The sequence below is a fragment of the Castor canadensis genome, chromosome 7 (genome assembly GCF_047511655.1).
Source record: "Castor canadensis chromosome 7, mCasCan1.hap1v2, whole genome shotgun sequence".
Classification (NCBI taxonomy): Eukaryota; Metazoa; Chordata; class Mammalia; order Rodentia; family Castoridae; genus Castor; species Castor canadensis.
Genome location: NC_133392.1, coordinates 129,835,326 through 129,954,061, shown reverse-complemented (window position 1 = coordinate 129,954,061; position 118,736 = coordinate 129,835,326). Strand labels below are relative to the sequence as shown.

General features: G+C 45.6%; 6 protein-coding genes across 31 annotated transcripts; 3 read left to right on the top strand and 3 right to left on the bottom strand.

Moving 5' to 3' along the window:
- Positions 1-1,237: 1,237 nt before the first annotated feature.
- Positions 1,238-15,663, top strand: Mpl (MPL proto-oncogene, thrombopoietin receptor). The gene is made up of 12 exons (XM_020175734.2): positions 1,238-1,316; positions 1,487-1,619; positions 1,923-2,101; positions 2,619-2,917; positions 3,253-3,415; positions 3,650-3,773; positions 7,916-8,097; positions 8,255-8,397; positions 9,744-9,903; positions 10,110-10,206; positions 12,479-12,566; positions 12,752-15,663. Exons 1-12 carry the CDS (start codon positions 1,238-1,240, stop codon positions 13,004-13,006), a joined length of 1,902 nt encoding a protein of 633 aa, XP_020031323.1. The 3' UTR covers positions 13,007-15,663.
- A 936-nt stretch (positions 15,664-16,599) lies between these two features.
- Positions 16,600-20,853, top strand: Cdc20 (cell division cycle 20). 2 transcript variants are annotated; one of them, XM_074080386.1, is made up of 11 exons: positions 16,600-16,884; positions 17,087-17,275; positions 17,391-17,539; positions 17,626-17,722; positions 17,862-17,990; positions 18,085-18,281; positions 18,404-18,498; positions 18,645-18,873; positions 19,026-19,151; positions 20,155-20,272; positions 20,573-20,853. In XM_074080386.1, the coding sequence occupies exons 2-11, from the start codon at positions 17,095-17,097 to the stop codon at positions 20,749-20,751; spliced, it is 1,500 nt and encodes a 499-aa protein (XP_073936487.1). In that variant the 5' UTR covers positions 16,600-16,884; positions 17,087-17,094; the 3' UTR covers positions 20,752-20,853. The 2 variants fall into 2 exon arrangements, with proteins under 2 accessions (XP_073936487.1, XP_020031320.1); XM_020175731.2 differs by having other exon boundaries at positions 16,601-16,884; positions 17,047-17,275.
- Positions 20,854-20,998: 145 nt separating this feature from the next.
- On the bottom strand, positions 20,999-25,686 carry Elovl1 (ELOVL fatty acid elongase 1). 4 transcript variants are annotated; one of them, XM_020175728.2, is made up of 8 exons: positions 25,529-25,686; positions 23,094-23,153; positions 22,724-22,914; positions 22,467-22,547; positions 22,274-22,330; positions 22,081-22,186; positions 21,858-21,994; positions 20,999-21,712 (listed from the first exon to the last, which is right to left on the bottom strand). In XM_020175728.2, exons 2-8 carry the CDS (start codon positions 23,137-23,139, stop codon positions 21,491-21,493), a joined length of 840 nt encoding a protein of 279 aa, XP_020031317.1. In that variant the 5' UTR covers positions 23,140-23,153; positions 25,529-25,686; the 3' UTR covers positions 20,999-21,490. The 4 variants fall into 4 exon arrangements, with proteins under 4 accessions (XP_020031317.1, XP_073936504.1, XP_073936502.1 ...); XM_074080403.1 differs by lacking the exon at positions 25,529-25,686 and adding an exon at positions 25,117-25,387; XM_074080401.1 differs by lacking the exon at positions 25,529-25,686 and adding an exon at positions 23,903-24,209.
- A 12,757-nt stretch (positions 25,687-38,443) lies between these two features.
- On the bottom strand, positions 38,444-44,380 carry Med8 (mediator complex subunit 8). 4 transcript variants are annotated; one of them, XM_074080389.1, is made up of 9 exons: positions 44,244-44,266; positions 42,901-43,019; positions 42,545-42,598; positions 41,842-41,986; positions 41,170-41,310; positions 40,906-40,987; positions 40,303-40,551; positions 39,501-39,543; positions 38,444-39,384 (listed from the first exon to the last, which is right to left on the bottom strand). In XM_074080389.1, the coding sequence occupies exons 3-9, from the start codon at positions 42,562-42,564 to the stop codon at positions 39,198-39,200; spliced, it is 867 nt and encodes a 288-aa protein (XP_073936490.1). In that variant the 5' UTR covers positions 42,565-42,598; positions 42,901-43,019; positions 44,244-44,266; the 3' UTR covers positions 38,444-39,197. The 4 variants fall into 4 exon arrangements, with proteins under 4 accessions (XP_073936490.1, XP_073936489.1, XP_020031326.1 ...); XM_074080388.1 differs by lacking the exons at positions 42,545-42,598; positions 44,244-44,266 and having other exon boundaries at positions 42,901-43,025; XM_020175737.2 differs by lacking the exons at positions 39,501-39,543; positions 42,545-42,598 and having other exon boundaries at positions 38,897-39,384; positions 44,244-44,379.
- Positions 44,317-95,315, top strand: Szt2 (SZT2 subunit of KICSTOR complex). Of its 9 annotated transcripts, none has more exons than XM_020175718.2 (72): positions 44,317-44,471; positions 52,364-52,489; positions 53,149-53,322; positions 53,611-53,781; positions 57,476-57,607; positions 58,431-58,572; positions 58,935-59,041; positions 62,059-62,269; positions 62,478-62,648; positions 63,104-63,338; positions 63,514-63,643; positions 64,355-64,497; positions 65,572-65,724; positions 65,865-65,979; positions 66,221-66,438; positions 66,526-66,741; positions 67,088-67,166; positions 67,402-67,496; positions 67,755-67,923; positions 68,080-68,194; positions 68,304-68,417; positions 68,630-68,800; positions 68,962-69,056; positions 69,293-69,416; positions 69,521-69,685; positions 69,773-69,977; positions 70,211-70,326; positions 70,448-70,694; positions 71,797-71,938; positions 72,095-72,187; positions 72,334-72,412; positions 72,514-72,807; positions 72,970-73,111; positions 73,279-73,386; positions 73,473-73,536; positions 73,731-73,916; positions 74,287-74,454; positions 74,535-74,622; positions 74,744-74,815; positions 74,977-75,175; positions 76,417-76,516; positions 78,124-78,253; positions 79,948-80,100; positions 80,183-80,285; positions 80,370-80,475; positions 80,565-80,676; positions 81,323-81,441; positions 81,553-81,717; positions 81,941-82,025; positions 82,183-82,347; positions 82,461-82,628; positions 82,999-83,141; positions 83,559-83,725; positions 83,854-83,951; positions 84,037-84,169; positions 84,350-84,480; positions 84,583-84,683; positions 84,757-84,933; positions 85,118-85,385; positions 85,483-85,562; positions 85,661-85,786; positions 85,904-86,103; positions 87,407-87,497; positions 87,708-87,788; positions 87,870-87,944; positions 90,815-91,028; positions 91,421-91,574; positions 91,727-91,849; positions 91,957-92,362; positions 92,499-92,615; positions 94,209-94,277; positions 94,443-95,315. In XM_020175718.2, the coding sequence occupies exons 1-72, from the start codon at positions 44,400-44,402 to the stop codon at positions 94,584-94,586; spliced, it is 10,350 nt and encodes a 3,449-aa protein (XP_020031307.2). In that variant the 5' UTR covers positions 44,317-44,399; the 3' UTR covers positions 94,587-95,315. The 9 variants fall into 9 exon arrangements, with proteins under 9 accessions (XP_020031307.2, XP_073936485.1, XP_073936484.1 ...); XM_074080384.1 differs by having other exon boundaries at positions 74,723-74,815; XM_074080383.1 differs by having other exon boundaries at positions 74,723-74,815; positions 85,118-85,391.
- Hyi (hydroxypyruvate isomerase (putative)) lies at positions 95,300-97,894 on the bottom strand. 11 transcript variants are annotated; one of them, XM_020175724.2, is made up of 9 exons: positions 97,567-97,869; positions 97,363-97,474; positions 96,564-96,610; positions 96,300-96,414; positions 96,075-96,153; positions 95,935-95,984; positions 95,766-95,835; positions 95,537-95,671; positions 95,300-95,440 (listed from the first exon to the last, which is right to left on the bottom strand). In XM_020175724.2, the coding sequence occupies exons 1-9, from the start codon at positions 97,731-97,733 to the stop codon at positions 95,367-95,369; spliced, it is 849 nt and encodes a 282-aa protein (XP_020031313.1). In that variant the 5' UTR covers positions 97,734-97,869; the 3' UTR covers positions 95,300-95,366. The 11 variants fall into 11 exon arrangements, with proteins under 11 accessions (XP_020031313.1, XP_073936500.1, XP_020031314.1 ...); XM_074080399.1 differs by lacking the exon at positions 95,935-95,984 and having other exon boundaries at positions 97,567-97,886; XM_020175725.2 differs by lacking the exon at positions 96,564-96,610 and having other exon boundaries at positions 97,567-97,881.
- Positions 97,895-118,736: the final 20,842 nt, after the last annotated feature.

Genomic DNA, 118,736 nt, shown 5'->3' with positions numbered 1-118,736 from the left:
TTGTATACAGCAACAATGAACAAATTGAGAAAGAATATAGTAAAACAATTCCATTACTAAAGCCTCAAAAAAAAATCAAATACCTAAGAATAAACTTAACAAAAGGATGTAAATGACTTCTACAAGGAGAATTACAAACCACTGAAGAAAGAGCTCGGAGAAGACTACAGAAGGTGGAAAGATCTCCTGTGCTCATGGATTGGCAGAATCAACATAGTAAAAATGGCTATCCTACCAAAGGCAATCTACATGTTTAATGCAATTCCCATCAAAATCCCAATGACATTCATCACAGAGATTGAAAAAATCTACCTTAAAGTTCATTTGGAAACACAAAAGACCTCGTATAGCCAAGGCAATATTGAGTAAAAAGAGCAACACTGGAGGTATCACAACACTTAATTTCAAACTACACTACAGAGCTATAGCAATAAAAACAGCATGGTACTGGCAAAAAACAGATATGAAGACCAGTGGAACAGAATAGAGGACTCGGATATGAATCCATGTAGCCACACCCACCTTATTTTTGACAAAGGTGCCAAAAACATGCAATGGAGAAAAGACAGCCTCTTCAACAAATGTTGCTGGGAAAAGTGCCTATCTGCTGGTAGAAAACTGAAATAAGATCTATGCCTATCACCCTGTACTAGTATCAACTCAAAGTGGATTAAGGACCTTAATATCAGACCCAAAACCTTGAAGTTAGTACAGGAAAGAGCAGGGAGTACTCTGGAAGCAACTCTGCAGGTTGACTTCCTGAGCCTTACTTCTTATTAGGTATGTGATCTTAGGCAAATCTTTAACTTCTCTGCATCTCAGTTTCCTCATCTTTGTAACAGAAATAGTAAGACTACTGTCAGAACTAGCCTAGTCAATAGGTACAGAGTGTTTTCCACATGGCAGCTTAGTTAAGTGCTCAGTAAATGTTGCCGTGCTTGATGATGGTTGGCTCTTTTATAGTACTTAACACACAGGCTTATTCTCCTTTTGATGTACAGTCAAATATGAACCCGGTGGCCTATGTCCTCTCTTTAAATTCCTCCTACCCTTCTGCCCACTCCCCCTCCCTTGGCCCCAGTGTGGTCTGGATGGGCCCCAGAGGGGCAGGGGCAGGGACAGGGACAGGACGTGGGGCTGTATCTGACAGGAACCTGAGGGGCTGGCCTGGGAGGGGATTGGGGCCCGGCTTCCTGAAGGGAGGATGGGCTAGGGCAAGCACACAGTGCCGGAGAAGATGCCCTCCTGGGCCCTCTTCATGGTCACCTCTTGCCTCCTCCTGGCTCCTCCAAACCTGGCACAAGTCACCAGCCAAGGTGAGGTGTGTTAAAGGGTGGAGATCACCTATGCCCAGGAAGAGGGACACCTGGGAGGGAATAGACAGCCCTGGAAGGGGATGTAGGGTAGGAGGCCTCCACTGGTCCCCTACTCTTGCTCACAAACATGTCTGGGAGGGCCCAGAGCCAATTCATCAGCTGTTTCTCAGATGTCTCCTTGCTGGCCTTGGACTCAGAGCCCCTGAAATGTTTCTCCCAAACATTTGAGGACCTCACTTGCTTCTGGGATCAGGAAGAGGCAGCACCCAATGGGACATACCAACTGCTGTATGCCTACCCAGGGTAGGTACTGGGCTGCGCCCCACTCTGCATATGTCTGCCCCTATACTTAGTACAGCAAAAATTCCATTTTATTAGCTTCTTTTGTGTTGACTCTATCAGAGGATGACTCCAAGTTCATGCCCTTAGCAGCTAGTTTATCAATAGCCCAGCTCAAGCCACTGCATAACCCTTAATCCCACCCATCCCAAGCCAAGCGGTAAGAAGAAAAATGGCAGTACAGAGACAGGAGTTGGGAATGGCCTGGCTTGGGTCCACAGGCTAAGCATGGTGGCTGTGTAGATAGGACCTCTCCTATACCAACAGAGAGAAGCCCCGTGCCTGTCCCCTGAGCTCCCAGAGTGTGCTCCGCTTTGGAACCCGATACATGTGCCAGTTTCCAGCCCAGGATGAAGTTCGCCTCTTCTTTCCGCTGCACCTCTGGGTGAAGAACGTGTTCCTGAACCAGACTCTGACCCAGCGGGTGCTCTTTGTTGATAGTGTGGGTAAGAACATCTCTGTCACACTTCCACCTCCATCTGCTACCTACAGGCCAGCTGCTAGAATCAGTCTTGTTTGTGGTCTTTCAGAACCATATTATCAGATCTCAGGCCCCTTATCATCCTTTGGCATGCAGAGCTAGATCTATCTCACAAATCATTTCACACCAGGGATACCTTGGTCTTCCCATTACTGATATATTCATTTAGTCACCTATTCAACAGTTATAAAATACCTGTGTGTGCCAGGCACTGTGCCAGGTGACAAGGATGCAGAGATGAAAAGAGGTTCTCACTTTATTGTCTAACAAACCATTACACTATAGTGAGGTCACTGTTTTCATGAGGAAAGAACAGAACGAGACTTTCCTATCCTGCCCTCCCCTCCAGAGGAGTGACAGCTTTGATCTTTTTGAATCCAGAGCTGCCCCCAATTCAGCCTCCAGCATCCCTTTCTACAGTCCATGGGTTGAACTATAGACTGGCACTCAGAGTTCTGATGTGCCCACTATTTCGTCTTCAGGGCTGCCGGCTCCCCCCAGTATCATCAAGGCCATGAGCGGGAATCAGCCAGGGGAACTTCAGATCCGCTGGGAAGCCCCAGCTCCCGAAATCAGTGATTTCCTGAGGCATGAACTCCGCTATGGCCCCATGGATTCCAGGAACTCTACTGGCCCCACAGTCATGCAGCTGCTCTCCACAGAAACTTGCTGCTCCACTCTGCAGAGGCCGAACTCAGTCCCTGCTGCGGACCAGCCTCCATGTGCTCAGTCCACAGTGCCTCAACAGGATGGACCGAGGCACACCTCCTCAACTAGAGAAGTATTCTAATCTTCTTGGGCTCCACTTCCTACTCCCAAATTTGCCCAGGGAAAGGACTTTTATTAGCTCTCAGGAGCCCTATCTATTTAGGGATATCCCATTTGGGCCATTCACACAGACAAAATTGAAAGCTTTCAAGCCTCTAAATTAATGGAGATTTCCTTAAAAATCTCTGACCTGAAACCCATCAACCAGGCCTCCAGTCTGTGTGCATATTTATCTGATAAAGAACTAAGCTCTGCACACACATGCTGTAGGTCTTCAAGTATTAGGGACGGAGGCTGTCTTGGCTGAGAGGCAGACCTAGATTCTGATGCTGGGATCTTTCTTCCCAGGCTCCATCTCTTACATTCAAGGGTGGAAGTTGCCTCATCTCTGGGCTCCATCCTGGCAAGTCCTACTGGCTCCAGCTGCGCAGCCAACCTGATGGGGTCTCTCTCCGTGGCTCCTGGGGATCCTGGTCCTTCCCTGTGACTGTAGACTTGCCCAGGGATGCAGGTGGGTCAACAAAAGAATGGAGAGATGAAAAGGAGATTTAAAAAGATCTCTAGGGAGGTTTGGGCTAGGTACGGAGGCTCTGAGAACCATGATCCTGATGATGACCTCAAACTTGCCACTGTACAGGACAAACTATGTTCAGGGAGAGAAGAGAGAATAGAAGTCAGTATTTTGTTATATGTATAAAAACTACAGAGTACATGGTCCTGATGGGACTTACTTTTTTGACCTCAGCAACAATTGGACTGCAATGCTTTTCCTTGGACCTGGAGAATATCACCTGTAAATGGCAGCAACAGGACCATACTAGCTCCCAAGTCTTCTTCTACCACAACAGGGTCCAATGCTGCCCCCAAAGGTAAGAGTTAAGCTGTTGGTTGAATTTGATGGGAGAGACGCTCAAATCTGCAGAAAAATGGCAGCGGGGCATGACTCAAGTAGTAAAGCACCTGTTTAGCAAGTGTAAGGTCCTGAGTTCAAAGACCAGTACCATCAAATAATAATAATAAATAAAATCTTTAAAAAAAAAACCTGCAGAAGAAGGAAAAGATTACTCTTAGTCCTCCTCATTCTCCTATCTTGTCCAAAGACTAAACAGCCTCCATATTCTGTCATCTATTCTCCCATCCTCCAACAAGTATATTATATCCTCAATCTCTCTCCATTTCCACTGGGAATGCCTTGGTTTAATTCAACCTTAATCACATCACCTGGATCATCATGACAGTCCACAGTCTCATTCGCCTCTAACTTATTCCTCATGATGTGGATTGAGTGACTTTTGCTAAGTTCAAACACCGCAAAATCTTTGTAAAACTCTTACTTGGCGTGACCTTCCCCCACTCAAGTATGTACTGCAATGTCCCATGATCTCTAATCTGTTAAATCCATACAAAACTCCTCATTGATCCTCTCTGAATCCAATCTATTACCAAGCTTTATTAATTATATCTATGAAACATCTCTAGAATCTGTCCACTTTCGTCTAGCACTGTCATTACTCTTCCAAATCATGCTCCACATAGGAACTGGAGTAATCTTTTTAAAATGCTAAAATGAACAGAACACCCCCTGTTATATCCTTGCTAGTTTTCCATTGATCTTAGAATAAAGAAGTCTATCATTATAAAGTTCTAAAAGACTGAGCTCCTGTCTGTGTCTTCACCTTCATTTTATACTGTGCTGCCCTTTCCTCTCTCTGTTCCAGCACTGGCCTCCATTGGTTCTGCCATATTCCCTTCTGCCTCTGAGTCTTTACATGTGCTGTTTATCCAGCTTGCCCATCTTTACTTAACTTCTACTTACCCTTCAGCTCTCAGGTAACTGTCCTGTTCCCTTCCTTATTAAAGCCAATAATATGACTATACACTCTTATACCATGTGCCTCTTCTTCTTAAGTACTTATCACAGTTACAATTTAACATTTACATTTTATGTGATTATTTAATTGTTTAAAAAGTTCTCTCTCAGGGATGGGGCGTGGCTCCACACTGTTTTTGTTCACAAATGCATTCTCCCTTACACAGAGCCTGGAACACAGTAGGTACTCAGTAAAAAATTGTTCAGTGATGCTAGATAGAGTGGTATACACCTGTAATTCCAGTACTCATCATGCTGAGGCAGGAGGATCACAAGTTTAGGCCACCTACATAGTAAGACCCTACCTCAAAAAAAAAAAACCCAAAAATTGTTCAATGAATTGAATAATTGAAAAAAATGCTCTCAACAATTTTAATGTATTCTTCAACTTTTTCTATGCATTTACATATGTCTATCTACAACATTTAATTTTCAAATATAAATTAGATAACATTATATTTGGTTTTGGTTTCGCAGTGCTAGGGATGGAACTCAGGGCTTCATGCATGCTAAGCAAGTGCTTTACCACTTAGCTACACCCCCAGTCCTACATGGTTGTTAACTCACTTTTAAATATGTCTTTGAACCCATTACAAAAAGAGGTGACTCATTCTCTTTAATAACTTCACAGATTTCCATAGTATATAGGTACAATCCATACATGGATTAAAGTGTGACAAAACTGAAGTCATCATTTCTTCTGCCCAAACCTGCTATTCCCTTGATTGTCCTCCATCCCGTCGTGAACTCAAATTTCACTTAGAACTCATTGAACTTCTCCCATTCCTATGCCCTCCAGGTCCAATCAGAGAATCTTGTCACTCCTACCTCTTGAATATCTCTTGAATCATCTCCTTCACTCTATCCTCACTGTCACCACCCTATTTTCAGACCCTCATCACTTTGCACATGAAAAACCACACGTCCTAATGGATTTCTCTCCTCCTACTCTCCCCTCACAAATCTTTTCTACAATCTGCAGTTAGAGTAATCTTATGCAGTACAAGGTAATTATGACACTTTCCTGTTTAAAATCCTTAAGTGTCTCAATAATTATTACAAAATTAGTTCAGTTCCTTAGAAAGGCCCCAAGGCCATCCATGACATGGTCTGAAGTCTCACATTTGCCATTTTACACCAGACCCTCTATCCCACTTAGAATTTCCCCCAAAGCACCACTTTCTTATCTGTGTACATGTGCCTGGGATGCCCAATTGTCCCCTTTGCTTGACTTATTTGTAGTCCAAGCCTCAGCCTAAAACTTGCCTTAGCCAGGAAGCATTCCCTGACCCTCCCAGTTTAGATTAGATGTTCCTTTATGATGCTCCCAATCCAGTCTGTTCATACCACAGACAAATATCTGTTCTTCTGTCTCTCCCATTGAAATCAGAACGCCTTGAACATTTTCCCTCTATGTGTGAATAAAAGAAATACATAAATTGATAATTTTAGTGATGACAAGTTAGGAATTATAACCAGGAGGCAGACATGACTCATTTGCTCAATAAACAATTGTTATTAAAAGGCAAAAAAAACACAAAACAATTGTGACTATGTGCCAGGCACTGGGGATGGTTCTAGGGATGGGGATGTAACTCAATTGTACAGCACTTGCCTACTGGTTTGAGCCCCAGCACTGCAAAAAAAAAAAAAGGAGGAAAAGTTGCCAGGGGGTGAACATGTATGTATGTGTGGAATTATCGCAGTGAAACCCCTTCATATTATTAATGTATGCTAATTAAAAAATATAACAAAACTATTTTTTAGAAAGGAAAAAATTCCAGTGTTGTTGGGGCTATATTTTCACAATTGGGGAGCATGGAAAAACAAGTAAAGAAATAAAGGAACACATTATATGGAAAAGCCTCACCAGGGAGGTATCAGGTTAACTGAGATCTAAGCAGCAAGAAGGAATGAATCATATGAAGACCCAGAATCAGAGAAATCCAGGGCAAAGGGAAAATATAAAGTTAGGGCACACGGCATATATGTGACACAGGAAGAAGGTCAATGTGGATGAAAGGTGACAAATTGGCATGAGAATTGTAGGAAAATTATGAGGTAAAGAGAAACCAAATCATATAGAGACTGTAGACCCTGTTATGGAGCTTGGATTTTTTGTCAAGGGGATGAGGACCCACTGAAAGATTTTAATCAGAAGAGTAACATGACTTACACCTTTAAAAGATATGTTTCTGGGTTGGGGATGTAGCTCAGTGGTAGAACCTTTGCCTAGCAAGTGTAAGACCTTGGATTTGATCCTCAGCACCAAAAAAAGGGGAGGAGGGGAGCCTTGCATGGTGGTGCATGCCTATAATCCCATTACTCAAGAGGCTGAAGCAGGAGGATCATGCGTTCAAAGCTAGCCTGTGCTGCACAGCAAGACAAAGAATAGCATAGTCAGCATCAATGGCTCATGTCTGTAATCCTAGGTACTCAGGAGGCTTAGATCAGGAGGATCATGGTTCAAAACCAACCCAGGAAAATAGTTTGTGAGACTCCCATCACAAAAAAAGGGCTGGTGGCACATACAAATATAATAAAAAAAGAACAAAAAAAAAGGCTGGTGGAGTGGCTCAAGGTGTAGGCCCTGAGTTCAAACCCCAATATTGAAAAAAAAAAGAAAGAAAAACTGGAAGCTGATTCTAATAGCCATGGGGAGAACAAATTAAAGGCAGTGAAAATAAATGCAGAAAAGTCAGTTAGGAAGCTATTATAATAATCTAATCACAAGATACCCTATAGAGGAAGAGGACTATTGTATGAGAACATTTTAAAAACAAAACATGTTTCCCTCTAGAAAGATGAAGGCTCTTTAACCCTTTGAAACAATCTTGTGATGTAAGCATCAATCCAGTTTACAAACAGGAGGAAACTAGAGCAGAGATATATCAAATCACTTTCCCAAAGTTACACATTGGTAGGCCAAGACCATACTATTTTCACATATCATAGTAGTCTATCCTCAAGGGGAAGAGGCTGGACCTTATGGTATAAAAACAGAAGGAAAGCCATACAAGCCCATTCCAAAGGTGTTTGATTCACAATTCACACAGGCCATAGTCCCTGGATGATGGGGAGGATTAAGATTTAGTGTTTGGGGCAGGCCTGATTCAATGACTCTGTTGGGCTGGTTCTTAGGGACCCCATCTGGGAGAAATGTGAAGAGGAGGAAACAAATCCAGGATTACAGTCCACTCAATTCTCCCGCTGCCACTTCAAATCTCGAAATGACAGTGTTATCCACATCCTTGTAGAAGTGACCACAACCCAGGGTGCTGTTCACAGCTACCTGGGCTCCCCTTTCTGGATCCACCAGGCTGGTAAGAAGACTCCATTCCTCCCACTTAGTTCCCATCCCCACCAAATATGACTTTATGCACATGATCCCCAACTCTGGCAATTCTGACCCATGGCCCTGGTGACACAATGCCTCATGAACAGAAGGGCTTAAACCAGTCCCTGCTGAAATTCCTGTAGTGCTCCTCCCCACCCCAAGCCTGCACTGGAGGGAGGTCTCCAGTGGGCATCTGGAGTTGGAGTGGCAGCACTCATCATCCTGGGCAGCCCAAGAGACCTGCTATCAGCTCCGATACACGGGAGAAGGCCATCAGGACTGGAAGGTACGATAAAGCAACAAGTGCCTGAAGACTGCTACACAGGGTATTCCTAAGGTCTACCATGTCTCTTATCAGAGGGATTGTGTCCATGTATCCATAGTTGGATTTGTATGTCTATGTTTGTCAGATTCAGCTGGTATCTTAATCTCTCTTGGGCATCTGACAGTGCTGGCTACTGCACTTCAAAAGTTCTCTTCCCTTTGCCTTTGGGATAGCAGTCTCCCCTCATTTTCTTTCCTTTTATTTATTTATTTATTTTGTACTGGGGTTTGAACTCAGGGCCTACCCTTAAGTCATGCCACCAGTCCTTTTCTTGTGGTGGGTGTTTTCGAAATAGGGGCTCATGGAACGATTTGCCCGAGCTGATTTCAAACCGTGACTTTGAACCTCGATCCTCCTGATCTCTGCCTCCTGAGTAGCTAGAATTACAGGCATGAGCCACTGGCGCCAGGCTCCCCTCGTTTTCTTCCTACTCTGACTGAACTTTCTCACCCTGCTTTCAGTGCTCCACCTTTTCCACCCTTTCTTAACAGGTTATGCTTCTTTAAGTCACATCCTAGGCTCTTTCGCCCCTAGATAAACAATACATGCTCTCCCTAGGTGAATGCTCGCCATAGTTCCAATTATTCATATAGAACAACCCCAATTTTATCATTCTAATTCCCATATAGAAAGGAATTTAAGAACCACAGGCAAACTATCTAACCTCTTGAAGTCTCTGCTTCCTTACTGGTGAAGTGGGAATCAAATAGCCAAGCATGCTGGCTCATACCTGTCATCCCAGTTACTTGGGAGGCAGAGATCAGGAGGATCGAGGTTCATGGCCAGCCCCAGCAAAAAGTTAGCAGGACCTCATCTCAGTCAGTAAGATGAGTGTGGCAGTACAATCCTGTCATCCCAATTATGTGAGAGGAATAGGAAGGAAGATCGAGGTCAGAGGCCAGCCCTAGGCAAAAATGTAAGACCTTACCCGAAAAATAACTAAAAACTGAAGAAAAAAAAAAGGGGCTGGGGATGTGACTCAAGTGGTAGAGAACCTGCCTAACAATCATGAGGCCCTGAGTTTAAAACCCAGTACCACACAAAAAAAAAAAAAGTGGGTATAAAGCTATCCACCTTATAGATAAAGAGTTTCTTGGGCAGGGAGAGGTCGGCCCGAAAGAGGTTCTCTGTCAGGGTTCTCCATCTGGCACGCTATTGCCCAGGAAGCGAGTTTTCTGCCAGCTAGGCTCCTTATTGTGGGGGGCCCAAGACAGCCTGGGGATTCAAAGTGGTGACATTTTGGTCAAACAGGTGCCAGGTGCTCGAGACCCTGTCCCAGGACCACCACACCCTTCTTCTTTGCGCAGGTGCTGGAGCCGCCTCTCGGGGCCCGGAGGGGAACCCTGGAACTGCGCCCGCGATCTCGCTACAGCTTACAGCTGCGCGCCAGGCTCAACGGCCCCACCTATCAAGGCCCCTGGAGCGCCTGGTCGGACGCAGCGAGGGTGGAGACCGCCTCCGAGACCGGTGAGGTTGGGCGGGGCCAAAGCCAGTCTGTGGCAGAGCAGGAGGCGGGGAGGGGGCGGGGTTAGAATCAGGGGCGGGGCTCTGAGCGCGCCCGTCTGCGGCTGCGCTGACGTGCCGGTGCTTTGGGTGCAGATTCTAGACAGGGTGTGGCGGGCCTGAGGACAGGACCGACGGTCAGCTCTAGTAAAACGATTTTTGTCCCCTAGCCTGGATCTCCTTGGTGACCGCTCTGCTCCTGGTGCTGAGCCTCAGCGCCCTCCTGGGCCTGCTGCTGCTGAGGTGGCAGTTTCCTATGCACTACAGGTACCGCTTTTACTAGGAGGGATACTGGGTGTGGACCCGGCTGGGCCAGTGTCCTCTAAACAGGCATCCTAGGGTCACTTGTCACCGCTCTTCGGACCCCCGCAAGTCCACACCTATAGCTTCAGCTGCTTGCTGCACTCCTTCTCTGGGAGTAGCATGTTCTTCTTCCAGTCTAACATGCCCACTGTACTGGACACCTCAAGGCAGCCCCATGTCCTAGCTACTCATCTCAGTGATAAGGCTATGGTCCAGCCTTAGCCCAAACCAGGACACTTTAGCGCCTCCCCCGCCCCATCCATAAGGCCATCTGGTCTGGTCATTCCACTTCCAAAACCTAGATCAAACAATGGTCTCCTTTCTCTAGACCCACAAGCTACTTGACTCTGAAACAGAGCCTCTTCTCCCTCCAATCTAGCCTCACACAGTCACCACAAAAATCTTTCTAAACTTCATACATGAGCCTATCATTCCACTCCTTAAATCAGTAGCCCAGAAAATCAAGGCTTTGCAAAATCTGCCCCCTGCCCTCCCACCTTCTAGCCTGTGTACTAAGCTTGTCAAACTGTTAGTGATTTCCTCTACCAGTCAGACTGCTTTACATCTCAGAGCCTTTGCAGATAACGTCCCCTCTGCTTAGAATACCCACCCCTGGCTGACTAATGCGTATTCCTCTTTAAATAACTTTCTTCACCAACTCCTAAGAAACCCTTCCTGACCTTCGTTTATTGGCTACTCTTGTGTGCCACAATAGCTTTTTACTGCATTTCTTTTTTTATTTTTTTTCTTTTTGGTGCTGGGGATTGAACCAGGACTCACACATGCTAAGCACATGATCTACCACTGAGGTACACGCCAGCCCTATATTTATTTCATTACATGTCTTCCCCACTATACCTTACTTGGTCATTTTTAAATCCTCAGTGCAGTGCCTGCCAAGTAGCAGGTCCTTAAATAAATGTTAGTAATGAATGACTCACGTATGTGGAAGTTGAGAAGAATGTCACTGGAAGTTGTAAACATGGAGGATAGAATCCATACCACCTCCTCAGTCCTTCAATTGGTAAGAGCTGCTGATTCTTGAAGACTTACATCAGAACTCAGCTCCTCCAGGCAGTGTGTTTTGGTGGTTCTAGGCTGGCTCAGGTGCCCCTCTTGTTGGTTCGCATCTCTCTTTGAACATGCTTCTCTTTGAACTTTTATTCTGCCTGTGTGTGAGCAGACTGAAAAGAAGCCTCTATGCAGGTAGCAAGATCCAAAAAAATGTTAGGCTGGAGTTGTGGCTCAAGTGATAGAGCACCTGCCAAGAATCCCCAAGGCGCTGAGTTCAAACCCCAGTATCACCAAAAAAAAATGTTATGGAGGGGGAGTGGTGCTGCTGAACTCCAACCAGATAAGTAAGTCACTCCTCTTCCCTGGGAACAGGTCAGAAGTATTCAGCTAAAGTCCTTCCACATGAAAACATGAGGCTAAAGAATTGGAGGTCTCCCCAGTACACCTTAATCTGCACTCCCAGACAGGTGACCCTGTGCAGCAATTTAATAAGAATCTCCATTGATTTTCTTCATTTATTCAAATAATTTCTTTAGTACCTACTATTAGCCAGACACTGGAGAGACAGGAATGAAAAAGTAGACAAACTCTGCTCTCAAGGAGCTTGCACTTAAAACTAAAACAAATATATGTAAAAATACAATAAGTACACAGTAAGTCAAGTGCTATAAAGAAAGATAAAAACAAGCTGCAGAGGTACAATAATGCACTTCTGTAATCCCAATGCTCCAGAGATTGAGGAAGGAGGATCATGAGTTTGAAGATAGCCTGGCTACATAGTGAAAACCTGTCTCAAAAACCAAACAAACAAAAAACAAGAAAAAGCAGAGCAAGAAACAGAAAGTGATGGGGAACTGAGATGTTACTATTAGTAACAAGGAAGGCATCTCTGTCAGGATGATGTACATGTAAGCAGAGACCTAAACGAAGTGAGGGAATCAATTGACTGTTCCAGTCAGAGACAACAGCAAGTGCAAAGGCCCTAAAGCAGGAATGTTTGAGGAAGCTCTACACTACCCATTGTGAAGTTGCCCACCACCAATTTCCCTCTCCTGTCTGAGGTTTTCTTCTCATCTCTACTGTTCTACCTTATTTTATGCTCCTATCTCTTCAAGCCTTACTCCTCTGCCTCACTGCCTCCCCTACTGCCTCACTTCAGCGCTGTCTTCATCCCTCCCAATTCACTCCCTGACTCAGGCTCCTTCTCTTCTTTCTCCCCTAGGAGATTAAAGCATGCCCTGTGGCCCTCACTTCCAGATCTGCACCGGGTCCTAGGCCAGTACCTTAGGGATACTGCAGCCCTGAGTCCGGTGAGTGCACCCCCTACCCTATTCTCCCCTCTTCCCACCACCAATGAATCTGGTCCCACAATGCAACTTATTCAATGTCCTTGCCTAGCAGCATACCCCCAGCCCAAATCCCCTTCCTAAACAATCCACTCAACCCCATCCCCAGGGTCTGCTCTAAGGCAGCTCCTTTTGCCCATCTCTCCCAGCCCAAGATGACAATCACAGATACCTATGAAGAAGTGGAACCCAGCCTCCTTGAAATCCTACCGAAATCCTCAGAGAGGACTTCGTTGCCACTGTGTTCCTCCCAAGTTCAGATGGACTACAGAGGATTGCAGCCTTCTTGCCTGGTGACCATGCCCCTGTGTATGTGCCCATCCATGGCTGAGTCAGGGTCCTGCTGCACTACCCACATCGCTAACCATTCCTACCTACCACTAAGCTGCTGGCAGCAGCCCTGAAAGCAGGCACCTCACTCCCACTAGCGAGGGTCAGATCTAGGCCTCTCTGCAAACCTCCTTACCCTGCCCCCAACACCTCAGACCTCACCTCTATCACTGTCTACCCACCTTATTAACCTTCACAGCACTAATTTTCCATACTGTTGCTGACAAATCCAGGGCCCTTTCTCAGCAGGCTCATTTGAATTTTACCCTCCTTCTCTCTCCTCTCCAATACCAAACTCCTCCAAAAGAAGTCTCACTTCTACACCTCCTACTGACACTTTAGAGAGTACTTAAATTAGTTCCCCTACTACCACTTTGCTAGTGGAACTGCCCTGGCAAAGTTCACTTCAAATCTTCTAATTGCAAGATCCAATAGGATCTCAATTTATCTGATCTCTAAGTGGTATGACTACTCATTTCTCCTTTAACTTCTCTTCAACCTTGGCTCCCACGGTGTTGCTTTCTCTCCTGGTTCTACTCTTTCAAGTACAGCAGTTAGGAAGCTAAACTCTGGAGTCAGAGATAGGTTCAATTCCTATCTTCCACACTTGCTAACTATGCAGCCTTAGGCAAATTAACTGTCTTTGAGCCTCAGTTTTCTCATCTATAAAACAGAGATAATAACAGCATTCTACAGAGTTGTGAAAATAATTGAGGTAATCTAAGTAAAGCACAGTGCCTAAGATAAACCAAATGTTCTAGGCACACGAATGACCACTGAGTTACAGCCGAAGTTTATTTGTTGTTGTTGCTTTTTTTTTTTTTCGAGACAGGGTCAGGCTAGCCTTGAACTCTAAATCCTCCTGACTCAGCATCCTGAGTACTGGAATTATAGGCATATACTATCATGCCCAGCAAGACTCATTTTGTTTTGTTTTGTTTTGGGTACTGGGGTTTAAACACAGAACCTTCACCTTAAGCTACTCCACCAGCCCTATTTTTGTGATGAGTTTTTTCAAGATAGGGTTTCATAAACTGTTTGACTGGACTGGTTTGGAACCATGATCCTCCTGATCTCTGCCTCCTGAGTAGCTAGGATTATAGATGTGAACCACCGGCACCCAGCTAAGACTCCATTCTTAATATGATCTCCAATCCTATCTATTCTCACTGCATTTGCTCTATGTTGACCATTCCAAAGGTTTTAGCTCCAGCCCAGACTTTTACTACAACACCTGTGGTGCTCTGTGCAGGCAACTGTTTACATGTCTGTCTTTTGCTACTAGAGCGTGTTTCTTGAGACCAAGTACTTTCCCCCAAGCACCTAGAATACAGTAAGCCCACTTTGTTCACACATTTATTACAGTTTTTACTATGTATGGTCAAAAATAAATTTAAAAATCAAAAGAAATTTCAAAAATTAAAATATTGAAATGCCTGAATGTGCACTATGCAGCCCGGTTGGTGCAGAGAAGCTCTCAGTCTGTCCTTTGTTATCATTGGTTGTGTTTAAATTGTTGGGTGATCTGCTGAGTGTTTCTCTGCCCTTAATTTTATGGAAAATAAACCTCCCAAAAAGCAAGGTAAAAATTACTGTGCTTAAACTTTAAGTGATAAAGTTAAACTTTTCAATTTGTTGGAAGGCGGCGTGTCTTTAGTGGAAGTTGTGCATTGTTATGGGAAAAATGATTTAAGCATCTTCAGTACAGCACAGAACTCTTTGCATCCTAAGCCTTCTCCGTTTTTCCTCAAGGGCAGTCTCCTTGGAACCACAGATACCAAGGGTTAGTATGCTGTTTGGTACATGATAGTGGGCCTTCAATAAATGTTTTCTAAAGAACGAAATCTTTCCGGACAATGTTACCCTAATCCCATGCCAACTTCCCTTATCCTCTAAGTCATTCATATGCAGTGGTAAATGTACTTAAACTACTCAAGCTATGAATTCCCCTAACCCACTCAAATTCTCAAACAAATGTTTTTCTGCTTTTTTTTTTTTTTCCTTTTTCTAGCTCCAAATATACCCACTGTATTAGTCAGGGTCTTGGCAGAAGTAAATGGCACAATCAACTGGGTAATTTGATGAGTTTATCATAGGGCGTATTTACAAAGATGAAGGCAAGATTTGGGAAAGCCATCAAGGAATATGGCAGTATCCCAAGCTAACAACAGAGAGCTGGCACCAATCCTAGACATCAAGGAGTAAGGAGAGGGGTGGTTACCAGACCTGGAGGGGGATATGGCCTTTGGTAGAAGGGAGCCAGGGGAATAACAGGAGCTCAGGCTCATGCTTTTCCCACACTAGCCTTGAGTGGCTACAAGTCAGAGCTTTTTAACATGGCTGGGGGAATGAATTATGTATATCCTGTAGCCATGTATTTGCCCTAACCATACTCATTCTCCAACCTTCTACAACTTTCTCTGTTTCTGCAAGGCTGAATCAAATGGGCTGTATCAGTGGATTACCCTAGACTCTGGTTTCTGTTTGGGTTCCAGGAATGGGAGGATATTATGTGTTGAATTATGTCCACCTCAAAATTCAACCCCTACTACCACAAATGTGACCTTATTTGGAAATAGGATCATTGTATAGCTAAAATGTTGTTACAGCCCTAATCCAGTATGATTGACTACTATTCTTATAAAGTTTGTAATTTTTTTTTGTTCATTTATTCACATGTGCATACATTGTTTGGGTCATTTCTTCACCCAAACTTGTAATTTTATAAGCAATGGACATTTGTAATCCCAGCCACTTGGGAGGTGGAGATGAAGAGGATGGAGGTTCAAGGCCGGCCTGGGCAAAAAAAAAGTTGGGTGTGATGGTGCACACCTATAATTCTACCTATGAGGGAGGCATAGGTGGGAGGATGGATATGAATTTCCCCAACACACACACACACACCTCACCCCAGGGCAAGACAACAAAAAAATTCAAAACTTGTAAGACCCTATCTGGAAAAATAGCTAAGGTAAAAGGTGTGGAGGTGTGGCTCAAGTGGTACGCTTGCCTAGCAGGCGTGAGGCCCTCAGTTCAAACCTCAGTACCACCACCACCAAAAAAGAAGTCGTCATATGAGCACCAGATTGAATGGGAATCAGCCCTTGATTCCTACCAACGACTTTGTATGACCGTGGGCAAATTACTTCCCTAAGCCTTCATTTCTCCATCTGTAAAATATGGACCTGTGGCACCAAGCACGGGCGAGACAGGATCTCTAAGATTCTTGACACTTCTAAAGCCCCAGAGTGTAAGCCATTGAATCGCCCATTGGTTAGGCCAGTCTTTTATCTTTCAGATAGGCAGGTTTGAATCCTGATCCTTTTTCTTAGCCTTACGGAGTTCGCTTCCCCTCTCAGCCCCATTTTCCGTGATGATAAAAACAAAAGCAAAACCACACAAGTGTTAACTTCTTCCTAGCGGGGCTCCTGGGGTGCATCCTAACATGCCTTGGCCTCCTTTCCTGCTCCTAGGCGTCTCTACCCCTACCTTTCCTTTCCCTTCTCTGAATTGCTTAAGGGCTCTGGGTCACTGCTCCCAGTTCTGCACCTTTGTACCATAAATACAACCCACAAGCCGGCTGTGTGAGCTTCCTCATGCACCCTGACCTACACAACAAGCTCGCGGCAGGTGTGGGGATGTGAAGGAATGAATGGAAGCGTCTTCAGAACGCAGGCTCCGCCTGCGTCTGCGCCCTGATGCGATCGGACTTCCAACCTTCAGAGCCAGGCTTTGGACTTCTCTTACCCTTCAAATCACGCGGCACTCTCGTGAGATCGGAGACTTCCCCGGAAGACCCGCCCCCTATGCCTCAGAGACCAATATGCTAGGGCGACGGTTGAGACGGTTGGGTTTTGAAGAAGCCAATGAACGTCCGGAGCGGAGAGTTTAAGAGAAACAGGCCAGTGGTGCTGAAGCTGGTCGGCGATTGGAACCTGCTCGGGAACGCACGGTGAGTAGCCGTTGGACCGAGTCTGGGCAACCGAGCCGGGGGATGCTAGGCAAGGAGGGGCTGTCGCTGGGTGGGGGTGGGGTGAACGGCTTTGATTGTGAGGCTGGCTGGGAACAGAGGCCCCCCCGTGCCGTCCTCGAGCACGGTCGCTTCTTCCCCCAGGGCTCAGCAGGCACCCACTCCAAGACCCCTTCCCCTCCAGGCGCTCCCATGGCGCAGTTCGTGTTCGAGAGTGACCTGCATTCCCTGCTTCAGCTGGACGCGCCCATCCCCAATGCACCCCTCGCGCGCTGGCAGCGCAAAGCCAAGGAAGCGGCTGGGCCGGCCCCCTCACCCATGCGGGCCGCCAACCGATCCCACAGCGCCGGCAGGACCCCGGGTCGGACCCCTGGTTAGTGCATTGGGGCTGGACACCGGGCGGGAGAGGGAATGGCTGAGAGCGGCTTTCATGCTTCCTCTTTTGGGAGCCTGGTCAGACTGTCTGGCTTCTCTTTTCCCTGCCCCAGGCAAGTCTAATTCCAAGGTTCAGACCACCCCTAGCAAACCTGGGGGTGATCGCTATATCCCCCACCGCAGTGCTTCCCAGATGGAGGTGGCTACCTTCCTCCTGAGCAAGGAGAACCAACCTGAAAACAGCCAGACGCCCACCAAAAAGGTATGTTTCCCAGAGGGGTGGAAGGCATGGGACCTGACTGTGTAACTTGGGGACGAGCCTATCTCACCACCATCCTTATGTGCCAGGAGCATCAGAAAGCCTGGGCTTTGAACTTAAACGGTTTTGATGTGGAGGAAGCCAAGATCCTTCGACTCAGTGGAAAACCACAGAATGCCCCAGAAGGTAAGACCTGAAGTTCTTGAAGGCTGGTGTCACTCCATCTCCCCAGGCTTAGGGAGGTGCTTGTCTGTGCTTCCCAGCTAAGACTGAGGGCAAGAGAGGTGTCAGTTTTCCCTGGGTCTCACCCACTCCATTGCCACAGGCTACCAGAACAGACTGAAAGTACTCTACAGCCAGAAGGCCACGCCTGGCTCCAGCCGGAAGACCTGCCGCTACATTCCTTCTCTGCCAGACCGGATCCTGGATGCCCCTGAAATCCGAAATGACTACTGTAAGTGCTGCAGCCTTGTCCTTGGATGGGTAAAGATGGTCTGGGGACCAGGCAAACAAGAAAGTTCATGGTCTTCCCTTTCTGCCTCTGGCAGACCTGAACCTTGTGGATTGGAGCTCTGGGAATGTACTGGCTGTAGCGCTGGACAACAGTGTGTACTTGTGGAATGCGAGTTCTGGTGACATCCTGCAGCTGTTACAAATGGAGCAGCCTGGGGACTATGTATCTTCTGTGGCCTGGATCAAAGAGGGCAACTACCTGGCTGTGGGCACCAGCAATGCTGAGGTGCAGGTAAGATTGGTTGATCCCTGCACTGTAGCTCTGTTGTCACCAGATCCAAGGATTAGCTTGCACAGCTAGAGAATGTTAGTGCCAAGCCCTAATCTCTGATCCTAATGGTCTTGTCTCTGCAGCTATGGGATGTGCAGCAGCAGAAACGGCTTCGAAACATGACCAGCCACTCTGCTCGAGTGAGCTCCCTAAGTTGGAACAGCTATATCCTCTCCAGGTCAGTGGTTTTTGCCAGTCTATAGCAAAATCAGTGATTTCTGTCTACCTACTGCCCCTGGCATAGACCTGAAATGAAACAGCTTTGGCTTGTGTTTTGTGCTGCCACACATACACAGACCCTAAATCTCTTCTTCTCTTCCTCAGTGGCTCACGTTCTGGCCACATCCACCACCACGATGTTCGGGTTGCAGAACACCATGTGGCCACGCTGAGTGGCCACAGTCAGGAAGTGTGTGGGCTGCGCTGGGCTCCTGATGGACGACATTTGGCCAGTGGTGGCAATGATAACTTGGTCAATGTGTGGCCTAGTGCTCCTGGAGAGGGTGGCTGGGTTCCCCTGCAAACATTTACCCAGCATCAAGGGGCTGTCAAGGTGAGAGGGGTTGGGCTGAGTCCTCTGCTGGACCCCTAACTCTAACCTGAAGGAAGATGGGATGGTGGGACTGGACTGAGTTTTCTGTGACCCCTATGGCTCCTTATCTATTGCTCTACTACCTGCTGACCCTGCCTTTATATCCTGCCTAGGCTGTTGCGTGGTGTCCCTGGCAATCCAATATCTTAGCAACAGGAGGAGGCACCAGTGACCGACACATTCGCATCTGGAATGTCTGCTCTGGGGCCTGTCTGAGTGCTGTGGATGCCCATTCTCAGGTAGTTTTACCTATTCCAGCCTCTCACTCCATGTGTGTTCTTACTCTACATGGTCTTCCTGGGCAACCATGTCCACTCCATTGTCTTCACCAACTCTGTACCCTGATTATTCCCAGATTTCTCACCCAGCTCTCATTCATGAACTCCTATTTCCAAATCTGGTTTCTCTCCAACCCTATGTCTTCTAGATACTGCCACATCCAAATTAAACTTGTCATTTCCCCTTGCTACCCTGAAATGTATTCCTCCTCCTCTTTGTGTATGATTTCAGGAAGATGAACCTGCTCAGAAATATAAAAAGCCGCCTAGAATCTTTTTATCTTCCTTACCAGGATCTATCAGTTTTACCTCAGAGTATCATTGATAACCATTACCTCCCCCTCACCTCTCCTTCCCAGGGGAGGCCCACAGCAATGGCTTCCTCATTGGTCCCTAAGCACTTTTTTTTTTTCTTTTGTGGGACTGAGGTTTGAATTCAGAACTTCACTCTTACAAAGCAGGCACTCTACCACTTGAGCCACACCTCCAGTCCATTTTGCCCTGGTTATTTTGGAGATGGGCTGTCCTCAAACTGCAATCCTCCCAATCTCAGCCTCCCAAGTAACTAGGATTACACAGGCACAGTGGTTTCCTCATGAGCCTCCAGTGCCTGACTCCAAGCATTCTTTATCTCCCCTAATTTGTTCTCTACGTTCTAAGTGGTCTAATACTGTTCTCCTTACACCTGTAATGGCTCCCATCACCTATAAAATACAGTCCAAATTTATTAGAAGGATATTTGAAGCTCTTTCTGGAAGGCTTCCCTGCAATCTCTCTAGAGACTGGTGGCTCAAGTTCACATTCTCATTTTTCCTAACTTAATTTACACATAATTTAGTCAACTTACTGAACTTCTGATTGATTCATTTGTAAAATGGATGATAAAATTGTCAAAGGACTTTCTGTAAGAATTGTAAGATTCAAGTCTTGAGAGACTTATACCCATGCCAAGTTTTCTCCACAGGTGTGTTCTATCCTCTGGTCTCCCCACTACAAGGAGCTTATCTCAGGCCATGGCTTTGCCCAGAACCAACTGGTTATTTGGAAGTACCCAACCATGGCCAAGGTGGCTGAGCTCAAAGGTAGGTGGCTAAGTGAAAGAAGTTAAACAGAAAGGCCACATATTGTATTACTCCATTTTTAATGAAGTGACCAGAATAGGTAAATGTAGATAAAATATTTTAATTGTTGCCAGGGGCTGAGGATAATGGAAGTGATGAAAATGTTTTGGTATTATATTTAGTTGTGCACAATTTTGTTAATACACTTAAAAACCACTAAATTGTACATTTTAAAAGGATAAATTTTATGGTATATGTGGCCTGTATTTCCAGGTGACAATCAAAATGTCTACATTCACATGTACTGCTCATTTGCCTCAGGTCACACAGCCCGGGTCCTCAGTCTGACCATGAGCCCAGATGGGGCCACAGTGGCATCAGCAGCAGCAGATGAGACCCTGCGGCTATGGCGCTGCTTTGAGCTGGACCCTGCTCGAAAGCGGGAGCGGGAGAAGGCCAGTGCAGCTAAAAGTAGCCTCATCCACCAAGGCATCCGCTGAAGACCAACCCATAACCTCAGTCTTTTTTATTATTACTATTGTTGTTGTTGTTGTTGTTACTTTTCTAATAAAGTCAGGTCCCCCTTTCTTCTCTTGGCAAAACCAATGTTCTAGCAGGGGTTTTCCCCTACTGTCTTTGGAGCTAGAAACAACTTGTGGGAGCCTTCACCATCTCTTCTGTTTGGAGACAGGGCTAAAGTAGACTGTATACCCCACCTCCAATCATACATGTACACACACAGGCACAGTGGTTTCCTCTGTCACTTTAATTAAGACACAAGTGAGTATGCAGCCTCCTCACTCTGTATTCCCAGGCCCCCTGCCCACCCTGACCTTTGGCCTAGAAGCTCTTGCTTCTGCATGGGGCTGAAGAAGGAGCCTGAGTCCATAGTGACAGATTATTGCTGACCTCTCTTCAGTGTGAGGAAAAAGCCCACAAGACCCTGGTGGGGGCCAGCCCTGAGTGTTCCTCTCCCAAGTTAAAGACAGGGAGGGGGAAATAAGTGTCCAGCCCTTTTAGCCCCCAACTCTGGTGGCAGAGGGCAGTGAGCCCACATCCCTGGAGCTGGCTGGGAGAAGTGGGTGAGGAACGGACACTGCTCCCTATACACCAGTCTCCTGCTCGGTCCTGACCATATGAGCTCTGGTCACAGGTGTAGGTGGGGAGGACACTTGGTGGATGCTGCCTAAGGTGCAGTCCTGAGGCACTTAGGTGGGCGCCTATCCTAGGCCATGCTTCTCAGTTGGCCTTGACCTTGGCAATACCTGGTGCTCCATTTTGTTGAAGTGCCCGGGGCAGTCGCTTGCCCTTGGTGTAGGAGTGATACCAGAAATTGGAGAACAGCACAAAGAAGATGGTGCCATACATCCAGATGAGGTGGATAATGATTGGGTACTGGTAGCTACAGCTGGGCATGAAGTAGTACTGGGAGATATGCAGTGAGACCAGGACAAACTGGATCTAGGATAGAGAAAGGAAAGGCTCAGGAGCAGTGAAGATGAGGGGATAGAGAAAGATAATGAGTGGGGTCAAAGATGAGACAGGCTGGATAAAGGAAGGATCCAGACTAGGATCCTTGGGGTTACAGGCCCACCAGGTTCCTCACCAGCTGAATGGCTGTCATGTACTTTTTCCACCAAAGGTAGGGCTGAGCCACAGGGCCAAGTGCAGACAGTCCATAGTACAGGTACATGACAACATGCACAGAGGAGTTTATCATGGCATGGAAAGATCCCATTCCTCCTGTGAGGAGAAAGCAAAACGGTAAGGAGAGTTGGGCCTCTGCTCCCAGTGGCCACCCCTTTTCCCCAATGGTCCTCACCACTCACCTGGAGCAACCATTACACCCCACCACCAACTCCAGGGAAGCACTGAGTGATGGAAGACATGTAGGAAGGTCACCTGCCCGTCTTTCTTCCGGAGAATAAAGATCACCTGAGAAAAGAGTGGGATAAGAGTTCAGAGCCAGGGCCGTTCTCCTTTTCTTCCCCCAGCTTCTCACCATGTCTATTAACTACTTACCGTGTCTATCAGCTCAATGAACTTGGAGAAGAGGAAGAGCCAGGCCACTCGAACCATCTGTGAGAAGTCAGAATAGCCTTAGTACTCCACACAGTACTCAAAGAGCCTTCCGAAACGGGGCCATGAGCACAGGCCATACCCTCACTGCTTCCATTCTCCAGGTTGCTTATGACTTACCCTAGTCCCTACTTACCCGAAGTGCCTCAGGACTGTTGGAATAGTCCACAGGGTCACAGCGCCAGGTATATGTACTCAGCCAGCCAGACATCAGGAACTAGGAAAGGGTGTGGATTAGACCACCAGAGACACCCCTCTCCCAGTAAACCCTTCCCTTCACTAGCTGAAGAAATGGGTATGAACTTCTCTGGAAAGGAGAGATGCTACACTCTGGCCCTATAACACACCCCTTATCCTGCTGGCAGGAAGTAAATCCTGAGCATCTTGGCTCACCTCATAGACAATGTAGAGGGAGAGTGCCACCAGAGAAAAGTTGTAGACAATCATGAAGCCTCGGAGTTGGAAGGGTTTCCGATTAGCCATGATACGAGGCCCAAGTTTGAGGACAAAGTACACGTAGGTCAGGAGAATAGAAGTCATCAGCAGTGGGGACCCCATGAGAGGGTAGTTCTGGACTCGGGGATCTATGAATGAGGGTCAAAGGAGTCAGAAAGGTTCACAGAGTTCAAAGGAGCCTCATCAGGTCTATAGACATGAGGTCAGATCACTAAGGGTCAAATGATAAGGACTCTTCATTATGACAGCCCAAGATCCTGGGATCCCAGGGAAGATGGGAGGGAAAGTCTGGTGGACAGCATCTTACCTGCATGCTTCATCATCTGCTGGTACAAGTTCACAACAGCTTCCATCCTGGCTAAGAATTCTGGGGAGAGATGGAGGGTGGATGTCAGACAGGACCCACTGCATGCTCCCATCCCACACCTGACCCACAGAGACAAAACAGACAAGATGACTCTGAGACCTCGTTGAGAAAGGTCAGGGCCAGGGATGTAGCTTAGTGGTAGAGAGCACTTGCCCAGCATGCACAAGCACCACATACACACACACACACACACACACACACACACACACACACACACACACAAAAGCAGCAACATAGTAAAAGAAAGGAATTGCTAGAGACTAGGAGGAGGCACTTTGGTGGGGGCATCTGCTCCCCATGCATCCTGCCAGCCTGGAGAAGGCTGTTCGGCCTTCCTCTTCACACCTTACTCTCCTCTCTACTCCTCTCCAGGGAATTTTACCTCCTGGCATCCCTCCCATCTTCCTCCACGAGAGAACTCTGTGATCTCTTTCCTGGTATCCAGAGCTTTCCCTCCTCACCAGCAGAGAACTCATCTCCAGAATGAACCTCCTCACCTTTCCTTAACAAATCTCTCACCTCCCCAGATCTGAGAAGTCAATCTTCTCTCCAAGATTCTTGCCTTCAATCTCTCCTCTCCTGCCCCCTCCTCTCCCAGATCCCTGTCATCTCCCCAAGGTCCCCCCCTCGCCCCTACCAGGACTCACCTCTTACTCCCTTCTGTTACTTCCAGAACCTTACCAGCCTGGAGTTCCTCCTCTCCCCTGCTAGTCACTTATCTCCCTAGGTCTGCTTTCCGGGGATCTTACCTCCAGCCTCTCCTCCCTGCTGGTGTGCTCTTCTCTCCAATCCTTTCCTCTCGGGAGCCTGGCTCTTTGAGACTCCTGCCCTAGCGGCTCCACCTGTCTGACTAGATCTGGAAGCAGCCCCGCCCTCCACCCGCCCCCGCTGTATTGGACATGGGGTGGAGGGTGGGTCCAGGCCACAGGTCAATGCCTAGGGGAGCAGGACTCACCAGAATTGGGAAAGCCAAGTAAAGCCCCAGACTCACCACCCACCTGTCCAAACCAGCCAAATGAGCTAAGGCCCTAGGATCTCCAGAAACCTCTTGGCCCTGGCCCTAGCCTTGGTCCAAGGAATTGCTAAAAAATTCACACCCAGCATCCTCTCCCGAACAAGCCATGAATTCTCAGTTTGTCCTACTTCAGAATGGGTACAATCACCCTTCCCTTCCAGGGAAGGGCAAGGAAGCCAGTGGCATGTGAGGAGGTGCGAGAATGGGGGTGGTCTCAAGAATCTTCCCCTCCCTCTGGGAGGGGTACTAATGGGCTAGGTCCCCTCCTCCTCAAAGCTGAAGGAATGTCGGGGGAGGCCTCACAGGGACACTTCTACCTAGACCCAGGAAAGCCTGGGTCCCAGAAGGACCAGGCAATTACCCAATAGCTAGGGTGGTGGGTGGGCCCAGTTCCCTCCATCCTGAGACCCACCAAGGCCTGCCATCCACATCCCTCACACTCAAACACACCTGCCTCTCACACAGCTCTTTATCATCCCAAGGACGTGTGTACTACACCAAGGGCTAGCACACATCCACACACCTCCTGCTAGCCATAAGTGCCCTGCCTCTGACACACCACCCAAACTGGCCTCCATGAACCATGACATGGGGTTTACTAAGCCTCACACCTACAAGGGACTGCACTCGAAGTGGCACTCACACATCACCATGCACAACCCCAGCAGCATGGTGTGCAAAAGCATATGCTCAGAGAGATGATGAATATCCGATCAGTCACATCACACACGGACAAGCACCTCCCTCAGTCACACAGATCTCTTGGCGGGCAACATTTCTTCACCCATACTCAGATTTTTGTTGGTGGCCTATGCCACCAACAGAGTGCTTAGCCTTGTGCTCTCACACACAGTTCCTCTCACGAACTGTGAGCTAGCTTGTTTGCTAGCTCCTTATCTCCCTCAAGCATCCCCCCCTAAGCACACTCCCCACCCCACACTCAGGCACCTTGGAGGGCAGGAGGGACTCAGGCTTCTGAGAAGGACCTCTCCCAAAGTTTAAGGGAAATTCGGGTGTGTCTCCCACAGGGGAACTCAGCTGGTTCCTTCCTTCCTTTAAGATGGATGGAAGGAAAAAGGACACCAGGGAAAGGAAAGGAAGGGGAAGAGAGGAGAGGCGGGAGAGGGGTAAGCCCAGAGGTGGGGGAGGAAGGCCTAAGTATGAGCAAACGGGGGCTAGAAACAGAGGTGCCGGGGGAGGGAGTGTGCTGGCGAGGCCCGGCCCCAGCAGCTGGGACCTCCCACCCACTCGCCCCAGGAACAGTCTCGCCCACAGCCCCGGCTGGGCAGGGCAGGGTAGGGCTGAGCTAGCTAGGAAGGGGGAGCCGGCACGTGGGGAGCCATGGAAGGTCCAGACTCACCAGTGGGGGCCAGGCGGGCAGTAATGGAGGGCTCGGAGGGAATAGGGCCAGAGAGAAGTCCCTAAGGCCAGCCTGCCGGCCACTTCCTCATCTGCTGGGCCGACTTTCTGTCACCAGAGGGGTAGTGGGCGGGCCGGGCAGGGGGCGCCTGCTGATTGGGCGGCCGGTCGAGGCAGGAGGGGCAGTCCAGCGCCCGCTTGGCCGCAGGGGCGGGGGTAGGGGCGGGCCGCCAGATCCTGGGGCAGGAAGCGCACCCAGCCCCGGCTCCCCACCCCTTCCCTCATTTCTCCTAGCCCGCCTCGCGGGTGGCTGCGGCCTGGCCTGCCTCCGGAGCACCCAGCTTCTTCCTGACGTCCAGCCTCCGATGGTCCCATTCTTGGCCCTCTGGCCAGTCCAGTAACAGGACTCAAGACATTTGCCGCCGGCGGCAGGCCCAGCTTAGGGCTCTAGGGTTCCAGGATTCAGCCCTTCCCTCAGATGGGGGTCCAGCTTTGCGCACTAAGGGCTGATTGGGATGTCGGGGAGGCGTTAGCGGGAGGAAAAAGCCGGCCACAAATGCCTCCTCTCTGAGCCTATAAACTTGGATGAGCCCTAGGTTAGAGCAAAGAACTCCTGCAACAGAGGTGGGAGAATACAAGTGGCCCGGGGCAAGATCAGTGAATCACTGGCTAAACTAGCCTTCAACGTAGTGAAAGGGAAAAAAGGGAAGTGCAGTTGGCTATGGCTGAAGGCTAAATGGGGCACTCTGACTTTTGTTGTAGAAGCAGAGAACTGAAGATTTTTTAGGAGGGTATAATCAGGGTTGTATCATTCATCAAACGTTTATTGACCACACACAGTGCCAAGACCATGTTAAGCTCTGGTGACACTCAGCATTTATATGTCTAGCTACCAGAGTACTGGACAGAGACCATGTGAGAGACAACAGCCAGCTCTAAGGAGGAAACTTAATAGGACTGGAGGAGGCAGAGAATGTGGGGATTTCCTCAGGGATGTACCATTCTCTATTTAGTTGTCAATTCTATACCTCACTTCACTCACCAACTAAAGTGAACTGTAGGGGGTACGGACCAGTTTCAATCAAATGAAACTACAGCAGCTCTGGGAACAGTGCTTTGCATACAGTGATCCAATAACTGCTTGTACAATTGGATAGCATAAATGTGAACAGAACTGAGGAATTGGCTAGGATGGATAATATAGTCATGCATGATAGGATGTAGCTACATAAATGTTTTCATCCTAGAGCTTAGGTAAGAGGTCAAAGTCAAAGTACATCCCTGAGCCAGTCCATTAGTACCTACTCTTGACAGGAAATGGCAAAGGTATACTTAGCATTGTGTACTAAGGCATTACCTGATCTAGTCCCTATTTCATCCTTTCATTCTACTTGTGTCACTCTTCTAAATCACTCTTCCAGTGCTTTAACTGTCCCCAAAGGATGTCAGCTTTTATACTCCTCCAACCATCAAGCATTGCCCCCTAGCTTAGCACAAGATGCAGTCAGGTCTCCCAGGCAATGTCATTCCCTCCTCTTGTTCCACAAATTTATTGTAATGTTATTATCTGCATCTCCTCCCTCCCCAACTATAAACTCAGTGGGTTCCTTCCCTTCTTTAAGATGGATGGAAGGAGCTGGGTGCCGGTAGCTCACTACTGTCATCCTATCTACTCAGGAGGCAGAGATCAAGAGGATCAAGTTTGAAGCCAGCCCAGGCAAATAGTTTTCTAACTATTTAGATAGAGAACCCATCACAAAAAAGGACTGGTGGAGTGGCTCAAGGTGTAGGCCCTGAGTTCAAACCCCAGTACAACAACAAAAAGACGTTAAGGCCTAATGTCTTCCAGGTATACTCTAGTAGCTTTCAGGTCAGACCTGACTCCAAAGTCCTAAGTTTAAATGTTTCAATTACTGCCTGTGTGACCTTATATAAATTTCAGAACCTTTATAAAATGGGAACAATAATAGCACTTATCTCATGGAATTATTGGGAGGATTAAAGGAGATAACCCAAGATAACCCAGAGATAGCATTATCTCTGTCTCAATATTAATGCTCAAAGGTGGGTGTGCACTCCTGCAATCCCAGCACTTAGGAGGCTGAGGCAGGAGGATCAGGAGTTTGAGGCCAGCTTGTCTCAAAAAAAAGACAAGGTGAGGAAGCAGCCCAATATGTCAACAAGGTATATGCATATATGCTTATACGTAGATTCATGAACATTCATTTAACAAATCTTTCCTAAACACTGTGCCAAGGTGCCAAGCATTGTTCTGAGAGCACTATCGAGAGGTTCTGAATTATGTGTCCAGTATGATGTCCAATGGAGACAAAGAAGACTGAAGAAACTGTCCCCAAATCTAAACAAGTTAGTGACAAGAAATTTCAGCTGTACCTTTATTCACCCAATAAATGATCATGGCAAGACTTCAGTAAGTGTTGGTTAACTAAATGACCATGCTCAGACTCTTTATAGCACACAGTATTGCCACAGAGATAAAACCAAAGCGTTATGAAAGGACTGAGGGGAGGGGCTAGCCCAGGGTGGGCTTTCTTGAAGTCTTCACAGAAACAACACCTAAGTTAAACTAATGTTCAGACAGAGGGAAGCAAATATGTGAAGGGAGGAAAGGTAGGTGGAAGGCAGTTGATGAAGAGTCTTGTAGCCATGATAAGAAGTTTGGATCTTGGACTGGGGGGATGGCTCAAGTGTTATGCCTACCTAGCAAGCAAGCATGGGGCCCTGAGTTCAAACCTAGTACTGCAAAAAAAAAAAAAGTTTGGATTTTATTTTTATATATACAAATATGTATGTCTGTCTGTATATTTTGAACCAGGACCTCACTATGCAGCCAATTCTGGCCTCAAACTCACAATCCTCAGCCTCCTTAGTGCTGGGATTATAGAGGTGTACCACCACACCTGGCCTCTGTTTGTATTTTTCAGCCCTGGTTGTACATTAGAATCACCTGGGAGCTTTTAAAATATCAGTGCCTGGCTGTCATCTCCAGATTGATTCTAATGGTTGTTTTTAATAAGAAGAGGCTGGAGCCTGTTTAGATGCTGTATGGAAGGAAACAACGGGATGCACTACTCATGCAAAGGAACTGGCCTCTGGCTGGGGAAAACACCTCACAGACTGAAATGTATGGAAATGACAAGTAAGTCTGTCAGTGGATTAGGAGAAAACTGAGGAAGTTTTCATCTAAAGGAGTCGATTTTCCCTTCAATCAGAAGGTGAGGCAGCCAGGCATGATAGCTTATGCCTGTAATCCTAGCTGATTGGGAAGATCATGGTTCAAGGCCACACCAGGCAGTTTGTGAGACGCCCCCCATTTCAAAATCTTACAGTGGTAGAGTGCCTGCTTTGCAAACCTGGAAGCCCTGAATTCAAACCTCAGTCCCACAAAAAAGAAAAAAAGGTGAGGCATTTGCTGAGCATGAGGGGTAGCAGGAGTTTCAGAAGGTAGTAAAAAGTCTGGCATGGTATAGCTGATGATGAGGACGAGGCAGACTCAGTGGACAGAGATGAATGCCCCACCATAAAGAATAATGTTCTCCAGTAGAGCGGCTTTTTGTTTTGTTTTGTTTTGAGGTAGGATCTTGCTATGTAGCCCAGGTCAGACCTGACTCCAAAGTCCTGAGTTTAAATGTTTCAATTAGTGCCTGTGTAACCTTATGTAAATTTCAGAACCTGTATAAAATGGGCAAATAACAGCACCTATCTCACAATCCTCCAGCTTCTACCTCCAGAGTGCTGGGACTATAGGCATGTACCACCATGCCCAGCTCCCAGCAGAGTTTAGGAAGTGGGAGGTAGGAGGGAGGACAGAAATGGGACTGGTTAGTATCTACAAAGAAGCTAGATGGAAGGACTTGGAGGTGAGAGGACAGGACTTAGGGAAGGCTGGTTAGAAAGAAAACCAGCAGGCTGACAAACTGGAGAAACTGAACCCACAGGCTTGATGAGGATGAAGGACTGGCTAAACTTCCACCTCCTTCATGGAGCCTTCCTGACTCATGGGAAGTGAAGAGACAACTTCCCCTGGGTTCCACCCTGTCTGAGTCACTCCTCACTCGCTGTTCTCTAAGGGGCCCTTCTCTGTCTTTTCCCAGAAGATAAACCAGCGATGTTCTTTCTCCAAGGGTTCAGCCTGAAAGCTATCACTTGTATGAAGTCTATCAACTCTATTACCATGACTGTTTGAGGCTTTGTGTTTCAGCAGAAAAATTAAAGTGAGATTTTAGAGAAGCAGGAATGGCAAAGAGGAAGAAATGGAGAAAGGTATGCCTACATGTTTGTGGGTGAGTGAGTAGGCAGTGGAGGGAATTGAGTATGGAACTCACAGGACAATCAGCTACAAGCAATAGGAACTGAGGGTCTTGGCAAGGACAGAAGGAATGGCAAGGGAGATGGAAGCAGCCTCCTGGGGGATATGTCAAGCATTTTTTTTCCCCCATCCTGTAAAAGACAAAGGGCACTTCCTACACAGTACCACACCTCCCACTGGGAGGACAGGAGAGCAAAGATAAGGGCAAAGGGTTTGCCTGTTAATCATTCTGAATACCCTGGGTCTTAGCCAGCTAGCTGGTATCCTCTTCCTAAGAAAGCTGGGACCATGGATTTAGGAAAGCCATCTGCCTGGCAGAAGGGAGAAGACTGCATACAAACACTCATCTATCATTAAGAACTGGAAGGTGTGCCTGGACCCTTAAAAGGTCACAGACAAGGTCTGGTCCATCAGTGGGTAACCAGTGCCACATACTATAGATATCACTTAGTGTTTGCTGAGCTGAAGAAACATAGGAAAGGGAAGAGGAAGAGCTGTGGAGAGAAAAACGGGGAGGCTTTTTGTTAGGAACAAACAAAAGCAGACTATCAGGATGGAAGAAAGAGTAAGATGTGAAAAGGGCCAGAAGTGGAAAAGAGAAGCTTGTTATTCAGTACTCTCTCTGACAAGCACAGGGTCAACTGCCTCCATATGTTCTTATTGTTGAATTTTGTAAGGTCACTACTATTATCACTTCTTAGCAGAAGAAAAAAATGGAATCAGAGGTTGAGTTTATTCAAAGTTACATAGCAAGCAAGGTAGAAGCAACATAGACATTGCAGGCTGAGGAAAAACACATAAACAAAGGAATGGATGGACCCAGGAAAGGACAGGCACAGGGAACTACAAGGGACTTAGTTTATCTAAAGGATATGGTGAATGAAAGGCTCTCATTTGATAGAAGGTTAAAAGATAAGTTGGCCTAAAATCATGAAATATTTTGGATTTAAAATAAGGAACTGTTTGTATTGGGATATCCCTGAGGATTTTTTAATAACCTTTTATTTCCTTATTTTTTTTTGAAAGTCTTAGCAAGGATTTATTTTAGTACAACAGGATAAAGTATAGACAGAGGGAAAGAGGAGAGAAGAAGACAGAGAAACATTTCCTGTTTCCCACACTGGAAATGAGAGCAAAGACTCCTTATTTTTTAGTGGTAGTACAATTTGAACTAGGGCCTCACTCTTGCTACACAGATGCTCTCACACTTGAACCACTCACCAGCCTTCCCTAAAGATATTTGAGTAGGTGGAGTAGCTCAAGAGGTAGAGCACTTGCCTAGCAAGTGTGAGGCCCTGAGTTCAAACCCCAGTATTGCAAAAAAAAAAAAAAAAAGATATTTGAGTAAGAGATTGATCTCCCCATTGTGTTTTGAAAGACAAGCCTGCCACAATAGATATACTGTCAAGAAGAAAATAGAGGAAGGGAGGGAGATCAGCTCACAGGTGTGATATAACAAGACCTGACCTAGACCAATGATGGGGAGGAGGAAGAAGAAGCAACAGAACAGAGAGAACTCAGAACTGATGCCAGGTTGGCAAGTTGGATAACTCAAGTGGAGTGAATGGAGAACATGAACATAGTTTGGAACATCCCAAATTTGAGGTGTGATGGCACATTAGGAAGGCAATTTGAAACATAGTACTATAAACTCAAGAGAAAGGACTAGGCTTAGAAAAAAAAAAATGAGGATTTTCTGTAGAGGTGAAACCACAAAAAGAATACTGTGATAGCTCTAGATCTGGTTGTATTCAGACATTTTCCTATCCCCCTACTTTGATTTCTCTTAAGGAATTCCTCCCCTGCTCCAATGGCTCATTGATCTTGGTGCCCTCCCCCATATCCCCACAATCCATGCTCCTAATGGCATTTAATGAAGCAAACCCAGAGTTCTTCCATGAGATGAGCTACAATGATGTAGGACAGAGAAATGCAGAGACAGAGAGCTCAAACATTTGAGCTCCTAAGCCTATCTAAAACTATCCACATAACTCAAATACACTTTGGTTTCCTTTTTTTGTTTTTGGTTAAATAGTTTAATTATAATGTGTTATAATCAAAACAATCTAATATACTATTGGGTAAAAATGATTTTTCAGGAGACAGAACAATAGGAGAATAACAGCATTTGAGTGGTATTTGATTGAAGGAACTTATATGTCTCTCTAAGAAGCCTGTAGAAAATTAATAACTACTTAAAGAGTTTAAGTTTAATTTTAAATGTTTGGTTGAAGATACCTTTTCAAATCAATACTGTAATTCCATTTTTATAGCAGTAGCAACTGAGATTCTTGGAAGTGAAGTAATTTGTCTAAGATCACACAATGGGTAAGTATCCAGGACAGTATCTGAACTTATAAAAAAAAAATTAATTCCCAGTAGTCTAAAGGCAAAGGCAGGATAACTGTGAGTTCAAGGCAGCACTGGGCTATACAGCAAGTTCTAGGCCAGCCTGAGCTACATGGCAAGACCCTGTTTCAAAAAAAAAAAAAAAATTAAAAAAAATTTTTTTTTCCAACAGAATTATGAGTGCTAAATGGAAGTGTGTAGAAGGTAGAGAAGAAGTAGTTTAAGAATGGTCAGGTGTACAGGAAGGAAGTGAAAAAGACTTTACAAAGTAGGTGACACTTGAACTGGAACGATGAATTGTCCACCAAGTGAACAAGGGGGTGGGAGCAGGAAAGAGGACAGACATTCCAAGTGGAGAACATGTGAAGCCATGGAGGGCTGAGGTAGCTCCTGGCCCCACAGGTATTTCTATATGGCTAGCTGAGAGGACTTACAGCAAGTGAGTAAGAATGATGAACACCACACACCAAGGTCTGAAGACTGGTGTTAAGTTTGAAGGGAGGACACACAAGCATGGCACCAAGGAACTTTGTTTTCAATATCAGCAAATTACACACAGTCACTTATGAAGACCAGAGCCTAACCTAGTAAGCACAGACAAGCATGGCAGAGAGTCATCACAACTGCACAGAGAGATATCCATGAGTGGTGAAAGGCCCCCTTCTGGCACAAAATGCAGGAAGACAATGGAACTAAGTCTTTAGATGGTTTAGACAGAGAAAGAGACACCATTTAGAAGAGATAGAAAAGAACATTTCAGGTAAGGGAGCTTGTAATTGGGCTTAAATGAAAATGATACAATTCAAGACCAAACTGGGGCTTAAAATATAGCCCCAGTTAATAGTCCCAATTAAGTGAGAGAATCAAAGCCACAAAACTATATACAAATTTTATTTATCATATCGGTCAATCCAATGTAAAAATGTTCCAGTATTTGCACTAGTTGCTACGGTGATGCCATGGGGAATGAAACTATGAAACTCACACAAAGAGTGTCTCTTCAGGACAGCTCCTGAGACGTTAGCACAGGGAAGTTGCTGGGGGAGAAGTTCTGACCTTTTAGAAGGATTGGTCAATCATTTATTCAAACAATTACTGGGAGCAGATTTCCAGCTGCTATAATGGGAATAGCTAATGTGTATTTGGGCTTCTCTTATTGTCAGATACTATTCTAACCACTTTATATGTATTTACCCACTTAAACCTCACAGCAACTCTGTGAAATAACCATTATCATCCACAGGAAAAAGGAAACTGAGGCATAAAGAGGTACCTTAATTTCCCAAAGCCACATAGCTAGTAAGTGGCTGGGTGAAGACTGAACCCAGGCAATCTGGCACTAGAACTTGTTGTTTCAACCAAAATGTTATTTTCTATTACCTCTCCAAAGTCAAATCATAATAGAAATAATAATAGTAGCACTACCATTGTTAGTGTTTATGATGGGTCAGATATTTTAGTATGCTAGACACACATGATCTTGTCAAAGATCACATAATTCCCAGGTGGAAGAACTGTGATTCAGGGTGCTTGAACCCAAGGGACAATAAAGTGTAGCAGAAGTGAGAATAAGTTTGTACAAGGTTCAAAAGTGAAACATAAAAGAAGAGGTAAGTGACCTTTCTTGGTGGGACTAGCATTGAGCTGTGGACAGCCTGGGATGCTGGAAAGTCTCAGAGAGGTGACTCAGGAGCTGAATTTTGAAAGATGACAGAGTATTTGCCAGACAAAATGAAAAAGCAAAGAAGAGGAGTATTAGGAATAAAGGAATGGAGGCTTGAGACAGTCTATTACATTCTGGAAACTAAGTAGCAATTTGGCTTTTGGAACTAAGTGAGTAGCAAGACAATACAGAGGATAAGTGAGGAGGAGGAAGGGGGACAGATCATAGACTCTTACTTGCCTTTCCAGGAAATGTGAGCTGTTTTAGGAACTTTTCCAATGAAGTACATGTAACAGTCAAAAATAAGAAAATAAATAAATTAAATAAGTAAGTATCCCCAAGGAATTGATGGCTTAGTCTGGAGTAGCAGGAATATTTTAAAGTCTATTTTTTCTTAATAATGCATGTCTGCTAAATTTGCGTTTCCTGTTTTAATTGCTTACCTTCTTGTAAAACGAAGATTCCAGGATGATTTTATCATGTGACTTTCATATGCCTAGCACAGTGCCCCTACCAATTGCCAGGTGTGTGGACCCCAGTGCGAGAAACATGGAGAGTAAATAAAACGATTTTGATCAAAGGAGTAATATGATCAGATCTGCAGTTTAGAAAGATGTATCTGGCAGGCTTTTGGAAGAATAGCTGGAGTTTCCAGGACTAGAAGAGGAACACTGAATAATATTTCTACTGAGGGAGGCCCAGAGCCTAAACTACAGGTCAGGATGGATGGATACTGGGGAGTCAAACTGATAGGATTTGGTATCTGATTGGTTATAGGGGAGGTAGCTGGGAACATAGTCCAGGATGGATCCCACATTCCTGGCTTAGGTAATGCCCAGAAAAATGAGAAAAGAAGCAGGTATAGGGGAGGCAGGGGTGACTGGATTTGGACATCCAAAACCTGAGGAGCCTGTGAATCATATATACAGAGATGCCCAACAGGAAGCTGTAGCTCAGTAGATGTCTGGGCTGAAAATAAAATTTGCTTGAGTTATGTACATAAAAATGGTGGTCATAGATACGCAGGTAGCACATGAAGAAAAGAGGGTTAAGGATAAGTCCTAGAGAATAACATTTAAGAAACAAGCAGAAGTTCAAAAGTCTAAAAGCTGCAGAGAAGGAATGGCCACAGGAGTTGGGAGAACAAGCAGAATACAGGGCAACAAAAGCCCAGGTGGCAGGGATGGTCAGGGGGGACAGACTTAAAGGAAATGGTCAGTACTGTTAAATACTATGGAGAGATTAAGTCATATAAGAATTAAGTCAGAGGGCATACAGGGCCAAGAAGGCTTTGTAACATGTAAAACAACATTAGCTAGACCATGAAAGTAGGTGTAGTCCAGAGAAATAAGCAAAAAAAAAAAAAAAAAAAACCCCAAAACAAAGGATGATCTGTATGTAGGGAGAGGGCAAAACATGATGAATGAAAAGACCACAAACTAGGGAATTGTGAGAGCAAGGGAAGGCAGATGAGTGGCAGAGAGAAAGTAGGTAGAGAAGCTTCCCAGGACACTTTATATTTGGTTCAGTGGGAAACCAAATATGGAAAACAGTACAACTTCCTGACTATTCTGGAGGACTACATCTTGTCCAGAGGAGAGACAAATGTCTGAGAGTCAAAAGGTGATTTCTGACATACATGTACCTCTGTGGCAACTTATTGCCTCTTTGATGAATCTTCACCAGAGAATGATATGAAAGCTAGAAAACAGTGTTAGGAAAGTAGTTTATATGAATGTTGATGAGAGAAGAAACTTTAGGAAGTTTGTAGGGGTCTGAGGGAACTAGGGGCTGAGGTAAGAAAACTCTGGCCTATCTACATAACTGTACTGGTCCTACGGTAAGGAAAACAAAAACTAAAATACCTGCATAAGTGGGCTTAAGCATAATTGTTAGAGACCACCAAGATCACTCAGGTGAGAAAACTGAGGTCCAGGAACATCTACAGCCTTGTCCGTGCTGTGCCCAGGAAACTGCCACATTCAAATGGTAGCTGACATCCTGAGAGCACATGACTTATCAAGGGAACACATTAGAAACCCAAGATCTGCCTTAGTGACATGTGGAGTTCAAGAACAGAAGAGATAGAAGTTGCTAAAGGGAAGAGAGGAAGTTTGGAGCACTCTGGTCCTATCAGATAGTTGGAGATGCCTTTTCTTCCAGTCAGAAAGCCCCATCTGAAGGATGGCAAATTCTTTCCAAGTGCTAGCCCTTGTGCATTCCAGACTTTCAGAAAAGAGCCGATTCAAGCCTAAGTTGGCCCTGTGAACTTTCAGGGCTGACCAGAAAAGGAACCACAACTCCTGGTCCTACTTTTGGCCAATGCTAAACTGCAATAGGCTAGCCCCACACACCCAATTCTGGAATAGATAGAAGAAAATGTACACCCCTTAGTAGTTTCTCTGCTCAGTAATCAGGAGCTGACCCAGGGTGGGCATTTGGAAGGATTCAGCCTCAGTCCTGCCTGGTGCTGGGATCAGCTCACACAGCTCCTGTGTCCACAGGACACAGAGAATACATTGTCCATAAGGAGGATTATTCTGTTCAAGAAACTCAGACAAAGGGAGAGGTTGTTTCCAGCTGCCTGGGGGAGGAAGAAAGGGGGTGGGAAAAGGGCCCAGCCTTGCACTAGGGCATTCCTGTCAAGTTCAGCTTCTTTCTTGCTACAATAGGACAGGAGGTGAGCAATCACATCCCCTCCAGCTCAGGCGCAGTGCTGGGACGCATTATAGAGCTGAAAAGAGCACTTGGCTATAACCTATTTGTCTTAGCTGTTTCCCAAAACAGTACGATTGAGGTGAGCCTGCTAAACAGGGCAGCAAACACACTGGAAGGAGAGAACAAGGTGAACTGGGCAATGACTGAAGGGAGGTTCAGCAATGACTGAACCCCAGCCTCAGGGCAGAATTGGAGAGGAAAAGGTCTTAGGCAATGGACATTATTAGGCTGACATTGATTTAATAGGCTTCCACCTTCAGGAGGATGAATTGGGCTGCAGTAAGCACTTGAGGTCTCACAGCTGCTGCTTTCTCCATCCTAGAAACAAACCCGAGAGAAACAGTCTAATCCCTTTTTCCAGAGGCCTCAAAAATAGGAGAAAGTACAAAACAGGGTGGTCAGAAACAGGGATACTACCAAAGTAAGGCAAGAATCACTTCTTGCAAATCCTAAATCTGAGCAAGTAAGCAGTCATGCCCTCTTCTCCCCAGGGAACTCCATATACATTCCACTCCTGAGGGACTAAGTGGGAGGGGTACATTCTCTCCACTAAGGTATTCACTGAAGTGTACGGCCCCAAAGGGGAGATGGAACAGAGGTTTGTGTACCCAGAGGTGTTCTTTTTGGGGTAGGGATGGAAATGACAGCATATACTCCAAAGTGACTTTAACACAAAGATATAAGCACCTTCAGTATGGAGTGTTTCTTAAGGGCACAGAATGTAGGTGAGGTCCTGCATTTGTTCCCCCTGGGGCAGAGGGACATTCCTGTTCTTAGAGGACAAGAAACCCATTTCAATAATATGGTGGGAATGAAGTCAGTATCAGCCTGGAACAACAAAATTGGGATTGAAACTGGATATGGTGGTACATGTCTATGATCCCAGCACAAGGTAGGATGAAGCAGGAAGATCGTGAGTTCCAAGCCAGCATGGTACCGTTGGTGGAATAAAATACAGCAGTCAGTGAAAGATGTTCCAGGGGTCTAGAAAGTCCAGCTAGAGCTCTAACCAATATCTCAGTTAGCTTTGACATTTCCAGTGGGAAGGAAAGAGGCGAGAAGATAAACAACACCTGAATAAGCTAATAGGTCAGCCTATATAAGTGGAGGAAAGGTCAGGGGTTACCTCACTGCTGATGACAGAACTCTCCTGCTGTGGTATACTGTGGTCACTGAGTTCTGTGGACACCATTCTTGTCTTAATGAACAAGAAAAAGTGACATCTAGAACCACTTTTCTAGGCCTGGGCTGCCACAGCCTGGCAGAATGCTGTCTGACACTGATTAAAGGCCAAATTACCAGTGTGTGACAGTATAGAAAAAAAGGCATCTAGAGGATATGACCTGGAAGGTTTCTAGATCAAAAATTATTAAAGGTCAGGAAATGTTTTATGGATAACAAATTAGAATTTCCTTGAGCACTGTTGACACTCTCTGATCCATAAATCAGCTCTCTCATGAATTGCTGTCCAACAACCCTGAGCCAGTGGACATGAATTTGAATAACTTTATTTAATTGAGAAATCTTTTGATCCACTTCTGCTGATTCAATCCCTGTTCTTGCCCACAAAGGAGCACGGAGAAAAGACGCATGGTTGGCTGTCAAAACTCTGTTCTTCAACACTATAAAAGCAGGCAATGCTATTGGGACTATCCCTCAAACCATCAATCATAAGCCAGAGGCTTAGTGAAAGGGAAGAAAGCCATGCTGGTCAGCATGTACAAACAAGCCACTATTATAAATTCATCTAAGCCCTGATGAAAAATGGCACGAAGTGCAATTCTCTCTCTCCCTCCAAAATAAGGAAAAAAGTACAGAGGAAAAAGGGGGGTTTTACATGTGCTATGAGAAAACTCTTTCTTCCTTTTTTTTTTTTTTTTTTTTTTGGTACTAGGGTTTTGAACTCAGGGCCTACACCTCGAGCCACTCCACCAGACCTTTCTTGTGAAGGGTTTTAGAGATAGGCTGGCTTCAAACCACAATCCTCCTGAACTCTGCCTCCTAAGTAGCTAGGATTATAGGCATGAGCCATTGGCACCCAGCTTAGGAAAACTTTCTTATACAGTCCTGCCTGGCAAAGGCACTTCCACCTACTGATCCCTTGACATCTTCATGCATACAAGGGAGGATTAAAAAAATGAGGACTTTTACCTATTTCCCAGGTAAAAGAGTAGCAAGGCCCAAGCTTCACCAGCGTTATAGATAGATTGTTTGTCCCAGCCCAGAAGCCTTTTCAACTGTAGCTTAAGAGGGCCAGCAGGACAGAATGTGGGTGAGAAGGCCACAGAGACAACATGCCTTCAAGGACATTCAGGCTGCTACAAAATCAGTATAGGTTTATTTGATCCTGTGTCCATCAGCTCACTATCGTTATGGAGCAGTATCAGATCAAGTGAGTTCTGGATCAAGGACTGTGGTTGGCAGGGTAGAGAAGTGGCTGCAGAAACTACCATTTATTGAATACCCATTATTCCATATATTGTGCTAAGTGTTTTACATTCATTTTCTCATTTTAATCCTCACAACAACCCTATGAGGTAGGTATTATCACCATTTACAAATGAGAAAACAGGCCCAGAATAAGTAGGTCACTTGGCCAACATCACATAGCTATTCACTGGTGGAGCTGGGATTTGTCTGTTGCTGCACCCATGTAGGTGAGCCTAGAGCAAAAGGTAATTTCACTGCCCAACTCTGCAGTATCACCTGGGAGTAGAGGCTGTCATCCATGTTCACCGCTGGTAGGGATGCATTGAAGCTGATTTGATGTTGGTCTTTATTCCACTTGGCATTTTCCCTAAAAGGAACACAAAGAAACACATCTGAAGCAAGGTAAGACTTTCACAATAAGCCAGAAACATGGTTCCCTCCTGCAACATCTTTTATTATCTCAGAATCTCTATGGCACCTTACCCTGGTTGGCAGAGATCAGAGGTGTGGTTCTTCATCTCCCTCACTGAAGATATTTAGGACAAAACCAGTGATTTGAGAGAATAGTGGCAAGGGTCAGAATGAGCTCCAGCATGGGCTCCTGCTCATTTGCTCCTGGAAAAGACAGCTAAACCTTTGGGATCCCTGTTTAATGTCACAACTAAAAGAGTTTTATCTAAAAGTTTTAGTCACCCTTTTTCCTAGACAGCATGGAAGAAATATCTCTTCTTTTGCTTGCACTAAACTCCTCCAAATTGTTTTCATCATTACTAAAAGCAAGCACAAGAGAATGCAGGAAGCCAAGAACAAGAGAGACAGGGAATGAACAAAAGAATACATGTAGAGGCTCGGGGCATAGCTCAAGTGGTAGAGTGCCTGCCTTGCAAGCATGAAGCCCTGAGTTCAAACCCCAGAACTGCCAAAAAAAAAAAAAAAGTAGTACTGGAAAACTACCTGCTTGTCAATTCCTGATTTACCTACCAAATGGTCTTAAGATATGACCATTGATTTCTCTACCTAAGAAGAGACACTGATCACACTTAATATCCATTGTAAATAGGACAACTGAGACAAAATGGGAGGCAAGAGCAGCTTCTGCTACTCAGAGTCTTTCCTCACTCCAGTGACTATTACAGTCTTAGATTTTTTGCTGCTGAAAATTGTTTTTGGAGTTATAGTGCAAAAGAGAAAATTTCCAAGTCTGTAGATGTTGGGGCTCAGTAAATTCACCTCCTTCCCACATACCTGCTCAAACTCAGGTACATTTCAATCCCTGCCACCTTACCTGGTTGACTTGCTTGAGCCATTTGTACCCCACTGAGCATTGGCTGCTGCTGGCTTGGAGCACCTGCCATCTGTACTTGCTGTAGTCCTGAAGCTCCTGTAAGGATCGTCCCAGCTCCTGGCTGGCCTGGCTGGCCAGGACCACTGCTGCCTGAAGGTCTCCAATTAGACAGCCCCTTCCCAAAGGCAACAGCTGCCACTAAGGCATTGGTGTCTGCAGGGTTAAATGTCTGCTTGTTTGTCCGGAGACCTGGAGAAAAAGTGGGCATCCTGAAGTATGTGTCTGGCCCTGGACTAAACCTAGCAGCTGGAAGGCCAGTGATGATTGCTCGTATTTCTGACTTCAGCAGCATCTAGACTCTGTCACAGCCCAGGAGAGGAGCCAGAAGACCCTAAGCCTATCTCTGAATTCTCTCTTCTCACTTTGCCCTTTTCTTCCATGTGCTCCAAGGCCAGCCTTAAATAAAAGGTTAACAGTATGGATGCAAATCCTTTCCTAAGCAGTTTGTTCTTGTATCCTCACTTTCTTACTACCCAAAACACCATCCCTATTCCAGTGATCTTATACACTTTTCCCTCTGCTTTGCCACCAATCCTTCCTTACCTCCACTCTCTGATTCTCGCTCCTCCTTGCTGATTTTTTCTAGAAGGTTTGAGCACATTTTATTCAAGCTCTGGATTTGCTTCTGTAACACATAAATTGGTATTGCAATTAGGGTAGATAATTATGAAGAAGTTTCTTCCCTGTGCTCTTTCAGAGGCAGCTTAGGTATAACCAGCTGTGCATCCCTACTACACAGGAGTGGTAATGTTTTCCTTCTTGTTATGGGATGGGGATGGGGTCAGCAGGACAGTGACTCAGTCCAACCTGAGCTGCATCAGCACCAATGCGGGCAGCATCTGTTGTCAGTTGCTTCTCCTGCTCTTCAACCTCAGGGTCAGGCTTGGTTCTCAGATGGTCAGGGACCACCTCATGGCTAAAAACAGGTACCCGTCCTTCAGTCTGCCGCTGTAACACAAATTGTATTGATCCTGTTGTGTACTCCAAGGTCAATCTGGCCCGATTTCCTTTACACAGGCAAAGTATACATTTTCAGGAGACACACAATATCTAGCTTCCTAGGACAATGTCCCATTCACGCTTCTATTATTTTCTTCTCATACACCTATCTCTATCATACCTATGGACAAATTAAACTCCTCTCTCTCTCTCTCTCTCACACACACACACACATACACACTTTAATTAAAGACTGGAATAGGTAATGTCACAAAAGAACAGATTGTTTGCTCAAAACAGATGTTGGAAGAGGAAGGTCTTTGCCTTGGTGACATAGGCCTCAGGGTTTTTATAGCACTATTTGAGAGCAGTTCCCCCACCTCTAGAAGGACAAAAAGCAAGGCTTCCAGGATTCATCCCTTGCTGCTTATTGCCACATACTACCCCACATCCAGAACTTCTAGAATGACCAATCAAATATTGTGTTCCAGACTTTCATCTAAGAACTAAATTCCCCAAGCTATACCCTTCTCTTCTTACCATGAGATCTTCATCTCGGTCTGGGGACAACACCAGAGGTATGATGACTTGGTTACGGAATAGTGGTGTCTTCTCATGCTTCAAGACCTTGTTCAGAGTGTTTAACTGTCCAGACAGCAATGCAAAGCTGTCTAGAACAGAGGGCCTAGTGGTGATAAGAAGGTGTCAGAATGTTCCACCCCTTCCCTATAAAATAATCTCTAAGAGGTCCTTCAAACTAGGAATACCCAGACTCACCCCCAAAAGATTCATAAGCACTATGACTAGCCAAAGTGAGAACCAGAATGGCTAAACAGGAAAGATGGGGTTATAAAAGGGGGAACACATTTCAATTTGACACAGATGTACTAAAAAAAAAAAAATGCAATTTACTGTTTGGGGTGAGGAACAGTGACAAAATAGTAATCATGGCTAAACTGTAAAGAGTGAAAAATTCAGAAACTAGATAAACTGAGCACCTGTGGCCCACACCTGTAATCCTAGCTACTCAGGAGGCAGAGATCAGGAGACTGACATTCAAGGCCAACCCGAGCAAATAATTCATGATACCCTATCTCAAAAATACTCAGCACAAAACAGGGCTGGCATCTACCTGCCTAGCAAGCATGAGGCCCCGTGTTTAAACCCCAGTACTGCCAAACAACAACAAAAAAAAAAAAGAAAGAAAGAAAAAAAACAGAACTGGGTAAGCTTCCTTTCCAACCTGGAAATAGGATTCACCATTCCAGAGTAGGCTTGATACAAGATTCAGCCACATCTGTACAAAAAAAATCCAGCATGAATATATATCCCCTAGTAGAAGACCTCCCTACCAGAGTTGAAGGGGAACAATCTAAATCTAAAAACAACCCAGGCAGGGAAATTGGCCATTTCTCTATTTCCTTGCCATGGAGTCCTCAAGCCAAACTATACTAGTTAAATGTTGGGCAACCCAGCTCTTTCCAAATCAAAAGATGTTTACAAACTGATAAATGATTACATCACTGGGGATGTCCTATCTATCAGGGGGTTGGGCCCCCACCCATAGAGCCTTCCTCAGCTTGCCCTGGCAACCCTTACCAGGTCAGCCGGTCATACTCGTTCTCCAGCTTGTAAATGAAACTCCCTAGTGAGTTCTTCAGATCAGCCACTTGACTCAGCAGTGCATCTAATGATGCCTCAAGCTGCTTCTCCTCCCTCTGCATCAATAATAACAGGTTGGTTACCCAGACAGATGTATGACACATACAGAAGAAAGCTGAAAAGCCAAGTTGTTTTCTATCTTTGGTATTTGGGTTACAGACAAATCAACCCCTAGACCTTTCAACCTATTCACCTGACCTTAAGTCCTCCTATTAACCGATTCCTTCTCTTAGCACCTCCTAATCCATGCATGGTATTAGGTATACCCTGCACTCCTTCATTGGGAAATTTTCACCAGACCTAATTCCTGGAGTTCATTATCTTATGGGCACCTCTACAGCACATGTACACCATCTTCCTTGGTCTTAGAATCTTCTTTGTGAGCCTGGCTATTCTTGTCAACCACACAATCTCTGGAAAATCTGCCTATACATGAGGCGTTCTCTGCACTCCCCCTGCTCTGCTCCATAGCTCTTCATTTATCTTTACTATTGATGTTTCAATTTTCTCCTTGCTGAATTAATGCTCACTTATTTACCTGTGCCAGTATTTCTGTGCCCTTTCCACAAGTTCAGCTGACTCATAGACATTTATTGAGAGACTACCAAGTACAAGAAAATAAATTAAAAACGGAATGGAAAACAAGAAAACCTGTTTGTGTTTCTGAGCACTAGACAACTTTAAATGCTGGGGGTCTGCAAAGCACTTTCGTCCCATCACCTGTAGTCTCCTGTTTTACCCCATTTCTTCACCCTTAACAACTATTGGGCACCAGCCGGGAAGAATGATGCAAAATCTTCTTGCAAACCTGACAGTGGATCGATTCTGTGTTCCACCCACAGTCTCAGATTACAAAAGGCTTAGTGTCAGCCCTAAACTTCTCTCCAGTTACAGATACCCTGTTACCTCTGCATCCAACAGCCCAGGTCGACCAGAGCCAGCCCACCACTTTCTTGAGGCATCTTTCCTTGGCTTGCATCTCAGCTTTCCCAAATGACAACCTAACCCTTTCCCACACTCAAGCAAGTCAGCGCTGCCTCCTTCCTCTCGACTTAGCCAACCCTATCCTTCTTCTGTTAGCTGTACTCAACCCCTATCTCTCGACTGCGCGGCTCCCTCTGCAGTTGGCCTCGCCCCTTCCCTCCCATTCCGCGTTCCCTCAACAGCCTCTCCTTCTGCCATCTCCTCTCTGTCCCAATTCCTCACTGTCCTTAGCTAGCCCACTCCCTGTCCCACTGCCCACGGTTAACTAGCTGCAAGTAGATCAGCCGCGTACTTACCTGCATTGCGACAGCCCAGGCTGCTGCAGCGACCTCCACTTCCGGCTTCCTGATCGCTGAGGGGCTTCATCCACCAATCAGAAAACGGGGAACTCGGCCCTCCTAGTAACTTCCGGTTCCTGTCCGGAGCCGAGGCAGCGGGGTCAGGGGTCAGGAATGGAACAGCCTTCCTGTCCCGGGTCGGCGCGGGAGGGCTGTGTGATGGCCTCGGAGCGCCCGGAGCCGGAGGTGAGGGGCGGGCGGGTGCGTCGCTGGGCCCCGAGACCCGAGGGGGAGGGTCCGAAGGGCAGGTGTGGCTTTGGCCTCCTCCCGCGTCGCCTCTGTAGGGACCGACCCAGACTCCAAGGCCCGACGATCGAACCCGCTCTCCATCGCCCGTAATTTTCTTGGGAGACTAGAGAAGTTCTTTGCCTTGCTTTTACTGAAATTTCATCCTAGTCGTCGACTCGTTGACCTAATGATAGTGATATTAACAAAACCTGTCTTAATTATTTGTTGCAGTTTGAGTGGGCAACTCGGCAGCAGAACCGATTTTGCAGGTTTCTGCATTCTGCAAACCTTGGGATGAAAAAAACCGCATGCATTAATTTAGTGTAGCGCTTATGATTTGAGAAGCAGTCAAAAAATGTTTGACTCGGAGAAAGACCTGTCCTGTGGTGTAGCGTGAGCATCACGTGTATTAAGCCAGAAAAGGCATATGAGCTATGCTTTAGATGCTAAGGACCATGCAAAGAACTTTATATACATTGTATCGTTTAAACTTGTGCAAGAAAGGTGGCAATATTGTCATTTAAAAGAGAAGAAACTGAAGTCAGAAAGGTGAAGCACTTTACCTACAAACTGCTCAAGTGAGAAATAACAAGAGTTTTAGAGTTAGGAGGTCTAAGCAGAAAATCTCAGATTTGTATATAGATGCCCAATACTACAAGAGGTGGAAAGGGTAAGAGATGTGTATAATGATACAAATAGTAATCATTACTTTTTCAATACTTACTGTATGCTATGCACCATTCTAAGCACTGTATGGATCTTTTCTCAACCCTGTGAAACATACACTCATCCCTGTTTTTTCAGTCAAGGAAACTTAGGCACAGAACTATAAAGAGTAACAAAGCTACACAGCTAATAAATACTAGGGCTGGGACTCCAACAAAACAACCTGGTTCCTGAACTTACCTTGTGTCTTTTTTTTTTTTTTTTCTTTTTGATGGTGGTACTGGGGGGTTTGAACTCAGAGCTTCACACTTACTGGGCAGACACTCTACCACTTTAGCCACTCCTCCAGCCCCAGACCTTGTATTCTTAACCATAATGATTATAGTGTACATAAAGCAGCCACAGGATAGCAAATTTCCAGTTCAGTGGAGATTGATTATGGTTGGTTTTCAGAAACTGCCCTATTTAAAAGAATCAGACATTTTCAGAAGGGTGGTAGATTAGCTCATGCATCAAAAATACCAATACTAAGGAAAACTATGAAAAATTTAGAGTATATTTCTGCATGGGTTAAAATGAGAGGACATTGAGAGATACTGTGGTGACTACAACGTACCTCTTAGGCAGATGGTCTAAAACAGTACTGTTCTATAGAAATCTAATATGAGCCACATATGTTAAATTTTCTTACAGTTACATAAAAAAGGAAACAACAGATGACAGCCAAAAAGTTAAGCATTTGTTAGAGTTAAGCATTTGTTTTGGAGTACTGGGGATTGGACTTGCATGCTAGGCAAGTCCTTTACATTGAGCTACATCCCCAGCCTACATTTATTAAATTCTTGGTTTGTTTGCATTGCTGAAAATTTTATCTCAGAAGGTGAAGGGAGCAAAGAGTTCCGCTCCTGGACATAAAAAAGAAAACAAAAAAAAATACCTAACTGACTTTTAAAGGATGTTAGGATCTCCAGAGAGAGAGAGAAAAAGAAAAAGCATATATTTAGAAAATCACTCATTCATCAAATAGTTAAGATACTTTGTGAGTGTTGCTATGGACTCAGATTTGTGCTAAGTATCAGAGTGGATACAGAGCAATGTAAGATAGACATATTCCTTATCTTTATGGAATAAACAAATACTGAATTAAGATAATACGTGCTGCAAAGGAGTGTTTAACAGTGTTTAACCAGGGTATTTAACCCACTTTGTTAAGAAGGGGGTGCTTCTTGAAGGAAAGACAATTAAGTTTATGAAATTCCTAATTCTCATAAAAATCCTCATGAAACAGGCACTATTATTATTCCTGTTCACAGATGAAGATTTAACCTCTCTATTTCAAAGCTATATACCCGATAAGCAGTAAAACCAGCAGAACCAGGTCCTAGGTACACTCAACACTAGAGTGCATACTCTTACCTGAGCCTTGGAAAGAGGGGAGGAAAATTGGTAAGAGAGATAAGGCTAAAGAAGATTCTGCTTGAGGCCATGCTAGAGGCTCAGGACTTTGGCATAAGTATAATGGTAAGGAGGCTTCAAATAGTAGGAGTGGAGGGAGATAGACATTATTTTGTGAGAATTTGTTAACAGAAGACAACATATAAGTTGGAAAAGGCTCAAAAAATAATTCAGACCTTATTAATCTCAAGGGACAGGAGAAAAAATATCAGAAAAAAGCAAAGTAATGAGACAGATCATGTTTCATTTATCCTGGTATACATGATATAAGGCACAGTGCCTGGTAATGCTTTATTCTTTATTTTTTAAATTCATTTATTAATATGTGCATGGACCATCTCTTTCCCCCACCCCCCTCGCTTCCCGGCAGAACCAATTATGTTGAAGAGAAGACATAAGCAATAGTAAGAAAGACATAGCGTTTCTGCAAGTTTGAGATAAGGGTAGCTATACAGAGAGATTCCTAGCTTTCATGCACAAGTGTGTTACAACCCGAATTGGTTCATCTCTACCAGACCTCTTCACTATTTCCCGGTCACCTTCCCATATTGACCTCTGTCATTTTAAGGTTACTATATTATATATATATAGCTCCTCTGCAGTGGGCCATCAAACACTTTCAAGTTTTGGGTTTCCTACCTTTCCCTATTCCTCCTGTATGTGTCCTCCCTTTAGGTGTGACCCATGTCTACTAATATTACTGCATTTGTTTTATATCTAAAGTCTGCATATGAGGGAGCACATACGATTTTTGGCTTTCTGAGCCTGGCTAACTTCGCTTAAGATGATGTTCTCCAGTTCCATCCATTTACTTGCAAATGATAAGACTTCATTCTTCTTCATGGTTGAGTAAAATTCCATTGTGTATAAATACCACATTTTCTTAATCCATTCATCAGTAGTAGGGCAGTTGGCTGTTGTGAATAGTGCTTCAGTAAACATGAGTGTGCAGGTGCCTGTGGAGTAACCTGAGTCACATCCTTTGGATATATCCCTAGGAGTGGGATTGCTGGATCATATGGCAGATCTATGTTTAGTTTTGTAAGAAGCCGCCATATTGTTTTCCAGAGTGGTTGTACTAGCTTGCATTCCCACCAGCAGTGTATGAGGGTTCCTTTTTCCCCACATCCTCACCAACATTTGTTGGTGGTGGTTTTGATGATAGCTATTCTAACAGGGGTGAGGTGGAATCTTAGTGTGGTTTTGATTTACATTTCCTTTATGGCCAGAGATGGTGAACATTTTTTCAAGTGTTTTTTGGCCATTTGAGTTTCTTCTTTTGAAAAAGTTCTGTTTATTGGTTGCCCAGTTCTTTATTGGTTCATTGATTTTTGGGGAGTTTAGTTTTTTGAGTCTCTGTATTTTCTGGTTATCAGTCTTTTTTTTTTTCTTTTTAAAAACCACACTTCCTTTTTACTGTTAAGTCATAAAGAGGAATCAAAATTAAAAGCAAAATTACAGGGAGAGACTTAACAAAACTACTAGAAGCATCAAAGGAAATGAAAATGGAACTAAGTGCAGAGCAATATGTATGAATAACATGGGAAGGATAGGAAGACAGTGAGCATGTGCTGAAGATACTAGGGGAGAGGATCTGGTGAAATTTGATCTTAGACAAGCACCTAGGTAAAGAAATAATGGGGTAAGTTTCTAAACCTCTATTCATCTTGGTATAAACGGTATGTAGGCCTCAATAAATATTCCAAAGAATGATAGCCTTCCTCTACCATTGTTCTGATGTTATTTAATGCAACAACATCTCTATGAAAATATTTTTATTGATAACATGTTATCAGTGAAGAAATTGAGGCCTAGAAAAATTAAGTAACCTGTCCAAGATGACCAAGATAGCAAATAATAGAACCAGATTTGAATCTAGGCCTCTGACTCTGAAAGCCTTCTTTGTCTTCTTTGCCAGACTATTCTAAGAATTATGCCCTTCAGACTCAAGGTGGGGATTAATATCAGGAACTTGAAGTTCCATATGAATGTGAATGCTGTGAAAGCACAAGTAATTTAAAAATTCTCAAACATTAATATGGAAGATTCCTTTGGGGGTACTTATAAAATGTAGATTCCTGATCTCTGTCAACTCTTACTTCACTTGATCTCTGATGGTGCTCAGGAATCAAGTGTATATTTTAATAAATCCCTCAGGTAGTTCTGATACAGCTGTCCTTTGCATCCCACATTAAAAAACACCAGTGGCTCACACCTATAATCCTAGCTACTCAGGAGTCAGCAATCAGGAGGATCATGGTTCCAAGCCAGCCCCTGGCAAGTAGTTTGGGAGACCCTATCTCAAAAAAAAAAAAAAAATCACAAAAACAGGGCTGGTGGAGTGGCTCAAGCGGTAAAAGCACCTGCCTAGCAAACATGAGGCCCTGAGTTCAAACCGTAGTGCTGCCAAAAAGAAAGAAAAATACCATTCTAACTGCTTAAATTATTAAACCTTGTGGTTTTGACAAAGTACATCTTGAATATGAAGAGAACTGAGTAGATTTTGGAAATGTTGATTTTGAAGGATCATATACAAAGGGAATTGTGTGTGTGTGTGTGTGTGTGTGTGTGTGTGTGTGTGTGATGGTACTGGGGTTTGAACTCAAGGTCTATGCTTGCTAGGCAGACTCTGTACCACTTGAGCCACCCTAATCATCCTTTTTTTTGAGGTAGGGTCTCACAAACTGTTTGCCCAAGCTGGCTTTGAACTGTGATCTTTCTGATTTCTGCCTCCTGAGTAGCGAAGATTAGAGGCATGAGCCACCGGTGCCTGGCACAAAGGGGAATTTTGCAACAAACCTAGGCTGATGTTCCTGGTTTCAAGAAGATAGATTTTGTAAAACTAAGTGATGAACTGGCCTTCAGTTTAGCCTTGGAAAAGCCAATAGTATTCAAAATAATCTTCAAGACAAGAAAAAAGTAGAGAAATGGAAGCTGTATAGTAATAAAATTGTGCACCTATTCACTAATAACTTGAAGAAAACTTTCAAGTAGCACAGTGCTTGTCTCTGCTCTCCACTTGAGTTACCCACACTCCCTCTTCATTTAGCAAACCCTGTTCAACTTTTACCATCTCTTTCTCTTTAGACCCTGGCCTGAATCAGGTTACTTGTTACTTGCTGTTACAGAACCACATTTTTATCCTTTATAGTACTTACTTAGTTTGTAATAATACAATAATTAGATAATTAGAGTGATTATTTGGTTAACTTTTTTTTGTGTGTGTGGTATAAAGGTTTGAACTCAGATCCTTGTGTTTGCCAGGCAGGAGCTCTTGCTTTCTGTAAGAAGACTTTCTCAATGAAAGGAAGTAGTGGTTTTACATTCTAGCTCAACTCCTTGTCTCATTGAGGACCAGACCTTTTGTGTGTGTGTATGGTACTAGGAGTTTGAACTCAGAATTTCACCCTTGCATAGCAGCTCCCTACTGCTTAAGCCACACCTCCAGTACATTTTGCTCTGCTTATTTTGAAAATGGGGTCTCACGAAGTAATTGCTCCTGCTGGCCTCAAACTGCAAGCCTCCCAGTTTCAGCCTCCCAAGTAGCAAGGGTTACAGGCATGAGCCACTGACTCCTGGCAGGAGACCAGTCTTAAATGGTTCACAGAATGGCTACTTTGAGTAACCCTTGTCTAGATCATTATCATCTCCCCCTTCTTAGAGGATCTTTCTGAATCATATGTTATCCAGGGATAGTTCTTGTCTTTTGTTTTGTTTTAATGTAGGCATCCTGTTGCTGCTTTGCTGAAACCCTTCAGTAGCTTGACCTCATTCTTCAGATAAAATATATATTCCAGCCAGAGTCTACATCAGCACTTCCCTACCTTCCTGTAGGGAAACAGTATAATATTTCCCAATTAGAGACATAACACAAAACAATATGGAGTCACATCATATCAGTGCTTACGTTGTCTTTTTGTCTTCCTGATTTTGTCAAAGCATCCTTTTTACATATTATCCCATCATGTTCCTTCTTGTCATCACTTTAAATATTTTCTGCACTGTTTGTTTGAGACAAGATCTTGCTATGTAACCCAGCGTGGCCTTGAATTTGAAATCTCCTAGCTCCCAAGTGCTGGGATTACAGATGTGTACCACAATGCCTGATCTTTTCTGTTCTTCAGTGAAAGATGAATATCTGTCACTCTCAGTAGATGAGCTTTGCTTATCATTTCATGTACTCATCAGGCCTTGGTTTGACTTCTGACCCCTATACCTATGTCTTAGTTCAATGACTTAATTCTTTTGGACTCCAGTTTTCTCCTATTAAATGTTTTGCTGTAAACCCTGATTGAGTTTCTATGTAAAACATCTAGCATAAAACCTGGTAATAATCTGTAATAGCCAACCTTTATTGTGTTCTTACTAAGTACCAGGCAGTGTGCTGGATATTCATGAATTCCCTTGATCCTTGGAATTCAAGCCCAAGCTGACTCAATCTGAATTCTTACACTTAACCTCTATAGAGATGTTCAGAAGGTGTGAATTCCTTCTTGCCTTGTGCTGCCATCTTTGCCATTTCTCTGTATCTACTTGTTTCTTTTTATCCTTGCCTTCTGTCTTGGAGAAGAAAGACTTTCTGCATCCTTAGCCAGTATTTCTGCCATCCATCTTTTCTGACATCAGGCGCACTGCTTTACTGCTTTTCCAGGGCTTTTTCAGTCTCCTTTCCACTCATACATCCTCATTTTGGGGAAAAAAAAAATCTTCACTTCCTTTCATTGTTATGTTCCTCAAGAGGCAGCCATTGACTTCTGTTTACTTCTACCCTCTCTTCAGTCCTTGCACAGTCAGGGACACAGAAGGAGAAGTGTCTGATTTGTCTCACACAAGCCATAGTGGGAGAATAAGACATTGAAGAAGTGCAGGCCAATTGACCTTTATTTCCTCTGTGAACAGTAGATGCTCTGAATAGTTGACCCGCTGGGAGCACAGGGTTGGGAGATGAAAAACCTGCTGACCAGGAATAAGTAAAGGAACTGGTAAAGGCCTGCTAGAGTTGGCACTGCTGATGAGGTGACAAGTTTTCCCTATTAAGAGTACAGCTGCCCTGGTTTATGTGTGGACAAAAAAGAATGTCACATTCATCCCTAGTCCAAGCTTAGCCAAGACTTGTGTAGTAGAATGACAAGGACATAGGCAAGGGAACTGAGGCTTGTTGGGACATTGTTGAAGTGACCACCTCTGAGACCATGAAGGAAAGGAACTGGAGTGTTGACAACTGAGAAGTGTGTGAGTAGAGATTGTAGCCCAAAGAAGCTTGATTTGAGGTACTCATTTGGGAGGCTTGCATTCACTCAATGAAGGTTTCTTCAGCACAAGCTGCTCTGTGGTCAAGATTGAGGAGGAACTGTCTGGTGTTCATATATCATGGGAGGGACTTTCTGGGTATTATGTTTGAATCAATTTGTCAAAAAAAGAACAAGGCACAGTCTCTACCCTCAAGAGCTTACAGTTTATAGGAGAAACGGACATAAATGTTTGTGGAAGCATAATGTGGAAAACTCACTTCATCTGTGTGGAGGTCTGTGTTGAAGAATGGAAGCAGAGTTGAGAATTAACTTCTTGGGAACACCTTCCACAGGAGCAGAAGCAGACTTCACTTCTGCTACCTTGCCTTACACAGAGTGTGAACTCCTTGGGCAGGCTACTTGCACAGGATATGTGTGTATTGGTAATTTGGTGCTTTTTCCCTTTTTTTAAAATTTATTAAATATCTCTGTCCTTAGGTGGAAGAAGCAGGACAGGTATTCCTGTTGATGAAAAAAGATTATCGAATCTCCAGAAATGTTCGCCTGGCTTGGTTCCTCAATCACCTGCATCAAACTGTGCAGGCCACACCCCAAGAATTGCTGGTGAGGCCTAGTGATGAGTGGGTTATGAGGGGCTGGTGGAGAAGGATCTGTTTTTAGGGGCCTTAACTCTGACAGTTCTGAGTTGAGGGGGGCATGCACGGGGGTGGACAAGTGACTTTGCCCACAAAATGATTCCCTAAGGGAAATTTTTTTTGGGGGGTGGGTTTAAACTCAGGGCTTCATGCTTCCAAAGCAGGAGCTATACTACTTGATCACACCTCCAGTCCATTTTGCTGTGGTTATTTTTGAAGATGGGGCCTTGAGCCACAATCCTCCCAATTTCAGCATCCCAAGTAGCTAGGACTATAGGTATGAGCCACCATCCAACTGGCCTTAAGGAAAATTTGTTTAATAATTTTTCCAGATAGTAGGAAAAGATAGCATCGCATAATGTAGTTGTTTTACAGGATGTGGGTCTATTTAGGTGTAAAAGGTAGGTTGAGGGAGCACTTCATATGCATGAGTTCCCTTGATCCACATAATAGCAATTTAGATTGGTATTAGGATTATTTCCATTTTACAAATGAGGACACTGAGGCTTAAAGAGGTTAAAGTGCCTTTTCTATTATCTCACACTTAATAAGTGGCTGAATTGGGGTTCAGGAAAGAAAGTAATGACTCTTTCTGACCCTTTTCTTTTTTCCCCATCTAATTGTCAGCTTCAGTCTGAGCAGGAGTTGGAAGTCCTCAGTGTCCTGCCACCTGGGTGGCAGCCAGATGAATCAGTGGTCCCAAGGCCATTCCTTCTTGTACCTTCCACCCGGGTTACCTTCCTGGCTTGGCAGTATCGATTTGTCATTGAGCTGGACCTTAGTCCATCTACTGGCATTGTGGTAAGCACTCGGAGGCAGACAATGGGAAGCAAGAATGGGGTGGGGAGTGAGGAGAGAGAGGCATGGGGGGAGGTAAAAATTATCCTACCATAACATTGTGGGGAGCAGGCAGACTTATAAAGGAATGGTGAGCATTCAAAGACAAATTGTACTTCACGTGGGGCACTGTGTTTAGGAGCATAATCAGCCATAACATAAGAGTCCTACTAATACTGAGGTTGCTTATTTCTGACCTCTGCTTAGGGCTGCCTTTGGGCACTTCTGAGAGATCTTTGTGTTTGTTCTCAGGATGATTCCACAGGCGAGATCTTGTTTGATGAAGTTTTCCATGCTCTGTCCCGCTGCCTAGGCGGGCTACTTCGACCCTTCCAAGTGCCTGGATCTTGCATCAACTTCCAGCCTGAGATCTATGTAACTATCCAGGCCTACTCCTCAATCATTGGCCTGCAGTCGCACCAGGTAGTGTATCTTCTCTCCAAGTTTGTACCCACAAATCAAGTTTCTGATAGTCTACTGGCCAAGTCCTTATTCTGTCTCTATTCTTTGTACCCTGGTCCCCAGCTCTGCTGGTTATTTTTCTTTTCAGTGGGACTGGGGTTTGAACTCAGGACTTCACCCTTGCAAAGCAGGCGCTCTACCACTTGAGCCACACCTCCAGTCCATTTTGCTCTAATTATTTTAACAATGGGTTCTCATGAAGTATTTGCTCCTCCTGGCCTGGATTGAAGCACAATCCTTACAATCTTAGCCTCCCAAGTAGCTAGGATTACTGGTGTGAGCCTCTGACACCCAGCTGTAGTTTCTTGAACCTGCTTCTTAGTCATTCCCAAGAATCACTGTCTCTTTGAAGAATTAAAAAAAAAAAAGTTCCTCTGGTCTTAAAGACCCTTCGCATGGCCTTTAGGTTCATTGACATTGATTAGAAATTGTCACCCCTCCTACAAATCTCTTTGGGTCTTGCCCTTGGATGTCTATTTTCTTTGTTTCCTCCCCAGCTCCCTTAGTTCTATCAGATGGTTTCTGGTGTACTGACCCCATGAGATAATCTTTTGTGATTTTGAGCTCTAATAGATTCCCAGAAATATGATTTATTTTAAGGACAGAGAGGGTCACTTTCTGAGGGCCTGATGAACTGTCATAATGGTGACCACACAGATAATTACAGGGCTTATCTGTCACCTAAGCAGGCGATCACAAGGCACTCCTTTTGGAAAATGGCCAAGTCTGTTACTGGAATTTCTGTTTTTGGCTTAGATAAGCATTGGCCCAGTTTCCCCTCATCTGTTCTAACCACCCTCAACTCATTGGAAACTTTCTCTGATGTCTATACTGTCATCAAGCTTTGTTTGAGAGACAGATGCCAAAAATAGCACCTGAGGGTCTGAAATATGCACTACCACATTTGGTGCATGCCTGGTCCTAGGGCAGGGACTGCTAGCCCTCTGTCCAAGTTTAAAGTGCTCTACTAGTATAGCCGTTAGCCTGGTGACTATGGGCCACATCCCCAGACAGAGGCCAGGCTTTGCAGGTGTTGATAGCCAAGGCAGAGATAGTATGGATGTTAGGTAATTATTCAAAACTTGGTTCTGCTTGGCAAACACTTACTGAAGCCTGATCTATACCAGGCCCAGGCTAGGTGCTGGAAGCACAGATGAAGCAGACACTTCCCTTGTCTTGATGGTAGGAGTTGGAGAAGGGAAGACAGATACTAAAAGGAAATAATTTCAGTTGAATGTTATAAGGGCACTGGCAAGTTATGACTCAAGTGCTATGGGAGTACCAAGAGGGAGCATCCAAACCTGAGACAGCAACAGATAAGTCTTTTAGATGAAGCTACATTTGAACTGAGTGTTGAAGAAAGAATTGAGGTTAGTTGTTCAAAGAAAGGGAAATGAGCTTTTCAGGGAGAGGGACCAGCAAATGCAAAGGCACAGAGCTGCATAGAGCCATGAAAGTACACTCTCAATCACAGGTGTTTACTTGGTTTTGACAGAGTGAAGTTTGAATGTGAGAAATAGTAGTAAAAAGAAGACTGGAGACATAAATGGGGAGCCAATTATCAAAGGTTGTGAATGTCATACTAAAGACTTTGTCCTTTATTGTATAGGGGAGTTTAATGTGGTTAAGAGCACTGGGTCATCCTCTGTGTTTGCACCACTTTCCGGCTATGTGCCCCTAAGCAAGTTACGTAGCCTCTCTGTAGATCCCATGTCTTTTCTCAAAATGAGGTTATTAATAGACCTGTATTGCAGAGTGATTCAATTTAAATTAAGCACTTAGAACAGTGTCTGCAACATAGAAAACATGGAGTTGTTAAGCTATTAAAACAATTAGCCTAAGGTAGTAGAGAACCACTGAAAGTTTTGAAGGGACAGTAACGGGATCATATTTGTATGTATGGAAGATCACACTTGTTCATGGCCAGTGTGGAAGATGGATTGGGAGACAAAGTCTTAATGTGGTGAAAACAAACAGAAGATTATTGCAATATGTGGCCTGAACAAGGACAGCAGCTGTAGGGAGGGAGAAGATTTCCTTAAGACCTCAGGGCCATTTGTCAGCCCTGAGCTAGCCTCCATGTTTTCTCTGTAGTTTCTGCAAGCTGTATCCTGCTGCTCTAAATGAAAAAATAATTAAATCGCATTTATAATATATATCCATTGAAGGATAAACAAACTCGCCCCTAATATAATACTCTGAAAAACGTTTTATGGAATTTCCCCCTGTTCTAGTGAATGTGTGTTGATCCTCCCTCACCACATCCCTTTATCCAAAAAGAGGAGGAGCACAATCAGGCACATTTCAGACACATATCTTTATTTCCTGCTTTTTTATAATACAGGCATTGTTTCATGTCACGAAATATTCTTTGCAAACATGATTTTTAATGACAACTTCCTGTCTTATCCTATTTTATCTTGATGTATATAGCCAGTCCCTTTATTGTTGGCCAGTTGGGTTGTCTCACATTTCACTCCTCTAAATAACATGAATATGAACATTTTTTTCACCTTTCTGTAGTTCTAGTTCCTGACATTTCTGTTTCTGTTTGTCATCTCACAGACCTATATACAGTGGGACAGTGCTTTATTTTCCCTCTCTGGCTGTCCCTACCCCCTTACCCAGATGGGACTAGGGAGTGTAGAAGTAGTTTCTGTGCAGGAGGATAGGGATCAATGAGAAGTGGGCATATGGGACATGTGATGGTGGAAAGGGGCAAGATCCTGAGGGCCACCACAGGGGCTGCCAGGCCCATTTGCAAGGGTTTTTACTCATATTTGAAACAGAAGGAAAAGAGCCCATAGAGACAGATTGAAAGACAAAGGGTTCAAGATGAGATGGAGAGATTGGCTCTAGGGAAAAAGAGTAGGAAGAGGAATCCTTTCTTCAGAGTCTCAGGAAAGGACAAGAATGCAGATAGATGTAAACATGTAGCAGACCTCTGATTTTCAGAGGGCTAGAGAGTAGTATATCCTCTGGGTTGGGGTTCCTACTGGCTGACTTCCTTTCTCTCAGAAGATGGGATGGGAGTTACCTACTGAGGGTAAAGGGACAGAAGGAGCTTTCCTTGGGGAATAAGAAGAGGATTTGGGGGTGGAGGGTACTGGGGTTTGAACTCAGCACCTGGCACTTCCTAGGCAGGTGCTCTGTCACTTAAGCCATGCCCCCAACCCAGGAAGACGATTTTGAGCTTAAAAGAAGAGGTCCAGGGTGGTCTCTATGTGCAGTATACTTAGAAATCAAAAGGAATAAAAGAACAGGAGTCAGAATGAAAAAAGACTTTGGGGTAGTTTACGGATGGCATCCTGTAATCTGACATGGAAAAAACCAGAAGATCTTGTGTCGCCCCCATAAGGAAGGTTGTAGAATCCCAGGGTGGAGGACTATAGACTGAGGAAAGCTGTGACTCCAGATGAAGGTGACTAATGGCTTGGGGCTTTGAGTGGGATTGCAGTATACTTGGTCTGAGGATTGCTGGAGTAGATAATATGAGGAGAAGGAAGAACTTTCTGTGGAGTTGTACCTTAGATCCCAGTTGGGTGAGAGAAGTCAGGATCACCTAGAGGGAGCTATGGGGAAAAAAATAGTGGAGAATTGTAGTGTTCAGTGCCCCTACCCCATTCTGCTTCATCCTTTCCCTTGTGCTTTTCAGGTTCTGGTGCAAGGCTGCCTTTTGGATCCTTCCCAACGGGAGGCATTTCTTCAGCAGGTATATGAGCAGCTCTGCCTCTTTGAAGATAAGGTGGCTACCATGCTGCAGCAGCAGTACAATCCCCAGAACCAGGTATATGGAAGAGAAAGAGGGCAGAGGCCACTTAGGGAGCAGCTAAGAACAGAGGGCAAAGAGGAGAAATATGTCAACTAGAGAAGGGAAAGAGAGCGGAAAAGGACTAAGCCAGGGACAGAGCAAGTCAAAGATAGACATGCTAGTGAAAAATCATGACAGGCTCCCTGGTGGAAGATAATGACTCAGATATGCTCTCCCAAGACACAGATAATTACTGGGAGAAAATATGAAGGCCATTTGCCTGTGTTTTTTCAGTCCTGGGTCTCAACACCCCCCTTCTCCATGATCATCTGAAAAGATGATCATGGGTGGCTTTGGGCTCTAGTTAGTATTTCTAGTTAGCATTTTATACAGTCAATTAATTTGGATACCTCAGAAGTGGCTAGGCAAATGGTCATCTGTACACCTGATGACTGGTTTATAATTTGGCTGATTTTAAAATACTTTATAATAGTGATGGGAAAATTTGGAAAGAAGTACATGACAAAAGGTGCAGAAATCTTGTCTCATTACAATCTGATGCTTTGTCTAATGTTGGACTCCCTTTGCATCTGAGCACACACCAGGGGAGGGGGCACACCAGGATTGATCTGGGGCAGTATAGGGGACTTGGAGTCCTCACAGGATTAGGCTTTCCTGTCCTGGGATGTACCATAAATTCTGGTTTGTGGGCTAGAGGTGTAGCTCTGCATGCCTCATGTGTGAAGTCCTGGGTTCAATCTCAAGTACTGGAAAAAAGAAGAAAGAAATTTTGCTTTTGCTATAGTTGGGGCAGCAATGACATCAGTCCCATTCTGTCTTTTCTGTAATTTGGGACCAGGCAGAAGACCAGTCCCCAGACTCAGGGGAGCCCTTGGGCCGGAAGGTAGGAGTCTCTATGGTGACAGCTGATCTTGGACTGGTCAGTATGATTCGTCAGGGCATCTTGGCACTGCAGTTACTGCCCTCAAACTCTAGTGCAGGTCAGTAGAAAGAATATTGGTGGGAATGGGGAAGTGGATTCAGGAAGGGTGGGGGTTATTGCCAAAACTAGAGGTTTCCCAGGATCAGGGAGCCCCAGGGAAGAGGATCTGTTTTCTTGTTTGCAAGAGACAAGTCTGGTACCCTTAGCTCTGACAACCATCAGGGACGCTGGTGTAAGCTGGAGCTCCAAGGACATCACCTAGGAGAGACTGGTCTGTCATCAAGAGGGAGGAGAAGGAAAGGTGTTTGAAGTTTATAAAATGTTCAGTGGGCAGGACTTCGGAGCCCTGTCAGTTGAGTACCTTTCTATGACTTTGGTCTGGCCAGTGTCTTCAGGTCTGAGTCTTATTTCCTGCTCCAGGTATCATCGTAATTACAGATGGGGTGACCAGTGTCCCTGATGTTGCTGTCTGTGAGACACTACTGAACCAGCTTCGCAGTGGCACTGTGGCTTGTTCCTTTGTGCAGGTGAGGACTTTCTAGAAAGGAGTAAAGGAAAGTGGGGTATCTCACAAAGTCAAGCATGGTTGGTTACTTTCTTGTTGGCAAGATTTCCCAAATGAAACTGATGATATTGTTAACTGGGGAGAAGTTGCCAGGTCTAGAGTAGGGTAGGTGGCAGTGGTGGGAGAGGATTCTCATCTTTGTCCCCTTTCCTTATGATTGGAGACAGCATGTTACAGTAAAAAGAAGAGAAAATTTGAAATCTGAGTCAGTTCCAGTCCCACATGCTCCATTAGATTAGTTATTATTGCTTTGGTTGCAAGGGTCAGAAAGCCCAATTCAAACTAGCTTAAGCACAGTGAGGAGGGAAGGTATAGACAGGGAACTGCAGCTAATTTGGATTGACAGACTATAGGGCAGGAGGGAAAGGCTGGAGGGGTAGGCTTAGCCAGAGCATGAAAAGCTGGTTCTGCTGTATTAAGTTTAAGCAAAATTCTGTGGATAATACAAATGTATGGGTTTATGTTTTATAAAGGTCACTTTTGCTGCTGGGTAAAGAGCAGAGTAGAGGCAGGGAGGGTATTAATTACAGTGGTCCAGGTAAAAGATCAGGGCTTAAATATGTGGCATTTGGGGTAAGAGGATTGAGAAAATGAGGAGATAGTGTCAGTATGGCTTATGAAACTGGATTTGGTAGTGCATGCCTATAATCCCAGAACTTGGGAGGCTGAGACAGAAAGTATCACAAGTTTGAGGCTGGGCTAGCCTCAAGATGAGACCTTTTTTCAAACAAATAGGACATGATTAGCAAAATAGAGGGCATAGGTGAGGGAAAAAGAGGAACTAAGGTTGCCTCCAAGTTTCTGACTTCAGTGATGACTGAGTGGCAGGCAAAGCAAATACAAAGAGAAACGGTTGAGGTGGAGTGAGGGCAAGGACAAGGTTTGTGCATGTTGTATTTGAGGTGACTATGGTTTGACATATCTTAGCAAATAAGAATATTGCCTTTGTAGTTAGGCCTGCCTCGTCTGAATCCTTAGCTCTATTTGCTACTTCTGTGACATTGGGCACATCACTTCAGCTGAAGGTTGGATTCATTTTAAATAGAAATTGTGAAGTACTTTATTTGGTGAGTTGATGTATTTAGAATACATAGCATAGTGAATAATTACCTAATAAATAGCTACAACTCATAGCAGTTAGCAGCTGGATATGCACGTCATGATCCAGGAAACAGCAGTAGTTGAGAGGTAAAGATTTAAGAGTTGTCAGTCTACCGGTGGTAATTGAGAAGTGAGGAAAGTCCTAGAAGAGTCTTGGGGAACACCAGTGTTAAAAGGTCTCTCACAAGAAGAGAACCCAGCAAGGAATGAAGAAAACTAATCTGAGAAGAACTTGGAGATTCTGATGTCAGAAAAGTCAGAAGTTTTGAAAGAAAGGAGTACTAACATTGTGAGATGCAGCAGAAAGATCAAGTGGCATTCGGAATGAAAAGTGCCCCTTTGTATCTTCATTAGGAGATCATGGGAAATTTTTCAGAGCCATTTCAATGATTGCTGTAGATAGAAGAAAAGGATGTAGCGACAAGTGTTGACATAAGAAATTTAGCTGTTCAGAACAAGAGAGAATGGTAGCCAGAGGGAAGTACATGGTGGAAGGAGGGGTGTTCTGTTTAGTTTGGTTTGGATTTTTAAGCTGCAGAGTTAAGCATGGTTCTAAGGGGCCATAGTGAAGAAGAATTTGAAAATAAAAGAAGGGATCCTGAAAAAGTCCCTAAATTGAGTGGAAGGCATTGGTTCTAGAAACAGATTGAATATTCTTTCAGAGCAGACAAGTGTCACTTTCATTCTTTGAGATTAGAAGTTAGAAGTGAATATGTGGGTAAATTCTTCCAAGGGCTTCTGATACCTCTTGAAAGAAAAGGGTATTGATGAGTAGTGAGGAAGGGATGCCAGCATTGGGAAGAAGGAGCAGTCTTGTATTCAGCCCTGAAGAAGTAGCTGGATAGGAATGTAATGATTTGATGTGGTACAAGCCTATACAAAGGCAGTTTTCTTTTTTAGGGCACCATTGACTTGGTGAGTATAGAGGTTTTGATCTTCATTGGGATTTTGAAGTAGGAGCAGACAAAAAATGAAGCGGGCCAAGGATTTGAAAATGATGCTCATAAAGTTGTTTGAATGTAGGGTTCAGGCTGGGTTGAGAAAGGAGGGTCAGGATGATACGGATGGACTTGGATAAGAGCAGCAGGAAGAGGGTGGGAAGAGGAAGCTAAAGGGATAATGCTATGTTGTGGGATGTGGCAATTTAGAATTGCAAAGATGAATTTGTTCCAAGTGAAGCTATGGGCCAGTGTAGCCAGCCCAGGTAAGTGGAAGAGAGATGAGGGTTAAAGAACTGCATGGCCAGAGAATTGAATGAGTCATCTAGATCAGGTCTGCAAACATTTGCTGCAGAGGCCTGCTGGTAAATATTTAAGCTTTGTGAGCCATTCATTCTGTCATAGGTATTCAGCTTTGCTGTGGTAGTGTGAAAGTAGCTGCAGACAATACAAAGTGAATGAGCGTGGCTGTATTCCAGTAAAACTTTATTGACAAAAATTGGTAATGGGCTACATTTGGCCTACATTTTATAAGTAGTTTGCCAGTTTCTGATTTTGAGCCTTGACAATGGCCTCACCAGAAAGCTTGTTTGCAATGCAGACTCTCAGACCCCACCTTAGACATCCTGGATTTTTTTTGTATGCACCCTAAAGTCTAAGAACCACTTTGTTAGTGACACACTGAAATCTTTCAAGATGATAACAGGAAGCTAATGAATCAGTTGCCAAAATCTGTATTGAAGAGAGAGGAGAGTATTTGATATTGAGAAAGAAAGGCAGAAAATGATGTGACCAGCTAACATGGGCCTTAGAGGGTTCAAAAGGATATGTGCAGAGCAGTAGTCTGTCCTAGAAGATTGGTGGCCCACTTCCCTGGGTGGTCCAGGGAATGAAAGTGCTTCTGATGGAGTAGGGCCTCCAATTTGTTCATTTTCTCCAGGTGGGAGGAGTTTACTCTTATGACTGCAGTTTTGGCCATGTGCCCAATGTGGAATTGATGAAGTTCATCGCAATGGCAACATTTGGCTCCTATCTGTCCACTTGTCCTGAGCCTGAGCCAGGCAATCTGGGTCTGACTGTCTACCACCGAGCTTTTCTGCTCTATTCCTTCCTGCGCAGTGGAGAAGCACTGAACCCTGAATATTACTGTGGTGAGAGGCAGGCTGGGTGGTTGTGGGAAGGAGGAATACAGAATGGGCCCAGAGATGATGTGGTCTAGGCTTTGGAAGAACTGGAAGTCTAACTGGGGCTGGCTGATCTGACACTGTTTACTGTAGTTTCAGCCTAACCCCTTCCCCTATATATCTGTCCTCTGACCATTTGCCATCTTCCCCTTCTCTATCCTCACTGATTCTCCAGGCTCTCAGCACCGTCTGTTTAATGAGCACCTGGTCTCTGCAAGCAGCAACCCTGCCTTGGCCTTGCGTCGAAAGAAGCACACTGAGAAGGAGGTTCCAGCTGATTTGGTCAGCACTGTGTCTGTACGCCTTCGAGAGGGCTACAGTGTCCGAGAGGTTACACTGGCAAAAGGTAAGGGTCACTAGACCCTACTACAAGTTTACAAGTCTCTGAGAACTTGTGTGTGGGCAGATCTGCTGAACAAAACAGACATCCGTGTGTCACACACTTCAAAAAGTGTCTCCATGAGAATCTCTGTTTATCGTTTGAGACAAGTGTATTTTGAGTTGTCTCCAGGACTTAGTTCTCCTAGCATGTGGATTTCCAGTTTCATCTCTTTTTGTCCAAGGTGAAACAGCTGAAGTGGGTATGGTGTCCTGAACTTGGCTTTGTTTTCAGATTACTCCTGCAAACTTCTGTTTGCATCAGTTCGCAGGCTCTGGTTCTGAATCCTTTGGAACCATGCTTGGAACCTTTGGCCAGGCTAGAGTTCCATGAGGTAGGTGAGGTTTTGGATAGGAACTCAAGTCACAGGCCTGTACTCATATGCCTTCTTCCCCTAACTGGCCCTCCTGCTTCTTCTGAAGGAGGGTCCCAACTGGAGGTGAAGCTGGTGCTGCTATGGAAACACAATATGCGCATTGAGTATGTGGCTGTGGCACCCTGGCCCCTGGAGCCTGAGGGCCCTCGAGGAACACGGGTGGAAGTAACAATGGAAGGCGGCTATGACATTTTGCATGATGTGTCCTGTGCGCTAAGGCAACCCATTCGCTCGTTGTATCGTACCCACGTTATCCGCCGTTTCTGGAACACACTGCAAAGGTGAGGTCCCTACTTGGTGGGTGAAGCTCCATTTGTTTGTGGAGGGACAGATTTGTGAAGATGGAAGTGGGGGATAGGGAGCAATCAATCACCCAGTGTACCATGCTGTATCCACGGTTCCACTTCCTCACCCAGCAGATTCAGCTGTGGCTCAGGCTTTTCCCTTGTTCTATAGCATTAACCAGACGGACCAGATGTTAGCCCACCTTCAGTCCTTCTCCTCAGTGCCAGAGCATTTCACGCTTCCTGACAGCACTAAGAGTGGAGTGCCACTCTTCTACATCCCTCCTGGCTCCACCACCCCGGTGAGTGGCTCTGATGCTCAATAGCCCCTTTCTTACCTTGCCAGATTGGGATGGGCACAGCATCTGGAGCCTTCTCGCTCAAGCATGAGGTACCCAAACCGGAAGCCTTAGCTTCATCCTTGAAAGCATCTCTCCTCCCCCTTCTGAGGCCCTGAGGAAGGGAAGATCTAAAAGAAGCCTTCCATTAATAGACAACAGTATCTGACATCTTGCAGGATGTCTAGGTAGTGGTATCCCATCAGTCTGTTGGCCCCCTCGCCTCATTGTCATGTGACATACTTGGGCCTCCACCAACCACCATCACCTGTTGCTAGCCACCATGAACTGGGCTTTTCCTAAAGACCATAACTTCCTTTGTCCTGTGCTCTCTTTACATTTGGTCTTCAGCTAACAGCCTAGCACTGGTGTGGCCCACATTAATGTGCAGTGGCCTCATTGTCAAGTCCTGCCATCACTCAGCAGCCTTCCTCAAAGTCAGTGATATAAGCTGGGAAGGTTCCATTCTTTTGCTAGATCAGCTTTAAAAGGCTGATTATCCTAATCTAGTAATCCGTATTGGATTACTGTTCCAGGATGGGCTGTGGCTCTTAGCTCTAATCCAATGCTGTCTCTAACGCCTGAACTGAGTCTGCTATGGTTGTGTTTGCTGTTTGGAGGTTGTATCCTGGTTCTTCACAAATGCTTCTATAGAGCTTCTCTTTCTGTCCCCAGGTGCTCTCCCTTCAACACAGTGGTTCTGACTCATCCCATGCCCAGTTTGCTGCCTACTGGAAGCCAGTGCTGTCTATGGATGCTAATTCATGGCAACGGTGGCTGCACATGCACCGCCTGGTGCTGATCCTGGAGCATGACACGTGTGTACTCTCAGGGTCAGGAAGGATGGGAGCCAAAATGATGTTTTGATGTAAAATGGAATTTTAGTTGTCGAGTTAGGCATACTAGTAGGAATGTGGAGCCGATAATTACATGTAGGCCGTGAAATCCTGTTGCTATGAAGAAAGTTGAACCATAGATGCCATCGGAGATTGTGAATGAGGTTTCAGAATATTCTGAGGCTTGTAGGAGGGTAAAGTAGATGCCTAGTAGGATAGTGATTGATAGTGCTTGGATTATATTTTTTCGGTTTCCTTCCATTAGACTGTGGTGAGCTCAGATAATGGATATGCCTGATGCGAGAAGAACTGATGTGTTGAGAAGAGGGACATCTAAGGGGTCTAGTGGGTTAATGCCGGTGGGTCAGCAGCCTCCTAGTTCTGGGGTTGGGCAAGGCTTGAGTGGTAAAAGGCTCAGAAAAATCCAGCGAAGAAGAATACTTCTGAAACGATAAATAGTACTATTCCATACCACAGTCCTTTTTGAACAACTGGGGTGTGGTGACCTTGGAATGTGCCTTCTCGTACTACGTCCCGTCACCATTGGTATATGGTTAGTGAGTTGGTGTGTAGTCCTAGTATTAAGAGAAATGTAGAGTTAAAGTGGAATCATATTGCTAAGCCTGATGTTATTAGGAGGGCAGACAATGCTCCTGTTAGTGGCCATGGACTTGGGTTGACTATGTGGTAAGCGTGAACTTGGTGGGTCATCATTATGTGTTGTCATGAAGATATAGGCTAACTAGGAGTGTAAATACGTAAGCTTGGATTAGGGCTACCGCGAATTCGAGAATTGTGAGGAGGACTAGAATAATAAATGTTACGAAAGCTGTGGTTGGGTTAATGGTTAGTAGCGCTAGTGTAGCTCCACTGATTCGGTGAATTAATAGGTGGGATCAGAGGATAGGGATTGGTGCAAAGAGCAACTGTGGCCAAGTCTTCCTTCTCATCAGCTCCCATTACCTTAGGCAAGCCTAAAAGAAAGAGGTAGCAATCTTTCCCTTCCCCAAAAATAAGGCTAGGAGGTCTGATTTCATTCCACATTCCTCTTCCTAGCCCAGTCCCCAAGCACTTGCATACCCCGGGCAGCAATGGACGTTACAGCACTATTCAGTGCAGGATCTCTCATTCTTCGCTCACCTCTCTGCTTCGGGACTGGAGCAGCTTTGTGCTTGTTGAGGGCTATTCTTATGTCAAGCTGCTCTCCAGGTGGGCAAAGTGATGTCTCTTACCCTTCCCTCATCATCTCATCCCACGTCTCCTCTTCTAACCCCAGACCTCACCCCTACTTCTGTTAAGCTGATATACTCCCAGCTCAGGATGGCTCACTTCCTCCCATTTCTCCCCAGTGCCCCAGACCAGCCCCCATCCTCCTTCTACTTGGTCCGCATCATTTCCAAGGCCCCATGCATGGTTCTTCGCCTGGGTTTTCCCATTGGCACACCAGCCCAGGCCCGGCACAAGGTGAGCTGGACTCTGACTGACTCCCAGACTGAGAAGCCCTGGGGCATAGACAAACTCCATTTCCCAACCCCCACCAGGCCAGGTCTAGTAGGGAGAGGTACCCTCAGACTAAGAAAGGCTTGAAGAACATGAGGGAGGGTTTTCTCACCCTGTCTATGGGCCCCTTCTCCCAGACCTGGAAGAGATAGATGGAAGTGTGTGTGTGTATTGAGGAAAGGAGCTGACCACATTTTCCCCACAGATTGTATCAGGCTTGAGGGAAGAGATACTACGCCTTCGTTTCCCCCACCGGGTACAAAGTAAAGAGCCAACACCCAAGGTGAAACGTAAAGGGCTAGGGGGTGTTGGTGGGGGCAGTTCTCCCTCCAAGTCACCCCCCATGCTGGGACCACAGCAGGCCCTGTCTGACCGGCCCTGCCTTGTGGTCCTCCATAAGCCACTGGACAAGCTCCTCATCAGGTTGGTTTAGAAGGTTGGGAGGGGACCCAAGAAACATGAGGGAGGAGTATGAGTAGAAATCAACGGGGGAGTTGCCCCATTTCCCAGGTATGAGAAGCTACCTCTGGACTACCGGGCACCTTTCTTGCTGACACTGGAACCACCAGGGCCACTGCCTTTGGTGTCGGGTCGATCAGCCTCATCTAGCCTAGCATCGTTGTCACGCTACCTCTACCATCAGCGCTGGCTATGGAGTGTTCCATCAGGCCTGGCCCCCACGCTGCCACTCAGCGCCATCGCCCAGCTCCTCTCTGTCCTCACTGAGTAGGTCACCCAAGCCCATTAGTCAGCTGGGACATGAAGAGAACAAGTGTGAACTCTGGGTTTGGACACTGACAGAGAGCCTAAACCAGACACTTCCCTTCTCTGAGCTCCAGTGTCAAGTACAGAGCAGCCCTCCTCTTCTGCTGTTCCCTAACTCCTTATTTTGTCTCTGGTTCTACTTGGACCTATTGTACCCTGAGGGACTGATAATCTGAGCAGGGCTCCCAATGGACTAGGTTGCCATGATGACCACTGGGAGGCAGGTATGTCAGGGAGCACTATACTGAATGTCTCTTCTTCCCTTATCTTACTCTGGTTGGTCCTGTTTTGCCTTTACGGGCTTCAGAGTCCGACTCTCTGAAGGGTTTCACTTTGCCTGCAGCGGCGAAGGAATCATCAACATGGTCCTGGAGCTTCCAATTCAGGTGTGTGTCATCCCTCATGATACCTCCCCTCAAGGTCCATCATAATCTCAGGGACACTTGCCTCTGAGCTGGGAGGGACTGCTGTAAACTTTGCCTCACTGGACCAGGGACGGAGGCCTGAGGCCAGAGTCAGTCATAGGACTGTCTAGTTAGAGGATTAAATTTCTGAGGGTCAGAGCCAGGCCAGGTCTGTACACTGGCTGGGATTTGCCCAGGATCTCCCATTTACCCACAGAATGAGCCACTGAGGCAGACAGCGACTGAAGAGAAGCACACATGTGTTGTCCAGTACATCCTCTTCCCCCCCCACTCTACCTCTACCAAAGACAGGTGAGACAGCCTTCTCTGCAAGCCAACTCTCTGCACAGTCCTCCTCTCCCTTATGTCCCCTGTCTGTCTCCCATACCCAGGGGAGGGGGCTGGTATTTTTAGATGCTCCATCAGGCAGATGCTGGTCTGCAAAGGCTATGTAACTTGTGGCTGTCCTCTTTGCCTACCTCCTTCCTATCCTCCATGAGGTTCAATCCCTACCACATGGCTGTATGTTGCATTCCCTCTCCCCCAGGCTCAGAGCCCTTCCTCCTTTAGCTTCTCAACAGATGATGACAATGATGTGGAGGTGGAGGCCTTGGAGGGGGACTCAGAACTCAATCTGGTCACCGAGGTGTGGGTGGAGCCACAGTATGGGCGAGTAGGACCTGGCCCTGAAAGTTGGAAGCACCTACAGGACTTGACATACTCTGAAATCCCTCAAGCTGTGAGTAACCCCAGAACTGTACCCCCACAGCTGGAGATACTGGGTTACATCACCTTTGGAGACCACAACCTATGTCCATGACTGTTTGGGCGTCCTTGAAAGCTGGAGGCCAGTGCTAGGAAGGGATGACTCTTGTCTTCTGATGTTTCTCTCTAGCTTCACCCACGGGATGTTGCCTGTATAGGCTCCCTGCTAAGTTTCGAATACCTGATACAGCTGTGCCAGAGCAAGGAATGGGGTCCTCTGCCACCAGAGCCACGAGTCTCAGATGGTCAGTGGGGAAGGTGGCCTATGGATAGAGCAAAGAATGAGTAGGGAGAAGAAAGCCATAGACAGGTAATCAGGGTCTTACTGTGTATCCTGTTGTCCTTGCCTTCTAGGACTGGACCAGGGAGGAGACACCTGTGTCCATGAGATCCCTTTCCATTTTGACCTGTTGGGATTGCTGCCACAGTGCCAGCAGCTACAGATGTTCTTCCTTCTGCTATCCAGAGGTGGGTAAACTTAGTACCTACTCACCCTCACCTATAGGGCCAGCAAGCCTGAGTATACTAGAGAATCAAGAACAGATAAGTCAGTCAGGAGCAGGTGTGGGATGGAGACAGGGGATGCTAAGGCTGGAGGAAGGGCTTTGCTGGTCAGGGCAGAGCTAGGGGCTCTGAGCAGCAGGAAGCTCTCAGTGCTGAGCAGAGTGTGTGTCGGGCAGAGCCAGAGGGTATCCCTCTCGCCGAGGGGCCTTGTCCCACCAACGACATGGTGCTGTGCCTGCTGCACAGCTGCCTGGGGCAGGAGCTGAGTGACCGGGAAATCCCACTGACCCCTGCTGACCAGGCTGCCTTCTTGAGTGAGGTACTGCGACGGAGCTGCCATAATCCAGGTGAGCTATATACCTCGTTCCTAATGTCAGACTCCATCCAAGCCCTTTTCCTCACCCTCAAGGTGGTTTCTGTCTTTGAGCTCTGGACTCTGTGCCTCTTCAACTCAGAGCCCTGCCTCTGTGCTGGCTCTGCCTTCTTTGCCATCTCTACTCCATTGTAGGTGCAGAGGGGCCATCAATGGGGACTCATGGGATCCTGAAGGATCAAGCAGTCAACAACACCCAGGCTGCTAGAGACTCAGCCCTTCCTACCCTGGTCAGCACTGATTCTTCTCCCTGAGCCCTGTCTTACCGACTTCCTTCCGTCACCACACATCCATGCCCAACTTTCTATCACCCTTGATACCAAGTACCTTCTCAAAAAAGAAGGCTTTGTCCGTTTGTCCCAGATCTTTCACACTAGACCTAAGATGAGTCAGCTCCAGGTGGAGGAAGGGAACAGGGCTTGGACATTCTCTTATAGATTGCTCTAATTTTGTTTCTCTCTTACAGTGTCTGAGTATTCCTGAAACTTTCAGGCCTCTCATCTCTGCCCAGCCTCCTCAGTGGCGCTGCTATGCAAGGCTCGTGACCCCACAGCATGTGTTTCTGACATTTCTCCCAGCTGCCTTCTCAGGTATCAACTCCTGACCTTCTTTACTAACCCCCTCAGAAACAAACCCCTCAGTTCACCAACTAGCCTATCAGAAAGTACTGATCTGTGTCTCTCTTCCTCTGCAGATGTCCAGCGTCTATCTGTTTATGGTCTGGAGGGACCCTTTCAAGAAGAAACAAAGCCTAAGTTTGGGGATCGGAGTGTGGCCCCCAACCAAAAAGATCTGGGAGGAACGGGGGCCAAGGCTACAAAGTCCCAAGTCCCCATCCTCAGTATAACTCTAGCTGGTGGTAAGGCGGCTGAGTGAAGTCAGTTAAACAGGAGTGGGATGGGAAACAAATAGTGAGTGTGAAGACTATGGACACCTTTCTCCACAGACAGTGCCCAGGATCAAGGAGATCCAAGCTCACCCTTCAATAGGGACTTTCAGGCTTACACTGGGCGTCAGGTTTCCCAGACAGAGGGTGCAGATGGGCCCCGGACCCGTTGTCCTGTCTATATCTATAGCTGTTCCCTGGAAGCTCTGAGGGAACAAATGGTTGGCATGCAGCCCCCTCAGGCACCTCGAGACCTCATCTTCCGGTAAGTACCCTTTACTTTGACCTGTGTCCTCCCAAACTGAGACTTGAGTGCACACTCATGATGGTCAGTGGCAGGAACTCAGCTTCTTAGTTGTGTCATGCTAGCTGTTTGGATGGCTTCCCTCAGCAAGGCAGCTGAACATACTATGGATGTTCCATGGGAATGTGGGTGGCTGATGAGTCTGTGGTACCACTTAGGGGATTTGGCTAAGCTGTTTTCCCTCCCATTCCTAGGACTCAGTTCCTGGACCACCCCTCTGCTTCTTCAGCCTGGATGGAGCCCAGGTATAAAGAGGCAGCAACCCACTGTGCCTTGTTGCAAGAGCATGCACAGCGGTGCTATGTCCGTGGTGAGTAGGAAGGCCTTGTGAGGGAGGAGTGGGACTCCAAGGGCAGAGATACAGGGATGTTGAGTGGCAATTTGAGAGACCCTAAGCTAACCCTGCTTATGGCCTGTTCCACTTCCCTTAGGGCTGTTTCGGAGCTTGCAGCAAGCACAGAATGTGACCTGCCAGGATTTGCTGACAGCAGTAGATGCCTGTGAGGAGCTACTACAAGAAGTAGACATCACCCCTTTTTTGCTTGCACTGTGTGGTCACACTTGGGGTTTGCCTCATTCACCCCCAAGTCCTGGTCCTCTCAGCCCAGGGCCCTTCAGCAGCAGCATCGAGGAGGGCCCAGAGCCTCGGGAACGAGCTATCTTAGCTTCTGAGTCCAGGTAGGATTGTTCTTGAATGATGTCAGGGGCAAGGGGACACACAGACCAAGTATCTATAAACAAAGACCTAGCCACACATGTAGTGGCACACGCCTGCAATCTCAGCTACCTGGGAGATGGGGGCAGGAGAATCATAAGTTCAAGGCGAGCCCAGGCAAAGTTAGCAGGACCCTATCAAAAACAGAATACAAACAAAAGGGCTTGGAGTATAGCTCAAGAGGTAGAGAACTTGCCTAGCATAGTGAGATCCTGGGTTCAATACCCAGTACTGGGGAAGGAAAAAAAAAAGCCTTCCAGTCCAGGAATGTGCACCAAGAAGTAGCAGTACTGGGTCACAAGCTTCTGCTTCCCAAGCAGTCTGCTTACTCCCATTTGGCTCTGGCGGCAGTTTCCCTTCCAGGCATTCCCCATTAATCTTCTGCTTTGGTGTGCTCTGATGAGCTGAGTCAGAGCTAGCAAGTTCCCAGTTGCCACTTGTTTTGAGGCCCTCTATAGAATATTAACAGTCTCTCCAACCAATCTGTGTGCATCATCAGACTCAAAACTTTGTATTTGCTCACTGCTGAGCCCCACCTTAGCACTTGACAGGTCTCTGCTGAAGGGAGGACTGGAGGCAAGGAGAAAAGGCAAGCAGGCAGACAGCTCTGTGTTAGCTCAGCAGTGTGTTGCCATTGAAGAAACAAGAACTACAGTGATGGAGATCCTGAGAACTCATAGGTCAGAATTGCAGCTCAAGGGCTTCGTCTTGAGCCCTGGAGCCCCCACTTCTCATGCCTCCCAAGTGAATGCATTTTCTTCTCAACAAACTTTGCTTTTCCACATGTCTTCTTCATTCACACTGAACAATACCACCCTCCACCCAGTGATGCAAGTCGGAAGACTTGGTTCACCCTTATTTTGTTCACAGAAATGTCCACCCTTGAGAAATAAGGAGGTTAGAGCCCAAATGGATGGGCCTCTGTCACCACTCAGGCAATTGGGCTGTGCTGATACCCTATAGACAGAGACAGGCATGTGCTGCTCCCCAGTTGGGAATCAGGCACCTCCAGCATTTGGTGGTCCTTAACAGTAGTATGCTCCCTCCCCATCTCCAACTACTCAGTATAGAGACGGAGGATCTAAGTGAGCCTGAGTTTCAGAACACCCGTGTCCCTGGCAATTCAGACCCTGGCCCGGAGATCTCTCTGACAGATGTCTGCCAGCTCAAAGGAGAGGCTCATGATGCCCTTCATGGCCTTATCCAGGTGGGAAGCTTGGGTGAGGGCAGAAGGGTAAAATCTTGCTCGTGCAGAGGGCAGTATTCTTCCCTGGGTTGAGGGTGTGCATGTGTCCTATTCTAGTGAAGGATTAGTGTCCTTCAAGGGGTGACTGACATAGCCTCCTTCTAAATCCCACAACAGGAGAAGTTCTTGGAGATCAGTCATCTCCACTTCCGCACAGTGCCCTCCAATCCCCACTACTTCTTCTATTGCCCTCCATCCAGTAGGCGAGAGGTGAGTGGATTTCTTTCTTCCCTCCCTTCTGCCTCCAGTGCACAACCCTACCATTTGTCCTGTGTGGATCTTCTTGAATCTTGGTTCCCTGAGACCTGAATGTGACTCTTGTCCTGCTTGGATCAACAGTCTCCTTTTTTACCCAGGATGAGGGACCCCGAGACACAGTAGACAGAAAAGTCAGTGACCTAGAGTTTTCAGAGGCTGAGCTCATAGGAGAAGAAGGTATGTGGGCAAGTGGGTCGAGATGGGAGGCTGCTTTAAGCAAAGCCCCAGGGGCCTCCACTGTCATCCTTACCTGTTGACCATGTGCCATGTACCACTAGGAGACACATCTGCCTGCTGTGTGGTCACTGAGAGTGACCCAGAACTGGAAGTGGAATACTGTGAGAGCCGTGAACCAGACCTGGGTCCTGCTGGGCTAGACTCCACCTCACTGTCAGATGCAGACACTGTCAATCCTGATGAAGACTCCTTCAGTATCTTAGGGGGCGACTCACCCACTGGGCCTGAGAGCCTCATGCATGACCTGCCACCCCTCTTCCTACATCTCACATGTTCTGTGCGGCTGCGTGGGCAGCACAGCTCAGTACCTGTGTGCAGTCTGCCCACCTGCCTGGGTGAGTTTGGGAGAGCCCAAGGGAAGGCCAGAGGTTACAATACAGCTTGCCTACCTGGGTAGTAGAAGAGAGCCTGAGAGTATAACTCCTTATTGCTTAGAACTTAGAACCTATGCTTTTCCCAGGGCCCCTAACAAACCATCTTTTCCCCCCTCCTCCCAGGCCAGGTTCTTTCTAGTCTGGAGGGACCCCCTATTGGAGGCCGAGTTCCACTGAGAGACCTCAGTATTACTCTGGACGTCTTTGTGCTGACCTTGCCTCTGGAGGTGGAGCTCCCCCCAGCCTCAGACCCTCAGCACCACCGGTTGGCAGCAAGCTTGCGGGGGTGGGGGGGAGGGAGTGGGGGGGCCCTTATGGGAATAGGGAGACCACTAAAGGAATCTAAGGGGACCTAGGAACTAAGGAAACCTTGAGGAGGCCAAGGGAGGATAGCAGCTCCTGACCTTTAACTTTTGTTCCAATTCTGTTTAGGTCAACATCTGAAAGCAGTGCTTCATTCCCACGGTCCCCAGGGCAACCATCATCTTTAAGGTCGGATGATGGCCTGGGGCCCCCACTGCCACCCCCAGAAGAAGAAAGGTATGTCTTTATCTTCCTCTCAGAGTTCCTCATTCCATTCAGTTTCATTTTCTGGAAATCAGTGTCTAAACCTTTCTTCCATTTAGGCATCCAGGACTGTCTAATTTGGCCACACCCCACAAATTGGCTATTGAGACTACCATGAATGAGGTGAGGGCCTTCTCTCCCCCAGTGTAAATGACAGTTCCTTGGTGCTATAACTGATACCCCTTCTGTCATGTGAGTAAGATAAGGTATCACTTTATTCTGAAATTGAAGCAAGGCCTCTCTAAGTCTAGAAGGCAGAGTATCTTTTGGGATTGAGGTGAAGCTCCAGTAAACAAAGGGTTGCTTTCTGACTACAGATACGCTGGTTATTAGAAGATGAGATGGTGGGGGCACTTCGAAGAGGGGGAATCCCCCAGAGCCCTGCCTTGCAGCGAGCAGCTGCCCACATCCATAGCTCTCCTGAACGCTCTACCTGCCTTCGCCAAACTCTTCCATTGAATTTTGTGTTTGGGCCAGAGCGCTCACTCACACAATTCAAGGAGGTAAGTTGCCCTCAGAACACTCCTTGGTCCCCTTGGGGCCCATTCTTTCCTGCACCCCACGCATTGGACTGGAAAGTCCTCTCTTAGTTTGAGTCCATAGAATTGTCCTTCCTATCGACTTTCTTACCAAATTGTCTGCTCCTCGCCCCAATGCCTGACACCCCAATTCAGTGGAAAGAAACCCAGTTCCAGCCTTGTCACTGAGCCTGTTGAACCTTGACAAAGTCACTGAACCTTTTCTTACCTCATCAGTGGGGATGTTGGCATCTGCTTCACCACATAGTTGGGAATATCTAATGAGGAAGTGTAAGGCGTGTGTATCAGGAAGGCTGCTCTTGGCTAAACTATGACCTTGGTTCCCACTCTCTAGGAGTTCCGCCGCCTCCACCTCCCTGATCATGTTCTCCTTGAGGACCCTGAAAGTGGCTTCTTCTTTGTGGCAGCTGGCCAACAGCCAAGTGGGCCCCAGGGGGAGCCCCCTTCAGCAACCTGGGCATGGCACAGACATGAGGACCATGCCAAAGACATCGAAGGGGAGGTAAATCTGACCTGAGGACAAAGTAGGGGTGGCATTAGGTATGTGGGGCTATAACCTCAGTCATGATTTCTTCTCCTCAGGCCTTAACAACTAGCCCCCAAGACCCTGGCTCCCCAGAGGATTCTGAGGACATCCCTATCATCAGCCTGCCCAGCCTGCCACAGGGAGGTAAGAGGACTTGGGCAGCAAAGTCTGGGGGACTTATAGCTATCTGGCCCAGCTTTTATTTCTGGAGGGTGACCATAGGAAGGATACACAAAAGCTCTAGGCATTCCCTTTCTCTATCCAGGGAGTCAGCCTGGGCCCAGCCGGGGAGTAAGTCTCATGTCTAGTCAAGGCAGTGTGGATTCAGACCATCTAGGTAAGCTGGGCAAGTGGGCTTAGGGCTGCCCAGGGAAAGTTCTGGGCAAAGACATCAGAAGGGACTCATTTGAAGACCATATCAAGCCTGATACACTTGGAGGCTCAGGTGAGTCAGGCTCAGGTAAGGATGGGGTTAAACTTCAGCACATTTGACAACAGGTTACGATGGTGGTAGCAGTGGCTCAGATAGCGAGGGTCCTGATGAGACCCTTGGTGAGAAGGCCCCCTTCACATTGCGGACTCCATCTGGGCCGGCACCTCCACAGCCTCCCTCAAGCCTCCCTGGGCCTTGCCTGCCTGACTTCTGGCTCATTGTCCGGGTACTACAGGATCGTGTGGAAGTTTATGCACATGCACGGTAGGTAGAAGCCAGGGCCTGCATCCTGCCAGTGATTTAACCTCCGTCCCCTGTTTGCAATACCTCTCTCTAGTCTTATTAAAAGTAACACTTGGGACTGGGCACCATTGCTCATGCCTTTAAATACCAGCTATACAGGAGATATAAATAGGAGGATAGTGGTCCAGGACACCCAAAGCAAAAATTTGAGACCCTGTTCAAAAAAGTAACTAAAGCATTGCTGGTGGAGTGGCTAAAGTGGCTAGAGCACCTGCCTAGCAAGTGTGAGGCCCTGAGTTCAAACCCCAGTACTGCAAAAAAAAACCACAAACCTAAAGCCGAAAGGGCTGGGAGTGTGGCCCAAATGGTAGAGTACTTGCAAGCACAAGGCCCTGACTTGTGCAAGTCCTAGTACTGCGCCCCACCCCCCACCCAAAAAGTAGCCAGGCACTGGTGGCTCACACCTACTGGGGAGGCAAAGATCAGGAGAATCACAGTTTGAAGCCAGCCCAGGCAAATAGTTCACAAGACCCTATCTCGAAAAAACCCATCACAAAAAAGGTCTGGTGGAGTGACTCATGGTGTAAGCCCTGAGCTCAAGCCCCAGCACTGCAAAAAAAAAGGTAAGAATATCTACACTTCGGAGGAGCTTCAAAGGTTGATAATAATGAATAATAGCTAATATTTAGCAAGTGCTTACAATATGCAGGCACTCTTCTAGCATTCTGTATGGATCAGCTCCTCTAATCTGTATAACAATCCTAAATAGTATTACCCTAATAGTATGGATGAAGAAACTCAGCACAGAGGGGTTAATATTTGTCCACGGTTACAGTAAGTGGTGAGACAGGATTCAAAGCTAGGCATCTGCTTAAATGCTCTCTGGTCTTGGGGGATTGTGGGGGAGAAAGACAAGACTATTCTGATCAAGGTTTAAGAATAAATAGATGATGGAAGCCACAATTGGTGCCACATGGGAGCTGGCAAGGCAAGCATGGAGCCGAAGCTTCTAGAACTGCTCTTAAGAATTCCATTTTTGCCCTTGTCCTATCAAGCTTACTTCCCTTTGTCCAGTCCTTCTTTTTTATGATTTCTCTGGGCCCCAACTCCATGGCCTGTTTTCTCCATTCATGACACTTAAATTTTTTCCACACTGTAGTTCTGTGTGAACTTCCTTTCTTCCTTCGTTCCCTCCTTCTTTCATTCCCTCCTTCCTTCATTCCTTCCTTCCTTCCTTCCTTCCTTCCTTCCTTCCTTCCTAGGAGCCTGATTCGGGAAGATGGGGGTCCCGGCACTGAATGTCGTCATTTGCAGCAGCTCCTGGTGAGGCGAGTTGGGGAGATCTGCAGGGAGGTCAACCAGGTAAGAGTAGCCAGAGCCATAGCTCTCTGGGCACTGAGATACAGAACAGATGAAGGAGTTTTACAAACTTGATTTTTAAATGCTGCGGTCCATGTCAAACTCAAAAATAACCATGGGCTGTTTTCTTTGATTACCCCAGTTACTACCTATAAACTGGGAACTCTCCAACCTACCCCCGGTAATAGGGGGTTACCCTCTCATTCCCTGCCAATGACTCCGAAATAGTCCCTGTCCTTGCACCAAACTAACATTAGAGATTTACTGTGAACCAGACAGGAAAACCCTGATTCTGTAGAGCTTATGTAAAGCAGGGGAGATAGACATTGAACAACTAAAGTACAGGAATTATTTCAGTGACAACTGTGAAGAAGTCTCAGAGGAAAAGCAGAGACTGCTATGAAAACACATAACACGTAGTTGATCGTCCAAAGTATCGAGGAAGGTTTCTTGGAAGAAGTGATTTTTTAGGTTGGGAATTGAAGAATGATGACCAGATTCTGGCAAAGAATAGGGACAAGTACACCTCACTGGCTTTGCTTTCAGAGCCCTCAGCTTTGTTTTTTTTTTTTTTTATTTAGAGAATACTTTATTAGTTTCTGTAATCAAACCCACGTAGATAAGACCTTACATATTTAATACAGTGCGTTACCCCTGTACAAATGGAAAAAAAAATTAAGTTTAACGTTTCTAGACCAATATGGCTATTAATTTCTGTACAATGCCAACTCAACACAGTAAACTGGGATACTTTTTTCCAAAGTTGACAGCACAGCTAAAGTTTCCAAAAATTCAAATTATATATATATGTATATATATATATATATATATATATATATATATTTATATAAAAAGACCAATAATAGCAGTATGTTATGCATCAATAGCAGCAACAGCTTTTCCAGGTTCTGCAGTCATCTGAACAAAATTATAGAGACATCTAGCACACTCCATTAAAACAACAAAAAAACCAAAACAACAACAAAAAAAGTGAAAAAGTAAAAAAAACAAAACCCCAGAAAACAGCAATTTTCTGTTACTGTTGTGGTACCTGGCACCATTTTTTTTATTAGCTTCTCAATCATCATTTAGAAAGAAAACATTCTAGAGTAACATCATTAAAAACAGCTCTGATAAAGCACAGTCACTACTACGTATCATAAAGCAGGTGCAAGATACTTTACATTCACAGAGGTACTATACAGTACTGTCCTACATCTATAATACTAGAGGATACAATTAAAAAGGCATTATTTGAGACTTGATTCTACTTTTCCAGCAGAGAGCCCTCAGCTTTGTTATGGTGGGAGACCATCTCTGATTACTAATGTTCTGATTGCCTATGTCCATTTTTGTTGGTGGTGGGGTGCTTTTTGTCATTGTTTTGTTTTTGAGATAGAGTCTTGTTATGTAGCCCAGGTTGGCCTGGAACTCACTGTGTAGCCCAGGCTGGGCTTCTGATGTCCTTTTTGATCAGTGATTACTAATGTTGTTTTTTACCTTGGACCCGCATTAATAGTGGGCATTTTCTCTGGCCTTTAATCACCCCTGTCTACCACCCACTTATGAGAAGGTATTTCAGTTTTCTAACCCCTTGCTTCTTTTGTCAGCGACTGCTTCTTCAGGACCTTCATGACAGTCACGTGTGTAACTCCCTTCTGGTGGCTGAGAGTGAGGAAGATCTGTGGCGCAGCGAGACCCCCTTCCACTCCCGTCAGCGAGCACTGCTGCCCAGTGATGGTATGATCCCAACTTGTAGCTTTCCTCACAAGTCAGTGCTGCTGCCGATTCTTTTATTCAGTCCTTGGGTGAGAAGCAAGAGTAGGCTAGGAAAGGATTCTTAGATCTGGCTGCTTCTAGATCATCAGTGACTCATGAATGCAGTTTCAGCGGAAAGATGGAATAGAAACCAGTTGAAATGGAAAAGTGAAGAGAGACAGGTGGAGAAATAACTGCTCTTTCAAGTAGGTTGGGAGAGAAAATAGACTAACTGAGGGAAGATAGGGGCAAGGGAAGAACTTCTCTATGTTCCATAGGGAAAGAGGTCATAAGGAGGGAAGAGGTTGAAGAATATAAGAGAGAAGAGATGATTATCTGCAGACTATGATCTGGCTTCCTAAGGGCATCCCTCCACTGGCCTTTCTTGTTACCCAAAATCTTCATCTTTCCCTAGCATGGGAATAGACAGGTACAAGGCATCTGAGGGAGTGAGAACAAGCCTGCCACTTCCCAGGTGAGAGAAGACCAGAGGAGAGGAGACTGAGCAGGATTAGACTTCGATTGACTGTTCCTCCAGACAGTCAGGCACAGGGCTTCTTTCAGATTCCTGGGATTCCTGGTCATGATAAGGAAACATGTCAATCTCCTGGAGGTAGTAACTGAAATCTCAGCACTTCTGCTCCCTTCTCTTACTCCTGATTACCTCCCATCCAAGTCCAAGGAGAAACACCAAATATGTCCATCTTTTGCAGTTCTCCCTTCTGGTTTAAAAGTAAAATCAGGCCACTCCTTATTTTTAACATTCTCAAACCTTTCTGCCAATGCTGGGAGAGTGCATTGATCACATCCTGGGATGTTCTCCATATTAAAGCGTAGACTCCTGTGGTTTTGAAGGAAATTTCTGCAAATTGAGAATGAGCCAGGACAAGAAAGCAGTTTCACCTTAGGGTGACTCCCAGAAGCCTGGGGGTGTAAGACCAATCAGAACCCAGGCACAGCCCTACCTCATTTTTGTCTCCATGTTTTTTCCCTGAAACCCTTAGCAACATCATTCTGTGCCAGAGTTTCTATGCAGAAACTCTGCATCCTCCTGAGTATCCTATACATTGCTGACACCTGGCAGCAGTATTTCTGGGAAACCAGACTGCTACTTCTACCTACTGGAAGATTCCTCATCCACCTAGAAACTTGACAAGAATCAAACAAGGCATTGGACTCTGGTCATGGCTCTTGAGTACTGTCATACCACCCTTTGGATATCTGTCCTCCAAAGCACAGAATGTAGTTTTCCCCCACTCTGCAGCTGGTGTGCATAAGCATCACTTTTTGTTTTAATGAGGCTACTATTGCATCTCCCTATGAGGATAGTGGCTTATAGGACCACTGACATATGTTATGACAGGGCTAGAACCCCTTTCCCTTGACTTCTGTATTGCCTCATGCTTTGCTTTTCTTTACACTTCTTGTTAGCTGCTTCTTGAGTCTCCTGGTGATGGTCCTGAAAGCTTCTGTTCTATGACCTGGCTTCCTAAGGGTGTGCTCATCTTCCTGCACTCTCCCAAAGTACACAGACAACCTTGTTAATGAAAATACTTATCTTTCCCCACCATAGGAATAGAATTGGGGGGTGAGGACAAGTGGCCAGTTCCCAGTGAGCAGTCTAGAGGGCAAGAGTTGGGCATTCTGTTCCTAATCCATGCCCTCCCTCCTTCCAGATTATGCTGCTGATGAGAGCTGTACACCCCGAGGGTATTTAGCAGCCACAATGCAGTTTGTCCCTGGCCATTTCTCCTGTGACGTTGTATGGGGAACTGTGATCCGAGTCCATTCACGTCTCAAGATGGGGCCCAGCATGGGTGTCTCTCGGGGTATGTGATTTGGCACGAAAGGGCAGGTGGAGGGTAAAGCATCTGGGGAAGAGAGTTTCCTGAGCCCATGTTACTCTCCCAGCAATCCAGGCCCTACGTTCTGTGCTTAATGCCTTCTCTGTGGTGAACCGGAAGAATATGTTTGTTTACCAGGAACGAGCAACAAAGGCTGTTTATTACCTTCGGTATGTGGGCCCTGAAAAGATGGGTTAAAAGTCAGGGATGGCATGGGAGAAGACATGTCCAAAGACCTTGTTACTCTTTCCCAGGCTCCTGGAGACATCCTGTAGTGACCGGCCGTGGGAAGCGGATACTCTACCCCCTTCCCTAGCTCTATCCCGGAGCCAAGAACCCATTTACTCTGAGGAAGCCTCGGCACGTATTGCTCCTACTCTCCATTGCCTCTGTGCTCCCCTCAAACTTTGCTCCCTAAAGTTAGACTCTGACAATATTTGTCCTTGTAGGGTCCTCGTTCTCCCTTGGACATGGCTTCCAGCCGCAGTTCAGATGCTGCTCGCCCCGTGGGCCAAGTAGACAGACATATCCAGCTGCTGGTGCATGGTGTAGGGCAGGCAGGTAAAGATTATGAGAGGTCAGGAAGTGACCCATGAGGTTCCAGAATCCTCTGGGACTTCTCTCAGAGCCTCCTCCTCTTCTTACTCTACCCTAGACCCCTTCCCTCCAGTTCTGACTATGCTCTGGACTCTGCTTGAGCAGGAGCTGGGTGGGAGAAGACAGACTCCAATGATGACATTTAGGGGAATGGACTCACAGCTGATTGAGATGCAGCTTGGGAAAATGAGCCAGGTGACCAGGGGGTAGATGGTGGCTGCACTGGTCTGAGACTGGGACAGACTAGAGTGAAGATGATGGGTTTTTGGACTATGTTTAACCTATGGTGTCCAGGTAATATGTACCTACCTGGTCTCAGGCTCAGACTGTTACATACCTTCTTTTAAAACTTGTGACCCACCTGTGAGCTTGGTGCTATTTTAATTCCCATCTTTTGGATGAGAGCTCTGAGGCTTTCAGGTAACTCATATGTCCACAGTCACAGTAAATAGCTTGGAAAAACTAGAAACTAGTGCTGGTTTCCTCCTCAGCTAGCATGCCTAACTACCTTCAGTATGAGGGATTGTTGGAGTTTGGGGTTTAAGGGCTAGTATAGGGATAGCTGGATCCTTTACCAGTATCCCTATCTTCCTGCAATGACTTTGTCAAGGTCCTGAGATCACAGATGAGCTAGTACGGGTTCTGCGTCGGCGCCTGGATGAGGCCACACTGGACGTTATCACAGTCATGCTGGTTAGGAACTGCAAGCTGACACCAGCTGATGTGGAGGTCAGCATCCTCCCAGACTCCAGCATTCTTCCCAGGCTCAGCCACAGATCCCAGAGCAGTCTAGGCTAGAGACTGTGCATTCAGCTCTGACTCACCCTTCCCACTCTGCAGTTCATCCAGCCGCCTGGAAGTCTCCCCTCAGAGATTCTGCATCTGGCCCTGCCCTACTCCTGCAGGCCCTGGCTTCCTGCTCTGGCCTGGTACCTTCGGCAGAACCTGCTCATCTTCCTGCACTCTCCCAAGTATACAGACAGTAACAGCCGGAACCATTTCCAAGTGAGATTGCCCTCACCTCTCTCCTCAGTCTTGTGTACCCCTATATACCCTGACTGCAACTGTTTTCTAGATACCCCAATTCATGCCTTCACCCATGGGCCCATAATCATCCAGCCCTCCAGACATCTTTATCTGCCTATCTTCCTGAGTTCCTATGTGCACCTGTACCCTGCTCCCCAATGTAGATACCCACCTTAGTGTTCCATGGCTATTCTCTCCCCAGCATCCACTCCCACCACAGGGTGGCCTTCCTGACTTGGACATCTACTTGTATAACAAGCCTGGTGGACAAGGCACTGGGGGCAAAGGTACAGTGCAGGGCATGGGCCTGTGGTACTACCAGGTATGGGAAAGGGTTTTCTCTTGTGTCTGACAGGACCTTTGTCAGCCTTACAGCTGAAGGGGGTTTGAGGAGGGGAAATTTTCAAGTGTTAGATCTAAACCTTGCTATGGATTTCTACCCAGGAGTCGCCTGTATCACTCTAGCCTTTGTGGATGAAGCAGGGGCCCCTATCTCACTAGCATTGTGGCCCCCCTCTTCTCCGGGGTCCCCAGATGCACTGCGAGAAGAGGAATTTGAGCAACTGACTCAGGTCATCCGCTGCCCAGTTGTTCTGGACAGTTCTTCAGGTGGGAGAAGCTTGACCAAAGTATGGGGTAGTCAGTCAATGCTGTAGGAAGCAAGGTGATGAGTAGGGTGGGATCTAGGGATACCCTCAAGTGACCATCATTTTTTCCTTCAGCTCAGAATGGAGCCCCACGGCTTCGACTGGACGTGTGGGAAAAGGGGAACATTAGCATTGTGCAGCTGGAGGAGAAGCTCCGGGGAGCAGCTCGCCAGGCCCTGGCTGATGCCATCATGGAGCTGCAGCTGCTGCCAGCTTCACTGTGTACAGAGAATACACCCCCAGGTATGCAGGTTAAGATTCCTCCTCCCCTTCCCCCCAGGTCCAGAGAATGTCACAAATCCAGGCAGGAAATTGTGCAGGTGAGGGTACAAAAGTGGGGTGCATTAGAAATACGAATTCACAGTTACTCATCACCTTTTCTGTGCATCATCAAGGTGAAGCACTGGCAAAAGTGTACACATGCAGCTGGCCACCACCTGGGGAGGGAGATTGCCTCAGGATCTTACCTCACAAACACATGCACCCATACACTATCAGCTGCCTACACTCACTAACAGGTAGAGTGGGTGGCAGGGCATTCTCACTCCAGTCTTGGGGCTTACTTGTCTAGAGTGAGGATTTATGATCTGTGATGGGAGTCTGTAATGTCTAGTGTCCTCAGGAAGTCTCAGAAGTGGATCATTGGAAACCAAGAGCCCTTTAGGCCAAGTCAGCACCTTTCCTCCTACCCCTGTCCCTGGAGAACCTATGACTCCACCCAGCAAAGCTGGCCGGCGTAGCTTCTGGGATATGCTGGTAAGGGAAGAAGTGGTAAAGTTAGTGCCCTACTTTGTAGCCTGCCTCCTAGTTCCTCCTATTCCCATCCCCAACCCCAGACCTCCTTTGTGATAAAACTGCTCTGTCCTTTGGACAGATGTTCACAGAACATGGCAGGTTCTCACAGATACAGAGAGCCCCAACTTGCTAAATGCTTTCAATTCCATTTTTTCTTGTTGGATCTTCTAACAGCCTGCAAGATTAAGTAGAGCTTTTACCTTGAGAAAGATGAGGCGCAAGAAAGTTAAGTAACATGCTCAGGACTGCTTAGTCAGCCTCCAGGAAAGCCAGGGCCTAAACCCAGGCCTCCATACCCTCCTGGGTCATCACCGTGCCTCCATCCTCACCCCTTTCTTCTTTCTAATAACCCTTCTTCATTCCCTACATTGCCCCCAGAGTAAAATAGAAGGCGGAGATTTGGGTTCCCCAAAAACAACAGATGACATTGTTCTGGATCGGCCAGAAGACACTCGGGGTCGGAGGCGTCATAAAACTGAGAATGTTCGGACTCCAGGTGGAACTGAGCGAGCACCAGGTCCAGATTCTGGAACACAGAGACAAAGGTATGCGTGTGCTGTGATGTAGTATCATGGGAGAGTACAGGTGTAAAATCACAGATGGGTGTTTGGTTTGTATAAATATACATGTGTTGTGTATGGTGTGGAAGTTCTTCCTCTTGCTCTGTCTTTAGACGCCGGACAACACAACTAGAGGAGGGTGAGGTGGGGACATTACACCCTGTGTTTGCTCGTGTCATTCAACACTGGATGGGGTTTATGTTTCAAATTGGTAAGACCCCAACCCATCTCCCAGCCCTCAACCCTCTTGTCTGGTGTCCATCCTGCAGTTCTACAGTGACTTCTCTGCCCTCCAGGTTGTGCCTCAGTGTCCAGAAGCTCCACCCACATGGTGTCCCGGTTCCTTCTTCCATCCGTCTTGTCTGAGTTCACCACTCTAGTCACCTCAATGGCTGGAGACACCAGTGTCCGTATCTTTGAGCAGCATTTGTGAGTTTGGAATCTCATGGAATTGGAGGGAAATTCCCCAGACGTCCTAAAAACTGGGAACTTAGGAAGCCAAACCCACGGAGGCTGAGCTAGGAGAGGTGGGAGCTAGGCCCAGGGAGGCTAAACTAGAGAATGGGGTCAGGGATGGTTTCCTTTTTGTCTGCCCCTTCCTCCCAATAGGAGTTCAGAGCCAGAAATCTTCAGTCCTTGTTCCCCTGGACAGCTGGGCCTAGCTCCCCGCCCAGCAGCTGAGCGACATCTGCTGCTTCTGGGAAGGAACTTCGTGCAGTGGAGGAGACCAACCCAGCAGGGTGAGAGTGTAGCCAAGGGGAGGGTGGGCTTGAGTGACTGATGACTGGTATCTAATCCTGCCATGGGGGGAGACCTCCATTGTGCCCTTTCCCACCCCATAGCTGCCAAAGCTGTGCAGCGCTTCGAGTCAGGAGGTGATGGGAGCTCGGGGCGAAATGCTCCTCGGCAGAGGTTCTTGCTGCTAGAGATTGTGGACAAGAAGGTAAATGTGGAGTTAGAAATTGGGAGGGAGGAGGGGTTCTGTGATCTCACTGACCCTGACCTCTGACCTACAGCTTCAGCTGCTGACCTACAACTGGGCTCCAGACCTGGGGGCAACATTAGGAAGAGCGCTGGTTCGCCTTGTGCAGTGGCAGAATGCACGGGCACATCTTATCTTCTGCCTGCTCAGCCAGAAGCTTGGGCTTTTCCATCATTATGGCCAGTTGGACTTTCCCATGCAAGATGAAAAGGTGCCTGCTGCCTTTTTCCCTCCTCTAGTTCTGGCCATTCAGGGGTCAGTTAAAGGAAGCATGGGATAGGGGACAGAATTGAGAGCCAAGGCAAAAGAGAGGGAGTTGGAAAGGAAACCCTTAGAGGGGAGAGAGGGTCCAAGGACAAAGGCCATGAACCCACATGATTCTCCATTTATCTCAGGAACCAAATCCATTCCTGATGCCGACCATGGAAGTAGAGACCCTCATCCGGAGTGCAAGCCCCCCACTGAGCCGGGAGCAGGGCCGGCTGAGTGGGTCCTCTCGTGGTGGGGGTCCCCTTCCCTTGGACACATTCCCCTTTGATGAGGCCCTGAGGGACATCACAGCTGCCCGCCCCAGCTCCACAGTTGGTCCTATACCCAGACCTCCTGATCCTGTAACATACCATGGTCAGCAGTTCTTGGAGATCAAGATGACAGAACGCAGAGGTGAAGGTCCTGAGCCTGCATTGGGCAGGGGAAATCTGTAGGCTGTGGAAGAGGAGGGATGGCTCCTGGGGCTACTACTAATGCTTCCCACCCCCAGAGCTGGAGCGCCAGATGAAGATGGAGAACCTATTTGTAACGTGGCAGCAGCGTTCTGCCCCAGCCAGCATGCCCATCAGTGTGAGTGACCCCAGTGTGACCCCAGCCTACATCTTCCATGAAGATCCTGTGACCTTTCCCTGACCACAGCTCCAGTGTTTACTGCCTCATGTCACCAGGCTGGGGAGCTGGAGACCCTGAAGCAGTCATCCCGCCTGGTCCATTACTGTGCAACAGCCCTGCTCTTTGATCCAGCTGCCTGGCTGCATGGACCCCCAGAAACCTCTGGGCCCCCTGAGGGGCAGGTGAGACACAAGACTCCAAGATTTCTCTTCTGAGATCTGTTTACCCCCATGGTGCCCTCCATTCCTCCACCCTTAGGGGTCTGACAGTGAGTAGAGCCTTAATTTCCATTCTCACAGCGGCGCCATCGCCCAGAGTCAGGGTCTGGGAGCCGAGAGACCCCCATGAGCTGCGAATCCTTGGATATACCTCCATCAGGAGCCCGTGAAGAGCCATGGCTGAAGGAGCTGAGTTTGGTCTTCCTACAGCAATATGTGCAGTATCTGCAGAGCATAGGCTTTGTGCTGGTACCACTGCGACCCCCCTCACCCTCCCGCAGGTGAGCCTACCCCTCCTTCCCTACTCTCTTCTCCACTGTGGGTGAAGCCCATGGCCCTTCCTGTCTTCATGTTGGTTACATTTTGACAGTATGCATGTTCATCCCACCCCACTAGGCCGATGCACATATCTAAGGATCTTGGACACTTTGATGCAGCCCTCATGCGTGTACTACAAACTTCATATGGTTTGTGGAACTCATGAGCACATTCATACACAGAACTGTGTCCATTCTCTCAGAGCTTGTGTCTACCCATACCTTGTGTTTACATGCCTATATGTGTATATCCACACATATGAATCTTGTACATGCTCCTAAGTTTTTGGATTTGGGTCTTACCAGTTCCTGTCTTGACTAACCCACTAGCCTCTCCTGAGATTGGATATGGTGTGTCACCTATGATTAAATGGCTTTTCTCTTCATGGCTTTCTTTGTTGTGTGTATTCCCTGGCCAGTAAGTGACTGGTCTGAGTTTTAGGAAGGAAGCACCCCTCTGTCACCACCTTCCATCTCCCCTGAGTTCGTGGCAACTCTGCAGCTACCTTTCCTGTCCTGTGCCAGACTACAAAGTCCTGTTTTTGAGGCCCTTGTTCTATATTCCTCTAGGCATCTGGGCCTCCAGTCTTAGGTTCTTAGCCCCTTACTAATAGCTGTGTAGGAAAAAACAATCTGCTCACATTACACACAGTTACTTCTGTGTCTTCAAATTTGTCAGTTTACTGAGACATTTTCTTGCCCTTCTATTTTCAGTTAGATACTTTTTTAAATGTAAAATGTACTTTTTCCTTCCCAAGACACCACCTTGGTCCAGAAAGCCAATTCTATGTCCCCGGCATTTTACTAACCAGCTCTCTGTTATCCAGGCTTCCCTCACTTTTTCCAGCATTACATAGAGAAGGCATGAATGTATCTCTTGGGATCTTCCCCGACCCCTATTTCTCAGTGGCCAGGTGACCCCTCCACAATCCCCTGAGAAGGAGCTGCTCAGCTTGTTACCCCAGACACCCAATGCCCAGTTGTCATAGCTTCTCTAAAAAAGAAGTTGTAATTTGTACCTTCTACTCAGTTATATTCTTCCCTAAAATCCTTTTTACTCTTTTTTGGCAGTACTGGGATTTGAACTCAGGGCCTCACTGTTGCTAGGCAGGTGCTCTACCACTTGAGCCATACTCTAACCTGCAAATCCTTCCATCTGTGGACCTGTTTCCTCCCATGCAAAATAGTTCCACATAAAATGGTCTGATAGCCACAATCCTGCACCTCCCTGCCCTGCCTTGTTCTCTCATCTCTCCCTTTTGTACAGCACCAGCCGGCTGCGGGCCATGGCTATTCTTGGAACAGAAGGTCGAGGCTCCTTCTCCTGCCCTAAAACCAAGACTGAGGGGAGCCCCAAGGTAATTGATTATCATATCATGGTGATGTCAGCAATTCCCTAGATACCAGTCACTGACCCTGAATTACTTCCCCATGCCTGAGAACAGTGATACTGAGGTCACTGATGCCAGACTGACACCATTTTTAAAGTCAGGAACCTAAGGGATTTCCACCCTGCTGGCTCAAGACTGGTAAGCCCCCAACACTTGCCCCTTTTTGTCTTTCTTTAGAGCACTGGTTCTCTAGTTACTACATACCACCTGCAGCGGGCACTGCCCGGAGGCATCATCCTCATGGAGCTGACTTTCCAGGTGAGCAGGGGGGGCATTCAGTAGAAAGATCTAGACCAACCTGTCTCTGACCCTCCTGACCTCATCTCACCCTCCCTCCAGGGCTGCTACTTCTGTGTCAAACAGTTTGCACTGGAATGTTCTCGAATCCCAATGGGGCAGGCTGTCAACTCTCAGGTATGTGATGGGCAATAAGAATAATGCAGCAGGCAGTATAGCCCAGTGACTGACCTGGTATTCTGGCCTGGCCAGGTCAGTGGGCATTCCACATTCTGGTGTTATGACTGGGCCACCTCCCACTCTGACCCTGGGTACTCCAAAGCTGCATTCAGCTGAAGAACCAAGGCAGAAGGCAGGTCAGCACAGTGACTGGTCTAGTCCTGTGATCACTCTGGCACTGATAGTAGCTGGCACAGTGGTCATCCATAACATGGATAGCTAGATAGTGAGGACATTTGAGTACAGTGGGTGGTGTGATATGTTTATATCAGTGTCATGAGCAGTCTAGCCTAATCTACAGAGGAACAGCCTGTCAATACAGTCACTCACCCACACAGTGGACCCTGGCACTTAGTTATTATTATTTATGTCCCTGTCGGTCTGCCTTAAGGCAGGGCCTTGGTACCCCAAGAGGGGTACTAGACACTCAGAAGTGCTCAGAATGAGTTGAAGATTGAGTGAAGTCAGGGACCTGAACCCTCGCTGTACTTAGTTCAGCTCCTCATGTTGCCAAGAATGTTACACTAAAAGCTATACCTGTTACCTCACATGTACTTCCTGAGAGATGGGGATCCAGTTGGGTCCTGTATAAACAGTGCAGATTCCTTTATTGTGAGGAACTTTCATATCTGGACTGCTCGTGTCCAGCCCCAAATGGTTGCCTTTGACTCAAGTGTGTATACGTAGTCACAAGAAATCACAGGATAACATGACCAGGGAAAACATGGTAAGTATAACCTACCTGGGCCAGAGTGCTCAGAAGGGAGCTGTGGATTGGCAGGTACTCCTTCACACTTTACTGTGGGATTGGAAGGAAGGACTCACCCCTTTATTCCCTGAGCTTTCTCTGAAATCCTTGTCCCCTGATCACCAGAGTTCCCTTAGCTCTCTATCCTACTTATCCAGTCTCTAACTCTTACAGGTTTCTAAGTTGCTTTAAGATTGCCATTGTTGTACCAGTGCCGGTGGCTCACGCCTATAATTCTAGCTACTCAGGAGGCAAAGATCAGGAGCATCTCGGTTCAAGGCCAGCCCAGGCAAATAGTTCTTGAGACTGTATCTCAAAAAAACCCATCACAAAAAAGGGCTGGTGGAGTGGCTCAAGGTTTAGGCCCTGAGTTCAAACCTCAGTACTGTAAAAAAAAAAAAGAAGATGCCATTGTTCATTAAGCACTTAGTATATATACTAACTGAAGAGGTATCATTTACTCCTATATAGATAAAGAGACAGAGGTTCATAGAGATTAAGTTCTTTGTCCTGGGATACACAGCTAGTCAGTGGCAGTCTTTGAGTTGAAATCTAGGTCTCTGTGATGCTCATCCTTGTTTATTTCAGTTCCTCACATTGCCTCTAATTTTATGAAACCTGTATATTATCTCTACCGTAGATAAGGAAACAAGCACAGAGAGGTTGTGACTTACCTAGGTCATACAGCTAGTCTGACTCCTACAGTCATTTGTTTCTTTTTCTTTTTCTTTTTTATTTGCTCCCTATATCTAGGCCTCTATTTATCGACACTCTATTGTTTTTTTCTATTAACTCCAAGGCTCAGTGCCTCCAAGAATGGCCAGTTGGAGCCTGCCATTTCAGAACCACACATTCAGTACTAAGTAATGGAGAATGGAGATTTCCATCAAGAAAATTGCCGGCTCCACGTCTCTGCCTTCCTTCCTTCTTCTGCAGTGGCTCATTCAGTCACACAGGCAGGCAGGCATACATCAGTCAAAGGAGGCCCACCCTGGCCTAGCCCTGGGAATGTTTAGAGGAAGCCTTAAGAATGAGTAGGAGTTAGTCAGGCTCGGGGTCAGGGAGATCAGCATTCCAAGCAAAGGGCACACAGGTATGAAGTGCTAAGGAGAAAATATGTGCCATCTTTGCAAAAAGTAGATAGTTTGATAGGCAGATAAAGCTGGAAAGGGTTGGGAAAATCTTTTTTTTTCTTTATTCATATATTCATATGTGCATATATTGTTTGGGTCATTTCTCCCCCCTGCCCCCCTGCCCCCTGTCTCCCCCTGGGAAAATCTTCTATAACACCATCTTCTGGTGTGCTTTGTAAACATTTTCTAATGCTTATTGTTCTATCTCCTGTAACTAGACTGTAAGCTCCTTGATGACAGGGGTTTAGCCCATTCCCTACTGTATGTTCAGCACCCTGAGCAGTCATTGTTGGATACATGGTAGATAGTACATATTTGCTGCATTGATGATTCTGTGTCAGATTCTAGTAGAATCTGGGATACAGTTAAGGCCTAGCCACTCAAAATGGTCCCAGGTTCACATAAACAGAGTTATAACATGTAGTAAAAAGTGTAACTAATGACTAGGTGCCCATGGCTCACACCTGTAATCCTAGCTACTCCTCAGGAGGCAGAGATCAGGAGGATTGTGGTTCAAGGCCAGCTCAGGCAAAAAGTTCACAAGACTCCATCTCAACCAGTAAAAGCTGGGTGTGATAGCACATGCCTGTCATCCCAGCTATGTGGAAAGTGTAAATAGGAGAATCAAGGTCCAGGCTGGCCTGGGTTAAAAAAATATATATATGAGACCCTATTTGAAAAATAACTAAAGCAAAAAGGGCTAGGGACATAGCTGCCTAGCAAGCACAACACCCTGAGTTCAACCCCCCTGTGCTGCTGAAAAAAAGAACTATTACTAAGCGGAAGGCTTCTCATAGCCAGCTGTGCTGGTTGAGGGGGTTTCATTGGGCCCGCAGCAACAGGGGGACTCTGTCAAGTTTCTTCTTCCCTGGAAGGAAGAAAATGTGGATTGGGTAGCCTGTGCTACCACACCCTAACCCTGTCCTGTTCCCTACTGCCCCTCCCAGCTGTCCATGCTGTTCACAGAGGAGTGTGACAAAGTGCGGGACCTGATGCATGTACACTCCTTCAGCTATGACTTCCACTTGCGCCTCGTGCACCAGCATGTGCTGGGTGCCCACCTGGTGCTGCGGCATGGCTACCACCTTACCACCTTCCTGCGACACTTCCTGGCCCACCACCCTGATGGACCCCACTTTGGCCGCAATCACATTTACCAAGGTCAGTGCCCAAAAGCAAGCCAGTAAGGCCAAAAAAGACAGGCCACAGTGTCACAAGCCAGCAATAGTGGGATCACCTCCCGGGCAAGTGGTTCTTTGTTGTTAATCACTCATATCATCTCCCCATGCTTTATGTGTTTCTGTGTCTGTCTGTGTCTAAAGTTCTTCACAGATGGTTTCATATCAGAACCACAGCCCTGTGTCATATGCACTCTGCCCTCTGTTCTGAGCTCCTTTCACCCCATCTCAGCATTCCACAGGAACTCAGGAGCTCCCCCGAAAGCTGAGTCACTGCCTGCCAGTCAGCCTTAGCCACTTTCATCCCCTGTCCTACCAGATCAGGGTGCTTGTCCCAGGCTTAGTGTCTGCTGTTTCCTATAACTTTCCCCTTAGGGACACTGGAGCTCCCTACACCACTCATTGCTGCCCACCAGCTATACAACTACGTGGCTGACCACGCCAGCTCTTACCACATGAAGCCGTTGCGCATGGCCCGACCAGGGGGCCCAGAACACAATGAGTATGCCCTGGTGTCAGCATGGCATAGGTAGGTTGGGAGGGGCATCCAGCAAGTGCTGTGTTTTAGTTGAGGCTGGGCTACTCTTGCAGTAAAGAGACCCATGTCTTCTTGGGCAGAAAGGGTGGGGTTGGTTTCATTAGGATCTCAAAGTTGACATCTCCCCCACTCCCACTGCACAGCTCTGGCTCCTACCTGGACTCAGAGGGACTTCGCCATCAGGATGACTTTGATGTGTCTCTGCTGGTCTGTCACTGTGCTGCACCCTTTGAGGAGCAAGGAGAAGCTGAGCGGCATGTTCTGCGGTAAGTAGATCTCCCACCTTGAACATACCCATTTCCCAGCCTTCTTCCTGATCTTGCCCTGTACATCTTGCCATGATCCCCACTCTCCTGCCCTCTCCCTTTCCCAGGCTGCAGTTCTTTGTGGTGCTCACCAGCCAACGAGAACTCTTCCCCAGACTCACTGCTGACATGCGCAGGTTCCGGAAGCCTCCTAGACTACCCCCTGAGCCAGAGACTCCTGGGAGCTCTGCCAGTAGCCCTGGGGAGACCTCAGGCCTTGTCCTAGCCCCTGGGCCAGCTCCTCTGTTCCCACCACTGGCTGCAGAGGTGGGCATGGCACGGGCACGGCTGGCTCAGCTGGTCCGGCTGGCTGGTGGGCACTGCCGTCGGGACACCCTCTGGAAGCGCCTCTTCTTGCTAGAGCCACCAGGGCCTGACAGACTGAGGCTGGGGGGACGCCTGGCCCTGGCAGAGCTAGAGGAGCTCCTAGAGGCAGTCCACGCCAAATCCATTGGGGACATTGACCCCCAGCTGGTAAGACAGTGCTTAACCACAGGTTCTAGAAAGGGCTGGGCTAGGTGCCAGAAATTCCACAGGTAGCCAGGGTAGAGGGTGAAAGAGTCTCTGCTGACTCAGATGGCAAGCTTAGGCCCTGTGGACCCTTCCCCAGGATTGTTTCCTGTCCATGACGGTCTCCTGGTACCAGAGCCTGATCAAAGTTCTCCTAAGCCGCTTCCCCCAGAGCTGCCGCCATTTCCAGAGTGCAGATTTGGGAACTCAGTACCTGGTAAGTCCCCTTGACCCTACTTTAAAAGGGGAAACAGTAGATATCCTCATCAAAGATGATTGCCCTATCAGAAGCCCCAGCCTGTCCAAAAAAGTTTTGCCCTACACCCTGGTCTAGATGGAACAGAACTACACAGATACATGTAAAACCTTTGAAGCCAGGCACCAGTGGCTCACACCTATAATCCTAAATACTCAAGAAGCAGAGATCAGAAGGATCATGGTTGGAAGCCAGTGTGAGCAAATAGTTCTCAAGACTCTATCCTGAAAATACCCAACACAAAACAGGGCTGGTTTAGTGGCTCAAGCAGTAGAGCGCATGCCTAGCAAGTGTGAGACCCTGGCCCTGAGTTCTAACCCCAGTACCACTAAAAAAAAAAAACACCTTTTGAGCATTGAGCATCCAGCCCTGGCTGTGATTTGCTGAGAATTAACCAGGAGCTTTGCCCTCAAAGGCTCACCAAGAACACATATCTTAGCTTGAGATCCTGGTTACATGAGGAACCAGGGAGCTCTTGGGGTTTCATCAGTGGTTGGTCTCAGAGATTAGAGTCCCAGGAGGGAGCTCTTGGGCTTTAACACCTGGTTACTTAGTCTGGTCCTCAGACCAGCAGCATTAGCATACCAAAGAGCCTAATGGAATAGAGATGCTCATGCTGCACCCCACACTGACTCAGGATCTGTGTCTTAGCAATGTCGCTAGGTGAACTGGGTGCACATTAAAAACTGAAGGCACAGCTATAAAGGACAGGTCACAGAGAAAAGAGATAAGGTTATGGGCATGCACTTGGGGAAATAAAGAGACGAAAGAGACAGGCACAGTGAGAGCTGTGGTTCTGGATAGAAAACTGCAGGTGAAAAAGTAAGAGTTGTGTCTGGTGCAGGCCCCCACAACAGAGCATATGGGAAAGATTAGTTTCTAGAATCTAGCAGGTCTTCCAGAGAAGCCAAGATCTGTTAGGACAAAACCACAGTGGTGTGGGTGGGTGTGGGCAGTTAGGATGCCTCTGCAGTGGTGGGAAACATTAAAGCAGGAATGGGTTTGGGGAAGGGCAATGAACTCAGCTTGTGGTAAGATGAGTCTGAGACCCAGGAGGATGTTCACTGTCTAGAAAGTGTGTGGACATCCAGGATTGGAGCTCACGAGATAGGCAGCAGACATATCAACAGGTGGCCCTAAAGCCTTAGGAGGAAATCATCCAGGAATGGATCCCAGAGCCAAGCTTTATGGAATACCCAGACATCGGGTGGCCCTAAAGCCTTAGGAGGAAATCATCCAGGAATGGATCCCAGAGCCAAGCTTTATGGAATACCCAGACATCAGGAGAAGTTAGGAGGGCTTGTGCCAGGGTTGGGAACTCTCCTTCATTGATCAGCTTCAGTATACCAGGCTCTGTGCAGAGCCTCTGGAGTCATTCTGAGGAGGTTCTAACAGGCAGGCTGAGGTTCGGTTTGGAGACACAGGCCTGAGTGAGCTGGGACTGCAGGTGGGCTCTCCTCATCCTCCTATCTCTTCAGGAAGCCCTGCAGGAGGGTTCTTGCCCCCTTAGGTAAGACAAATCTCACTCCGATGTCATTTCATCTGTTGCTGTAGGTGGTGCTGAATCAGAAGTTCACTGACTGTTTTGTGCTAGTGTTTCTGGACTCCCACTTGGGAAAAACGGTGAGAGGAGGAGGGGGGCTTCATGTCAGCCCAGTGGGAGGCTGTACCCCAAATGCTCTACCTCAGAATCTGCTGAGGTTGAGATGCCCACACTTCCTGAGCCCTGCTCCCTGTTTCCACCCATATCCTCCTCTCATCTCTGCACACTCACCATGTTTTCCACAGTCTCTGACAGTGGTTTTCCGAGAGCCCTTCCCAGTACAGCCCCAGGACAGTGAGAGCCCCCCTGCCCAGTTGGTCTCTACCTACCACCACTTGGAGTCTGTCATCAACACAGCCTGTTTCACCCTCTGGACCCGCCTCCTCTGAGAAAGTGAACCACAGAATCACTGTTCATGGAATCAGGGATCTATAAGATTGTCCACTTGATGCAGGACTGACCAGCCCTTTTGGGCCTCAGGGAGAGCTCGGACACTTGAGTAACACCAAAGGATTTGTGAATATCTGGAGATCTGCTGCTGCAGCCTGGCAGTAGCGACTGCCCTCCCCAAACCTTTACAACTACTGACCAGCTCAGGACTCGAGAGTCTGGTTGACTCCGTAGGTGCCTATCCCCTCTCAGGCTCCTGGGCCCATCCAGAAGGGAATGATTCCTTCCTGTCTACCTGGAGGAATCCTGGAAGTTCTTCACACTTCACACCAGGTGGCAAGCACTTACCCCTCAGAGCTCTGTCTGAATCCTGCCTAACAGTCTTTGGTCACTGACAGCCATCTTCCCTCTTTGCAAGACCCATGGTCTTTATCCCCATTTGGACATCACTGCTTGCCATTGACATAAAATACCTTGGTTCCAGTCCCAGCTCTGCCTCTGAGACCACTGAGGCCAGTGTTTATTCCTTCTACCTGGACCCTATAAAGAAGGAGGGCTCAGAAACCCTCCTGTTTCCACAGCAACCCTGGCACTGACTGGAGGATTTGAGCATAAGCTGTGTGTCCCTTCTCAATGGGAAGGAAGCAACCCAGAGACAATAAAGCATTAGACACTGTGTGTCCCCAACCCCCATAACATACACATATGAAAATACTCAGCAGGTTGTCTTTAATGCTTGCTCATTGTCCCAGAGAAGCATAGAGGTGGTATGAAGGTCCTCATCGGCCATCCTGTGGGTGGCCCCGCCTATCCCAATATGAACGTAGCCAACTTAGACCCGCTATCGTATCTCCTGTGGGGAGGGAGAGGCAGTGGCATTTCAACCCACAAGGAGAGAAACAACACCCCCACCTGTCCCTCCAGAGACAGGTCACACTTGGAACTCCACCTTGAGGCTTATACTCGCAACCCACGAAGCCTTCATAGCCTTCGTCTTCCAGCAGCTGGAACAGGTATGAGAAGTCCAGCTCTCCTGAGCTGCCTGGCTCCCCTCGTCCTGGAACCTGTGCCACCTGTACATGCCCTGAAACAGATGTGGACAGACGTGAGGCCCAGGCTATTGCTGAGGCCTGAGGGAGCATCAGACCAAGAAGGAACAAAGGAAGTGGGCCTCTCACCAACGATGGGCAGGAACTCCCTGATGTTTCCAGTCAGGTTCCCATCCATGATCTGCCAGTGGAATATGTCCTAGGGAAGAAAATACTACGGTAGTATGTATGGCCCCACTATTCTTCCCAGATTTAGAAAACATGGCCTTCTGAGAAACAGTCCCTTTTTCCCACTCACCATTTGCAATTGGAGGTTGGGTCTTCCAACCTTCTGTAAAATGGCTGCAGCTGGGAAAACCCAGGGAAGAGGACATGAGATTCAAAGGGAGCACAGGAATCAAGAGGGATGAGGAGGCAGGCACAGGGCCAGGGTCCTACCCTGCTGGGGTGTATCCAGGAAGTACTGGGGGTCCGTGATCCGGGTGTTAATGGGTTCCAGCATTCCCACGAGGTTCTCCTAGCACCATGTTGGATGCAGTGCACAGAGCTTCCACATTTGTCCCCCATCAGCCAGTCGCTGACCAACATACTCATCTGTCCCTCTGGCATGAGCCAGTGCCCAGTCTCATGCCTCAACTGGTCTCCCACATTTCTACCTCTCACCTGAGCCAAAACTCCAGCTGCATACTTCAGGTTCTCCAGAAAAACTGTCTCCATCTCACCTCTGACTGCTGCTCGGTCAGCCCCCTGGGGTACTCGGCCAGCCATCAGGTGGATCCTGTGGGGAAGATGCACCTGGAGGCCTCACACCCTCAACTCCCTAGGCACATCTTCCTGGATGCTCTCTGACCATGCCAGCTCTTGCCCATCTCTCCTTTTCAGTGTCAACCCATCCTCCCGCCTCAGGGACCTCAGTCCATCACTTACCCCGTCCTATACTTTGAACTTCTCCCTTCTGGTCCTTCCCATGAGACCTTTGAAAGATGATTTTGACCTTTGCCCTTGGGCATTCCATGTTTCTTGCCTCTACTTTCTCTCCTTGCCTTGCATCTATTTCTTAGCCTCTTCCCATTGTTTTCTGCTCCCTCCCCCACCCCACTCACCAGTAATAAGGCCCTTGTTGCCAGCTCCTTCTCAACAAATCTATTTGACCTCTGCAGGATCTGACGTTTATTCACTAAGTCCCACTTTGAGGCTTTCACTCCCTCCCGTCACCTGATCTCAGCTACATCTAACTTCAGATACTGCAAGCACTCTGGCCCTCCCAACCCCAACAGGCTACACCTCCAGCCTTGTGAACTGTGCTGAACTCGCCAACCTTCCTGTTGCCTCTGGCTACAGCATCCTTTCCTGGAATAGTATGCCTCCTGCCCATGAAGCAGATGCCTAGCCTTCATGATTCAGTTTAATCATTTTCTGCCAGCAGCTTTCAGTTAGGGTTAGACGCCCACCCTGCTCCCACAGCTTCCTTGCCCTAGAATGGATCACAAACTGTATCTACCCTGCTATCTCCCTGATCACTGAGCTCCCAGCACGGGGTCCGGGACGTGGGTTGAGCATTAACGAGTGGTAAGGTTAATACAAGTAGATAAGTACAAAGGGCAGTTTACAAGTGGACCTGGACTACAGGGGCGGAATGCACTCAGGCTCCTGTGACTCAGAACTGGCCGTCCTCATCCCTGGCCCTAACCCTGAGGTCATGGAGGGGGAGGACAGGGTAGGATACCTGGGACAGCCCAGAGCCTTGGCGTACAGCACAGCCTGCTCCAGCCCCTCTCGGAAGGCCGCCTGTCTCCCAGGGACGGCCGCCAAGCCCATTTCCCCCTTCTCTTGGTCTCCTGCAGAGTGAACTGGCGTCAGTGCAGGCTCCGGCACCCCGCGGCCCGAGCAGCGCGCCCTGCTTAGACGGGGCCCGGGGCCCGCAACGCACCACGGGGCGTGTTGATCAGCACCAGCCGCAGCCCCGCGTCCTGCGCCGCGCGCGCCAGCGCCTCGGGCGGCTCGGCGTATGGCCAGGCCACCTCGGCGGCTTCGAAGCCCGAGCGGCCCGCGGCCCGCAGCCGCGCGGGAAGGCTGGGGAGCTCCGGGAACAACCATGACAGATTAGCTGAAAAGCGCAGCGGAGCCATGCCGCTGCAGGCCGGGTGGGGCAGAGTCCGCCGGCCACCGGAAGGTGGGAGGAGGGCGGTGGCGCAGGGGCGCGGCCGAGGGCGAGCAGGGCTCCCTGCTGGCCCTCCGAGTAAATAATACGTCTGATTTTGCGGATAGGAAGCAACGTGATACAAAAGCCTGCGACAGTGCAGGAAAGGGGCTTCTTTTCCACGGGAGGAGGCGGGAGAGCTGGGGGAGGGGAAGGGATGGAGCAAGGAGGGGGCGGGGCGGGGGAAGGTGGGAAGGAGAAGGGGGGCGGGGCGCTGAGAGCCGGAAGCTGGCGGTCCCGGGCCAGTTAAAGCGAAGGAGCGTGGACTTCAGTACTGTTTCCCCCGAATTATGAAAGATGTATCTGTTCATTAAGGAACAAATAATTCATACCACCAGTTATACCACTACCCACCAACTTTCCCTGACAGATTAAAAAATACAATTTTTTTCTCAGAAAATTCTGATTATATTGTATACGCAGTTTTATATACCCTGTCTTTTTTTAAGCACTATTTTGTGAGCATTTCCCCGAGTTCTTCCGTAATCAAAGTCATTGCATTAGCTGCTCATTGTTGGCACCTAGACAACCCATAATTATCATACTACTGTTGATTGACATTGTGTGTGCGTGTGCGCGCTGCAAGAGCTCTTTAATGCACCTCTTGATCCCCGTCGCTGCATCTTTTTCTTAGCTTCTGTTTCTAGAGATGTCCATCAGTGTTTACAGAGCTTCAGTGTTTGTTCCTTATAAGGGAAACTGCCCCACCACTGGTCACTACACTGAGCACCTGTGGGCTAACTGTCCCCTCTTAGCCTCAGCTGATTGGGCCATGGGAGGACATCTGAATCCAGGAACTGGCGTAGACCTCTTACTTGCAGGTTTAGAAAGATAACCTGGCCAGTCAAGATTCTCCTATCAAGAGTGAAGAGCTGATACTGCCCGGTGACTGGGGCTGTAGAAACTAAAGAAGCAGAAGTTAGATGATAAAAGCTAAGGCAGACAGGAGGGTAACAGTTCTATAAGTTGAGGCAGCACATTGAGAAGTCTCTGCTGTCCCAGGGCTGCCCAAACTCTCAGCTGCTCCCAGGTCTGTGTACTTCCCAAGACCAGGATGTTTCTGGTCCCTAGGTCTCATCTGTATAGCCTCTTATGTATTTTTGAGATTATTTTAATAAGTCCACTTTCATTATGCAGATTCTTACAAGCATAATTATATGGCCAAAAAATAGGAAAATGTTTAAATTCTTCATAGTTATGCTAAATTGCTTTTCAAAGATGTAAATTTATAAAGACCAGGAGAACTTGTAATCCCAGCTATTTGGAAGGCTGAAGCAAGAGAAACAGGAGTTTAAGGCCAGCAGGGCAACATAGTGAGACCCACCTGAAAAAAAAAGAGCCAGGCACTGGCAGTTCACATCTATAGTCCTAGCCACTTGGGAAGCTGAGATCCATAGGTTCACCATTTGAAGCCAGCGAAGGCAAATAGTTTACAAAACTCCATCTGCAAAATAGCCAAGCAAAATGGACTGGCAGTGTGACTCAAACAGTAGAGTGCCTGCTTTACAAGTGTGAAGCCCTGAATTCAAACCCCAGCCCCCACCAAAAAAAAAAAGAGAGAGAGAAGGAAAAAGAAAAGCTTTTATTTTTTTTTCCATTTTTCTTTTATTATTCATATGTGCATACAAGGCTTGGTTCATTTCTCCCCCCTGCCCCCACCCCCTCCCTTACCACCCACTCCACCCCCTCCCGCTCCCCCCCTCAATACCCAGCAGAAACTATTTTGCCCTTATCTCTAATTTTGTTGTAGAGAGAGTATAAGCAATAATAGGAAGGGACAAGGGGTTTTGCTGGTTGAGATAAGGATAGCTATACAGGGCATTGACTCACATTGATTTCCTGTGCATGTGTGTTACCTTCTAGGTTAATTCTTTTTGATCTAACCTTTTCTCTAGTTCCTGGTCCCCTTTTCCAATTGGCCTCAGTTGCTTTAAGGTATCTGCTTTAGTTTCTCTGCGTTAAGGGCAACAAATGCTAGCTAGTTTTTTAGGTGTCTTACCTATCCTCACCCCTCCCTTGTGTGCTCTCGCTTTTATCATGTGCTCATAGTCCAATCCCTTTGTTGTGTTTGCCCTTGATCTAATGTCCACATATGAGGGAGAACATACGATTTTTGGTCTTTTGGGCCAGGCTAACCTCACTCAGAATGATGTTCTCCAGTTCCATCCATTTACCAGCGAATGATAACATTTCGTTCTTCTTCATGGCTGCATAGAATTCCATTGTGTATAGATACCACATTTTCTTAATCCATTCGTCTGTGCTGGGGCATCTTGGCTGTTTCCATAACTTGGCTATTGTGAATAGTGCCGCAATAAACATGGATGTGCAGGTGCCTCTGGAGTAACAGTCTTTTGGGTATATCCCCAAGAGTGGTATTGCTGGATCAAATGGTAGATCGATGTCCAGCTTTTTAAGTAGCCTCCAAATTTTTTTCCAGAGTGGTTGTACTAGTCTACATTCCCACCAACAGTGTAAGAGGGTTCCTTTTTCCCCGCATCCTCGCCAACACCTGTTGTTGGTGGTGTTGCTGATGATGGCTATTCTAACAGGGGTGAGGTGGAATCTTAGTGTGGTTTTAATTTGCATAAGAAAAGCTTTTAAATGTACATTTACACCCCAACAATCCATGAGTAGAAATCTGCTTGATCTCTATTCTGTATTAACATTGACAGAGAGAAGCTCAGAGTGCACCCAGCACCCAGCTTCCAGTGCTTGTTCTCAACCCTATCTCAAGTCAGACCTACTCAGACTCCTGGGCCCAGGCTCATTCTGAGGTTAAACCAAGTACTTGGTAACATTGCTTTTCTACAGCTCTGCTTCCATAGACAGACTACTTCTAGCTAATACTGATCACCTGATTTCTTGCCTACCTGACTTATTCTTGGACCTTTGACTTGTTCTGGAACATGTTTCTTGGGTAGAGTTCAACCAGGATGTGACCTCACTAAGTTTAGCATTTTAATCAGTCAGCAGGTTTACAATCCAAAGTTGACAATCCAGAGTCATGTCTAAGGGGAGATATTCCTTTATTAACACTTCACTATAAATCCCTGAGTATGCAAATTCTATTTTAAGACCTTAATAGCATCACCATTTCCTGGGCTCTGAATCAGGAACAAAATGTGTTCAACCCTTTTTCTTTAGATATTCTTTAGGGCAGCAGAGTTGGTGTATAAACTAAATAGATGTACAGGACTCACTTTTTCTCTTAATTCTCTTATAACACCTTCAGTAAACTAAAAATACAAGGAGTACAATGTCCATGAAAATTATTTTCCTTTTCTTTCTTTCTTTTTTTTCCTCTTCATGGTAAGGATGTAGGGATTAAAAACTAGGGTCTGGTATGCTAAGCACATGCTCTATGCTCCTAGTCTAAAAATTATTTTCTTTACTCACCATTTGATTGTCTCTACCTTCTACCACTCTGCAACACAGGCATTACACCATTATTATTACAAGTCTTGACTCTTTGCATTTAACTTTTAACCAAAGAATTTGCCCACTATGACGTTTAGTTAAAGTAACAACAATCTATAGTTATTGATGGTGGCTAAAACTTGAGTATTCTGTTCAGTCTCATTTATCACTGGATAGCACTTGCCAATGTAGTAAAAGCATATTATAATTCATATGTGAAATACAAATCGAAACCTCAATGGAACTCCATTTGATACCTTCCAGATTGGCAAAAATAAAAAAGTCATGAAACTGGAGTTTTGGATCCCAGGTCCAAACATCTGGACTTCTACACATGTCAGGTCTGGCTACTGTCCCTCTACACCAAATAAAGAGACGTGGTAAGGGCAGAAAAGGGAGATTTATTATACAGATTGGGACATGCCGTGGGAAGAGGCAAAGTAAACACTCAGGCCATCTTTCGTCATCTTCTGGGTACAGACATGAGCTTTAGCTTCATATACACAAAGAAGTAAGGGGACGAAAGGTATGTATAGTATGCAGTCCCAGTCACATGTGTGTTCCAGCAGTCAAGTGGAGCCTGGTCCTTGTTCATCGAGGGTTCTGAAGAAGTTGTTATTGCTGCCATCACTTGAGGGAAGCAATCTGGTTCCCAGAAGATGATTGCACCAGCTCCACTATAGCCTCATCATTACAGATAATTGTCCTCCTTTGAAGAGGTGGTCTCTCCTGTAAGGCTCTGCTGTTTCTTAGGGTAGTGTCATTCCTTTCTCACAAAGATACTATCGATCATTACTGTCCTTCCTTGATTCCAAAGTAGCTGCAGGACAGAATGGCTCACAGCAAAGTACGACTGATACAAAAATGGAGACAGAGATACCAAGTTTTTCTCCTGCTTTTAGTTAATTTGTGGGCCCAAGTAAGGAGTCAGTGTTATTCAGCAAAAGCAATTTAAACATCTTACAGTCAGACAGTGTTAAATATTGGATAGGATTTGGAAGAACTGGAACATTTACTCACCATTGATAGGAATGCAAATCACTACAGCCACTTTGGAAAACAAATTGGCATTATCTCTTAAAATTGATATTCCTTTGATCCAACAGTTCATATGTCTGATCCAACAGTTCCTTTTCCAGGTGTATTCCCTGAAGAAACTTTTGTACGAGTGTGTCAGAAACAAGCCCGGTGATGTTCATAGCAACACTATTTATGCAATAAAAAGTTGAAACTAGCCCAAATGTCCATCAAGACATACATCGATGAGTTGTAGTATAGGCATATAGTGTTGGATAGAAAAGTGAGGAGACAGCTGGAGCCTCAAATGATAAATTCAAGTTTGCTCTTATATTTGAGCAATATATGAAGAGTTTAGTGAAGTTTGGTTCGAACTCAAAGCATCAATGGATAAATCTCAGAAACATAGCTTCAGGGAAATACATATAGTATGTTCCCATTTATATAAAGTCAAAGGCAAAAACAAAAAAAAATAAAAGTAAAAAAACAAAGTCAAAGGCAGGGAAAACCAAACAATATCTTGTGTAGGGTTACAAACATCACAACTAAAACAATGAGGAAGATAAAATGAATGATGATCACAAAATTCAGCATGATGGTATCTTCTGAAGGAGGTAGAAATGGTGTGGTATCAAAGAACTCAAAAGTCATTGTCATCCCTTCTACAATGGTACAGTCATATATTTTAATTTTATCACTCTTCTTCATAGCTTACATATGTTTAATAGGCATCACTTTTGTATATCAGCTTCATATTTAATAAAAGCAAATTTTTTCAATTTTCTGTAGCCATTACTACCACCTACCAGCACATCTCATCAACCTTCTCATTGTGGTAGCATCATCATCTCAAGATTTTCTACAGACTCGGCTTGCTTGTATTCTTGGGCTATAATTAACTGCCTTTCAGATTGTCCCTGCTCAGTATTTTATTATCTGCTCAGAACTTATAGTAGGCAGCCTGTGAAATGGTCCCCTATGATCTCTGCCTCCTGGTTGGTATTCATGCTTCTGGATATTCCTCTCCCCTGGAATGTGTGAGTCACTTCTAACAAATAGAATAAGGGAAAGTGGTACGGTATCACCTCAGAAATGAGGTGATCACAAAAAGGTTATGATATATCTTGAGTACTTTCTTTCACTTACCTGCTCTGAGGAAATCAGCTATCATGTTAGCTCCCCTATGGAAAAACCTGTATTTTGAGAAACTGATGTCTTTAGCTATTATGGAATAAATATGCACCCCCTACAACATATGTTGAAGACCTGTGTTAGTCAGACTTTTCATTGCTGTGACAAATATCTGAGAGAAACAATGTAAAAAGAGTAAGATTTATTTTGGCTCATGGTTTCAGAGGTTTCAGTTGAAGGTTAGCTTGACTTATTGTTGTGGACCTTAGGAGAGGCAGAATATCAATGCAGCAGGAGGATGTGACAGAGGCTGCCCACCTTGTAGTGGCTAGGAAACAGGGGTATAACAGGAAGAGGCCAGGGCCAGATGTACCCTTCAAAGGCATGCCCCCAGTACTCACTTCCTCCAGCCAGACCCCACCTTCTACCGTTCCACCATCTCCCAAGTTAGTCTGTTCACATTTTGAATCTGTCTAAACCATTGATTAGGTCAGAGTCCTCATGATCTAATTGACTTTGGAAACACCCTCACAAACACACAAAAGCTTTACTCCTAGCCATCTCTCAATCCAATCAAGTTGACAATTAAGATTAATCATCACAAACCCTAATCTGCAACGTAATGATATTTAGAACTGGGGCTTTTGGGAGGTAATTAGGTTTTGATGAGATCAAGAGGCTAGGGCCCCATGATGAGATTAGTGTCCGTGTAAGAACAGGAAGAGACATCAGAATGGCACTTTCTCCACTATGTAAGGACACAGCAAGAAGGCAGCTATCTGCAAACCAAGAAGTCTTCACCATGAACTAAATCTTCTGACACCTTGATCTCTGACTTTCTAGCCTCCAGAACTGTAAGAAATAAATGCCTGTTGTTTAAGCCCCCAGTCTATGGTATTTTGTTTCAGCAGCTTGTATTAGTCATTTATTATAACAAAATACCTGAGATAACCAGGTATTTTATTTTGGCTCGTGGTTTCAGCACATGGTTGATTGTCCCTATGCTTTGGACCTGTGATAAGGCAGCACAAAATGGCAGGCGCACACATGGAACAAAACCACCTCATGAAATGAGGAAAATGAAAGATAGGGAGAGAAATGGGCTGGGATCCCACAATCCTCCTCAAGGGTATACCCCTCAATGATCTGAAGGCCTCCCAACAGGCCTACTTCTTAAAGGTTCTACCACCTCCTAATAGAGCCAAGCTGGGAACCACACATTTAACATAGGCCTTTGGAGGACACTTAAGATCCCACTGTGGTAGGGGAAGAAGGAGAATAAGCATAATGGAAGGGGTGAATCTAATTAAGATATATTATAAGCACATATGCAAATGTCACAATGTATCTTCCCCCCCTGCACAATTATTATATGCTAATAAATTTTTTAAAAATATCCAACTGTAGCATAGCCCAAGATGAATAACACACTGGCTAACAATTGGCAAGGACCTGAGGCCTGTCAACAGCCACATGAATGAATTTGGAAGCAGATCCTCTCCAACTGAGTTTTAAAGTGACTGTACTGTGGCCAACACAGTCGGTTGTCTGTGATTCAAGGTCTTTCCCATCCCGAGATCTAGCATTATGTACATTTCAGTAGATAATTGGTTCTCTTGGTGAAAAGGTATTTAAAGACCTAATCTTGGGGCACAAGGGCTATGGATTTACAGCATTTCATGAATTTATATATTAATATTATAATTAATTATTAATAATTATATATAATTATTATAATTAATATATTATATATTAATTTCATATAACTTGTAGTGGAAGACTGGGTGATCCAACAGCAATTTAAAGATTTCAATATCTGAGAGGGAATCTTTGTCTTTCAAAGTCATAGATTATGCTAATGCTTTTAGTTTACCCACTGTTCATTAAACTCTGTTATCTTGCTCTATAAAAGATCATTTTCATTTCTCTTTAACTTTCTTATTTGAGCTACTAGTTTTTCTGTCACTTTCATGCGGTATGTTCAAACCAGATTCCAGATAACATACTATGTATTTTCACAGCCAACCATGTGTTCGGTTCCAGCTGCCTAGCTTTAAGAACATCAACATTCAAGTGCTATTCTATTATTATTAGTTCTTGAGCCATTGAGCCTGCCTTTCTTACTCTTTGGAATTTAGCTTTCCTACCTTACTCAATTCTACTAGTAATAGTCCATATCACATGAATTCATGACAGCTGTAACAGTGTCAAAAAGGAAACTAAATCTTGGATAAATTTTTTTCTTTCATAGATTTCTATTGTATCCAAGCAGCCATACAGGACTATCCATGATACATCTACATTACGACTCTATAACTAAAATGTCACCACGTAACAGAATGATCTCTCTCACACAGTACATTGAGTAATAATATCATTATACAAAACAGCATTGAATCACTTTACAAAATTTGTGCTTGCATGAGCAATCATCTACATTTTTGGAAGAATATTATAATATTTGCTGTTCCCTGTGATACACCTTTATCTTTAAGAGGAGGTTCCTATAGTTGGCCCTTTATCCTTAATTTCTATTCTGTTCCTGAGTGGTTAGGTCACATCCAGAAACTCTCTTATGCCCCTCTCTTACATATGCATGCTTGGTAACAAACAAAGGCTCTTGGCAGTCTAATGGAATGCTAACTAATCACACACCATCCACATGCAAACTTTAAACTTAGTAATACGACCCTGGTACTTGCATAAAATTTGTTTTAAGTTTTTAAGCTGATAATTTTGAAAGATCTCAGTAACCCTGACTACAGAATCCTATTCTTTCCATGTTTAATGGTGTTATATATGTACTTTTTACAAATTGGTTTTTTCCACTTAGCAATATATATATATAGGAGGTACTTCCTTATAAAAATATATAACAACCAATCTACCTTTTTTTTATTTTATTATTCATACGTGCATACAAGACTTGGGTCATTTCTCCCCCTGCCCCCACCCCCTCCCTTACCACCCACTCCACCCCCTCCCTCTTCCCCCCCACCCCCTCAATACCCAGCATAAACTATTTTGCCCTTATTTCTAATTTTGTTGAAGAGAGAGTATAAGCAATAATAGGAAGGAACAAGGGTTTTTGCTGGTTGAGATAAGGATAGCTATACAGGGAGTTGACTCACATTAATTTCCTGTGCATGTGTGTTACCTTCTAGGTTAATTCTTTTTGATCTCACCTTTTCTCTAGTTCCTGGTCCCCTTTTCCTATTGGCCTCAGTTGCTTTTAAGGTATCTGCTTTAGTTTTTCTGCATTAAGGGCAACAAATGCTAGCTAATTTTTTAGATGTCTTACCTATCCTCACCCCTCCCTTGTGTGCTCTCGCTTTTATCATGTGCTCAAAGTCCAATCCCATTGTTGTGTTTGCCCTTGATCTAATGTCCACATATGAGGGAGAACATACGATTTTTGGTCTTTTGGGCCAAGCTAACCTCACTCAGAATGATGTTCTCCAATTCCATCCATTTACCAGCAAATGATAACATTTCGTTCTTCTTCATGGCTGCATAAAATTCCATTGTGTATAAATACCACATTTTCTTAATCCATTCATCAGTAGTGGGGCATCTTGGCTGTTTCCATAACTTGGCTATTGTGAATAGTGCCGCAATAAACATGGGTGTGCAGGTACCTCTGGAGTAACCTGTGTCACAGTCTTTTGGGTATATCCCCAAGAGTGAAAACCAATCTACCTTATTAGTTTTTCTCCCTTTGATCAGTCCTTCACTGCATTTTATTCCAAAATATGAAGATTGCATTATTCCCCTGTTGATGGACAAGATTGCTCCACAGCTTCACTGTTACAAACACTGAACATCCTTGTACATGTCTTTATGTACAAATATGAATATTTCTCCAGTATAGATCCCTAAAAGTGGATTTGCTGGGTCAAAGGATATGCATATTTAAAATTCTAATTCACTTCTAAATTGTCCTTCAGTTTTATGAATTTGCATTCCTTCCAAAAACCTGTAAGAGTAGCTGTTATTCTTTTCTTTTTTCTGTTTTTGTTTTTGTTTTGTTTTTTGGCAGTTCTGGGATTTGAACTCAGGGTCTCCTGCTTGCAAGGCAGATGCTGTACCACTTGAGCAACACCTCCAGTCCATTTTGCTCTGGTTGTTTTTGGAGATGAGGGGGTCTCTCAAACTACTTGCCCAGACTGGCCTCAAACCACAATCCTTCTGCTCTCAGCCATCCATATAGCTAGGATCACAGGTGTGAGCCACCAGTGCCTGGCAGATGTTTATTGGCTGTTAATATTTTCTTTTCATGACTGGGGTGTAGCTCCATGGTAGAATGCTTGCCTGGTTTTTGTGAGGCCCTGGGTTCAATTCCCAACACTGCCAATTTTTTTTTAAATTCCTTTTATGTGAAATACTTATTTGTAGTCTTTGTTTACTTTTCAGAGGTATTCTTGGTGTTTTAATTAAGCAATTTGTAGCATTCTTTATACAAATTCAAATTCTGAATATTTAAGACTTTGGCTGTTTTTGCTTTTTTTGTTTTTGTTTTGTTTTAAGTCAGGGTCTTGTTATGTTGCTCAGGCTAGTCTTCGACTCCTAAGTTAAAGTGATCCTCTCACCTCAGCCTCCTGAATGTTGGACCTACAGTTGCCTGCTGCTACCACCATGCTGGGCTAATGTTTCACTTTTTCTTTTTCTTTTTTTTTTGTTTGGTGGTACTGGGGTTCAAACTCAGGGCCTCATACTTGTTAGGCAGTTGCTCTACCATGTAAGCCACTTCGCCAGCCCATTTTTGTTCTGGGTATTTTCAAGATAAAATCTCAGAAACTATTTCTCAGGGTTGGCTTCAAACCCCAATCCTCCTGGTCTCTGCCTCCTGAGTAACTAGGATTACAGGTGTGAGCCCCTGGCGCCTGACTGTTTCACTTTTTAAAAGTGTCATTTACTGTTCAAAATGTTAGCACTGTCAGGCTTCACATCCCCTATGGAAGGAGCCCTTCCAGAGAATAAGGCTTCTGGCCTTTGTCCCAACTTTTGGTCTACCCCTGGGGCTGGGGACTAACTCAACTGGTAGGTGACTTCAGGCACCTTAAATGCTTGGCTCAGTTACGTCCTTCCTCCTCTCCATGAAAAAGCATACATCCTGCACTACTTCTCCAAGCAGCAGGTGTCACAGGGGCTAGCGCTCTCAGGACTGACCTCTGGGGTGACATGTTAGCAAACACACTTGCCTGGCAGACCTAAGCCATATTGTCCAATATCAGTTTTGATGGTAATAAAAGTAATATTTGTGTCTCCATCTGCCACAGTCCTCTGTCTATCTCTTAATAGGTTCTTGTATCAGTCAGAATCCAAATAGAAAACAGATGGCACATTCAAATTAGGATAATTCCAGAGATTTAATAATGAGACTATTTGTGAAGACGTGGGCAGGATATAGGGAGATACATGAGACACTGCAGCAAGCTAGGGCCTCCACGTTCTACAAGGGTGAAGGGGCGGGGTGAAGCCCAGAAGGAGAGGGCCCTGTAGGGATAGCTGCCCCTAGAGGAACAGAAGCCCTCCATTAAAGGAGGCAGCTTGAGGCAGCCTACAGGAAGGAAGCCTGAGATACTGAGCTCTTCCTCTTCTCCCTGTGATTGCCTGTTGTCCTCCCTGCTAGAAAAACCAAGCAAAGCCAAAAGTCAAGGAAACCCATTGATGCAAACAACTTGGATCCATCTACTTGGACAGAGAGAGAGGGGAGGAAAAGATATTTGGAGACACAAACAGAATAATCTGGCACAGTTCTCCCCTCTCCTCCCTTTGTAGACACTCTCACACTTCCTCTGGGTAAAGAGTTCATGTCTTCATCAAAGGAGGCAGTGTCAAGCTGGCATAATCTCTTCGGACACCTAAATCAGAACCACTGGTTCTTAGAATGAGGAATTGGCTAACAGAGAGATGTGTGGAGGGTAGAACTCAGAAATAGCCTCCCAACCAGGTGCCAATGGTTTATACCTGTAATACTAGCTGCTTGGGAAGCTGAGATCAGTAAGATCATGGTTCAAGGCCAATGCAAGCAAATAGTTTGCAAGACCCCATCTCTAAAATAACCAGAGCAAAATGGACTGCAGGTGTGGCTCAAGCAGTAGAGCACCTGCTTTGCAAGTGCAAAGCCCTGAGTTCAAATCACATCCCACCAAAAGAAGGAAGGAAGAAGGGAAGGAAGGAAGGAAAGAAAGAGAAAGAAGAGAAAGCCTCCCAAAATTCTTGCCCCCTCTACCCACTAGAGGAGTAGTACACATACCTTCTCCCAGTTATCCAATCACACACTCAAGAGGCCTCTGTGAAGGGATTCTGTAGATATAACTAAAGTCCCAAATCAGTACAGGGAGATTAGCCTGGGTAAGCCTGACCTAACCAGGTGAACCCTTTAAAGGAACTGGGCTCTTCCTGGTGAAAGAGATTTAAAGTTTGATACATGAAGAATTCTCTGTTGGTGGCTTTGAAGATAGAGGAGCTGTGTGGTAAGTAATGTGGGTGACTTCTAGGAGTTGAGAGCAGCCTTTGGCTCACATCCTGCAAACAAACAGCACCCTCAGTCCTCTAGCCACAGGGAACTGAATTCTGCCACAACTGTGTGAACTCCAGATAGGAATGCAGCTCCTCCGATGCCTTTATTTTAGCCTTTTGGGACCCTGAACAGAGAATCCAGACAGGTGTGCCATGCCTGTACTTCTGACCTACAAAACTGTGAGTTAATAATTGGCCATTACTTTAAGCTGTTAAATTTATGTTAATTTTTTAGATAGCACTAGAAACTAATACAGGGAGAAAATAGCATTAGTAAAACCACATAGTCACCATTTCTGTGGCTGGTAATGGGGCCTAAAGTGGTGATCACTCCTGCCTTCTTCCATCACTCAATCCGTGTTCTCTTTGTCCTCATCTAGAACCTCAGCTGGATGGATTTCTTTACCTGGTGGGATGACCCAAATTCTCACTGTTGTAGGATCTGAGTCTTTAGTAGTCTTGACACTACTGCCTGCCAGTTTTCATTGACCAGGATTTTAGAACAAAAGAGAACTAAGACATGTCCTAGACATAGTCCTTTTTGCTCCCATTGTGCAGCAGCAATACCTCATCCCCTCCCCCGATGACCAGGTTCCATCACCCCATCCAAGGGAGCTTCTTTCCTGTTTGTTCATTGGAACTAAGGTCAAGACTTTTCTGGGCAGAAGAGTAAGTTCAGAGCTAGCTAACAGTTAATCTCAGGAACGTGTAATATTACCCTCTTACTGTTCACAATACCTGACAAATGACTTCGGATCACTCTGGGGAAGACACACAGTAGATACCTGTGACCACCTTGCAGGGACCTTTCTCAGTTGAGGGTATCTGTGTCTATGAACATATAGACATAGGCCTGGGAACTGGATAAAAGGCCAGGAATCCCCCTCCAATTTCTATCCATAAACCTAGAATTTTTCATCTGTGTTGTTCAACGATTTCATTTTCAGAAATCCTTGCCACCATCCCCTGCAGATGGGAGCAGTCTGATTGCCTCTCTCTAGCTGTAGCTTATTGTCGCAGGGCCTACCTGATCTCTGACAGTCAAGGAAAGCCATCTTGGTCTTCTTCCAATTATTCTCTTCGAGATGATAGCAATCAGCTTTTTGTCACTGTGACAAAATAAGCAACTTAAGGGAGAAAGGATTTATTTTGGCTCATGGTTTCAGAGGTTTCAGTCCATGGTCACTTGGCTCAGTTGTGTCTGGGCCATGCATGGTCATGGCAGGGAGCATGTGGTGAGATAACATAGCTCACAACATGGCTGACAGGAGGCAGAGAGAGAAAGAGAAGATGGGTCTGGGGACAAGGTATACCCTTCCAAGTCATGCCTCCGGTGACCTCCAACTAGGCCCCACCTCCTAAAAGTCTATCCAGTTATAACTCAACAATGGGTTGGTCATAGTATTGGGGTATCATTCAGGCAACCTGCAAGATTCTGCATTTTCTAACAAGCTCTTACCTGATTGCAGTGCTTCTGATCCAGGACCACAGCTTTCAGTACCAATGCTATATAGGAGGTGTAAAGAAAATGGCAAAACAATGGATCTGCTTTATCTGTGGTTCTTAAACTTTAGTATGAATCAGGATCATCTAAAAGACTTATGAAAATACAGATTTCTGGGCCCCACTCCCTGAGTTTCCCATTCTATAAGTTTAAGATTAGGCTGGAGATTTGGTTCAAATGGTACAGTGCCTGCTTAGCAAACATGAGGTCTTGAGTTCAAACCCCAGTAGCACCAAATTAAAAAGGTGTCAAAATAACACATGAGGCAAATGAAAGAGTTCCTAATGGCCAAAATTGGAAAAGTTTGAGTGAAAAAAAAATAAGCAAAATAGTACTTATACTATAGCCCAAGTATAATCCAAGGTATAAAATAAATACTTACAGAAATGAATAACTGAAAATATTTATAAATGGGAAAGGAGAGGTCTCCTTGCACACCAATTCCAGATAACTTATGTAGATACTATGTGAGAACAGAAGTTGAAACCTAATTCCCCTCTCCTTTAGTATGGATTGGACATAATGACTACCTTCAAAAGAATGCCATATGTAAAGGGAGGGAAAAAAGAATAATTTTACAGTGGAAAAATCTGACAACTCTCTGAGACCAAGGTTAACATCAACAGAGATAAGTTACTCTGATCCTCTAGACAAAACTGATAGCCTGTCCTGGATGCAATGCAGCAAAACAAATAAACAAACAAACAAAACCCCAGAAAACCCAATCTAATCGTGAGAAGAAAAGAACACAGACAAGTCCCAAGTTAGGGACATTCTACAAAATACACAACCAGTACTCCTCAGAACTGTTGTTGGATTTAGGGAATGGAAAGTTTGAGAGACTGTCAGGAGGAGGAGCCTAAGTAGACCTGATGCCTAGATGTAATGTGGTGTCTTAGATTGAATCCTAGACAGGAAAAAGATATCAGGTAAGAACAAAAGTGGTGTAAAGTATGACTGCACCGGTGGCTCACACCTGTAATCCTAGGTACTCTGGAAGCAGAGATCAGGAGGATCATGGTTCAAAGCCAGTCCTGGGCAAACAGCTTTTGAGACCCTATCTTGAAAATGCCCAACACAAAATAAGACTAGCAGAGTGGCTCAAGTGATAGAGTACCTGCTGAGCAAGCGGAGGCCCTGAGTTCAAATCCCAATGCCAAAAAAAGGATATAAATTAGGAACTTTAGTTAATAATGATGTATCAGTCAGTATTGGTGCATTAATGGTGACAAGTGGAAGACTCCAATAAAAGGGGAAGCCAGATGTGGGGTACATGGGAACTCTCTAGACTATCTTCTCAACATTTCTGAAAATCTAAAATTATTCTAAAATTAAAAGTATATTTTAAAAAGACACAACTCCTTGACTCACTAGAACCTGCCTCATTTTATTATTTGTGGTACTAGGTAGATGCTCTCCCCTTTTAATCACACCCCTGGCTCTTTTCTTTATATTTTGTCTTTTGTGTGTTTTTTAAGATAGGGTCTTGCTAACTTTGCCTAGGCTAGTCTCAAACTTGCAATCCTCCTGCTCTGCCTCCTGAATAGCTGGGATTACAGAAATGTGTCACCATGCCTGCCTTAAATTTATTATTAAATAATAAATGAGTCTTCCAACAGTTCAACTCCATTTCCTTCTTTTCCCCACCATTTGTGCAATTTTGTTACCAATCTATTTCTACAAATGTTTTAAACTCCACAAGACATTGAAGTTTGCTGTTTCTAAATGATGATTCATTCCAACACACTTGTGCATTACCAGTGCATATGTTTCTATAGAATAAGCCTGTGAGTAGGCTGTGTGTGTGTCTCCCCAGATCTGCCTTCTAGTCCTTTACATTTTCTCCTGCATTGCTATGCTACCACATGGGAGTTTCTCCACCTCGAAACGTTTTTCTTTTTTCTTCTCTTCTCTTCCTTCCTTTCTCTCTTTTTTTCTTTTTTTAGATTGAGTCGTACTATGTTGCCCAGGCTGGCCTCAAACTCCTGGGCTCAAGCAAGTCTTCCACCTCTGCCTCCTGAATAGCTGGGACTACAAGTGTGCCCCACTGTGCCCAGTTTGAAACTCTCTTTAGTATTTTCTAGAACTTGTTCTTGACAGGTTTTCTTAGCTTTCATTTGTTGGAAAATGCCTTTATTTTATTTTATGATATTTAAACTGCATATAGATTCTGAATTAGTAGGTATTCAGTTGTCTTCTGTAATCCATGGAATCAACTGTAAGTCTTACTGTTGCTTCTGTGAAAGTAATGTGTTTTCTTCCTCTTTGGCCATTTGAAAAAGATTTTCTATCTTTGCTTTTCATCAGTTCAACTCTGATATGCCTAAGTGTGGCCTATTTGTGTTTTCATTTATGTCCTGCTACACACACACACACACACACACACACACACCCCTTCGTACAGTATCCTACTCCAAGTTTAACCACCAGCTCTCCAAGTGTAAATTGTGGATATTTTATTAATATATTCCTTAATATTTTCATTTATATTAAGAACAGCTTTTTTTTGTGGGACTCAGGTTTGAACTCAGAGCTTCACACTTGCAAAGCAGGTGCTCTACTGCTTGAGCCACAGAGTGGCTCAGGTGGTAAGAGCTCCTGCCTAGTAAGCGTGAGCCGCCCCTCCCCCCCCCCAAAAAAAGAGCACAGGTAATAGTAAAGGAATTATTGGGCTATAAAGTGATATGTTCTGAGTGTTTATTATACCTGTTTTAATATATTTTGTTTATTTAATGGTAAGTTATCTATTTTAATTTCTAGTGATGGATATGTTTAACAAAATTCCTGAAAATTTAACAATTGACTCTCAGAAGCCAATATAAGATGGCCCCAGCACAGCACCTCTTGGCTTCTTTTGGATTAATTAGATTTTTCTCTCATTGTATTTTCCCTCAACTAGTTTTGAAAGTATACACATGAATTATATGCTTTTTAATGATTACTGTAAACATTGTAGCATTCATATTTAAAGAGCTCAAAGTCAATATCTATATCCTCCTCTGAATCAATTCATGGATCTCGCAGTGTTTTAACTCAGATTGCCTCACTTCATCATATATGCTGCTGTCATTGTATGTATCTACTTTGCTGTCTTTAACACCACAAGTTTGACATTAACAAATTTGAAATTTATTCATGTTTTTCGCATCCTGTGTTCAAATTTTTTTCTTGCATTTAAGGTGTGGCATTGGGATTGGCTTCCTTGTGCCTGAGGCACAGACAGTGGTGTGCAGTAAAATGGCTCTCTGGGGGCAAAAGAGAGTCCTAAATTGTACCAATTTCTGTGGTATAAATGTACTTCCATGATGGCCTATTCCAAGCTGTCCATGTATCACCACTGAATGGAGAAGTAAGAAGAGACGTTCAATTGTTTATTTATTTATTTTGGGGGGAGTCTGGGGTTTGAGCTCAGGACTTCATGCTCACAAAGCAGGCGCTCTACTGCCTGAGCCACACCTCCAGTCCATTTTGCTCTGGTTATTTTAGAGATGGAATCTCATGAACTGTTTGCCCAGGCTGGCTTTGAACAGTGATCCTCCTGATCTCTGCCTCCCAAATAGCTAAGATTACAGGTGTGAACCACCTGCACCCAGTGTGAGATTCAAATTTTATAGGCTCCAGCACACTACTGAATTCAGTTTCTTCTCTTCTGCTCCCTCCTCTTCATACTTCTTTCTGAATTTTTGCAGCTCTTTCAAGGTATAATACAAAGGGCAAAATTTGACTTGTGCTGACATCACTATCACCACAATCAAGATAATGGATAAACTGGGCTACAGGAGCTCACGCCTGTAATCCTAGCTACTCAGGAGACAGAGATCAGGAGGATCACAGTTCAAAGACAACCTGGGGAAATAGTTCACAAGACCCTATCTCAAAAAATACTTCACAATAAAGGGCTGGCAGTATGGCTCAAGGTGTAGGCCTTAAGTTCAAACTCCAGTACTATATAACTGCCTCCTACAAGCTTCCTCACTTCCCTGGTAGTCCCTCCCTCCCCTTCCATCCTCACCTCACCTTATCTTCAGGTAACTACAGACCTCCACTGACGATTACTTGCATATTCTAGAGCTTCAGATAAATAGAATGATATGGTATGTATATTTTTATTTATTTTATTTTTGTCAGGGGGTTGAACTCAGAGCCTATTGCTAGGCAGGTGCTCTACCACTTGAGCCATGCCTCCAAGTCCTTTGTGCTTTAGTTATTTTTTCAATGGGGTCTTGCGTTTATGCCCCAGCTGGCCTGGACAGCGATCCTAGTTCATCTTTGTATGGACTTATGTTTGCTTTTCTCTTAGGTAAATATGAATAAGTGGATTATGTGGTAAGTAGGAGTGTGCACTTTTTACAGAACTGCCAAACTGCTCTCCCCAGTGATCATACCATTTATATCTTCTGTCAGTAGTGTATGTGAGTTTCAGTTTTTCGTTTTCTCAGTGACACTTGATGTGGTCAGGTTTTTTAATTTCAGCCATTCTGGTGGGTGTGTAATGGTATCATTGTGGCTTCAGTCTGCATTGACCTGATGGCTCCTGAAGATGACGACTTTATGTGCTTAAACCTTAGCAGTTTTTTTGTTTGCTTCTTTGTTTGGCGCTGGTACTGGGGTTTGTACACAGGGCCTCAAGCTTGGTAGGCTCTAGCCCTTGAGGCATGCCCCCAGGCCTTTTTGCTTTAGTTTATTATTTATTTATTTACTTACGTATTTATGTATTTATTTTTGCAGCTCTGGGGTTCAAACTCAGGGCCTTGCACTTGCTAGGTAGGTGTACTACCACTTGAACCACTCCCTGAGCCCACTTTTTTTTTTTTTCATTTTTCTTTTATTATTCATATGTGCATACAAGGATTGGTTCATTTCTCCCCCTGCCCCCACCCCCTCCCTTACCACCCACTCCGCCCCCTCCCTCTCCCCCCCACCCCCTCAATACCCAGCAGAAACTATTTTGCCCTTATTTCTAATTTTGTCGTAGAGAGAGTATAAGCAATAATAGGAAGGAACAAGGGTTTTTGCTGGTTGAGATAAGGATAGCTATACAGGGCATTGACTCACATTGATTTCCTGTGCGTGGGTGTTACCTTCTAGGTTAATTCTTTTTGATCTAACTTTTTCTCTAGTTCCTGATCCCCTTTTCCTATTGGCCTCAGTTGCTTTTAAGGTATCTGCTTTAGTTTCTCTGCGTTAAGGGCAACAAATGCTAGCTAGTTTTTTAGGTGTCCTACCTATCCTCACCCCTTACTTGTGCAAGGTGAGGTAGGGTCTTGCCTAGGGACACCCTTAGACTGTAATCCTACCTCCATCTCCCAAGTGGCTGGGATTAAGGCATGCACCAGCTTGCCCAGCTAGTGGTTTTTTTAATCAATTTGATGTAAATATTATGGAACTGGAGGTGTGGCTCAAGCAGTAGAGGTCCTACTTTGCAAGCATGAAGCCCTGAGTTCAAACTCCAGTCCCACCAAAAAAACCAAACAAAAACAAAGTAAATAGTCTGGTTTTTTTGCCCCAAAATGCCTTTATTTTGCCCACATCTGTGAAAGATTTTGCTGAGTTTACGATGGAACAATTACTTTCCCCCATGACTTTGCAAATGATATTCTCTCATCATTTAGCTGCAATTGTAGCTATTGAAAGTCAGCTCTCAGTCTAGCTGCTGGCCCCTTAGCGGCCTGCCTTTCCTCTCTTTGGTGTTTCACTAAGATGTGTGAAGTATTTCCTTTCAGTTCATCCTGTCTGGGAACTGTTCGATTTTTAAAATCTGATACCAATCAGTGGCATCTCTCATCTTTGGAAATTCTCAGTCACAGTCTCTGAGTATTATAGGTCCTGTTCCTTCCCAGGCCCCTGTTAAGTTTGTTACGTGTTCTCATTCACTCCTTCAAGTTTCTTAACCTTTCATAATTTCACTGTCACTGTCTCATCTATTTTTTCTTTAAACCATTTGTTCTATTTACTTACTTAGAATTTTTTTGTGCTTGGATTGAACCCAGGGCCTCGCACATGCTAGGCAAGTGATTACCACCTCAGCTATACCCTTATCCCCCATCCTCTTGTCCTGATGCATTCTGGGTAACTTCTCAGTTTATCTTCACCTGTGTGTGAACTACCTTTTAAGCACTCAATTTTTCCCGTTTTATTTTTGCTTTCCAGAAATTCTATTTGATTTCTTACCAACTTCTGCCTAATCCTTTCTGACACCCCTTTGCTCCTTTGTCAAATTTTTTATGTCTTTCATATTACTTTAAACATAGTCAATACATATTTTCTGTTCTCTGATAATTCTGGTTGCTGTCATATCTACAGGTCTGATTCTGCTGTGTATTGTTTCTGTTTATTCAATTTGTTCACACAAATAGTGACTTTTTACCTCATGTTTGAAGAGTTTTAAAAAATGTGTGTGAACTCATTTTCTTTGGAAATTTATCTATGGGAATTGAAGCCTGTATGAAAATGTGTTCTTCCCTGGAAAATTTTGCTTGTTTTTCCTAGAAAACTGGGAGCTCAGAATCACTTGAATTTTAAGCTAAAGATTTTTTGGAAGCACACAGTAATGAGGAATCACTTCCAAGTGAGTATAGCCCTATGGTCAGGAGACAGGCATCTTCAACTGCCTCTTCCCATTGGTGGGGATTCTTCTAGCTCCTTCACTTCTCTAGTTTATCGCCAGGTTATCCCAGCTTTATGTGTGGGGTCCCAATCCAACCTCCCTGCCCCTTAGGACTCAAACTTCAGCTCTTGTCCTCTGAACTTTGCTTGGCCACAAGGAATTGCAGACATCATCAGGCAAACACCAGTTCCAGCTGGAATTTTTCTGGAGTAGAGCTTTCTACTTGTTTCTGATAATTTTCCTTCCTTTCCTGACAACACCACCATGCCTTTAAAAAGAAAGATGCTTTTTGTATTTCATCCAGCATTTTAAGTACTCTATACTGGGGGAATTTCTCCAGACAGCTATTGCTGGAAATAGATTCGAGTCATTCCTTGGTCTCTGTGAGAGATTGGCTCCAAGGCCACCCAAGTGTGCCAAAATTCACTGATGCTCAGTCCCTTATATAAAATGATGTAGTATTTGCATATAACCTACACATATGCTCTTGCATCTTTAATTCATCTCTAGATTACTTATAATACCTAATACAATCTAAATGGTCATTATGCTGTGTGGTTTAGGAAATCATAACAAGGAGAAAAGTATATATTCTGTACAGACACACTTTTTCCCAAGAATTTTCAATCCAAGGTTGGTTGGAGCCATAGATATGAAACCTATAGTTGTAGAAGGCTAACTGTATTTATAGTTTTT

Bases quoted from the DNA above. Each gene is read 5' to 3' on its own strand.
- Mpl (XM_020175734.2), top strand. From the start codon at position 1,238: ATGCCCTCCTGGGCCCTCTTCATGGTCACCTCTTGCCTCCTCCTGGCT. The intron at 8,398-9,743 runs GTACGATAAAGC...TTCTTTGCGCAG, and splicing joins AAGGCCATCAGGACTGGAAG to GTGCTGGAGCCGCCTCTCGG. The intron at 9,904-10,109 runs GTGAGGTTGGGC...TTTGTCCCCTAG, and splicing joins GGAGACCGCCTCCGAGACCG to CCTGGATCTCCTTGGTGACC.
- Cdc20 (XM_074080386.1), top strand. From the start codon at position 17,095: ATGGCGCAGTTCGTGTTCGAGAGTGACCTGCATTCCCTGCTTCAGCTG. The intron at 19,152-20,154 runs GTAGTTTTACCT...TTTTCTCCACAG, and splicing joins CTGTGGATGCCCATTCTCAG to GTGTGTTCTATCCTCTGGTC. The intron at 20,273-20,572 runs GTAGGTGGCTAA...CATTTGCCTCAG, and splicing joins CAAGGTGGCTGAGCTCAAAG to GTCACACAGCCCGGGTCCTC.
- Elovl1 (XM_020175728.2), bottom strand. From the start codon at position 23,139: ATGGAAGCTGTTGTGAACTTGTACCAGCAGATGATGAAGCATGCAG. The intron at 22,915-23,093 runs GTAAGATGCTGT...CCTCATTCATAG, and splicing joins GCAGATGATGAAGCATGCAG to ATCCCCGAGTCCAGAACTAC. The intron at 22,187-22,273 runs GTAAGTAGTTAA...CTCTTTTCTCAG, and splicing joins TCATTGAGCTGATAGACACG to GTGATCTTTATTCTCCGGAA.
- Med8 (XM_074080388.1), bottom strand. From the start codon at position 43,025: ATGCAGAGGGAGGAGAAGCAGCTTGAGGCATCATTAGATGCACTGCTG. The intron at 40,988-41,169 runs GTTGGACTGAGT...TATGTGTTACAG, and splicing joins TTGGTGCTGATGCAGCTCAG to AAGCAAATCCAGAGCTTGAA. The intron at 40,552-40,905 runs GTAAGGAAGGAT...CTTTTTCTCCAG, and splicing joins GCGAGAATCAGAGAGTGGAG to GTCTCCGGACAAACAAGCAG.
- Szt2 (XM_074080377.1), top strand. From the start codon at position 44,400: ATGGAACAGCCTTCCTGTCCCGGGTCGGCGCGGGAGGGCTGTGTGATG. The intron at 70,327-70,447 runs GTGAGTAGGAAG...CACTTCCCTTAG, and splicing joins ACAGCGGTGCTATGTCCGTG to GGCTGTTTCGGAGCTTGCAG. The intron at 84,684-84,756 runs GTAAATGTGGAG...TCTGACCTACAG, and splicing joins TAGAGATTGTGGACAAGAAG to CTTCAGCTGCTGACCTACAA.
- Hyi (XM_074080391.1), bottom strand. From the start codon at position 97,733: ATGGTTGTTCCCGGAGCTCCCCAGCCTTCCCGCGCGGCTGCGGGCCGC. The intron at 97,475-97,566 runs GTGCGTTGCGGG...TTCACTCTGCAG, and splicing joins GCTGATCAACACGCCCCGTG to GAGACCAAGAGAAGGGGGAA. The intron at 96,415-96,563 runs GTAAGTGATGGA...TCTTCCCCACAG, and splicing joins AGTTCAAAGTATAGGACGGG to GATCCACCTGATGGCTGGCC.